This window comes from Sardina pilchardus, chromosome 19 (assembly GCF_963854185.1).
Source record: "Sardina pilchardus chromosome 19, fSarPil1.1, whole genome shotgun sequence".
Classification (NCBI taxonomy): Eukaryota; Metazoa; Chordata; class Actinopteri; order Clupeiformes; family Clupeidae; genus Sardina; species Sardina pilchardus.
The window spans coordinates 20,726,660-20,870,838 of record NC_085012.1 but is presented as its reverse complement, the minus strand read 5'-3'; the positions used below and the strand labels follow the sequence as shown (position 1 = coordinate 20,870,838).

The 144,179-nt window shown below is 40.6% G+C and overlaps 5 protein-coding genes, 3 long non-coding RNA genes and 1 pseudogene across 11 annotated transcripts in view; 6 read left to right on the top strand and 3 right to left on the bottom strand.

Annotated features, from left to right (window-relative positions):
• Positions 1-10,147, top strand: part of slc22a17 (solute carrier family 22 member 17) — a 12,392-nt gene extending 2,245 nt beyond the window's left edge. Inside the window, exons 4-11 of the mRNA XM_062521128.1 lie at positions 1,885-1,988; positions 2,285-2,439; positions 4,308-4,473; positions 4,932-5,053; positions 5,919-6,024; positions 6,351-6,574; positions 7,061-7,172; positions 8,437-10,147. Of these exons, the coding sequence (XP_062377112.1) occupies positions 1,885-1,988; positions 2,285-2,439; positions 4,308-4,473; positions 4,932-5,053; positions 5,919-6,024; positions 6,351-6,574; positions 7,061-7,172; positions 8,437-8,713 (1,266 nt within the window). The 3' untranslated portion in view covers positions 8,714-10,147. The remainder of the gene's footprint in view (positions 1-1,884; positions 1,989-2,284; positions 2,440-4,307; positions 4,474-4,931; positions 5,054-5,918; positions 6,025-6,350; positions 6,575-7,060; positions 7,173-8,436) is intronic.
• Positions 10,148-14,110: 3,963 nt separating this feature from the next.
• On the bottom strand, positions 14,111-29,672 carry LOC134065850 (uncharacterized). The gene is made up of 3 exons (XR_009936333.1): positions 29,522-29,672; positions 22,612-22,752; positions 14,111-15,349 (listed from the first exon to the last, which is right to left on the bottom strand). It is a non-coding gene; the product is annotated as an uncharacterized LOC134065850 (long non-coding RNA).
• On the top strand, positions 14,925-29,717 carry LOC134065828 (myosin-7-like). The gene is made up of 39 exons (XM_062520920.1): positions 14,925-14,945; positions 15,133-15,175; positions 15,502-15,710; positions 15,801-15,944; positions 16,022-16,178; positions 16,664-16,691; positions 16,777-16,879; positions 16,993-17,085; positions 17,352-17,415; positions 17,526-17,624; positions 17,718-17,821; positions 17,921-18,059; positions 18,683-18,801; positions 18,988-19,137; positions 19,627-19,797; positions 19,916-20,225; positions 21,634-21,716; positions 22,570-22,775; positions 22,857-22,980; positions 23,076-23,212; positions 23,635-23,890; positions 24,029-24,271; positions 24,418-24,594; positions 24,676-24,821; positions 24,901-24,991; positions 25,072-25,461; positions 25,546-25,672; positions 25,753-25,871; positions 25,968-26,164; positions 26,274-26,457; positions 26,544-26,709; positions 26,838-26,962; positions 27,066-27,374; positions 27,465-27,668; positions 28,134-28,430; positions 28,516-28,620; positions 28,847-28,942; positions 29,123-29,257; positions 29,595-29,717. The coding sequence occupies exons 3-39, from the start codon at positions 15,510-15,512 to the stop codon at positions 29,613-29,615; spliced, it is 5,820 nt and encodes a 1,939-aa protein (XP_062376904.1). The 5' UTR covers positions 14,925-14,945; positions 15,133-15,175; positions 15,502-15,509; the 3' UTR covers positions 29,616-29,717.
• Positions 29,718-38,796: 9,079 nt separating this feature from the next.
• LOC134065830 (myosin-7-like) lies at positions 38,797-52,575 on the top strand. Of its 3 annotated transcripts, none has more exons than XM_062520922.1 (39): positions 38,809-38,825; positions 38,995-39,027; positions 39,220-39,434; positions 39,631-39,774; positions 39,859-40,015; positions 40,387-40,414; positions 40,524-40,629; positions 40,715-40,807; positions 40,912-40,975; positions 41,069-41,167; positions 41,273-41,376; positions 42,125-42,263; positions 42,508-42,626; positions 42,719-42,868; positions 42,953-43,123; positions 43,239-43,551; positions 43,673-43,746; positions 43,863-44,068; positions 44,149-44,272; positions 44,656-44,792; positions 45,084-45,339; positions 45,653-45,895; positions 45,984-46,160; positions 46,254-46,399; positions 46,514-46,604; positions 46,692-47,081; positions 47,186-47,312; positions 47,397-47,515; positions 47,881-48,077; positions 48,164-48,347; positions 48,452-48,617; positions 49,610-49,734; positions 49,827-50,135; positions 50,243-50,446; positions 50,530-50,826; positions 51,490-51,594; positions 51,714-51,809; positions 51,900-52,034; positions 52,448-52,575. In XM_062520922.1, the coding sequence occupies exons 3-39, from the start codon at positions 39,234-39,236 to the stop codon at positions 52,466-52,468; spliced, it is 5,817 nt and encodes a 1,938-aa protein (XP_062376906.1). In that variant the 5' UTR covers positions 38,809-38,825; positions 38,995-39,027; positions 39,220-39,233; the 3' UTR covers positions 52,469-52,575. The 3 variants fall into 3 exon arrangements, with proteins under 3 accessions (XP_062376907.1, XP_062376906.1, XP_062376905.1); XM_062520921.1 differs by having other exon boundaries at positions 38,811-38,825; positions 38,995-39,033; positions 39,226-39,434; XM_062520923.1 differs by lacking the exon at positions 38,995-39,027 and having other exon boundaries at positions 38,797-38,825; positions 39,226-39,434.
• On the bottom strand, positions 43,888-55,996 carry LOC134065849 (uncharacterized). The gene is made up of 3 exons (XR_009936332.1): positions 55,781-55,996; positions 55,539-55,642; positions 43,888-44,056 (listed from the first exon to the last, which is right to left on the bottom strand). It is a non-coding gene; the product is annotated as an uncharacterized LOC134065849 (long non-coding RNA).
• A 24,117-nt stretch (positions 55,997-80,113) lies between these two features.
• On the bottom strand, positions 80,114-122,416 carry LOC134065848 (uncharacterized). 2 transcript variants are annotated; one of them, XR_009936331.1, is made up of 9 exons: positions 122,156-122,416; positions 121,891-122,017; positions 114,135-114,243; positions 112,326-112,447; positions 110,396-110,481; positions 100,952-101,103; positions 86,946-88,703; positions 84,875-86,379; positions 80,114-80,609 (listed from the first exon to the last, which is right to left on the bottom strand). It is a non-coding gene; the product is annotated as an uncharacterized LOC134065848 (long non-coding RNA). The 2 variants fall into 2 exon arrangements; XR_009936330.1 differs by having other exon boundaries at positions 84,875-88,703; positions 122,156-122,415.
• LOC134065837 (myosin-7-like) lies at positions 88,976-111,159 on the top strand. The gene is made up of 40 exons (XM_062520930.1): positions 88,976-89,017; positions 89,386-89,438; positions 94,652-94,690; positions 94,911-95,119; positions 95,385-95,528; positions 95,666-95,822; positions 95,998-96,025; positions 96,952-97,060; positions 97,554-97,646; positions 97,760-97,823; positions 97,916-98,014; positions 98,452-98,555; positions 98,656-98,794; positions 99,337-99,455; positions 99,728-99,877; positions 99,981-100,151; positions 100,284-100,593; positions 100,686-100,750; positions 100,910-101,115; positions 101,196-101,319; positions 102,471-102,607; positions 102,962-103,217; positions 103,393-103,635; positions 103,743-103,919; positions 104,009-104,154; positions 104,247-104,337; positions 104,454-104,843; positions 104,962-105,088; positions 105,192-105,310; positions 105,658-105,854; positions 105,941-106,124; positions 106,215-106,380; positions 107,251-107,375; positions 107,504-107,812; positions 109,533-109,736; positions 109,823-110,119; positions 110,221-110,325; positions 110,411-110,506; positions 110,637-110,771; positions 111,047-111,159. Exons 4-40 carry the CDS (start codon positions 94,919-94,921, stop codon positions 111,065-111,067), a joined length of 5,808 nt encoding a protein of 1,935 aa, XP_062376914.1. The 5' UTR covers positions 88,976-89,017; positions 89,386-89,438; positions 94,652-94,690; positions 94,911-94,918; the 3' UTR covers positions 111,068-111,159.
• On the top strand, positions 116,486-121,036 carry LOC134065845 (myosin-6-like; annotated as a pseudogene).
• A 2,644-nt stretch (positions 122,417-125,060) lies between the features above and the next one.
• On the top strand, positions 125,061-141,607 carry LOC134065834 (myosin-7-like). Its single transcript, XM_062520926.1, has 39 exons — positions 125,061-125,097; positions 125,474-125,526; positions 126,728-126,936; positions 127,186-127,329; positions 127,473-127,629; positions 127,811-127,838; positions 127,921-128,029; positions 128,523-128,615; positions 128,729-128,792; positions 128,885-128,983; positions 129,450-129,553; positions 129,649-129,787; positions 130,340-130,458; positions 130,736-130,885; positions 130,964-131,134; positions 131,312-131,621; positions 131,708-131,778; positions 132,129-132,334; positions 132,415-132,538; positions 132,924-133,060; positions 133,404-133,659; positions 133,838-134,080; positions 134,188-134,364; positions 134,455-134,600; positions 134,690-134,780; positions 134,897-135,286; positions 135,405-135,531; positions 135,629-135,747; positions 136,105-136,301; positions 136,397-136,580; positions 136,671-136,836; positions 136,922-137,046; positions 137,180-137,488; positions 139,992-140,195; positions 140,287-140,583; positions 140,685-140,789; positions 140,874-140,969; positions 141,104-141,238; positions 141,494-141,607. Exons 3-39 carry the CDS (start codon positions 126,736-126,738, stop codon positions 141,512-141,514), a joined length of 5,814 nt encoding a protein of 1,937 aa, XP_062376910.1. The 5' UTR covers positions 125,061-125,097; positions 125,474-125,526; positions 126,728-126,735; the 3' UTR covers positions 141,515-141,607.
• Positions 141,608-144,179: the final 2,572 nt, after the last annotated feature.

Below are 144,179 nucleotides of genomic sequence, written 5' to 3'. Positions count from 1 at the left end.
AGTCCCACCCTCTGTAAACACGATTGCTGAAAAATAAAGCTTGATTTTGCAAACCGCACAGGTTACACAGTTAGTCTCCAGTCTTCTGATCTTGTCAAACAGGAAGTGGAGGCCTCTATTACACTGCCTGATGGCATGCAGTCCTACAGGTGAACATTCTTACGTATTCGTCAGTATGCCCCTGTGCCAGTCCAGAAGGCCAACCAGGTTTGATTCTCCCCTCACACAACCAGTGCAGTCTGCCACTGCAGAAAGGGCCTGCAGGCTTGGAGCTCTGGGGCTGCTCGCTGTGAAATAATGAGCCGAGATCCTTTTATTAATGCTTCAAATTTATTGCTGAAACTCAAGGGTGTAAACATGCCCGAAAACCTCTCTCAGCAACAAAGGCAATCCATCACGTCCTCTCATAAAAAAGCCGGTGGACTCGGCGTCTTGGCGTCATACGGCAGGATTTACTGACCGCGGCGGCGCTCTGCCCTCTCTCTCCTCTCCGGCCACCACGCTGAGGGCAAGGCTCTGTTTGTTTTCAGCCGTGAGGGTGAGGAGGGCGCTGGCGGCTGGGTGGCACTTGCGGGTGGTGCGTCTGGCACGCCGTCAGGCCGCGGCAGCTGAAAATACAATCACTCGCACAAACCATTTAAAGACACAGAACCTTATTGGGCTACTTCTTGTCAATTCAACCAGTGATTTTTCTATATATTAGTGTACGCGGTGAAAGATTAATAAATATGGGGGAATTATTTATTACTTTTTCCACAAGCCACTTTTACAGCCACATTTGCAATTTTCACTGAACTTGTAGAGCAAGTTTTAGGTTTCATAGCGCTGACTATTTAAATGTGGTATGCCAATGATTTTGCTTATTGTTCCCTGACTGTTTGTGTTATTCCATGTAGCCTACTTCCCCATCATATTTCTTCTGCTTCTGCTAGCAAAATAAATAAATACATATTTGAGTTTTGAACACGTGACCTGAAACACTAATAAGCGGCATGTATAATAATACTCACGGAAGGAGAGGAGGCGTGTGTGTTTCGAAGGAGGGCTGATGTACAGTAGAGGATAATATGAGAGATGACTGTGTCCATTCAGCTATCTGTGCTGTAATCTAAGAAGTAGGAAGTCACTGCAATCAATGTGCCATGATTGAGCTAGTGCTGCAACGCACAGTCACTGTGGTATACTTACACAGACATTGTTTTAGAGTGTCATGTGAAACCTTTCCTTGAGTAAAATAGCAAAGGCTTTCACCTAGGTGTGGAAAACATGCTAAATGCGCTTAGAGACATCAGTCACGAGCGGCCAAACTGGTCTAACCAGTCCTGCGGTTCCTTTTGTCCTGTACCCTGTGCCCCGTTGTCTTTGCCCTGTGGTGTTGCCCGTGTAGAGCTGCCCTCCTGTTGGCATCCCGGCTGGCCCAGAGGGCTGGAATGCCCTGCGCTGCTGAGGGGCGAGTCGCGGGAGCGGGCTTGACGGATGATATGTGACAGGCGTTCACTGGGCCCTGGCACCGGTCCTCGTCCCGCGGCGCATGCACCGCTAGCACCGTTAGCATCTCCTGCTCAACACACCACTCTCAGTGCTGCCATTCACACAGCACTCAGCAAACTGTTACTCACAGGGATCGACTGGGGCTCACCTAATGCACTGTGTGTGTGTGTGTGTGTGTGTGTGTGTGTGTATGTATATCTGTGTGTGTGTGTGTGTGTGTTTCTAAATGTTGTTGGTGTGGGGTATAATCGGCTGTATTGTTTCCTATTGCTGACCTCTGTCCCGCTTAGCCCATCTCCTGTCTCTGGTTTCCTGCCTCCATTCCCGACTCACCCCCCTCTCTCTCCCTCTCTCACCCCCCTTCTCTTCCCTTCCCTTCCCCTTTGGCTCCAGTGGGACCTGGTGTGCGGTCAGTACTGGCTCGTCCCCCTGGAGGAAGTCTGCTTCATTCTTGGAGCGCTGACCGGCTTCCTGGGCCTCGGATTCGCTGCGGACCGGTGAGAACAACAACAACAAGGCAGACATGTACAGTACTGTAGCAGAGATGGGAGTTGAAATAGAGGAATTCTGGCTTTTCATGGCATGCTTGTTACTGTGCTATTAACAACTATATGACGTTATTTTTTTATTGTCTATTGTCTTTGCCAATGCCCATTGGGAGTGTGTGTGTGTGTGTGTGTGTGTGTGTGTGTGTGTGTGTGTGTGTGTGTGTGTGTGTGTGCGCGTGCGCAATGAAATGAGCTCATGTCGTAAACATGCTTCCTCTTCCTCTTCCTCTTCCTCCCCCCACCAGCCTGGGTCGCGTGAAGGCGCTCCTGGCTTCCTTGACCCTCTCGGTGGTATTTGGCGTGCTGGTGTGTGTCTCGCCCTCCCCCCCCACCTTCATCGCCACGCGCTTCTGCCTCGCCAGTGCCAGCGCCGGAGTCTACCTCACACTCTACGTCATACGTGAGTCAGCAGGAACGCACGCAGTCTCATGTAGACACACACATTATGGATATATGGAGATATTGGCTTATGGCCATGTAGACGTATGTTATATTCTCATCAATAAAACATGTTAGCATTCTTGAACACTGCACTGGAGTCTGCCTCACTCTCGACTCATGAGTCATCAGTCACATGAGGAACACACATGCACGCTCACACACACACACACACACACACACACCCTGTGCGGACACATGTTTGGTGTATTCTAGCCAGGAGGACATGAATTATATTCACATCAGTGTAAAATATTAACACTCTTGAACACAGCTCTGGGGTCTAGCTCAGTGTTTACTGTCACATGTTAAGGGGAGACATGGAGAAACAATCAGACTCATATAGACAGTGCTTAATTTGAGCCGGAACAAGCCGGAACAAGATCCGGAACCTCCGACGTTGGATCCGGCAGCTATTAAAGGCTTAATTTGAGATCCGGAACCTCCGACATTGGATCCGGCAGCTATTAAATTAGATCCACCACCTCCATGACCATATCACAATGAAATAAAGCAAACAATAGCCTAATTCATCCATTCATTAAATACAAGTTCGTTCGGACCTTTTGGCCGCGGTCAACACTGTCCCCATCTCAAGTGCAGAGTGAGCGGGGTTTTTCGCAGATTAACTTGATTTGCGCAGCAAATAGAGCATCTCTTTTCCCCTCTACCATCTCCTCACAACTCTTTATTGGCCTTGTCGGCCCACTACTTAAACTACCCGGTTCAATCCCATTCCCTACGTGAAATCATGGATTGCCAAAGGACATATCTGCACGGGATCTGAGGAGTAGGGAAATAGAGGCAGGTGTCTATCTATGCATAGCCTACTGTATGGCTGTTTTGGACAAATAAGATATATGTGTAAGTAAAATGAAGTCTTAATTATTCTCTGCTGGTACCCTCAATATATTGAAGTCTTTGTTTTATTTGTTAGCCTAATTATTGATTCATTGTGTTGCATTAACGTTTGGAGAGTTAACGGGCGAACTTTGAGTGAGTATTGTATGCTTGTTTGGAGTTCATCCTTTTAGGCTACTCTGAGCGTTGTCCGTTGTGGTTAAAATAACCTTGGCTAGCTTACTGTCTTGCAGTGTTGGCGAAATAAAGCCTTAAACATGCGAATCTGCACTCTGTCTCCGCACTCGGTAAGTGGTTTAATTGTAGGCTACTAGTGCATACAGAATCGTTGTGCGTCGTCGTCCCGCCGACCCTTTATTTATTTATTAATGTATTAATTTATTTATTTTTTAGTCGCCGGATCCACCCATCCTCTGTGTTCCGGCACCTCCCACTTTACAAATTAAGCACTGCATATAGACATGTGTTCCACTGACATACATGAATATGTGAACACCTTTATAGGCAGTGTATGTGAAGCTACTATGTAACACTAAGTAAGTCTTAATACCACAAAGTTAGAATCCCAACAGATTTGTACTGTAGCTTTGGGCTGGTTGTCCAGTGAAAAATTCAGCCCTGTCAGTGCCTTGTATGAAACTGTAATTCCTGCTTCCAGAAAAATGTGAACTGCCATGCTGACGGAAACTGCTCTTAAGACTGAAGTTTGGTTGTGGCTGGAAAGTGTGAGGGTGTGGTGCCATTGGTCGCAGTGGAGGCGTAATGGAAAATAGATTGTGTTTAGCTTTTGTTGCTGAGTATGTTTCTTTTGTTGCGAGTGCTTTCGGTCTTAGGGGAGAATTAATCTGACCTCCCTGTTGATACCTGCACCATAACTCCTGCTGGTCTTTGTTAGATAATCCCTTTTTTTTTTTTTAAATGTTCAGCGTGTTAGAAGTTTGCCTCCATAATCCCTTGTGTGATGGACAGGTCTGGAACTCTGTGACCCTTCACTGCGACTCCTGGTCACCGTGGTAGCAGGCCTGACGACCGTCGCCGGGGAGCTGCTCCTGCTCGGCGTGGCCCTGGGGTGCCAGTCATGGCGGGGTCTGCTGGGCACGGGAGCAGCACCTCTGACCTTGTTCCTCTGTTATGGGTGAGTGAGAATGGAGCGGGGGATGGGCACACACACACACACACACACACACACACACACACACACACACACACCGACACCACTGCGCTAACTGCTCAAGGGGGGATAATGGACCCTGACGTCCTTTCCTCTGTCTATATACGGAGCATTGATCCTAGAGGCCCCTCAGTGCCATTCAGATATATGAGCACCAGCCAGTGTACATTAGCACTCATTCAGAGGCATCATGCTGTAGAGCTGTCATTATCGGAACAGCTTGCTCTGACTGAGATGCAGTTGGGTGACTGGCTAGGAGCTCCAACTCAAATATAAATCAAATGTTATGTTTTCATCCTCACGGAAACTCTCCTCTGTCGATATGACGTGTGTACAGCCAAGCATGTGTGTGGGAATGACCTCACTGGTGTCTGTCTGTGTGTCTGTGTGTCTGTTTGTTTGTGTGTGTGTGTGTGTGGCAGTATTCCCAGGGTGTTCCCGGAGTCGCCACGCTGGCTGCTGCTGTCCGAGAGGTCTGGAGACATGAACTCCTTCAGCGAGAGGAGAGAGAGAGACCGGGACCGGGATGATGAGAGCTTCACAGGTCAGTAGACACACACACACACACACACACACACACACACACACACTCACCGATGGGACTATGCCCACTGCTATGATAAGAACAGTATCTCACTCAGTATACTTTAAGTGGAATACACATGTGAAAGGTCAGACATCTCAAAGGTTAGAGGCACCCATAACAGTTTTTTTTTACCTTAACATAGCGTTTCTAAAATCATTTTGATGGTGCCAAACCTCATGACATGATAAAAATTACACCTCTGACATTGTCTTAGCTCGGCGATTACCAACCTATTGTAGCGTCTTTCTAGTTCCGTGTAGGAAACTGCCCCCTCCCCTTATGAGATCAAAATGCAAAAGAGCTGCTATGCTACAGGAATTCGGAGATCTTTTTCTACAGACTGTTTTCGTTGCATTTCCTCTATATTATATCGGAGTTATGTTCATACTTAGTTGCAAGACACATGTTTAGTTTTGTTTATTATTGTGCTTCTCAACTTTAGAGCAAATCTTGTTTAGTGCTGCTTTAAACCTTTTTTTAAATTGTGAATACCGTCCTTTGTAGATGACCCTTGTAGTCGTTTAGGAATGGTTTGTGTCCATATACAGTGTGTGTGTGTGTGTGTGTGTGTGTGTTGCCGTGTCCATACAGTATACTGTACAGTTCTTGTGCAGTGTGTGTGTTGCCGTGTCTTTATACTGTACAGTTCTTGTGCAGTGTGTGTTTGTGTGTGTCAATATGCTGGTCTTGTGCCGTGTGTGTTGCCGTGCTCTACTGCTTGTGATCCAGTGTTTGGGCTTTGAGGGGGGGGGGAGGGCAGGTGGGCAGGCAGGCTGTAATTATGGGCTGCCATGTCATTGCGGTGGTGTTCTTCCCCACACAGAGCTGGAGTCGGAGCCGCCCTCGTCCACGCGCCCCCACTTGTCCTTCCACGAGCTTCTGCACAGCAGGAACATCTGGAAAAACATCTGCGTGCTGGGCTTCACCTCGTAAGTCATGCCAGAGTCCGGCAGCAGCTCGTTTGGGAGCACAGAGTGCAGAACTCTGGGTCATTCACGTGCCATCCGTAGAGGAGCTTGGGGGAAGCGGTCGCGCGATGAGCTTGTCAGGATTTTCAGTACCGTAGTAGCTGGTCAAAATACACTTGTCAGTTGTTTCAGTTCAGCTTTCTAATAATAACCCCAAAACTCTTGCTGAGGTGGTCAAAGTGTGTCCTTTGCTTTGCTTAGTCAGGGTTTCAGTACATGAGGGTGGAAAATAAACCTTGTGTGTATGTGTGTGTCTGTGTTTGTTTGTCTCCTGTCTCTCCTCTCAGCTTTATCTCCCATGGAATTAGCCACTGCTACAGTTCCTTCCGTGGCGACGTCAGAGGCACCACCCCCAGTTTCTACTGGACCTACCTGCTCTCCGTGTGCGCAGGGGGCGGGGCTTGGCTGTTGCTATGGGCTACAGTCAACAGGTGTGGCCGGCGTGGAATTTTGCTCCTGGCCATGACGCTGACTGGGCTGGCCTCTCTCATCTTACTGGGGCTGATGGAGTGTAAGTGTGTGTGCTGTCTTTATTAGATACTGGATTTTACCTTGCTACAATGTTGGTGAGGACTGTTTGGTTCAGCAAAAAAAGGTTGTCAGTTACAATGCGAAACAGATAAACGACATGACATAATATAGGCTATACTCAAAATTAGAAACGCTCTCAGAGTCTGAGAGACAGTGAGTATAAGTTGTATAATGCCCACAGTATGTTCAATTTCCCAGTAGTATAGTTATATATAATATAGTTATAATAAAGTATAATGAATGAAATATATTAACATGATCAATTCCTTCTGTGAGCTTACTGATCTGAAATTTGATACCATCCTCAGCTGAGTGCTCTTTTGCTGACATATACTTCCACCTTGTGGTATAATGTAGGTATTACACTACAAAGGCAACAGAGACCTTCCTTGGCTGTGTGTGTGTGTGCGTGTGCGTGTGCGTGTGTTAGCTCAGCTTTGATAATTCTACCTTTGTTGTCCTGCAGATCTGTCCGAGTCGGCCATCACCGTGTTCTCTGTGATGGGGCTGTTTTCCTCTCAGGCGGCAGCTCACCTCTGCATCTTCTTCACGGCTGAGATCATGCCCACCGTCATCAGGTGTGCACACCTCACCTCATCTTAACACTCTAAGCATTTAATCAGACTAGAAATGAATGGGATACATCTTCCGTGATTTCCTGACTATTAGCCGCGGCTTGTACATTGATTTTGCTAAATTTCTTCAGCTATGAGGTTAATACAAGGGGGCAGTTATTATGGTCTTAATATGGTTTTGTTTATTTTAACTTGCATGAAACACTGTCCTGCGGCTTATGCACAATGTGGCTTATATGCGGGAAATTACTGTATCAACACCACTATTCACTTTATTGTTAAATTGATATTAATGCCTTAATTTAAACAAAAAAAAAGAGAAAAGAGAATAAGTATTTGACCCCTATGTTAAATTCCCTTAGAGGTATCTCATGCTGTATTTAGAATAATGCAATGATATTATTTGTGGTGTGGTGTGGTGGAAAAAAAGAAATGTTTTTTTTGGCGTCAACTCATTGATTCATGAGTTTTAACCTAATCTAATATACCTCCTATAAGTGAATCAGTGAGTCATTGTAGCTAAGCTATAGTTTGGGGACTGTTCGGTGATGTCTGTGCTGCCAGAGGACTGTGATTATTGACTCAGGCCCCAAAACACATAAATAGACCACCATAATCAATTTGGCTCAGAATTGTATGAGTGGTTTATATGGTATTTAAAACCTATAGCTATGTTTTCGTGAACTTAATTGTATGGAAGACCAGAATAAATGTTAGTCCTATTATTCTTTGAAAAACTCAGAAATGGAGATTTCAAAGGCTACTGTAATCTCACCTGGCACATTCCATTTAAAGACATTGCTCAACACGTACTATTGGTCAACTTTGACTAAATCTTTTATTTATTCATTTCAGCCTGGCTCAGCCCACTTACTGTGTTAGATCACACTTGTGCAATAGGCTTCTGTGCATGCTCTACCATATTCACCAGTGATACATCGCTGCCATACTCAGGGCCTCAGAGTGATACACTGGACACCACCAGCTAAAACTAGTCAGTTGTCTTGTTTTTGTCTACAGAAAACCAGCTAAGATTACTATTTCCCCCTTTTAGAACATCTCTGAGACTATGAAACAACTGTTACTATGCCTTATCCAGGAGTATCCGCTGATCTCCAAACAACACGGCACTTTAGAAACAAAAGCTGCTCAGTACAGTGTTCTTTTAGAGATCAGTGGTTGCTCCCGAAGGTACCCAGGTCAGCCCGTTCCCTTGCTTCCTAGTACAGCGCTCTGGTAAGGTTGCCTGTGTTGCTGTGTCCTGCAGGGGCGTGGGCGTCGGCGCAGTGCTGGCCCTCGGCTGCGTGGGCCGCCTCAGCTCGCCGCTCATGGACCTGCGCAATCACTACGGCTACTTCCTGCACCACGTGGTCTACTCGTCTCTGGCGCTGCTGGCCGTGCTGTCCATCCTGCTGCTGCCCGAGAGCAAGAGGAAGCCGCTGCCCCAGACGCTGGCTGACGGCGAGCAGTACCGGCGCCCCCCTCTGGGCAGGAGGAGAAGAGACAACGTGCCCTTACTGGCCACCCCGAACCCAGAGACCTAGATGACCGCCACTACCCCCCCACCCCACCATCCCTCCATTCCTGCTCCACATGGTGCACTCTCACTCACTCACTCACCCATCCACTCACCCACCCACGCGGCCTCCTCCACCAATCACAGAGAGTCGTCCACCCACCTCCGTGCTTCTGTGAGATGTGGGATGTGGCCGGGCTCTTGAGACGGGTCAGAGGTCGCCTGAGGGTCAGAGGGTTAGGCAGAGAAGCAGAGCATGTGTCCACCACACACTGTCCATAAGCACCCCTAACATCACAATGGTCATTTCTGACGGACCAGGAGGAGGATTGTGGAAGTTCTTAACTGACGCCGGCTTGGCTCGACCAGGACACTACAGGAGGGTTGTCAGAGCTGTGCGGAGAGTGGCCAACACTCAGTGATGCACGGTGTGTTTCTCACTCCACGGATAACGGCGCACAGAGCACTCACTCTGGAAGCCATCGGTCGTGGGGAACCCATGCAATAGCCCCTTTGTCAGGGTTCTCAGATGTCCTTCTGATGGGTAACCATGGCATGTCCACACAGACGACCACAGCTCCAGACTATCCTCCACACACGCAAGGGCTGACCAAACATCACAGCTATTTTGTAAATAGTATTATCTTAACCTATTTTCAGACCTCTTTCAAAACTTTAGTTGTTCTCACTTTTGACTGTAGGAGGAGCCCTTTTCTCGCCACCTGAGAAACTGACTTAATAGTAGAAATATCTGAAGCAGAAATCTTGAGTTAGGACACCAAATGTCATCCAATGCTGAGGTCAAGTCATGGAAAGTTCAACACAAGTGAGTTGCCAAGAGTTGACATCAGCAATTATGATATGGCTCTGGGTGGAATTGAATGTGTTTTAAAATTCAAAGCACGCAAATGTAACTCACATGTATAATGTGAGAAATAATTTAAATATTAAAAGATTTAGGTGACTGTATAAATAAGAGTCTGAATATGCAGAAGACCTTTACAGGACTTGACCCTAACCCTAACCCTAAAGGGAAAAATAAGCTAGTTCTTGGGTTTTGGAAATGTGCACATCTGCTTCAGTTATTTTATTTTAGTCCTTATGTTAGGACCATCAGACTTGAATCATTCAAACCATCCAACGGATGGATTACTGTAGTTGTGGGCTGGAAGACTTGGCTGGAGTTCTGGACCATGGAAGAATCATGACTAGGAGAAGAAGGGTGTGAGACCATTCTGAGGCCTCCTTTATCACAAACCTAAATAATATTAGTTTCTTAACAATAAACGTATTGTTATAATTCTGAATGGTTGACAATAATATATTATTATAACATTAACAATAAATGACTTGACCATAGAATTAAGATGTATGACAGTGATTGCTCAATATCATGTAATAACAATGCTAAGATTGTGTTGGTAACTCTAGTTAGATTTAACTGAAATAAACATGTTGACAAAATCAAATGACGTTTGTGACAAAAATCATCTTGTATTTGGTTTCTGAAAAAATGGGATAAATTACAATTTATGTCTCTATATTTATTAATTCATATTGATATGTAATAATAAACACCCTGGCCTATAGAAATGTTCCAAATGAGGGCTGCCGTGGCCTACTGGTTAGGGCTTCGGGCTTGTAACCGGAGGGTTGGCGGTTCAGTCCACAGCTGAAGTGCCCTTGAGCAAGGCACCTAACCCCTCACTGCTCCCCGAGCGCTGCTGGTTCGGAAGGCAGCTCACTGCTCTGGGTTAGTGTGTGATTCACCTCACTGTGAATTCACTGTGTGCTGTGTGTGTTCACTAATTCGGCTACATTGGGTTAAATGCAGAGAATGAATTTCCCTCACGGGATCCAAAAAGGATATATACTTATACTTATATACGTGTTCATCTCATATTATATTGTCTCTGCATGGTTTATCAGCCCTATTATGAATATGAGACTATGGTATAAAGTAGAAATACACAACCCGTTCAAAGTCTGGGGCCATTCAAAAAATTAAATTTTAGACAGAATACCAACTGAGATGAATTGCATTAAAGATCAGCGAGTTGTTATTTACATTAATAATGAGTGACCCCAAACTTTTAAACGGTAGTGGAAATTAAGACATCATGAGATTTCCCATACATTGATTAAGACTAATCTTCGACAAAAAACTTTTTTTTTCCAATGGAGCTTTCAGCTGTAGTTCTCTTTTAGTCTAGGCCTAGGCGTAATCCACGTGCAGGAAACCAGCCAAATGTCTATTCTCGGGACGGGATGCTTGAAATGCTTTGTGATTGGGCGACAGCCTTCTATGCCATGTAAATGGGTGAACCTGATGTCTCTATCGGATTCGTGCAGTCTTGCAGACATACCTCAGAAGCCATCCAGCATACTGAAACTCCCTGCAGTTGAGTGTCAGAAGAGTAAGAGCCGTTTTAGGCCTACCTTGTAGTCGAGTTCTCTAATTTTACATTTTCATTTATTCATTTATCAGACACTGTTGTCCAAGGTGACTTGTCACTTGTCAACTATATTACAAGGGACTACATTGTCCCTGGAACAATTTGGGATTAGGAGCCTTGCTCAAGGGCTCAACAGTGGAAGCCAGAAAATGAACCCACAACTTTCAGGCAACTGCTTATCAGCCCAGCTCCTTAAACGGACACTTCACCGATTAGCATTAAGCTTTGTATCTTTAGAAAACCAGTCATGTTTTTGAATGGTCGTGCATCATTCCCTCAGTTTGCCTTGAGATGGGAGATATATGGATTTCAATGAAACCCATGAATAGGACTTCCCCCTTTCAATGATGTAAAATTATGATTTTTACATAATTGAATGCAGGAAGTCCAACATTGAAATCCGTATTTCTCCCATCTCAAGGCAAACTGAGGGAATGATGCACAACCATTCAAAAACATGACTGTTTTTCTAAAGATACAAAGCTTAATGCTAATCGGTGAAGTGTCCCTTTAACCACTACACTACCACCACCCCCCTTAACATTGGTTGCGTATACTGTAGGTAAAGCAAGTGTATTTGGCACATTTAATACACAGGAGCAATTCTGTATGTTTTGCATCACAAAAAGAAAGCATAAAAGGGCAGATGCTATAAAGACATATAAAACAATTACAAATTTCTAGTGAGGCACTATCCTTTCATAGGGACTGACAGTTTTGTATTTCAAGATGAAGAGAAATGAAATTGAACAGAAATACGTAGTCAGGCAGAGCCAGGCTACAAAGTTGCCATTCATAATTGACTTTTCATAGGTTCTGTCTACCTGACACAAAAAACATACGGATAGCCTCTTATCCACTCCAAGCCCTCACCACTTGAAACGGCTCCATCTGAGATTAGAGGTGCTGTTTTTGCTATTCACAATGCTGCCAGCTATATATCAAAGATGCTAATCATTTGCATGACGTGATTGAAGATTTAATATTCTTAGTTCTACACAGGTATTTTGTTAGGCCTACATTATTAAAATCAGACTCAGACATAATAAATTAATAAATCAATCAACACATGAAGAGGGAGAGAAATAATGTTTTCACTTTAAACACCCAAACTACAAACGACACCTTTGAATAACTGCCCTCAAGCATTTATCAAGCAGTAACAATAAGCTACCACCTTTTATAAAAATAGAAAATGACAATCACCATGCACAAGTATGTGTATTTTATCAAAATGAAGCGCTGATGGAATACAGTCGGTATGATAATTATGAGTCACTGAACCTACAGGTAGTGTTTATCACTATTGGAAGCAGGTGTGTGTTAAGTACAAACATTTCTGATTTTATTTATGTTCTGAAAAAAGTTTAGAACTTGAGACGTCAGTGGACCAGCAAAAAGTGGTAACATACACAGATCTTCAACTTTTCACATTTCACTTGTTTCTGTTTTGATATTTTTTTTTTGTGTTTTTCCCAAATCCACAGATTCAGCACTTATCCCTTGAATTGAAGGCGTTTGAAGCTTTTCATCCAATGAACTCATTTCATTACCCGTCCAGCAGGTTAATTTTACTTCAATGAATCAGCTAGGCCACTTCCGGGCAAACTTGACAGAATTGCCACAATGCGCACAAACAGCATAGCAAGAACAACAGCCATATCTTACCATATGAGTGGTAATTCAGAATCATGCATGCAGCATTCCGAGCCTCTCAGCTCTCATCACAGAAGTCTGTGCCTTGTTATCCAATTTCCTGACCTTTACTCCTCAGCTGTTCTCACCACTTAGCACCAATCAAAGGTGGCCTTCACACTCGTCACCACAATCTCAAGAGTGTATTAGACCAGTGGTGCTGATAAATCTGTACACTAACATATCATAACATATTATTACTGTGGTTTTCACCTCCTTGTGAATGAGGACAATTCACAAGTCCATGGTTGATATGATTAACCCGCAGTAATGCTTTTATGCGTTTCTGCACTGTATATACAGTAGGAGGAAGACTTAAGTCTTTTTTGTATGTCTTTATTATGATAGTATGCAGACCAGATCTTTATCATTTTGAAGCTTCTTTGCAATTATAACAGTTCACCAATGCTATCATTGAGGACTCCTCAAAAAGGTTATCCAAAAGAGTAGAATGAAGTGCATAATAATAATAATAATAAAAAAACATCTTGTGGAGAACTCAAAGTATGCAAGGGTTGAGGAAAGGTCAGTATTAGGTTTGATATTTCATGTTAAATGGCTTTTAATTCCAGATCAACACAAACATAACATGACATGGACAGGGAACTGTCATAAACAATGCCATTTTGAAACTCATATATATTTAGAGAAGAATAAAATAAGCTATCAATGCTCTTAGGAAGTCACAATAAGGTCACTTATTGACAGACATATTTACTTCACAGTAATGCAACACCCCCGTTGCTTAAAAAAAGCCCATAGCTTAGTTCCCTGTTAAGCCTGTGAAAGCAGGGCTGTGTGGGGGATTACTGGGCCGACAGGCGGCATCTCTCGGCCATGACTCACACTGCAACATAAAACAAAGGAGGCCCAAAGCCCATCGTCTTTATTTACAACTACTTAACCACAACGGACATACATGGAGCCGCCAAAGGCCTCCATGGGCCGATTGTTCCCTAAACACCTCGGAGGAGGCCAGACGTCTATTTGCCCTCACGTACTAAAGGTGAGGGAAAGTCCAGAGAGTTCACAGGGCTTTGGAAAGGCATGGAGGGCTGGGGTTTGTATCCATACTGACAGACTGCCATGTGTCCATACTGACAGACTGTCTACATCCTGCTGCCAAATGTCTGATACTGGCCAAAAGTCAGATATTTTTAGCATCAGTTCATCATGCAAACAAATGTAAAATTATGCACTAAAACAGATTTATTGTTTTATGGATATCGTTGTTGATGTTGTGAGTTCTAAAACAAATCACACAGAGACCAAACTGCATCATCCAGCAATTTATTTAATTGGTAACATTTACAGCCTACAAATGCATTTCAGCTGTAGACATGAGTGAACAGAAACCTTTTACTATGCTCACGACAGCTGTGTATGTGCAAAATATCTCTCATATGCTATGAGATGTTTTTCCACTGAACTCACCCGACTGATTGTTTCCAAAAGTAGCACCTAAGATAATGGGTAAAAATATACACTCCCATCTATTGCAATGCATATGGCAAGACCTACCTTGTTGATCTACAATTACAGTGACTGTATAGATGTCTTCAATTCTATAGAACATAACTGAATGGAGCCACACTGTCCATCAACATCGTCACTGGGATTTACGTGATGGCATTAAGAAGTAATAGATGCTGAGAACATTCTGCAGCCACTTAACTGTGCACTCCACCGAGATGATGGAGACTAGGAGTATGTGGGCTTTGCTGAGACTGAGAGTGATGATGCAGACGAACAGTGACTAATGACCTATGCTTATAGAACGATCTGATCTGATGATTGCTTATGTGATGCTCTGCTTCTCCAAATACCTCGTCCGTCCCCTGGGGGCGCCTTGGGCTGCCGGTGCAGATGTGGGGTTCATCCCAGCAGCACTCCCCGCCAGCTGGTTTCCTGGTGGAGCCACTCGCTGGCACGATCCATGGAATAACCACAATTCCAGCCACCCCACCCCACCCTCTCCGCCACCAAAACGAGACAATGACAGTGTTGATGCATTCAGAGCCATTATCCATATTTAGAGAGCGGCTAACTTTATAAAAGCAAGTGCAGGGGCTGGTCAACCAGCAGGGTCTGAACTTGAATCATCTGAAGGTAAGTCACAGAATAACAACATAGGCCACTGTGCTTTAGCTTGCTGGGGCGAATTATCACTAGTACACATTGCAGGTGCCATGTCTGTGGGAGGTTAAGCTATTATATTATGTGTCTATGCACACTTTAATTGTGGCAACATGTTTACATGATCAGCTATATTCTACATGTATTGTTTCCTTGCTAGATCAGTGACATCACATCTGTCTTTACTGCGAGCAGGGAGAACAGTAAGTACCTAAATGTGTGGCCAAAATACAAATACAACCAAGCTAAACACAAGAATTTAACAGAGAACTCTGGAGTTAACACTTACCTCAGAGTAAATTTGGAGCTTCAGCATGGAATGACAGCTGGACAGCAGGAATTCACCTGACAGTAGTTTGGTTGAACCTCAACTTCATCTGACGAGATACAAGATTTATATCCATATAATTAGATTTATGAGTAGACAACCAAAACTTCATGCACTTATAACAACATCAGTAACTTCAATTTGATTGTAAAGTGTTGTATTATGACAACCCAAAAACAAGCAACTTTTTTTCCCCCAAAGGCTAAACCATGGGGGATGCTGCTATGGCAGAGTTTGGGGCGGCGGCTTTGTATCTGAGGAAGTCGGATAAGGAGCGCCTGGAGGCCCAGACTCGCTCCTTTGACATGAAGAAGGAATGCTTCGTACCGGATCCCGTGGAAGAGTTTGTAAAGGGAACTATTTCAAGTCGCGAGGGTGACCAAGTCACCTGTGAGACTGAGCACGGAAAGGCAAGTGCATCAATTTGAACAAACACTGAAATGTTTTGCTTAATTTGAAGTCTATACTTTCCCCTTTAACAACACTGCTTTCTTTGGTAGACTGTCACTGTGAAAGAGGCAGATGTCCACCCCCAGAACCCGCCAAAGTTTGATAAAATTGAGGACATGGCGATGTTCACCTTCCTGCATGAGCCTGCTGTGCTGTATAACCTCAAAGAGCGTTACGCAGCCTGGATGATCTACGTGAGTACAGTGAATGATTATGTCAGGTTCTCCAGATATGTTTATGTATCAATCTGACATTATGTCTCTTTGCACAGACCTACTCTGGGTTGTTCTGTGTCACTGTCAATCCCTACAAGTGGTTGCCAGTGTACAACCAGGAAGTTGTCAATGCTTACAGAGGCAAGAAGAGGACTGAAGCTCCTCCTCACATCTACACCATCTCTGACAATGCCTACCAGTACATGCTGGCAGGTACATCATTTTGAATGATTTGGGTTATATCATTACTATACTATACTATATAGATATATATATCACACACACACACACACACACACACACACACACACACACACAGACACACACACACACACACACACACACACACACACACACACACACACACATACTGTACATATACATATGTTTATAGTATAGTGTGTACTGTGTGTGTATTGTCTACCTGGTAGAGAGAGGATTATAATGATTAGTCATGCTCTGAGCTTCTTACAATAATATGTCTTTAAAAGAGCTGTGTGGAAAATCAGACTTTGAGTTGTCTTGAATGCAGCCACATCATGACGCTCTTCCACTTACTTGCAGTGTACACAATACAGCACCACATGTGGTGCAAAGTGGTATTACAAGGTTGCCAAGCTGACACATAAGTCATCTGACTGTTTGACTGCATAATATAATGTATTGAATTAATGCTGGAAATCCTCTTTCTCATTCAGACAGAGAGAATCAGTCCATCCTCATCACGTAAGTTTGCAATGCAAATTGTTTCTATTTCTGGGTCTTGATCACAACATAATAAATAATGCAATTCCTGTTAATTCCCCTTCAGTGGAGAATCTGGTGCTGGGAAGACTGTGAACACCAAGAGAGTCATTCAGTACTTTGCCAGTATTGCTTCAGGAGGCATCAAGAAGGAAACAACTGACAAAAAGGTTGTTGAATTGAAAAATTGTTATACTGAAATGTGCATACTACAGTACATCCTCATCATAAAGGCTGTGCTCATTGTCAACACACTAGTCAACTCATTGCTGCCTATTTTTAGGGTACCTTGGAGGATCAAATCATCCAGTGTAACCCTGCTCTTGAGGCCTTTGGAAATGCAAAGACCATCAGAAATGACAATTCGTCCAGATTTGTAAGTAGCCTATAACATTTGTCACACACAAACCATCAAGCAGGTGGCAAATACAATGTAATCTGAGTTTAAACGGATACCAAGCTAATTCTTCAGTAAGAATAAGACGTTTGCCTACATGCGCTATTTGTGTGCTGCAGTACAGAGCCTATGCATATGACCCCCATGCAGAGGAAGTGGAGAAAATAATAAGCTAGTTTCATAGCTTAAAATATGATCTCATATAAAGTATATTAAGGTATTTTGTTTGTATATGTCTCCAATAGGGCAAGTTTATCAGGATCCACTTTGCTGCCAATGGTAAACTGGCCTCGGCTGACATTGAGACCTGTAAGAACATTTTCATTCCACCATAATCATATTACTAGAACGTATGATTGAGTATGCTCTTAATACACTGACAAAAAATGTTTGACCACTTTCCATATACTATTTGTCAGATTTACTGGAGAAGTCTCGGGTAACTTTCCAACTCAAGGCTGAGAGAGATTATCATATCTTCTACCAGATCCTCTCTCAAAGAAAACCAGAGCTTCTAGGTTAAACTTAAATAGCCTATTTTCCAATTCAAACATTACCTGATATTTCATGTATAACTGAGGACTAAATACACATTGCTTCTTTACTTCTAGAGTTGCTGTTGATCACTGCCAACCCCTATGACTATTCCTTCATCTCCCAAGGAGAGACAACTGTGCAGTCAATCAATGATGGTGATGAGCTGAATGCTACTGATGTGAGGGGAGACTATAAGACATCAACAGAGTAATGTATGCAATGTACTGTACTGTTTGAAATATACATCAAGCTGCCACTCTTTTGTTTTGTGCTGTAGGAGGCATTTGATGTGCTGGGCTTTACTCCAGAGGAGAAGAACAGCATTTACAAGCTGACTGGTGCCATCATGCACTACGGCAACTTGAAGTTCAAGCAGAAGCAAAGAGAAGAGCAGGCAGAGTCTGATGGCACTGAAGGTGATCAATTACCTTTCAAAAATTAAATTAAAGTCTTAAATTATTTTATTCTTAAAACACTTGCATGTAACAATCTTTCCTTTGAAGATATTATTTGAGAATGTAGTCTATTAGGGCAACTGACAACAAAAGCAGGGCACCTCATCCATTCATGCTTGTAGGCTACTATGTTTGACTGGGGGTGACTAACCTAACAAATAGTTGATCTCAAATATACACAGAAGTTAGCTCACCATGCTAGGTATCGTGTCAAGCTTACCATTTGGCTGTGTTAGCAAAGAAATCACCTTGCTAGTTTTTGGCTGTAAGCTTGGCCTTGTCATCTCAACAGTGAATCTGGCCACTGGCTATCTAGGTACTGTAACACTGGAAACTGACAATAACATTGCACTGGTAGCCTGACGATAGTTAGTCCTCCCCTCTTGGTATCAGTTTCTCAAATGCAATAGGGGACATAGAGGAAGACTGCAGTTGTATTTCTGTTCTAGGATTAAAAAAAATACATTACAATATAAAATACAATACAAAAATACAAAACGCAACTCTATCTGACTCTAAGTAGAGGCAATAGATTTCTTCATTGCTAGATAATATTATGACCAAAAACAAACATCATATTTTAGATACAGACAAATCTGCTTATCTGATGGGCCTGAATTCTGCTGACCTCATCAAGGCCTTGTGTCACCCAAGGGTCAAAGTAGGAAACGAGTGGGTCACCAAGGGACAGAATGTCCAGCAGGTGAGACGTGTAATTTATAACTTTAACATGAATGGATTGTTCCATGATTATTTCAAACTTAAAAGATGAAGTTTGCCACCACATGCATGTATTGAAAATACCAGGTATACATTTACACACAATGACAATGGAATTTGTAAAAAAACCTTTGGAGAGTAACATTATGTACCATTCTAACCCTGTTAGGTGTACTATGCTATTGGTGCTCTTGCAAAAGCAGTATATGAGAAGATGTTCCTCTGGATGGTTGTAAGAATCAACCAGAACTTGGACACCAAACAACCTCGCCAGTACTTCATTGGTGTGCTGGACATTGCTGGATTTGAGATCTTTGATGTAAGACTTGATTCTTTGATACTATACTTATTGATTAATGATAGTACAAACATTTGGTATTCAAAAAAAATCAACTGAACCTATTATTTTGACTGAGTTATGAACTAGTAGTGATATTGAAACTACACTATGACCAACTGAACAGGGGCAGCCGTGGCCTACTGGTTAGGGCTTTGGGCTTGTAACCTGAGGGTTGCCGGTTCGATCCCTGACCAGTCCACAGCTGAAGTGCCCTTGAGTAAGGCACCTAACCCCTCACTGCTCCCAGAGCGCCGCTGGTTGGGCAGGCAGCTCACTGCTCTGGGTTGTGTGATTCACCTCACTGTATGTTCACTGTGTGCTGTGTGCTCACTAATTCGGTTAAATTGGGTTAAATGCAGAGAACTGAACTTCCCTCACGGGATCAAAACAGTATATGTTCTATTCTATTCTATTCTATTCTAAACTCAAGGAGATGACTGCATGCATGCTATTATATTTCTCCAACAGTTCAACAGCTTTGAGCAACTGTGCATCAACTTCACTAATGAGAAGCTGCAGCAGTTCTTCAACCATCACATGTTTGTGCTGGAGCAAGAGGAGTACAAGAAGGAGGGCATTGAGTGGACGTTCATTGACTTTGGCATGGACTTGCAGGCCTGTATTGATCTCATTGAAAAGGTAACATTATTCTTTGGCTGCATCTTCTGCTAGATGACTATGTAAAATTAAACTAAAATAACTGAATTGTGTATTTTCGATTACTCATTGTTGCCTGCCTTTGTTACTCTTTATCTAGCCCATGGGTATCATGTCCATCCTTGAAGAGGAGTGTATGTTCCCCAAGGCCAGTGATGCAACATTTAAAGCCAAGCTTTATGACAACCACTTGGGGAAATCCGCCAACTTCCAGAAGCCTAGGATTGTGAAAGGAAAGCAAGAAGCCCATTTCTCCCTAATTCATTATGCTGGCACTGTTGACTACAATATCAACAACTGGCTGATGAAAAACAAAGACCCTCTCAATGAGACCGTGGTTGGTTTATACCAAAAGTCTACAATGAAACTACTGGCTGTTCTTTTTGCCAATTACTCTGGTGCTGACTCTGGTGAGTATTAATGAGGCCAACTACGAATAATAGCAGGAGGTTTTTAATGCAACATGGTTTGAGGTAGCGATTAGCCTGGCTCTGCCTGTCTATGTACTTCCACTCAATTTCTTTTCTCTACAGAACTCTGTATGGAATAGCTTGATCCGCCTTCATTTACTTCGGCTTCCTAGAAGCCAAACCAACCAGTGAACAGGAGGTGTTCCTGAGAGCAATTACGTTTAACTTGCAACCCAATCGTTGTTGTTGTGTCCCCCACGGTTAACATACTGTATGTCATTACCATTACCAAACATCAGTGATTGAACTCCAATGATTTCAAGCTTTAGACAAGCATCCACCAACCAGGAAATAAATGTTTGCCAATGGATCTAAGCCAGACTCTCTGTGAAGTCAGAGAATCTGGTATCCAGGCAACTGATCAATCGACCACCGATCATTATTGGCCGTTATTCACTCAAAATAGTTTGATCGGAGCACGCTCTGCAGGCCAAACAGAAGAGCTGATCAGATGGCGCAAAACTCCGGAAACCTACAGGGCTCTACTACAGTGCTTCTATTTCACTCTCTGAACAAGATGGCGTGCGAGTGGGGAAAAAAAGTATTTAGAGGCACTGGTGGGAATGACTATTAACCACGCAACCTACAGTAAGGTTTTCAAAATACACTGTAGCATTAAACAACATGAAAAACATTCTGAACGACAGAATGACATCGCGAATGCAGCATAAAACCTAGGCTACATGCACCTCATGCAGCCATATCATATCATAATTTACATATCAGAATGCATATAATGGTAAACTTTTATATTTTATATCAGTTATATATTATGTAGTGTATCCATGCTGAGGGCAGAATTGTCAACATTTCAAAAGCAATTTAAGTTGAAGCATATTCTAGTTAGCATATACGAATGTACAAAGCTATAATGTAAACAGAATGAACGAAAGATGAAAACCAGCCAGATTCCGGTTTAAGAAATAAGGTGGATAGGCTACAGGCCAAATGTAAATATGACAATGCATGATATTATTAAAACAAAATATAGAAAAATAAAACAGACCAAAAATAAAGAAGGCACTAATATTCTTTACATTTTGTTTCCTGTAAATGTCATTCTTAATCTTTGCAACTGGTGCATTGGCATGTTTAACAGTTGGCTTTAAACGTTTAAAAAAAAGTTAGTGTAAAGCCCTGCACTTTCTTTCATTGTCCATCCTGTGATCGGTGATCGGCTATCGGTTATCGGTATGGGCAAATACTGATTTCAGTGATCGTAATCCGTGATCGGCCCCAAAAACACTGATCGGAGCATCCCTAGTTTGAGGTGCAGATTAAAGGCACAGTCATTTTACATTTGCAATGTTCTGCAGCAAAGCATTTGGTATTCTCTTGTACATTTCAGCCATGGTAGATGCTTCAGGTGGAAAGGTCAAGGAAAAGAAGAAAAAGGGTGCTTCCTTTCAGACTGTGTCTGCACTCCACAGGGTGAGCTCACACATTCTTAAAAGAAATGTGTTGAAAACAACACAACTTGCATTGTTTTAACACACATCTCTGTGTCCAGATAGGGACAACACAGTTTGTGTTTCTTTTCCAACCCATTGCTTTTGTTACAGTATTTGTTACACAATATGTGTTGAAAATAACACAACTTGCATCTCTTGTTTACAACAAATTTGTTTTAAGAGTGCAGACAGATTTGTGTGAGATTTAACACAGCTGTTCTGAAAATCAAACATACTTAAAGAGGAGTTATGCAGGTTTGGCGATTTCTTTGCTGTTTTCCCGTTTTCCGCTTGCAGGTTTCTCTGCAGAGCTTCCCCTACAGCTTTAGCGTGTATATTTTACAACACTCCTCAATTGGTCAGTCTGCCTTTTCATGAGCATGATCGTGAGGCTGTGAGACTTTGTGTTTGTCAGTGCCACTGACCTGGTGGCACAAACTTGCAAGCGTGGTTTTTCCGCTCACAGGTACTGTACATTAAGCTAAAAAAACCTGCATAGTTCACCTTTAAAATGAGTTGAGGAATAGAAACCATACCTTAAAATGTAAAATAAAACAACCTGAGATTAAGGCTGCATCATTTTGGATTTTTTCTGATATTTTCAAGCTCATTTAGGCAAATTGCCAATTGTGATTAATGCTAAATGGTTGCATGATGTTTCCCTAAGATAGTACTGGCCGGGCAAACTGCTAGAGATGTTTATCTACGTAATGGCTGATTATTAACAACTTAGTTTTTTCCTGGATCATACACAGGTCATGTCGATATCATTGTGCATCCCTCTATCCAAATGGTATTGATAACAAGTAATGTTTGCTATGATAACTTGCTAGGAAAATCTGAACAAACTGATGACCAACTTGAGGTCAACTCACCCCCACTTTGTGCGCTGCATCATCCCCAACGAGACCAAGACTCCTGGGGCCATGGATAAACCTCTGGTCATGCACCAGCTGCGCTGTAACGGTGTGCTGGAAGGCATCAGGATCTGCAGAAAGGGCTTCCCCAACAGGATCCTGTACGGAGATTTCAAACAAAGGTAAAGCGCCCTTTAAAACTTTTGACTCATAAACAAATTATTTGCAATTTCACTGACTTAATATTTGAGCTTCTTCTGCAGATACCGTATCCTGAATCCTGCTGCTATCCCTGAGGGACAGTTTATTGACAGCAAAAAAGGTGCAGAAAAGCTACTGGGTTCCCTGGACATAGACCATAACCAGTACAAATTTGGGCACACAAAGGTATATTGGCAGATGTAAAGAATTCAATTGCTATATCCAGTGATTGGAAATGAAAATCTTGATTAAAATCTCTTGAATTTCATTAATGATTGCAGGTGTTCTTCAAAGCTGGTCTACTGGGTATCCTTGAAGAGATGAGAGATGACCGTCTTGCTCTAATCATAACACGACTGCAGGCTAGATCCAGAGGTGTCCTTGCTAGAATAGAATTCCAGAAGGTTCTTGAACGAAGGTAAAACATATTTTCACATTAATATTTTCAGTCCAGTTTCAGTTTTATGTTAATCTTTCTTCAACCTAATTTCATGTACCATCATACCATATTAGCAAGTCAATCAAAACACAAAGGGCTACTGAATCCTAATCTCAATTTACAAACAATTACCAATATTGACATTCCATAACATGTTACAAGATAAGGTATATCAACATAATTTATATAAAGTACATTTTCAGTAACAATAACATCATGGTAGGCCAGGTGGGTGAAGGTAAAATAAATAGGGAATTTACAAATATGCTTTGAATTTCATTTGAAGCATCCATATGAATATATAGTAGGCAATTGCCTGCTATACACAATTACACTGCAAAAAACATAATAATCGTTTTACATAAAACGTTCACAATCAACCCTTTAAAAATGTACACCAGGGATTCCTTGCTGGTGATTCAGTGGAACATTCGCGCATTCATGAGTGTCAAGAATTGGCCCTGGATGAGGCTGTACTTCAAAATCAAGCCCCTGTTGAGATCAGCTGAGGCAGAGAAGGAGATGGCCAACATGAAGGAAGAATTCCTGAAGCTGAAGGAGGCCTACGCTAAATCTGAGACTCGTAGAAAAGAACTGGAGGAGAAAATGGTTTCTCTTCTCCAAGAGAAGAATGACCTGACACTTTCAATTCAGACCGTGAGTCCTACCACATCTAGAGAATGATGCTAACTTATTTTTTTTCATTGAGCTATATAAACATTCATATTTACATTCATGTATGATTTGGTTATGCATCCAACACATTCTGTACTCTGCAAAAAAAAAATACTTCAGGAACAAGATAATCTTTGTGATGCTGAGGAGCGATGTGAAGGTCTGATCAAGAACAAGATTCAGCTTGAGTCGAAAATCAAAGAGCTGATTGAGAGACTGGAAGATGAAGAGGAGATGAATTCAGAGCTCACTGCAAAGAAGAGGAAGTTGGAGGATGAGTGCTCTGAGCTAAAGAAGGATATTGATGACCTGGAGCTCACTCTAGCTAAAGTAGAGAAAGAGAAGCATGCCACTGAGAATAAGGTAAGCATATCTAAAAAGGATAGATGATGTGTCATGATAAAAAAAAATCCTATATTAAGTGGGATATTGTTTTGTTATTGTTTTGATTATGGGGTCTCTGTAAATCTATTGGGGTTTGTGTTGTCATTATGATCTTTTTCTTTCAGGTTAAAAACCTTATTGAGGAGATGTCAGTTCTTGATGAAACGATTGCCAAGCTGACCAAGGAGAAGAAAGCACTGCAGGAGGCTCACCAGCAAACACTGGATGACCTTCAGAGCGAGGAGGACAAAGTCAACACTCTGACTAAGGCCAAAGCCAAGCTGGAGCAGCAAGTTGATGATGTAGGCAGCAAGAAATTATATGTGAGATTCCATTAGTGTAAAATGAATGAATGTAAGCTTATTCTATTCCTTTTATTGTAGCTTGAAGGGTCCTTGGAACAAGAAAAAAAGATAAGGATGGACCTCGAGAGAATTAAGAGGAAGCTTGAGGGTGACTTAAAGTTGACCCAGGAAAGTGTGATGGACTTAGAAAATGATAAACAACAGCTGGAGGAACGGCTCAAAAAGTAATCAATCCTGTTCAACAAAGATACTTTGGTCATTTACGTAAAACTGCAAAGCCTCACAATTGATTTGTTGTTGTAGGAAAGACTTTGAAATAAGTCAACTTAACAGCAAAATTGAAGATGAGCAGGTCCTGGGAATTCAGCTACAAAAGAAACTGAAAGAGCTTCAGGTACAGAGAAAAAATAAGCAGTTGCCAATTCTTAACATGCAAGTAATTTTTGTAACACTACCTTTCTCTTTTGAATAAAGGCTCGCATTGAGGAGCTGGAGGAAGAGCTAGAGGCTGAGAGAGCTGCCCGAGCCAAAGTGGAGAAGCAGCGGGCTGACCTGGCCAGAGAGCTGGAGGAGATCAGTGAGAGGCTGGAGGAGGCTGGAGGTGCCACTACTGCCCAGATTGAGATGAACAAGAAGAGGGAGACTGAGCTCCAGAAGCTGCGCAGAGACCTCGAAGAGTCCACTCTGCAACATGAGGCCACTTCTGCAACATTGAGGAAGAAGCATGCAGACAGTGTAGCTGACCTTGGAGAGCAGATCGACAACCTTCAGAGAGTGAAACAAAAGCTTGAGAAGGAGAAGAGTGAACTCCGTCTGGAGCTGGATGATGTTGTCTCCAACATGGAGCAGTTCGCCAAAGCCAAGGTACAGTAAGCAGCAAAACTTAAGATGACAATTAATTGTACATGACATTATTATTGAGATTACTTATTTTCTGACACTTTTCAGGCACACTTGGAGAAAACGAGCAGAAACATGGAGGATCAGATGAGTGAATACAAGGTTAAGTATGAAGATGCACTACGCAGCATCAGTGATTTCTCCACACAGAAAGCCAAGCTACAAACTGAAAATGGTATGGAAAAAATCACTTCATGTCTGTAATTGTTAAGGTTTTCCAACCAAAGTATAAACTATGATTCAAATTTCAAAAAGGTGAGCTTTCCAGACAACTTGAGGAGAAGGTTTCTCTAGTATCACAGCTGACCAGAAGCAAGCACTCCCACACCCAGCAGATTGAGGATCTAAAAAGACAATTGGAGGAAGAGGTCAAGGTAATCAATTCTGGTAGTGGCAGAAATTCCTTGACATATAAAATCCTTGACTTATAAAATCACGTTGCACCAATTTACACCATTTTCTTCTATCAGGCTAAAAATGCACTAGCCCATGCAGTGCAGTCTGCTCGCCACGACTCTGACCTCCTGAGGGAGCAGTATGAGGAGGAGCAGGAGGCCAAGGCTGAGCTGCAGCGCAGTCTCTCCAAGGCCAACTCTGAGGTGGCTCAGTGGAGAACCAAGTACGAGACTGATGCCATCCAGAGGACTGAGGAGCTGGAAGATGCCAAGTAAGGTCCCTCCCAGAGATGACACTGTATGAACCTTTCAAAGTCAAATAAGGAGGCCAAACATGTTTAGTACCATTATGAAACAAATCCTTGATGATTTTTTATCCAGAAAAAAGCTGGCTCAGCGCCTGCAAGACACAGAGGAAGCTGTGGAAGCTGTTAATGCCAAATGCTCCTCCCTGGAGAAAACTAAGCACAGACTGCAGAATGAGATTGAAGATCTCATGGTAGATGTGGAGAGATCAAATGCTATTGCTGCTGCCTTGGATAAGAAGCAAAGGAACTTTGATAAGGTATTTCAGTGATTTCATATCAAAATGTGTTGTTTCCTTAATGTAAATAACAAACACATAAACACACAATATTTAAATTTGCTCAGGTCCTAGCTGAGTGGAAGCAGAAGTATGAGGAGTCCCAGGCTGAGCTGGAGAGCTCCCAGAAAGAGTCAAGATCTCTTGGCACTGAGCTCTTCAAACTCAAGAACTCTTACGAGGAATCTTTGGATCACCTTGAGACCATGAAGAGAGAGAACAAAAATCTCCAAGGTTTGTACTTCCGGCCATATATAACAGCTGGGTCTGTAAAGAAGAAGGAAAAAAAACTTTGTGGCCTTTGACAATGTAAAGTTTCACCAAAAAAGTCTCTGAAACATGTCCATCTAATTGTTCAACAGAGGAAATATCTGATCTCAGTGAGCAACTTGGAGAGAGTGGAAAGAACATCCATGAACTTGAGAAAATTCGAAAGCAACTAGATCAAGAAAAGGCGGACATCCAGACGGCTCTTGAGGAAGCTGAGGTGCATGAGCACAAAATGATCAGACACTTTCAGACCACTGCATAATTTACCATATTGTTTTAGCCTTGATGTGCATATTGTAATGAACTGTTAACATCAACAGGCGTCACTTGAACATGAAGAGGGTAAGATCCTGAGAGCTCAGCTGGAGTTCAACCAGATCAAAGCTGACATTGAGCGTAAACTCTCTGAGAAGGATGAGGAGATGGAGCAGGCCAAGAGGAACCATCAGAGAATGGTGGACTCCCTGCAGAGCGCCCTAGAGTCTGAGACTCGAAGCAGGAATGAGGCTCTGAGAATCAAGAAGAAGATGGAGGGAGACCTCAATGAGATGGAGATCCAGCTCAGTCAGGCTAACAGGCAGGCAGCCGAGGCCCAGAAGCACCTCAAGAGTCTCCAAGGACATCTGAAGGTAAAGCAGCAATGCAATAGAAAACTGTATGGAGAGGTGACTATTATTTTAAATTGATTTTTTAATTAATATTTTTATATCCAATGGTAGGATGCCCAACTGCAGCTGGATGATGCTCTACGTAATAATGATGATCTCAAAGAGAACATTGCTATTGTGGAAAGACGCAACAATCTGATGCAGGCTGAACTAGATGAGCTGAGGTCAGTGTTGGAGCAGAGTGAGAAAGCCCGGAAACTGGCTGAACAGGAGCTGCTGGATGTCAGTGAAAGGGTCCAGCTGCTGCATTCTCAGGTAAAATTCACACATTGAATCTTGACATTACAGTGTTCTTGTACCACATTCCATTTGTCTCATGTGGTAACTGGTAACTTCAGTTGACTGATTCCAGTTGTGCACAAGTTGAAAGGACAAGATCCTACCATTTGTTACTTTTTCAATGATTTCCAGATATACAGTAGTAATACTAGTTCAGAACAATGCCTTACACAGTATTTTTATGCCTACAAATGTAGTAGCAACATCACAGCAGAGAGGTTGGACACTATACTGTTTCTACAAGCGATTTAATGAGATGAATAGTGCATTTCTACAGCTCTCGTTTACTGTTAATTGGTGCTGCCATCTTGGAAATGCTGGGGGTACTCAGGGTTCAAATGAGTTGACAAGTGGGAATGATGTTGTAACTAAGAACATACAACTTATGAGATAAACTGGAATGCACCATTATTTACTTACTTTACCGCTCTTCACACACAGAACACCAGCTTGACTAACAATAAGAAGAAGCTGGAGAATGATGTGAACCAGCTGCAGACTGAGGTGGAGGATGCTGTGCAAGAGTGCAGGAATGCTGAGGAAAAGGCCAAGAAGGCCATCACTGATGCTGCCATGATGGCAGAGGAGCTGAAGAAGGAGCAGGACACCAGTGCTCACCTGGAGCGCATGAAGAAGAACATGGATCAGACCATCAAGGACCTGCAGCACCGTCTGGATGAAGCTGAACAAATCGCCATGAAGGGTGGCAAGAAGCAGATCCAGAAGTTGGAGGCTAGGGTTAGTATGTATAATGTTTTGTGTCATTGTGGTGGTATTAAAGAATATTATCAAAATGGTATTAAAATGTTACGGTCGTTTGCAGGTGAGGGAACTGGAAAATGAATTGGAATCTGAGCAGAAAAAGGCTAGTGAATCTTTGAAAGGAATCCGCAAGCATGAGAGACGCATCAAGGAGCTCACCTACCAGGTACTATAACAATCTATTGTCTACCTACTGTATGCTTGAGATACAGTATGGTTTGTGAGTTCACTGCATGGTAAGACTTTCAATGATGATTCACATAGAGGGATATTATTTACTCTTTTAGGCAAACTGGAATCAAGCTGAATGTTACTACAGAGGCTGTACCAGTACCAGTGTTTGAAAACATGTACAGACATCTATAAATTAAATATCTTTGATCATTTCTTAGACAGAGGAGGACCGTAAAAATCTGGCCCGTCTTCAGGATCTTGTGGACAAACTGCAACTGAAAGTGAAGTCCTACAAGAGGACAACAGAAGAGGCTGTAAGTGACATAAAAATGGTCTTCTAAGGAGAAAAAATCAGTAATTCGACCAGACCTCATGAGATTTAGTAGCTGTGGTTCAATGAACAGACAAGGAGGCATCCTGAACACAATAATGAATTATGACACTGTTGCTAAATTGAAGAAATGATCAATACAACCATTTTACTCTTCTTCCAGGAGGAACAAGCCAACTCTAACTTGGGCAAATTCCGCAAGATTCAGCATGAGCTGGATGAGGCTGAGGAGAGAGCTGACATAGCTGAGTCTCAGGTCAACAAGATGAGAGCCAAAAGCCGGGAACTAGGTAGTAAGGTAAGTGGACTTGCAAGTATTTGCTGTTCTTATTGCAACTTATGATACTTGCCATCGACCCTCTTTAAACAGTTTTTAAATGTAATTAAGATCAACTGTATGGAACGGTTCAAATCATAGTCAACATTCAGATGCTATTGCATCAACCTTCCTAGAAGTCTCAGAATAAAATCTGATTAAAGCAACACTATAGCATTTTTTCTCTATCACATGCACAGCTAACATCTCTTCCATAACAAATGGGTTAATTCTTGGACCACTTACAAAATAAAATCAATGATGACATCTCACTTGTTTACTTCCATTTCATTTTTCTTCCTCCATTTTGATCTCCCAGAAAGGACATGATGAGGAGTGAAGCTCTACGTGGACTTTTCTGAAAGCTTTGTGTTCTGCACTTTGGAGCTTGCTCCCATACCTGTACTGTAGTTTAATAGAATAAACAGACACCGCAAATTCAGTTTGATGTCTGTGCTGTTTCAATTTAATTATCCTGTATGATTTTACCACACATGTTCAACAAACAACATCTACCCTGCATTGTCAATATTTGTCAAACAAAACTACAACCAGCATTGAACTGCAGTTTATGGGAGACTGTACCTGGCCACAATGCCAAAGCACCAGGCCTGATAATATGGCAGTCAGAGCATGTCATCAATTGTAGTGACAGCACTCAAGCTCACAAATCCTCTTCAACCTCTTTAAAATGTCACTTTCACTTCTACGCTTGCTTTGTAACGACATATATCGATATCAATACACACTACTGTACTGTACATGGTGCTTTAAGCATAAAGGTGAAGTAAATATTTGTGCATATTATACAAAAGGTCATTATCAAACAATCAAAATGCTTTGCATCTTTGATCTTTGTAAAATTCATGTTAATGACTTCATCGTTTAGCCTCAAGAACTGCTTACCTGGATAATTGTCCAATGTTGTTCCTGCATACAATATATCTTGTAATGCATTTCTGTTAAGAGTCTCTCGCTACCTATGAAAACAGTGCACTGCATTCGAGACACTGACACAGAGATCTGTGTGATAAAAGGAGGAGTCTAAATGGAACAACTGAGCATATGTGCATGGGGATGTCTTTCAAAGCTCACAGTGAAACCGACACCATACCAATTTCACACACCATGCCTTGGTATATTAAGCACAGGAGTATTTCAATACAGCAGTCATACATATTCACAGTTCTCTAAATGGTACAAGATTTGTGGCTGTCACTACAAGCATGGTCTCATAATTAAAAAAAAAAAAATGGCAATCTTTTGCTCAATGGAGCAATAAAGCAAAAATAGGTGGTGAAGTATCATTCCTAAACTGGACAGTGAGTATATCTATCATCCACTACTCCCAAAGAGGTGCCAATGTTTCCTTGTGACTGGATACTTCTCCTCATGTGCTGCAGGGACCTTTATGAATGTGCCACCTGTCACAATATCGTTGTTCCTCACAAGTTCAATCAGGGGCTGACAGAGCAGGAATTTCACAGGTTATCTTTATCCTCAAGGACAATGGCAAGGAAACAATGCAGTGTATTCAATACCACACTGAGAGTCAAGTGTCGCCATACAGGCAACCTCACATGTCCACAACTAAATTTGTTACTGTGGCCAAACATATTACTGACACTGCTACATCAATGCATTGGACTAACCCCTGCACAGCATTGCTGCTCGCCAAATAAAGGTGTGAATCATGTTTATTTATTTATTTGCTATTTATTGCTGTGGTCAAAAGTGAAAAGTGAAAAGTGCAAGTGAAGGCTATTTATTATCATCCAGAGTGTTCTTGAGTTAACAGCTGAGATGTAGTGGGGGCAGGTCATGAAATACTGCCTCAGGGGACTGTATACATCAGACAACACTTAGGCTACACCTACACATGAAAACTGAAACCAGGCGGAAAGTGTTATATACAGTAGTTATATTGTTCTATTTCCACAAACTATTGAATCCAGACCCAGATTTCTTTCAGATCACGCACGAAATAAAGGTCCAACCTCTGCCTGTCACTGGGCTGTAGTTGCCAAACCCCACAAATTCTGTTACAAACTAAATATCAGATAGCTGCATTGGGGTAGGTGTACTGTATACTATACTGTTGCTACCATAATAAATACAGTAGCTCCAGCACCCTCTGTTGGAGCAGGGGAGAAAATGATGACCAGTCAATCCATGTCTCCTCTGTGCAGTATTCACACTAAAGTCTCAAGCCACGAGCAAGAGATTAACATAGGGCTAGATATGTGACCTTGTTGATACAATTTCTGTCATTAGGATTGTGATATCACTGAAAATGTTTTTTCACTTGTGGAGCTTTTCTACCAGTCCAAAAATGAAGGGGAATCATAAGACACAGATGGTGTAGTGCCACAGGCACAAAGCCCATGGTGATACTTTAATTAGAGGTCATATTTGGTGTAACATGTACACCAAAAACAGTCTAGCTTGTTTAGTCTGGATTGAAGTTGATTTCTTTTTAATTATCTAGAGTTCATGGGGGGAGAAACTCTATTCTGTTTAACAAAACACATGCCTATTATCATATCAGGCCTTCTGTCAGAAGCTTGCAATTGAGGCTCTGGTGATATCATAAGCCCTGTCTAAACAACATCTTTATGTAACTGGAAGGTTGCCATGCCAATCAGAACATCTAAGATGGGTGAAATGTGCACCGTGTTACACCCTCTGACCTCTGCATTCCTTTGCTGCTCTCACCACTTAGCAGCTTTGGATTACTTCACACTTGTCACAGAAGTCAACGAGATACTTCACTAATGAAATACCTTTGGGATTTTGCGACTCCTGCCACCATGAACATTTATCACTTGCTCTATCTATGGACAACCTGAACTGAATCCTTTAAGTCTTAAAGGAATATTCCGCCATTTTTGGAAATAAGCTCATTTTCCACCTCCCCTCAAGCAAAACAATTGATATTTACCTTTTTCCCGTTCATCCAGCCATTCTGTGAGTCTGGCGATACAACTTTTAGCTTTAGCCTAGCATAGATCTTTGAATCGGATTAGACCAGTATCTCGCCTGCTAGCATCATGTTTAAAAGTGACTAAGATTTCCAGTAACTTTTCCATTTAAATTGTGTCTCTTCTCAAGTTAGAAAGTGCAATAAGACCAACTGACAATGAAACCTGGCATTTTTCTAGGCTAATTTCATGGAACTACATTCTCATCTGGCATAATAATCAAGGCAAGTTGCCAACGTACCGTGGGCGCATTTAATGATACCCTTCTGAAATGGTTCTGCTTCTATGGAATCCTGAAATGCTGAAATGGAATTACTGAAATGCTAAGAAGTTCCATTCAGTACTGTACCTCAGCAGTAATAAGTCAAATTAAAGTGACAATCTAGATCAGAACTAGGTGACCTTTAACCACTCATTACCACATGATATGCATAAAGTATTAATTTGAATGTTTTCACTATTTAGTAGACAGGGTCCCTGTTATCCACAATGGAAATTTCCATCAATGTCGTATAGGTTCAGATGGAAGCATCTGACTTCACATGACACCCACCACTGCCTAAAACAGTATACAGCTGACAGTGTCATTGTGGTTTTGACAGCAGCAGTGTGTGAGGGATTAAGCACAGACATCACTTTATATTATTACTCAACCACAGTCTAACTGGGCAGGGAACACACTCTTAAATCAAGCCTGAACCAGGCCTTATTTATAATGACCTCTGTGAAACTTTCATAACCGGAAGTGATCAATTAAAGCATGTGTTCCTATCACACAAATGGAATCCTGCAATGTCTTTGTTCTCAAGGTTAAAGTTGAGCAGCATGTTAAATATGTGTAGATGTGTGTTGCTATTTGGTGAGTGACCTTGGCCATGCCTTTGTACTGATACCATATTGCCAATTATAAGCTTACATTTTAGCGGTCAGTCAGTGTGCACAAACACACAAACATACTGGCAAAATGTAGACTTCTAGAAAGTGCTATCTTGTGGCTCTCCAAGTTGTGCTCTTCAACTACATGTCAGTGAATAATCGCTTGAACATTATGTTTCAAAACCTCCAAAAATAAATCCATGAGACGTACATGTTGATCAATCTATTTTATTATCACATTTCATATAGCATAGCTCATCAAAACATTTGTTCAAACGTTCACCAAAACAAACTAAAAATTTACAAAATGCTGTAGCAGTTTTTGTAGTTGTAGCTGGTCAATATTCCTCTAAAATGTGTGTGCATACTGTACTTATGAACTTATGCATAAGGGTACTGCTGACTAACTACTTGTACTAGAGAAAAAAAATATCAAATTCCCTTTTAGCAATAAAAATTATTAATTCAACAACATCTTGATTTGTGGGAGCCCTCTTTCATTTGAAGAGGTTTAAGAAAAAAGTGGCATATAGGAAAAATATATAATACAAAGTTATTGAGAATAATAAGATTTGCACAAGTTTTGAACAATGTGTATGATGATGTATTAAAATCAGAACTCTGAACTGACTTATTAAAATGGAATTAAAAACTTGTTTCCGTTTTAAAAAGAAAATATATGAGATTGTGTACAAGTAACTGAGAACTATGTAGCAACTCAAATAATACTTACTGTACAACTTCTTGAGAATTATCTTGCTATGAATTCCAAGATGCATATCTTCCAAACCTTCAGGGAAAAACAATGACAGAAACAAAACGGTAAATACAAACAGACAAATAATAATCATCATACAAGATTAAAGGAACACTTCACCGTTTTTTCATATTAGACTACGTTATTCCCTTAACTAAGACGAGTTGATACATACCTCTCACATTTCAATGTGTACACTCACTGGCTCTGGCGCACGGCGCAACTTTGATAGCACTTAGCTAGCCCATTGCATTCAGGATCCAAACAGAGATGAAGTTAGAAGAGACCAAACACCTGCATGTTTCCCCTATTAAAATACAGTTACACGAGTAGTCACACGACCAAGTATGTTGACACAAAATAAAACGTGGTGCATTTGTAAGCTGGTAAGAGGGATAACTATATTGTGTGGCGCAGTAATATCCTCACTCTTGCACTTTCAGTTTCACTTTGGAGTGAGGATATTACTGCGCAGAGTCTAAGTGCTCACAATGTTTTTCCGCCACACAATATAGTTATCCCTTTAGCCTGCTTAGAAATGCACCACGTTTTATTTTGTTTCACCATACTTGGTCGAGTGACTACTCGTGTAACTGTATTTTAATAGGGAAAACATGGAGGTGTTTGGTAACTTCTAACTTCCTCTCTGTTTGGATCCTAATGAATGCATTGGACTAGCTAAGTGCTATCAAAGTTGTGCCGAGTGCCAGAGCCAGTGAGTGCACGCATTGAAACGTGAGAGGTATGTATCAACTCGTCTTAATTAGGGGAATAATGTAGTTTAATATGAAAAAACGGTGAAGTGTTCCTTTAAGACACCTACTGTATACAACAGTGGGTGCTGCAATCAATGACTGCAAGTTATCCCAGGCAAGGAGGAGGTTAATAATGGCATCACAGATTCACAGGTGGAGTCTTGATTGAACAGCTGAGATGAGATGACCTTTTCATACACATCGCCAGTTAGAACATCAGTACTCCTCACAAGCACTCAGCAGAAATTCCACAGGTTATATTTGTCCACATGGACAATGGCCAAGAAACAATACAGTGTAAACAACAACAAGAGTCAGGTATCTCCTTAAAGATAAACTGCAAAACAGCGTTTCATGCAAATAAAAAAGGAATGAAGGGGGGGGGAAATTATAATAATAATAAAAAAACTGTATTAACCATATTTTAACCACAGGGCCTAATAGCCCAACAAACCGGAATCAGATTTTGCTTTTATCAGAAAACAGAGGGCATCATGTATTACCTGCCCCGTATATTAACCTCGGTAATGGGAAATGTTGTAAAATCGATATTATATTACCAGACATTATTGTTACATTAACACAAGATAAAGAATTCCATTGCTACCAAATGTATATAATTTAATTTCCCTCCCAACAACAACAACAAAAATATGCTGCAACTACATTTATCTAGCCAATGCTAAACAAAGTAGTGTACCAAAAAAAGTCAATAGCCTATTCTGGGGTTACACAAATGGAAAAAGTCTGGCGAACTGAAGCTGTCCTCCTCTGTCAAAGGAAGGCATCCAGGAGGAATTTCACAGGGCTATCTTTATCCTCAAGTCTGAAAGCAAGGTAACAATACAGTACTAACAGATTGGGACAATGTGAAGCGTGACAACCAGCTGGTAACTGTGTGACCTTTGGCTGTCTTTGGTGTGCTTCAGACAGACAGGTGTAACCTATTGTAAGTTAGGGCAGACAGCTGTCACCTAAGTGTGGGTGATGGTCAAACATATTTTTCAGAACATATATTTTTTGAACGTGGCCTTGATAAATATCTTTTTTGCCTGAAGATAACTCAGAGGAGTAAAAGTCCGGCTTCAGAAAGTACTGTAAAAGTCCTGCCACATTTTTGTTCCAACCATTCACTCAATCAGCTATTCTAATGTAATTAGCACAGCTCTTCAGCCAGATCAGGGCCCATATGCACAAAGGCTTTTTTTAAGACTGAAAGTTGCTCCTAACTGGCGAATTTAGGAGAAACTCCTAAAAATAATGGCCGTGTCTCTCCTAACTTTAGGACTCCAAATTGTTTTCTCTAAAAGTTATTCACTAAGCATTTTAAGCCAAAAAGTAGCTCCTAAATCTAGGACAGCTTAAAAGAACTCGAGAGGACTTCTAACTCACTAAGACCTATTCACAAACAGCTTTTAGTGGCATTTCACGTCGCAGTGTTTTGAAATGAACGTGCGGTTACAGGAGCTGTCATGCAAGGGAATAATTGTGCATTGGAACTAGCCTGGGTTTTCCCATACTGCCTTGCGCGGTGATTTCAATCCCGCTGCTAAGCCAGTCTGGAAACTAACGCCCTAATGTTCGCCTGATGTTGGCGAACCAATCACAGAACATCCGAGAAGTTTCCGTTGCCCTCTTGCGTCTACATTCGACGCCAAAGGATTTACGGCAGCCCTTAGCGTTGCATACGAACGAGTTGGGTGAGCTATGCGCATTTGATAGACATCCGTGGCGCCCAATGAACGGATCTGGGCATTTTTTCAAATACGAGAAAATGAACGTCTGGTTGCCAGACCACGTCTCATTTGAGAAGTGGGAGGCGTTAGCCAGGCTACATTGGAACTAGGATGCAAATGCAATAATACCACCGACAACCAAAACCACTATTGCAGGTAAACTAAATGTAACGTCTCATTGTGCCTAAATTAAATTAAATCGTTTCTCCTCTTTGCAAATGTAGGCTACGCGTTTTCATACAGATTCATTTAAAACGTTGCAATGTTGCAAAGATGTTTCATTATGCCTATTTGCTTTACTCTTTATTAATTTAGGCTATGCCTATTTATTCATCATCTTCCATCCTTCACAGTCCGACATAGAGTACGCATTCTCACAAGCTACTGTAAGACCTGACACCTGTCACTCAACTAGTCATCGTAGGGGAGGTTTTTGCCATCATTCCTGCGTTATAATCATCAGCCAATCAAGGTGGTCACTTTAATCAAGCTCATGCATGACAGTAATGAAGGCATCAGGATCTGCAGAAAGGGCTTCCCCAACAGGATCCTGTATCCTGATTTCAAACAGAGGTATATTGACATGTATTACCATCCCCAACAGGATCCTGAGATTTTAAAGACACATATAGCTGCAGTAGCCTTATCAACATACTGTAGTGTCTGTGGATGCTTTCTTCAATAAATGTTCTGATCTTAATGTAAATCAGTGCCACTGTACAGTAAACAAGCTATGCAGTTGCTGTAGGCATCTTTTTTAAATCCCCACTGTGCCTAACAAATTATCACTTGCACTCTAGAAGTTCTCCATCACCTCATGGACTCTTGTATACTGTAAGTCACAGCTGTTTTCACATGCAGAGACATATCAACACCTCAGCTTCTTAGAATGCCCTTGCCTAGGACAACACCATTTAAACAATTTGAATGGATTTCAGTGTCTTGTTAACGGCTGACCCTTGAGGGACCCTTGACGCTGTAAGTGACAAATGTTGTTAGCATAGGACCTTAATCCCCACGTCTCCTTCAGCTGTGCATACTGTACACCACCAGTGACTTGAGCTGCAACATTTCTCACAGTGCTATCTTTGTGCTAATTGAAGACTAAGGAATCAGGTTGTGTCAGTAGGAGAGGGCTGCAAAGTCATACTTTGTCATCAGCTGCCAGCTGATTGCCCTTGACCATGCCTGGAGTAGCAGACATTTAGGCTTTACAAAAGGCACACATGCGGAAACCTGTGATGACAAGAGAACGCCCATAAACAACACCTGCAGAATTCCAGATGGAGTAATATGCCAGGGAGATCACTGTCCGTTTTACTATTATTAGGGAAAGTGATGCTATAGCCCACACACACACACACACACACACACACACACACACAGACACACACACACACACACACACACAAAACAATTGTTTAGATTTGATTATTTTGATACAGCTGACTCTGATTATGATTACAAAAGTATAGACTACTGGCTGATGGCTGTCTCAATCACTCAGCAGGAAGACTAAGGCATCAATGATGTGCCAGTGGTAGAGGGCAGACTGATGCTTTGCCGTCAGCTGTTTGCTGACTGACCTTGGCTATAACAAACACACGTTAGTCTTTGATGTAGGCCATATTTTGGCACCCCTGACCTCATGAGGACACTCATAAACAACTGGGGAATTTCAGATGGAGTTATATGCCATATAGAGCACTGACAAATGTATTACATTAATCTTAATATCCGTTACTATTTATTATGACCATAATCACCATTATTTTGTCATGCATTTGCTGCTGACTTTAATAGCATTATCTACATCAAAACCAGATAGCTAAATGTGCACACCCTTTTCATAAAACAGACTGATCAGTCCAACTTACTATTACTAAATCCAACATACGTATGAGCAGGTGTTAATATTTTTATATATATATATCCAATTGCAAGATACTTTTGAACAAAGTGTGTCATTTTAATTCTAATGCTATATTTAACCAATCTGTAACTGGTTAAGCAAGGCCATCTCTGTGTGAGTATCCTTTCATGGACAGAAGACTTGACATTAAAATGATGGACCTCCTCCCCCAGTCATGTTGAAACCTATCACCCTGTAAAACCAAAGGCATGCATAAAAGCACAAGAAAAAAAATATATACAGAGGTAGTCAATACTAAGAAAAAGACTGAACCTTTCACGTATGCTTCCGAATTATCATTCCTGTCCATTTCTGACCATCAACTCCGAAACCAGTTTCTTTCTTGGCAAAAAAACAACATACACTGCAGCTTTAACACTACTGAATAGCCAGTTGCCCCCACCTTTCCATTCAAACCAAACTGAGGTGCAAAGGCTATTTTTGTCAGAACCCTTATAAGAGAGTTGCTTGTTGTATATAAGAGAGAAAGTTGTGGATGCTCACAGTCCAGGTCACAATTACATCACACACAGGTAAGACAATGAAGAAAACTAAAGTAATGAAATCCTAATTTGCCCTAAAACTCTAAGAGCTTTACGATCCAACAGTTCATAGTGATTATTTGATCATTATAGTGCTTAGTCCGAAAAATTACATTTAAGGGCTTGCTGGGTAAACTGTTTCTGTTCTTATGAATTTCAGGGCAACAGCAAATATTTAAAAGGAGGGTGAACACCAAGGGTACTGTAGTTGGTTTATAACTTGTGTCAAGATTACATATGTACTTCATGTCAAACTCTTCATTAGAAGCTGAAAGATGCCCTGAGATTTGACTAAGCATACAAACTATAATACAACATACTTGACTTACTTAAACTTTGACTTTTCATTACAGTTTAAGTGATGTAATGAAGTGATGTTTTTTTTTCAAAGGCTAAATCATGGGAGATGCTCTCATGGCAGAGTTTGGGCAGGCGGCTCCTTTTCTGAGGAAGTCGGACATGGAGCGTCTGGAGGCCCAGACTCGCCCCTTTGACATTAAGAGGGCCTGCTTTGTGGTGGACCCTGAGGTTGAATTTGTGAAGGGAACGATCCAAAGCAGAGACGGTGACAAAGTCACTGTTCTTACTGAGTTTGAGAAGGTAATGTTTTACTTACTGAATTACTAGTATCATATAAATATCTATTTGTCATATTCACTCACAATCTATACCCATTACTATGTAAATGCAATTTTGTCATACTTTTTATACTTTTCTCAGATTACATTTAAATTTAGCTGCTTGGATTGAGAACAAAAAATTGTCCAAAGACACTGATTTCGTTTGCATCTCATAGACTGTCACTGTGAAAGAGGCAGATGTCCACCAACAAAACCCGCCAAAGTTTGATAAAATTGAGGACATGGCGATGTTCACCTTTCTGCATGAGCCTGCTGTGCTGTTTAACCTAAAAGAGCGTTACGCAGCCTGGATGATCTACGTGAGTACAATGACAAGTGTGTCCTAAATCTCCAGTAGATGTCAGAGATTAAAACTGATCATGGTATATGTTCCCTTTTCACAGACCTACTCAGGGTTGTTCTGTGTCACTGTCAATCCCTACAAGTGGTTGCCAGTGTACAACCAGGAAGTTGTTCTTGCTTACAGAGGCAAGAAGAGGAGTGAAGCTCCTCCCCACATCTTCTCCATCTCTGACAATGCCTACCAGTACATGCTGACAGGTAAAAAAAAAATGTATGCATCAGGAAAGCTACACCGGACACGTGACTAAAGCTTGCCATTCACCTTCCGTCTGCTGCAACAATTAGCTCCCACTTAAAACCAATGGAAGCAGCTACTCCAGACGTGATGGCGCCACGTACTTAAAAAAAATACTCAAGTCTTCTAAAATGTTTTTTACGCATTGTGAACGGAACGCTTCAGTTATGAGGCCGGTGTGGCTTCCTTGTAAAAAACCCATTTTAATCAGGGATTAGTAGAAACATCAGTCAACCTAAATATTGCTTAAAACTTAACTTCATATTTTTCATATAACCAATAGCACACACAAAGATATTCAGTAAAGGTTTGTGGTTTTTTTTTGTCTTTTTAGACAGGGAGAATCAGTCCCTCCTGATCACGTGAGTGTACTCTAGCGATGCCAGTTGTTTGCTGTATTTCTGGAAAAAAAGTGTTGATAGACAATAGCAATATAAACTAAATGTCTTCCCTTATTCCCTTATTCCTAAGTGGAGAATCTGGTGCTGGGAAGACTGTGAACACTAAGAGAGTTATCCAGTATTTCGCCAGCATTGCTGCTGGTGGAACTGGCAAGAAGGATCCAAATGACAAAAAGGTTGCTACACTGAAACACTGTTATGCTGTGTGTGATTAACATTCCACAGATGATGGGTATGAAACTTTCTGGTGTCTGTTTTTAGGGTACCTTGGAGGATCAAATCATCCAGTGTAACCCTGCTCTGGAGGCCTTTGGTAATGCAAAGACTATCAGAAATGACAACTCCTCTAGATTTGTAAGTATAATATTGAATTGACAAATGTCATATAATGAATGTATATTAAATCCAAGGAATGGTTTACAACAATTTAGAATATAAACAATTTTCTTTTTTTTCAGGGTAAATTTATCAGAATCCACTTTCATGCAACTGGCAAGCTGGCCTCTGCTGATATTGAGACCTGTGAGTCAGATCTACTACTGTATATCATAAAATAAAAGCCTATTATTCTTGAAATACAGTTTGCATAACAAAAAAAATGTCATAATTTAACAGATCTACTTGAGAAGTCTCGGGTGACTTTCCAGCTAAAGGCTGAGAGAGATTACCACATCTTCTACCAGATCCTCTCTCAGAGAAAACCAGAACTATTGGGTTAGTCTTCCCAAACTTGGCAAGAAAAAATAGCCTATTAAGATATTGAATGTCACTTAAGCTACTGAGGAGAAAACCTCTGACAATCATAGTCTTCTATTTCAGAGATGCTGCTTATCACAGCCAACCCCTACGACTACGCTTTCATCTCCCAAGGAGAGACACAAGTAGCTTCCATTGATGATGGTGATGAGCTTCAGGCCACTGATGTGAGTAAAGCTAGTCTTCAAGGTCTAGCCTGGCCATATCCACACAAATCTCCCTTTAGGGAAATACGAGTCTGGATCACCATACAGTAGTTCACTGACGTTTCCATTGGTTGGCAGATTACATGCCCAATCAGCGACAATAGGGGACGACCCTATTGTTCTTCAATCAAAAGTAGCTGTTGTAAACGGTAGCCTAGTAATATGCCTGCAAACATCAAAAACTTATTTGTAAATGTATTTGTTATTTACAGCAAAGGAAGGCCCATATAGAGTAGCCTACATTGTTTCCTGACTGCCAATGTTGTTTAAGCAATAAGCCCCGAGAGGCTGTGCTTTATACTGTATAATCGAACAGCTAAGGGGCGGTGTTATGGCCGGGTCAGACTATACGATTTTTTTGTCGCTCATGATTGTCGTTTACGATCTACCATGTCAAACTATATGATTTTAGAACCATGAAAACCTCTCCGCGTCTTGGTCGGGAGAGTGGCCACCAGTGGCGTAACAAGGCAGGTGCGGGCCCTGGTGCGAGAAAACTAGTCGGGCCCATATGCCTACAATACTTACATTCTGCAGCCTAGGAAGTATTATCTCTGATACATGCAATACACATTAAGGGTGACTATGCAAAGGACTTGAGGCACCGAAGTAGTTTAGTAGTTACAGATACAATGTCAAATAAAAATCACACGACTACATGATCCATTCTGAGTTAAATTGACCACTTGTTCTATTATTTACTCCATAGGATGCCTTTGATGTGCTAGGATTTAATCAAGAGGAAAAGAACAGCATTTACAAGCTGACTGGTGCCATCATGCACTATGGCAACATGAAGTTCAAGCAGAAGCAGAGAGAGGAGCAGGCAGAAGCTGATGGCACTGAAGGTGTGTACTCAAAACACTCTTCATCATGTAAATCACCACAGCATTTGTATGGTATCTTGACAGTTATGCCTGAATGTAGTAAAACAATTACAAACGTTTTTACAACTATAGTTTTCAGGTAACATTATGGAGCAACTACTACTATCAACTCCTGATAACTTGGTCACACAATTTACGAAATATAATAAATATACTTTATGTATAAATCTAACATTACTGCACATATAATGTGCATTCTCAACAGATGCTGACAAATCTGCTTATCTGATGGGCTTGAACTCTGCTGACCTCATTAAGGCCTTGTGTCACCCAAGGGTCAAAGTAGGAAACGAGTGGGTCACCAAGGGACAGAATGTCCAGCAGGTGGATATAATACTTGTTTTGTCGTACCGTTTTCCTCTTTTCAATCTATAATACATTGAGTGAAATTTAATTGCAAACTTCGTATTTCTAAGGTATACTACTCTATTGGAGCCCTGTCCAAGTCAATCTATGAGAAGATGTTCCTCTGGATGGTTGTCAAAATCAACCTAACCTTGGACACCAAACAACCTCGCCAGTACTTCATTGGTGTGCTCGACATTGCTGGATTTGAGATCTTTGATGTGAGTTTCAAGGAAAAATGAACAACTATTCTAAATCACATTAATGGTGGTTACATTTTTAAATCACCTGATATTTTCATCCAGTTCAACACCTTTGAGCAACTGTGCATCAACTTCACTAATGAGAAGCTGCAGCAGTTCTTCAACCACCACATGTTTGTGCTGGAGCAAGAGGAGTACAAGAAGGAGGGCATTGAGTGGACATTCATTGACTTCGGCATGGACTTGCAGGCCTGTATTGATCTCATTGAAAAGGTAACATTATTCTTTGGCTACTAGATCTTTCATTAGATCATACTAGATTTGTAAAATATCTATGAATTGTATATTGTTGATTACCCAATTCCTGCCTTTGTTACTCTTTATCTAGCCCATGGGTATCATGTCCATCCTTGAAGAGGAGTGCATGTTCCCCAAGGCCAGTGATTCAACATTTAAAGCTAAGCTTTATGACAACCACTTGGGGAAATCCAACAACTTCCAGAAGCCCAGGATTGTCAAGGGGAAACCAGAGGCCCATTTCTCTCTGGTCCACTATGCTGGCACCGTTGATTATAACATTGGCAACTGGCTGGTGAAGAACAAAGACCCTCTCAATGAGACCGTGGTCGGTTTATACCAGAAGTCCACCATGAAAATGCTTGCAGCCCTCTTTGCAGGATATGCTGGGGCTGATTCTGCTGGTAAATGTGTCCATTACATAGTAGTAAAACCTTCTTTTTTAAGATCTAGACTCAGGACTGAAAATGACTCAGCTGTTAAAAACCCAACAAAAAGCTTGAATTTCCACAATTTCTTTTTCAGCTGAAAGTGGTGGTGGTGGTGGTGGAAAGAAGAAGAAAGGATCGTCTTTCCAGACAGTGTCTGCACTGCACAGGGTTAGTGACTGCATCTTAATTCAATTTAAATTAATTAATTAGTTCTTCAAGTTGTCAAAGTGATACTCGTACTATTTGAATGACTAATCATTCAAACACAACATGTCTTACAACAGGAGAACCTGAACAAGCTGATGACCAACTTGAGATCAACTCACCCCCACTTTGTGCGCTGCATCATCCCCAACGAGACCAAGACTCCTGGGGCCATGGAGAATCCTCTGGTCATGCACCAGCTGCGCTGTAACGGTGTGCTGGAAGGCATCAGGATCTGCAGAAAGGGCTTCCCCAACAGGATCCAGTATCCTGACTTCAAACAGAGGTACAATATGTTTTAGTATACATTTCTCATAACAACATTGAGACAACATGTCTATATCAGAACTATGTTAAACTCTTTAGATACCGTATCCTGAATCCTTCAGCTATCCCTGAGGGACAGTTCATTGACCCCAAGAAAGGAGCAGAAAAACTGCTTGGATCCCTGGATATTGACCATGAGCAGTACAGATTCGGACACACTAAGGTGCTTTACAGTATAATGTTCATAAACCTTCAATGTTAAAGTAAAAATGGTGACACTTTCTGAGGTATCTTTTCTGAAAGGTGTCATCAGTTCAATTTCATATTGATTGTATATGGACAAGCACAGGACTGATTAACACATCTGTCATTTTCATAAACCATGCAGGCTAAGCACAATGTACTTGGTGATTCGAGTTGGAAACCCCAGAAAAAAATCTAATTAATATTGCTAAAAAAGTGTTAAATAGCTTATGGGTCATAAACAACTGGGCTGCTGGCAGAGTTTGCAATGTCTTCGACATATTTCATGCAGCATACCAAAACTCTAAAATGCATGATAAGCCTTATAGCATTCTAATTCTAAACAAAACTGTTAATTCAAAGGTGTTCTTCAAAGCTGGTCTCCTGGGTGTTCTTGAGGAGATGAGAGACGACCGTCTTGCTCTAATCATCACTGGTATCCAATCAAGATCAAGAGGAATGCTGGCAAGAATTGAATTCCAGAAGATTGTTGAACGCAGGTAAATATGTTTACTGATTTAATGAAAGACGTCATTCCACTGGTTAAACAATTATTCAAATGTCTAAATGATGCTTCAGTCTATTTGTTTTTACCTGCATGTAAATGTATTTTCCATTCATTGTAATTCCTTTGTGTAAGCAACACAACATTGCTTAAAAAATATCAGCATGTGTTAAATATGAAGGTGTTGCCACTTCAACATGCCCAGTACATGTCAAATGCACCGTCTAAAGACAATAAAATATAATTGAGTTCCTCTTTATTCATCTTCCCCCTTTCAAATCTTCAGGGATGCTCTTCTTGTCATTCAGTGGAACGTCCGTGCATTCATGGGTGTCAAGAATTGGCCCTGGATGAAGATGTACTTCAAGATCAAGCCCCTGCTGAAATCTGCTGAGGCTGAGAAAGAGATGGCAAACATGAAGGAAGAATTCCTGAAGCTGAAGGAGGCCTATGCTAAATCTGAGGCTCGTAGAAAAGAGCTGGAAGAGAAAATGGTTTCCATTCTCCAAGAAAAGAATGACCTGCAACTTCAGGTCCAGACTGTAAGTATGACACACAAACTCACGTACAACAAAACAAAAGGATGGATTATAAGTCATAATTTTTCGAACGAAGCAAACAATGGCCGGGTTCCCCAGACTCATTAAGAAGCTCTTAAGTGCGAAGAACTTCTTAGGAGCGCTATCAGAACGTTCTAACAACGCTCCTAAGAAGTTCTTAAGAGCTTCTTAACAAATCTGGGAAACCCGACCATTGACGTCAACTAACATTTCTAATGGGAAAAGATAAGCTTACAATTCATATCAACATATGGTGAACATTAAGTGCAAAAGTCTAAAAAAATGTTGCTCACAGGAACAAGATAGTTTGTGTGATGCTGAGGAGCGATGTGAAGGTCTAATCAAAAGCAAGATTCAGCTTGAGGCAAAAGCCAAAGAGCTGACTGAGAGACTGGAAGATGAAGAGGAGATGAATTCAGAGCTGACTTCAAAGAAGAGGAAGTTGGAGGATGAATGCTCAGAGCTCAAGAAGGACATTGATGACCTGGAGCTCACTCTAGCTAAAGTGGAGAAAGAGAAGCATGCCACTGAGAATAAGGTCAGACCATTTGGACCCGATACTGTCATAATAAGTATACTTTCCTGTTGGACAGCGTTCTTTCTAACTATGGAATTTTACTTTCCAGGTTAAAAACCTGACTGAGGAGATGGCAGCTCTGGATGAAATCATTGCCAAGCTGACCAAAGAGAAGAAAGCACTGCAGGAGGCTCACCAGCAAACACTGGATGACCTTCAGAGTGAGGAGGACAAAGTCAACACTCTGACTAAGGCCAAAACCAAGCTGGAGCAGCAAGTTGATGATGTGCGTTAGAACGATAAGATGATTGACTTTATGATTATTCATTAAATTGTCAGAAATATTAATCTTACTTTATCCATCATCCTTTGTGTTCAGCTTGAGGGGTCCCTGGAACAGGAAAAGAAACTCAGGATGGATCTGGAGAGAGCTAAAAGGAAGCTTGAGGGTGACCTAAAGTTGACCCAGGAAAATGTGATGGACCTAGAGAATGATAAACAGCAGCTAGAGGAAAGGATTAAAAAGTAGGTAAAATACCATGTTGGCATACAGCTTTTGGGCCAGAAAATACAAGTTTTCCTCAATGAATATTCCTGTAAATGACCTATGCATTTATTCAAACCTGCTTTTTGCCACAGGAAAGACTTTGAAATAAGTCAGCTTAACAGCAAGATAGAGGATGAGCAAGCAATGGCAGCCCAGCTCCAAAAGAAACTGAAGGAACTTCAGGTACACAGGACCCATTGAATAGAAAAACCCAGATTTTATCATGGTCTTGTGGGATGTTTCATCTGAGTTTATTTCTTCTTGATACAGGCTCGCATTGAGGAGCTGGAGGAAGAGCTGGAGGCTGAGAGAGCTGCTCGAGCCAAAGTGGAGAAGCAGCGGGCAGACCTGGCCAGAGAGCTGGAGGAGATCAGTGAGAGGCTGGAGGAGGCTGGAGGTGCCACTGCTGCCCAGATTGAGATGAACAAGAAGAGGGAGGCTGAGTTCCAGAAGCTGCGCAGAGATCTTGAAGAGTCCACTCTGCAACATGAGGCCACTGCTTCCACACTGAGGAAGAAGCATGCAGACAGTGTAGCTGACCTCGGGGAGCAGATTGACAACCTTCAGAGAGTAAAACAAAAGCTTGAGAAGGAGAAGAGCGAGCTTCGTCTCGAGCTGGATGATGTTGTCTCCAACATGGAGCAAGTTTCCAAAACCAAGGTAAAGACTGAAAACTTAACTATGATAAACATAACTATTTTTTAAAAAAATGCAGAATATTGTTTTAGATATCCTTTTCTATGTTTTCCACTTCATTTTCTCAGGCAAACTTGGAGAAAATGTCCAGAACCTTGGAGGATCAGATGAGTGAATATAGGACCAAATATGAAGAAAGCCAGCGAAGCATAAATGACTTCACTTTGCTGAAAGCTAAGCTGCAAACTGAAAATGGTACATGCAAGTTATTGCCATAACCAACAAATTTGAATATACTATACATTTCCATTTCACATATTCCACTTTTTAATCAAACAGGGGAGATTTCCCGCCAACTAGAAGAGAAGGACTCCCTTGTCTCTCAGCTAACTAGGGGCAAGCAATCCTATTGCCAGCAAATAGAAGACCTTAAAAGACAACTGGAGGAGGAAGTCAAGGTATTTAGAAAACATGCTGTAACATAAATGTATACTGTTGGTTTAGTTTGGTGTTTCTTTCTGAGATACACTGAATGAGAGAAGCGAGTGAGCTACTGTACTTGAGGTTAGGTGATTCCAAACCACTTGTGTTAAAGTGCTGTATGGGAAATGCAGTTCGTATGCTGCATTGGCAAACAAATGTTTTATTCACACCAATAGCATTGTGTATTTTCTAGACAAATAATGGTGTCAATAGAAGTTACCCGGATTAGTGATTTAGCCTGAATATTTTTTTGTGCTTGCACATCATGATTTTTCCATGTGGGAGTATAATAAGCAAACTATAAATCGTCAAGGCTTCAGATGTGCTCATTGCTTCCCAGGCCAAAAATGCACTAGCCCATGCAGTGCAGTCTGCTCGCCACGACTCTGACCTCCTGAGGGAGCAGTATGAGGAGGAGCAGGAGGCCAAGGCTGAGCTGCAGCGCAGTCTCTCCAAGGCCAACTCTGAGGTGGCTCAATGGAGAACCAAGTACGAGACTGATGCCATCCAGAGGACTGAGGAGCTGGAAGATGCCAAGTAAGGTCCTGGGGAGCTGACTGTGTATGAATTGTTTAAAATCAATGGATAGACATGACACTCACTATCAATTTATTTTTCCTCAGGAAAAAGCTGGCTCAGCGTCTGCAAGATGCAGAGGAAGCTGTGGAAGCTGTAAATGCCAAATGCTCCTCCCTGGAAAAAACTAAGCACAGACTGCAGAATGAGATTGAAGATCTCATGGTCGACGTTGAGAGATCCAATTCGGCTGCTGCTGCCCTGGACAAAAGGCAAAGGAATTTTGATAAGGTAATAAAACACTTTGTACTGGGGTTTTGGCATCCAATACCTTTTGTAGTCCCAGTAAAGGAAGTAAATAATAATGATGGTGGTACATATTCCAATTTTCTCAGGTCCTGTCTGAGTGGAAGCAGAAGTATGAGGAGTCCCAGACTGAGCTGGAGAGTTCCCAGAAAGAGGCCAGATCTCTTGGCACTGAGCTCTTTAAACTCAAGAACTCTTATGAGGAATCTCTAGATCACCTTGAAACCATGAGGAGAGAGAACAAAAACCTGCAAGGTATATCTGCATCCATCTGAACATAACGTATACCACAGCTGTCTGTATAGATAATGGGATTAGACTTTTCATGGCATAACCAAATTTCTCAAATTTCTGTTTTGAGATACAGTAGTTAGGGATGCAGAATGTGTGCTGAAATGGTGGAATTTTACATTTAGCTATAATTCCATGGTATAATTAGCCATTAGTTCATTTCACTACGTAGTCTGGGTCTGCAGTATATTATTCGCGGGTTTTCTCAAGACAAAAATGTGCAGGTCCAATCAGCGAACAGAGGGAGTAGCTGAGAACGATGACGTTGAGGTCTTGCGCTAGTTTGAGCATGTCACGTCACGACCAAACGTTAGCGATTGGTTATAGCAGATCTGAGTTGCTCTGGGCAGATCCAAGAGTTTTAAACATCGACAGAGTGTCCGCATTCAAGGAAGTTAACGCTTGGCAATGGAAAGTGGCCAGACTCTCTGTACACTATGAATGTACGAGAGTATGGTAGGACCAGGCTACAGTATAATGTGCACGCTTTCATATTGTGATAAAAATGTGGAAATGCGTAACTCATCATGCTGGTCCCTCGTTAGCCATCACCTTTTAGTTTTCTAACTGTAACAATAGCCTCAATGAGTTTCACGCTGATAAGAATGTTCTAATGTGGCCTACACATACAACTATATGCCCAATTTTGAGGACTAGTGGGATTGTGTAGACCTAACTGCTTTCAATGAAGTTACTGCTGAGAGATGACAACCATAAATCTAATACAACATATTTAACTGCAAAGACAACTAAAGGCCATCACATCAGCCACAAAAATAGGCCACGTTGTAAGTCAAGTAATAACCCAACTTTTAGGGTGTGTTTAGGACTCCTATTCTGCTCACATTACTTAGCAGCGAACCACACACATTTTGATTATGATAATGGTGAACAAACTCTTACTTTGAAGTTTCTGACAGTCATATATATTAACATATTTTTCTCTATCCTTACAGAGGAAATTTCTGATCTGACTGAACAACTTGGTGAGACTGGAAAGAACATTCATGAACTTGAGAAATCCAGGAAGACACTTGAGCAAGAGAAGGCAGAGATCCAGACTGCTCTTGAGGAAGCTGAGGTATATCAAAAGATGTATCCTTTAAGGTCCAGTGGGGACATTTATTCATATTCCTCTGTATGGCAATATACCATATGAAAATATTTTCACAGGGTACTTTAGAGCATGAGGAGGGCAAGATCCTCAGGGCTCAGCTGGAGTTCAATCAGATCAAAGCTGATATTGAGCGTAAACTTACTGAGAAGGATGAGGAGATGGAGCAGGCCAAGAGGAACCAGCAGAGAGTGGTGGATACCTTGCAGAGCTCCCTGGAGTCTGAGACTCGCAGCAGGAATGAGGCTCTCAGGGTAAAGAAGAAGATGGAGGGAGACCTCAATGAGATGGAGGTCCAGCTCAGCCAGGCCAACAGGCAGGCAGCTGAGGCCCAGAAGCAGCTCAAGGGTCTGCATGGACATCTGAAGGTTAAACAACAAAATGAAACTGCATTACAATATCATTAAACTGTTGTTTGCTCTGTACTAACACAAACCTAATCCAAGGTTAACTTGAACATTTCGGTCAATGGCAGGATGCCCAACTGCAGCTGGATGACGCTCTACGTAATAATGATGATCTCAAAGAGAACACTGCTATTGTGGAGAGACGCAGCAATCTGCTGCAGGCTGAATTGGATGAGCTCAGGTCCCTGGTGGAGCAGACTGAGAGAGGCCGGAAACTGGCTGAACAGGAGCTGCTGGACGTCAGTGAGAGGGTGCAGCTGCTGCACTCACAGGTAAAATCATAAACATGGTGTTTTCACAGACTAAATCACAATGTGATTTAGACCATCAAGAACATTTCTGCCTTCGCACATAGAACACCAGCCTGCTGAACCAGAAGAAGAAGCTGGAGGGTGATACATCCCAGTTGTCGAATGAAGTAGAGGAGGCTGTGCAGGAGTGCAGGAATGCTGAGGAAAAGGCCAAGAAGGCCATCACTGATGCTGCCATGATGGCAGAGGAGCTGAAGAAGGAGCAGGACACCAGTGCTCACCTGGAGCGCATGAAGAAGAACATGGAGCAGACCATCAAGGACCTGCAGCACCGTCTGGATGAAGCTGAACAAATCGCCATGAAGGGTGGCAAGAAGCAGATCCAGAAACTGGAGTCCAGGGCAAGTACTATGATTTTCCCATTTCCAAAAACTGTATTTGACACGTTCTATGAAGGTCATCTCTATTATTTATGCATACATTCGTAACACCATATACGCTAAATCGGTGCGGTTGACCGTGAGTCAGATCTGCCCCAAAACGTTATTTGTTTGTCCTTGGACCATTCCATTAAGTATAATGAAAATCGGGCATGCAGCTTTTGCATAATCCTGCACACAGACAGAGAAACAGACGGATGGATGGACAAACAAACCACACCGAAAGTCTTACCTCATGGTGGAGGTTAGGATTATCAGATAGGGCTTGTTATTCCATCTTGTGAAATCACTACGTTTAAGTAGTTAAAATGCAATAGCACATGGAGCAGGGGGTGTAGTTATGAGTTGACACAGTGGTTATAATGCATTATTCAGAATGACCAGAGTTCCTTGGCCCATAATAATCTCATCTGCCTGAGCAATGTGTTTAGAATACATTAAAGCAACAGGTCACAATGCATCATGAGTCTCATGCTTGTTTGTAAATGAGTATAACATGTATTACTCATGATGTCTATAATGTTTTATGCACACTTGCATGGCATGATCTAAAGCAATGACTTTCATAGAAAGTGTTACCTTAAGTTTTAAACCATATTCCATGACATGTGCTTGTATACACAGGTGAGGGAGCTGGAAAGTGAGGTAGAACTGGAGCAACGTAAGGCCAGTGATTCTGTCAAAGGAATCCGTAAATATGAACGCCGCATAAAGGAACTCACTTACCAGGTACTACAATATTCAGAAACCTATATAGCACTAAAAATACAACTTTACTTTCTCCTTCTTCTCTGTGTCTCTATCTCATTCATCGTGGCTAACATGCTGGCTTAATTCTTTACCCTTAGACCGAGGAAGATAAGAAGAATCTGCATCGCCTTCAGGACCTGGTAGACAAACTGCAACTGAAAGTCAAGTCCTACAAGAGATCAGCAGAGGAGGCTGTACGTTCTCGGATAATTCATCAGTAACTTCATAAATACATCGTGAAGTGATCTAAAATCTAATTTTGTGACCAATTATATTTTTATCAGGAGGAGCAGGCCAACAGCAACCTGGGCAAGTTCCGCAAGATTCAGCATGAACTGGATGAGGCTGAGGAAAGAGCTGATATAGCTGAGTCTCAGGTCAACAAGATGAGAGCCAAGAGCCGTGATGCAGGTGGCAAGGTGAGAGAACTGCTCCCTATAAGCACAGTAGTCTTGAAATGTACCTTAAAAGCAGAGATGACCCTGCAGTTGACAGGATATGTAAAGCATCCCTATGTCCTTCAAAATGTATGTCCTTTTTAAACTCAGAAGCAAAGTCGGAACACAGGCCATCTACCTAGGAAAACGTGTGCCCTATGACCCAACCTGTCAAACCTCACATTTTTCTACCTTTTTTCACAGTTTCCTGAGGGTTTGCAGTTCAAAAGACAGTTTTTTTTAAATACTGTAAACATAATTGTGAGAGTATATATCACCAAAGCAGGCCCAGAAGACGTCTCAATTACATGATTCATGTTCAATTCTTCTAATCAATAGAGTACATTCAAATATCACTCCTAATCATTTTCCTTTTTCTGCCATTTTTCTCACAGAAGGGGCATGATGAAGAGTGAAGCTCTGTCGTTGGCCTTTTCTGGAAGCTTTCCATGCAGTGTTTTGGAGCTTGCCTCTGGCTCCCATAATTTTAGTTCAGTAGAATAAAATAACATTACAATTGGAATCGTATGTCTGTCCTTATTTAAACTTCAATGATGTACTTGCATTTCACTGCAGTCTGATTTCAAAGAATTCGTTGCAAAGCAGTACAGCAATGTTCATATTTATGTTCAAATGTGCATAATAAGGAAAACAACATGTATTCTTAATTGACACAGCTCATTACTAAGTTCAAGATGTGTTTTGACTCCAAAGCAATGTTTCATGGGAAAAAAGATCTATACTATACTGAATAAAGAATGAACTATGCTTGTCCCCCAGACATAATCACATGACAAAATATAAAAATTTACATTAGAGAAGTCTAAAATGAGTGAGACGACTGTACACACTCTAATATGCATAATCATGAAATACAGTACATGTCCAAAAAATAAAATAATGGTCTGCCTATAATATACAGTAATAGTAATATTATTATTAATGATATAGCTACTAAATTGAATGTGCTGCTGCACAATTACACACACTCACTCCCAATTCACTATTTGACCATCATCGAATCAGTGTTACAATTCTTTGGTTTGTTATCATCAAAAAAGGTATGAACTGTAGCCTAGGCCTAGCTGGCCTACACACACACACACACACACACACACACACACACACACACACACATATAGATAGATAGATAGATAGATAGTTCACCGAAATTCAACCGACATGGGTTGCATACCTTCTTCATTCATAACCAAATTCCTCTTGATTCAATAACTGCGGTAGAAATTATCCAAATCATCCATAAATGATGCTATCAAAAACAAAAAAAATAAAAAGATTTAGAGGCAAAGGTATACAGTATAATATTGCTGTTTTTGGAGTTGAGCAGCTGACACACAGGGCTGTGGTAGGAGGGGCCAGGCTGCCCTTAAAGGTCCACAGCCACACACACACACGAAAAAAAAACCCAAACAACTCTATTTAGCAACTTAGGGCGGCTGAAGTGAAAGAATAACATCAATGTGGTATGTTAACATTTCAACTACTAATATATAGAGAGGACAAATTTGACAGTAGAAAACAAAGTGTGTTTCATGAATCATATATTTTTAAAGTAGGCCTAGCCAAGTGCTCAACATGTTTAGAAACCCCTTCAGGACGGTTGGGACACCATTTCCAGTGCTAACTAGAATGCCCTGAGTGTAAAACACATTCATCACAGCAAAGGTTGAATGCTTTGAGTATATAAAACATTTAGCTTTGGTGAAATAGTTTGGTTACCAGCCTTACTAATAGAGGTTAACATTAGGCTACGTTATCATTAACTTTTATCATGCTTTGACTTAAACCAAAACAAAAAATCCATCACATTTCTAAAAGATACCTTTAAAAAATATAGCCTCAAACTAAAATATTGGTCCTTGGTTACCATTGGCTTAATCGTGCTCGATGCCGTTGTGAAATCCAACCATTTTATCATCTCGTGCAAAGAGCTTCTCCTAGAGCCCTCGAGTTTCTTTTGCGAGATGAGTTAGTTTAGCGAGATCTCGCAAATCCATATGAGAACCACAAGAAATGTTCGGGAGAGCTTTAGCCTCTGAAATTAGGTTGGAGTTCCTTATTTTGCCAGCATGAGGCAAACAAGAGTAAAAATATCGGCTGCACAGTTAAATAGGCCAGGATTTCTAGGCTAGGCTGCGGTGTCTGTGTTGGTGAAATAATCAGAATCGCTTACCTAGACCAGTCAATCTAGCGTTTGACATAAAACAAATTAGTAGCCTAATCATGTGATCCCTAGATCCCTAGCTAATTAACATATACAAAATCTACTGATTTATATTTAGTGGAACATACTTTTTTCCAAGGTCAAAGGTAGCAATTTCCAATGCATTTTGCCATTGGGATTTAGGCCTACTAGGCCTACATGTGAAGTGGGTAAAATACACAGAAGATCACGGCAGGCTAATGAAAGCATAAAATATCATAAGGTCAATCAAAGCACAAAAGATAATTTTTCACAGGCCTTACATAATACACAAACGTCTCTATTTTTTGCATTTACTTTGTTGGTTCAATGGTTGTATATAAGTTAGACTATACATCTGGACAACTAATATGGATAAAACAACATGAAGATTCAATTTCTATGGATTCTTGTGAATATTTCAGTACTTGTTGTAGTGCAGCTACACTGCAGCCAGATGTCAGGGTGGCACAAAAAGCAGAGGAGAGGGAGGAGGGCATTTTTTATTAAATTTGATTAAGACTGACAATGTAAAGCACTATACAGATTGTACATTAAAACAAAATGTCAATTTTGGATTCCCAAGAGTCCAATCTTTCAGATGATGTATGACATTGTAGGTTATAACATTGTTATAACCCACACAGTTGACTTTGAATGGTGGGGGGAATGGATTTTCTAGTGACCACCACTATCATGACTAAGAAGCAATTTGAGGACCACTGTTATGGGGTGAGAGGTAACAAGTGGTTCAGTTAAGGATATTATATCAGTATGGTCAGGGACCACCTGCAGTGCTTTCACAGACCACTAGAGAGCCACATGCAACTGGTAGAAAACCCTTGCAAAAAGTCAGCCTGTCAAATCTATACTTGGATGGATATTAATTCATCTACGGAGAAATTGTCATATGAAAACCTCAGCTGCTACCTCAAATGCTGCTGTGTTATTGCTGAAATGATGCATAATATTATCATTGATTCATCAATCTGTCCAATCGGTCCTACCACTGGTTCAAGCATAACATTTCAACATGAAATGATCTCATCTAAACTGTATTTATTGAAGTAGTAACTATAACACCATTTTAGGATATACCAAGTCCACAACACTGACGACAGTCGACAGGGTAAACAGTCTATAGAAATAGTCATGATTTTTTTTACCAATTTGGAAAGATGGAAAAATATATAGAACTTATCAATATGAATACAATACTTTACAGTAAACGAGTCAAATCAAGAGCATCACAGCACATGATCAACATAGTAAAGCCTGCTTACCTCCTGTTGCATTTGTACTGAACTGTCAGAGTCCACCTCAAGGACTAGAGAAATCCTCCATTTTAGCTCTTTCAGTTTGCTGTTAAAAGGCACACGAGGTTCTTCTCTACAGGGGAGAAAGACAGAGAAATAGTATAAGTAAAAAAAAAACATGTATAGTATTTGTATTTAAATTACAATGTCTCTCTCTGGTGTATCTGATGTACATTATCACATCAGGGTCCTATTTCTGTTCTACTGACCTTCAATTAAGTGAGTCCATCTGTTTCTGGGAAAAGAATAATCATTTCTACATGTTCTTGTGATTGTCTTAAGCTGATCCTATACTGAAATGTCTGTCCATTGAAATGAATGCTCTGTCTCCTTAGGCTGGCTCAAGGTGATGCTGAGTGTCACTGCTCACAGAGGAGGAGTCTACTGGCTACAACAGCTGCTCTATTGAGACTGTCCAAGGAGATGACAAGGTGACACCTGTTGTGCTCCACTTCACATCCCTCACAGCTCTCAACAGGCACAGGCACACGCACACACACGCACACACACACACACACACACACACACACACACACACACACACACACACACACACACACACACACACACACACACACACACACACACACACACACACACAGAGGCAGGTCAGAGAAGGAGGTACTTGGGGGTGACGGATCTGAATAGCCACCCATACCGATCTCCATTTCTGAGGTCTTGAACATGGCATGCCATTGTAGCCCGGAATATGTTAGCAACCTCTTTCTTAAATGAAACAACATCATATAATAAAATAATTTCAATAATTACTGAAAGAAGTGCCTACAGTGAACATGTAAATATGGTCCAGGGAGTAAATGAGTAAATGTGTGGCCTAAGGGAGAATAAAAATGCATCTGTATGAGTTGATCTGTTTTATGTGCAAGACCATCTGTTGCAGATTAGGTTTAAATGTTTGTCTCATTGACATTTAGCAAGAATTTCACAGGGTTATCTTTGTACTCAAGGACAAAGGAAAGGAGACAGTGCATGGTAAACAAGACAACACTAAGGCTTGTGCGTCACTTACTTAGTAACTTGAGGGACAGCAACAGGCCTGAAGCTGTATGCCCTGAGGACACTCTCAAGTGTGCATCATGGCAGAACAGTGCAATCAAAAATCTCTCTTGTTCTGTCCCACTAACACCACTGTAGCGGAAACAATGTTGAAACCACAATATGCGACACGTGAGATATGAGAACTGAGAGAACTTAGAAAGAAGAAATATTGCAATTGTCTGTACAGCATTTATGCATCTGATTTGAGTGTTGACATGTCTATTAAAATGTTGTTATATGAATCAATGTGAACATTAATGTAAGATGCTTTAAAATTGAAGATGTTGCGACGTACTCCCAGCATTTGTGGTGATGGCTCAAGGTCTTTGGACAGCTGAGGTTCACAAGGCATCGCATGTCTAACATCTCACAGCTATCTAATTAAGGATCTGTGTACGGAGTGACCTCTGAAAGTGTGAGGTCCTCCAGTTGGTGAGGAACACTCACCCTCACTCTTAGGCCATCAGTCACATTATCAGCACCTTGTCAGTGGCTTCACACTTTCTCTTGGATGTGTAAACATGTCTCGACAGCTTTCTTGACCCCTAAGTCAAGTTACTTAGCAGTGTGAGACACGGGTTTAGAGCTCAACACCTCCTTGACCTCTTGGCGCAAACAGTTCAACAAGTGTTTTCAGATTATTAGAGAGGTCAGAGGTCAGATACCCTGAAATTGTAATGTTTTACGTTTAGTACTGTAGATTGCTTTCATGTCAATGCATTACCTTTGATTTGTCTGCAGTCTGTTCTTTATGATCTTAATATTTGGATTCAACCACAAAGGTTATTTGTAGATTTGAAGTAATCAAACTTGGTTAAACTTTGTACCAGGACAAAAATAGTTAAACTCATTATGGAAAGAAATTCAATATGGATTAAGTATCTGTTCTTAATTCATTTTGCAATGTAATTGTCCTATGTGTTTAAGAACCATTTGTATAACACACCATAGCAGCAGCAGTCTGTTCACTCGGGCCTCTGAGCCCAAAGAGCAGCTGCTGTACAAATTCATAAGGGTGGGAAGGTACACTGAAGTACTTCAAAGGCCATCAGCAGTTGATGGAGGAACCTGACACGAAATTCACAGGGTTATCTTTGTCCTCAAGGAAACAATGCAGTGCCAATTCATCACCGGTCTCGGGTGATCTGGCTCTAATCTATATGAATTACCCCCCCCCCCCAAGAAACTGTTCCCACTAAGTTGGGAGCATGGAATTATCCAATATCTCTCGGTTAGTGCTGCAACATTCAGATTTCCTTCAACTGGAACTAAGGGACCAAGCCCAGCTCAAGTACAGTATGGCCTGTTCCAGCATGACTATGCACCAGCGCACAAAGCAAGGTCCATAGAAACATGGATTACAGTTTGTTGTGGATTAATTTGACTGGCTTGAGTCCTGACCTCACCCAACAGAACACCTTTGGAATGAATTAGAGAGGAGACTGAGAACCAGTGATATTTTGCGATATTTTCACTCCAGATGCTGACAGGGTGGGCCTGAATTCTGCTGACCTCATCAAGGTCCTACAAGTCCTACAAGAGAAAAGCAGAGGAGGCTGTAAGTGCTATGCTATTTCTTCAATGTCATCCAGAGTTTTTTATGGACAGACTTAATGATATGACCAATTATGTTTTTCAGGAGGAACATGGCAACATTAATTTGGGCAAGTTCCGCAAGCTGCAGGATGAGCTGGATGAAGCTGAGGAGAGAGCTGATATAGCTGAGTCTCAGGTCAACGAGTTGAGAGCCAAGAGCCATGATGCAGGAGGAAAGGTAAGTTTCATTAAATATATACAGTATGTACAGTACAGTATATACTGTATGTCAGACAACTTATTTTTTCGGTAACATTGCAGTAAGTTGCAGCTTACGAGAAGCTGTTGACAGAAAACACTACCGTATTTTTCGGACAATAAGTCGCTCCAGAGTATAAGTCGCATCAGTCATAAAATGCCTCATGAAGAGGAAAAAAACATATAAAGGCCTACTGTAAGTCGTATTTATTTAGACATTTATTTCACAAAATCCAAGACCAAGAACAGACAGATACTACGTAACTACAAGAAAATGTTTGACCTCTGTTGAAAATGTGAGCACCCTCGCGGCTGTAGACGCTAATGTTAACTCCTTGGTTCATGGGGGGTTTTTTATACGTAAGTCGCACCTGACTGGAAGTCGCAAGACCAGCCAAACTATGAAAAAAACTGCTACAGTACATACAGTCTGGAAAATACAGTAAAAAGAAAGGTTTCTTTTTTCTGTGAACTCTGTTTACTCTGTTTTCTGTGTACACAAACAATGTTCTCAATGCTCGAGTTTGTGTGAAGAGAACCTGGTGATACTTCAAGAAAAGTTTCATGTGTATGTACGGATCATCTTCATTGACAACAACTTTGAACACCATAGTTCCATCTAGGCTTGTAATAAAAGTGACACACCTGACCATCAGTTCCTCCCTGTGCAGTTGGATTCTTGACTTCCTGACAGGACACAGGCAGTACAGCTGGGTAAACATCATCTCTGGAGTTTCTCAGACATTTGTCATGGCAGAGCCAGCGAGAATAAGCAGAAAGCGAGTAAAACGTTGTCAGAGAAACAGGGAAAGAGGAAACGGCAGACTGACTAAGCAAGGAGTGGCGTTACAGAAATGCTCTGAAGGTGTAGGGGGAGATCTGTAGAGAAAGCTGTGAGCAAAAATAAAGAAAACAGTGAAGAAAGTGCCATCAGTTTAAGAAGCAACCTGCAGACAATTGTGGGATGTGAGGGGATGAGTAATGTAAAGAAAACTTTCCTTATTTGAATACATGGACGGGGACCACTTGCAATGTCTTCACAGACCACCAGAGGACTGCAGACAACTTGTAAAAAGCCCCTGAGAGAAGTCAGCCTATCAAAGTGATCTACTAGATCAAATCTACAGTATATGATGAATATTTATTAATCTACAGAGGGATTGTTTAAGAAATACCTGATCTGTTACCTAAGATTTTGCTATGTTATTACTGAAATGATACTTCTGATATGTTCTATTATTATCTTTCTACTATATTATTGAAATGAATTGGATTAGTACTGCAGGCTCAGAATTGTAACCACATTCAAGAAATAAGTTTTTTTTTTTTTTTTTTTATCTTAGGCTGATCCTTCACTGACAAGCCTGTCTACTCAAATGAACAATTTGGCTGTTCAAGGCGATGCTGTGTGTCACTGTGAGTCTATTTGCTTCAGCAGCTGCTCCACTGAGGCTTCCCAAGGAGAATGAACACCTGTTGTGCTCCACTTCACAACAGAACTGAACACAAAGACACACACGCACACACACATCACATCCACTTAGAGTGAAGGGAGCTAGGTCAGAGAAGGGGGGCACTTGGGGATGACAGAATACCCATCCATATCCCTGCCTCTTGTCTGAGGGAGGTGTTGTATATATGAGTGTTGTGAACTTGATCTTCTTAACAGTCATTTCCTAACCTCAATTTTGACCATGGCATACACAAATGTAGCCCTAACACTGAATATGCTAGCAACCTCCTTCTTGGATCACTTGATCTTTACTTGCACTGTACTGTAGGTCTTGACTTTTTAGCAATAACCAAATTTCTCCAAGGCAAATTTCACTAAAGCACATAGTATTCTAACCTGGGGGAAGATACTGAGTCAGATGCAGGTGCAGTGCAGTAAAACAGGGCCTCACACCTCCGTTCTGTCCCAGATTGCAGACAACTAACACCACTGTAACCTGGACAATGCCAACCAAATCAACCGCAACATTTGACAAATATTTGTGAGTTGCTGTTATAAATATGCTGATACATCAGATTCATATAGAGATATTTTAGCGTGTCATGGCAAGGACATGTATCAAAGTCTCATGACCTCACCACAGGTGTCCCTCAGGGATCAGTATTAGGGTCCCTGCTTTTCTCTATTTATACCACTTCCTTAGGTGAGACTATTTTGCTCCCTTGGATTTGACCATCACTGCTATGCAGACAACACTCAACTTTACATATATTTCTCACCTACTGAAATAATAAATAAATGAATGAATGAATAGAACTTTAGCTTAACACACCACCAAGTACACTATATTGCCAAAAGTATTGGGTCACCTGTCTTGACTCGCATACTTAGTCATGTTGGAACAGGAAGGATCCCCGATCTGGGCTTGGCCCTTAGTTTCAATGAAAGGAACGCCGAATGCTTCAGCATTAACCAAGAGATTTTGGACAATTCCATGCTCCCAACTTTGTGGGAACAGTTTGGGGACGGCCACTCCCTGTTCCAACATGACTGCACCATTGCACAAAGCAAGGTCCACAAAGACATGGATGACAGAGTTTGGTGTGGATGAACTTGACTGGACTACAGAGTCTTGACCTCAACCCAATAGAGCACCTTTGGGATGAATGAAAGCGGAGACTGAGAGCCAGTCTCCTCGACCAACATCAATGTGTGACCTGACAAATACGCTTCTGGAAGAATGGTCAATGATCCCATAATCACACTCCTAAACCTTGTGGAAAGCCTTCGCAGAAGAGTTGAAGCTGTTATAGCTGCAAAGGGCAAGGGTTGTGGGCAGCCGTGGTGTACTGGTTAGGGCTTCGGGCTTGTAACCGGAGGGTTGCTGGTTCGATCCCCGACCAGTCCACCAGGCTGAAGTGCCCTTGAGCAAGGCACCTAACCCCTCACTGCTCCCCGAGCGCCGCTGGTTGGGCAGGCAGTTCAGTTGGGTTAGTGTGTGATTCACCTCACTGTGTGTGTGCTGTGTGTGTTCACTGATTCTGTTAAATTGGGTTAAATGCAGAGAAACAAATTTCCCTCACAGGATCAAAAAGGTATATATTCTATTTCAACATCATATTAAACCCTATGGATGAAGAATGGGATGTCACCTAATTTCATTATGCGAGTTAAAGCAGGTGACCCAATACTTTTGGCAATATAGTGTATATGTTCAATGACTCAATCAGGTAGGTATTCATGACACTGAACTGCAATGGTGGCCATACACCCTAAACAAACATGTTTCTAGTCCATGGCCATCCAAAATTAGAAAACCCCAAGCAGTAGCAGTATGTTTCTAGTCCTTAGTCATCCAAAATTAGATGGCTAAGTAGCAGTGATGGCTCAAGGACTCTTGACAGCTGAGACTGGTCCCCAGAAGGGTCACAAAGGCATGGCACGTCTAACATCTCACAGCTTTCTAGGGATTTGTGAGAATGGAGATTGCTGATCAAGAGACCTCTGTCAGTGTTAATGTCATCAAGTGGGGTGAGAAACGCTCACACACTTCACGCCATCACAGATACATTATCAGCACCTTGTGGGTGGCTTGGTACTTTCTCTGGTGCATGTAAACATGTCTTGACAGCTTTTGCGACCCCAAGTCTATGACCCAGAGGCCTATGGCTCAACACCTCCCTAGTGCAAACAGCTGAACAAGTGTTAGGAGGTTGATATGATTAGGGAGGTCAGCAGCCAGCTACCCCGTAATCTTAATGTTTTCAGTAGCATGCACAATGGTTTTCTTGTGCAGTGGATTTATTTACATTTATTTTAGTTATCAGCTGTCTTTTTGGATGTTGACACAAGGTTTGCATTAGTCTTTCTTCCATTTTGTAGTGAGTTTCGGAGTGTGTTTCTGATTTGTATGTTGTGAGTTTCGGAGCGCGTTTCTCAATTGCATGAGTTGTAAATTGGCAGCTTGTTTCTGAAATGTAAATGTTGTCTGAATTTGCCGTGCATATTCTAAATGATGTGCACGTGTTGTCAAATGTAGGTGTAGATGTTTTCTTAAGTTGTTTGTGTTTTGTCTATTTGTACGTGTTTTGTTGATTTGCAGGTGTTGTCATAAGTTGCACGTCGTTTGCACCTGTTGGCCACCATAGGGTAGGTCAGCTACCCAGTAGACTTCATGTCCTCAGTAGTATATCAGTATGCATATTTAGGGCCCGAGCACCGAGGTGCGGCCGCTGTAGCAGCGGCTGCACCGTAGGTGCAAGGCCCTATTGTTTTTGCTCAGATTATTAGGGCCCGAGCACCGAGGTGCGGCCACTGAAAGTGGCTGCACCGTAGGTGCAAGGCCCTATTGTTTTTGCTCAGATTATTCTTCTTATTATTATTATAGTATAATTATCTTACCAGTAACATTTTTCACCAACTTGGCATGCTCTAAAACTCTTGCAATTTAGCTGGCATATGTAGAATTGCATTTGATACTCAGACACAGAGCTGTGGCCTAGGGTGTGGCTCAGGGACTCTATAGCGCCACCTAGCGCGCCGTCTACTGTGGTTGACACATACATTCACGGAAATGAACCAAATTTGGTGGACATGTGTGTTGTATTATTCTGAACAAGTTTTACATTCAAACTATATAGTGAATCTTAGAAGAATTTGAATTATGTGAGATTTTCTGATTTTTGCACATCATGTATTTTGAAATACTTCTCCTAGACGGTTTATCGAAATTATGTCATTTAAGCACTAAAATGATCTTGAGGGGTTGCCTGAGAGGAATTGCGACCAGATTTTTGAATTTCAAAAGTATATTGAAATGGGGAAGGTTTGAATCTAGGTGTCTTATAAAAGAAACAAAAAGTTGGTGTTATAGGCAGAAAACAGTGACTAATGTGGATGAAATTTGATGGAGTATTAGTTAGTGTGTTTGTAGTGACAGTCATATACAAAGTTTTGAATTTGGTGTTGTTTGTGTTTTTTAAAAGCGCATTAATGATTGTGGTGGACACAGTTTTAGCTAAAATATTTTGAAGCGAGTTGATGAATAATTATAATCATATCAACCTATGCTGCCATTTTGATTTCAACCATGTTAACAGAAAGTGAGATATTTAGGTTTATTAGGTTTTTATAGGTCTGTGTGCCTAGCCGCGCACGGTCTGGCTCCCTCACTGTTTCCCTCTCCCCACAGTTCTTTCCACCCCTCCCCTCTCTCCCAGCTGGATGTCTCTCTAACCTCTCCCGCTTTCCACATAGAGACTCAGACACAGACACAGACACAGACACAGACACACACACACAGACACACACACACACACACACACACACACACACACACACAGACACACACAGACACACACACACACACAGGTTTGAACCTAGGTGTCTTATAAAAGAAACAATAAGTTGGTGTTATAGGCAGAAAGCAGTGACTAATTTGGATGAAATTTAATGGAGTATTAGATAGTGTGGTTGTAGTGACAGTCACATTCAAGTTTTGATGTTGTTTGGTGTGGTTGTGATTTTGTCACTTATAATAGCATATTAATGATTGTGGTTGACACATAGTTCTACCTAAAGTATTATGAGATGAGTTTACAAATACTAATAGTCATATTAACCTATGCTGCAATTTTGACTTTAAACACATTAACAGAAAGTGAGTTATTTAGGGTTATTTGTTTGATGCCCTAGGGAATGAAATGAAACTCAATTGTCTGTAAAAGTCTCTCACTCATTTGACATTCTGTGGTCGAGAGCACTGTCCCCGCCCACTACACCATGTGATTTGTTAGTCAGTGCAGATCCAGGCGACCCCGTAGAAGTCTCAGTCAATGTAGCTCTATACTGAGTGTTTTCGTGGATTTATATCGTGGAAACAGTGCAATCATTTTGACTTTTTGTCTACGGAGTTATTCTTGAAAGTAAGGTAACAGTTTTGTTGAAACGCAATTTTTCAAGCTATTTGATGCGGTTCAATAAGTTGGCTAAAGCGCTCGTTTCCTCCATCTAGCTAACTCCAAGTGATGCACGTTAGTGATATGGTGTTTACTAGCTAGTTTATCTCAGCTTACAAATAGAGCCTTGATAGCCTAGGTGACAGCCTAACTGGGCCTACTGAAACATAATCCAAACTTTTGACAGTTGTAAAATGTAACGTAAAGTTCAAATGTGTCACTGTTTGGGAGTAGCCTGCCGTTTGGGAGCTAACGTTACAGCAAGGCAGGTTTTTGTCACGTTCGGTAATTAACAAGTCCCAGTGCGATAACGAACGTCAAATAGCCTACTGTAGTTGGTCTTGTTTGAAAAGGTCTAGCGGAAAACACAACAGGCACCTAGGGCCAGCCGTAGTAAATTCGACCTGGTTTTAAATCTTGGCCTAAGCTAGCTAGCTAGCTTATTGTAGCTAAGCTAGCTAGCTAACTCCAATTGATGCACGTTAGCGATATGGTGTTTACTAGTTTATTTTAGCTTACAAATAGAGCATTGATAGCCTAGGTGTCAGTTTAACTCCTGAAACATAATCCAAACTTTTGACAGATGTATAACGTAATGAGAAGTTCAAATGTGTCACATTTTGGGAGTAGCCTACCGTTTGTGAGTGGAAGCTAGCTAATGCCTTTATTAGTGGAGGACGTAAGTTTGAAACCACAACGAACTTACTCTGCCTAACTGAAGGAGGACGTTTCTCCATGGACATCTAGAAAGCAGGAGAGAAGATGACAGAACTAGAACTGGCCGTCTGCTTAGCTTTCAATCAAGGTAAGAACATTTCCCTGCAGTGCAAGGCAGGTTAATGTTATTCAGTTGTGGTGATTAATTGCCTTTAAATTGAGTGAACCATCTATCTATTCAAAATAATCTAAACGTTTCCCCTATCTGGAAATACGTTAGTTTGGTGCCACCGATTCATATGAGCAGTCGTGCAATGTGTGTGTGATCCAAGTGAAACCATACGAGACTAGAAACAACCATATTTTTCAAACGATTGATTCCTGCAACTAATACATGCAAACAGCATAGGCAGACTGCCTAATCCTAGTTTTTGAAACGATTGAAGATGGTATGAACATAGTTTATCCCTTTGCATGCGTTTGCAAACATGCTCTGGGTAGACTTCAAAACGTTTTTTTATTATTTGATCTGCCATCACTAAGCCTAGTTAAATTAGGCTATAGGCCTATGCATTAATAACCTTGCCTATGATGGACTGAGAAATTTGCTGTCGACGTTAGGCATGAAACGGTAGGCTCAAATTATTTATTTAAAAGACGTAATTTATGAAGTTGTTGTTGGCTTTGCCACGCGTTCGCATCCAGTTTGACGTGTCCGGATTTTCCGATAATGACAGCAATCTCGTGATGGCAATATTGACTTTTAATTTCTGCGCGTGTAAACTAGTCTAGGCTACAGTGCCTGAAGTTAGCTGTGACAGACTAGCCTACTGGTTTTCATAGTTTTAGCCACAAAGCCTGTCTACCCTAGGTCAACTGAATTGTTTAGTTATCACCTTGTCATTTCGCGTTTTTCCAGCCTTATCTCCGTGCGCCCCATGTCATTCAAGACGTCATTCAAAACATATTTCGGGATAGCCATCTCACTATGAGAAAACGTATGACGACAGTGCTAAGAGATTAACACATTGGCATGCTTGGTAAACTTGTCTTGCACATAATATTGAGCTGATTTTTTTAGTGAAAATGGCCTGTAGCATTGTGCTGATAGATGAAAAAAGTCGCCTATTTAAAGGCACAGTTTGAATTTTAATCCTAGCTCTCCATTTAGTGTGTGCACTTGAACAAATGATGTAGCTTATAACAGTAGGGCCAGACATTTGTTTTTAGGAGGAAAGGTGATGGACATATTACTTTGGAAGGATAGGGAGTGGTGCAATTTGATTTTCTTTGGAACTTAAATATCATCAAGCAACCTCTTCAAACAGCATCAATATATCAATAGGCCTATTCACTATTATGTTGTACAGGACTAGAGCTAGAGGACTAAGGGGGTAGGCTATATGTTATCAAGTAGGTCTATATTAAAACATGTAGTCAACATTATAACTAGGGATGTTACGATTACCGGTGTGACGGTAAACCATGATAAAATTGTTGACGATAACAATTACCGTGTTCATTTCGAATATCATTATTATCACGGTTGATACTACGGTATGGTAACCGCGTGTTTAATTCCTCCCAGTTTCATCCTTGCCTGCTTTTGACACAAGCTGGAAGGCTACTATGAAACAAAACTTCACCTTACTAATTCTGTTGTCTAATTGATGGATTTAACCATGATTCGGATAAGGCTACACCTGCTTTTAAAGGGCGCAACATTTCCACCCCAAAACGTGCGCTGTATCATGTAGCCAGCGTCTTTTTATGTAGGCCTACACGTTCACATTAAATCTAGGCTATTCCACTAACGTTATCAGGAGAATGCCATGAAGTTTTATGTTGAGCGCTGGGTGTCACTCATTGGATATAACAGATATACCAAACTCCAAATCATAAGTTAAGCTATAAGCAGACAACATTTCCAACCAAGGAAAAAGTGAGCACAATACCACGGTAACCTACCTACAGTAAGCTATGGGATTTAGTTCGGCCTACTGTAGTGTTTAATTCAATTTCCGAAAAAAGCTACACAGCCTATTGGCAAACTTTTACATCTTGAGAGAGTTCCATCAAGGTAACTATCCCGTTAGCTCACGCGTCATGTCTATCATTAATGTACAGTAGCCTAGTGCTCACCAAAATAATAGTAGTTAACATTGCAAGACACTTATCTTTTATATTATCCCAGCAATCTTTTCCTTGACTTGTTAATTTTTTGAACATTCATTTTATTCAATGAAAACGGATATCCTTGAACTATGCGTGACTACTTTCCTAAAACCGAATGAAGGTTAATATAATTAGCCTACTTCACGTACCTCTTAAAGTGACAGGCACTCAATTAGACCTAGACAACACCCCTGTAATGTCATTAAAGACAAGTGTAATAGTTTAAAAATCAATATGAAGTATTCAAATTACTGAATATTTTTAGCTATAAGTAATTATGCAGATCCTAACATATTATAAACTATTAGCAAAATATATAAAGTCATGAATTCAAAATATGCAATAGAAACAAGACAAGCCATTTTCTGTGTGTGTGGAGGGTTGAGCAGGGACTAGGATTGCCAATGCTGTGAATGATCGGTATCCTGCTGGAGGCAATAAGGGTTTGCCTATATTTTTAATGTAATAAACACTGTCACACTTTTTAAAACTAAAATATTTCAGCTTGTCTACACCCATCAGCGCTTTCTTAACATATTGTACACACAATTTTTAAAATACCGCGATAATACCGAAAACCGTGATAATTTTGGTCACTATAACCGTGGGGTTAAATTTTCATACCGTTACATCCCTAATTATAACTTTATGTTGGTTTAAGTGAAAACAAAGCATGTCATGAACTAGGAAAATCCATGGTTCTACATCATTGTTGGCAAAATGATCATGATAGCTGCCCTACATATTTCAGCCATATCTGGTTTAGTCTTGAGTAGGCCTAGGCTACTTTGCTATAAATTAGTCGTAGACTTATTACAATATAGTCTATGTATATCTATATATATCGAGGGCTGAGAACCACAGGGGCGTAAGTGACATTTCACCAACTTTACAATAGAGCCAAAACAAATCTAACTGCTTATGTTCACAGTTAAAGACCTTTGGTTTTTGTTTTTGTCAATCATTTAATATTTATAAATATTTTACTTCTATAATTGTGTCAGCTAAAAAGAGCTCATCAAGAGCTTTCAGGTGATATATATAACTCAATTTTGACCAAAATGTCACTTACGCAACTGCCCCTTTGGTTCTCAGCCCTCGATATATGTTATAATGTTTATATGTATCACAGTTTATAAACAGTTCTCATAAAAGTCATCTGATGTTATCATTTAAGGGGTCATTTTTCTCCTGAGGGTGCTGGGTATATTTTCCTCTTTTTTGTCCTTTGCCAATCACACCCCTGAAATATGGTGTGAATCAATCTCATCGAGTGCTGTCAGTAAGAAAAAGAACAAGGAAACTTGATATGACAGAGCAGCAAACACTCATTTTCTATGCCCCATTCAGTTAACCTAATGATAGTTGCTGGTTCAGTATTCGGCTAAGGTTGTATCAAATTTCCTGGTTCTTTATCCTACAGTGACCTCAAACAACAGGGCTTTGATTTTGTTCACACACAATTTCAATACTGGAAAACTGGTCTTGAAAGTCCTTAAAAAGTGCTTGAATTTGGCCATGACAATGGTGTACAAAACCTGTGCATGTAAATTTAACGGTCTATCGTAGCAATAACAGCAACATTTTCTTTTATTTGGACTTCGAAAAGACTTTTTATGAGGAACATTTAAAACCCTTGAACTAATAAAGTAAATTAAGTGAGAGGAAGTGTGCGGACCTTTTACTCTTTTTTTGAACATTTAAAACCCTACAATTTATCTTCGTGGCAGAAGGCATACTTTAGAAATTTCACAGAAAAAATTGTTTTTGCTACCCCTAGTCAGAGACAGAGCTCTGGTCTAGGGTGTGGCTTAGGGACTCTATAGTGCCACCTAGCAGATTGTGTTGTGGTTGACGTGTACATTCACGAAAATGAAGCAAATTTGGTGGTTTTACGTGTTATTGGTGTCGCTACTGAAAGATAGAGCTCTGGCCTAGGGTGTGGCTTAAGGACTAAGCGCCACCTAGTTTGTTGTCTGTTGTGGTTGACCTGTACATTCATGAAAATGAACCAAATTTATTGGACTTCTTTCGTATTGCTATCGCTAGTCAGAAAAGGAGCTCAGGCCTAGGGTGTGGCTTAGGGACTCTATAGCGCCACCTAGCGTGTTGTCTGTTGTGGTTGACACATATATTCACGAAAATTAGTCACATTTGGTGGGCATGTGTGTTATTGCTACAGCTAGTCAGGGACAGAGCTCTGGCCTAGGGTTTGGCATAGGGACTCTATAGTGCCACCTAGCACGTTGTCTTTTATGGTTGACACATACATTGACACAATTAGGTAGGCTTGTGTATTATTGCTACCGCTAGTCAGGGACAGAGCTCTGGCCTAGGGTGTCGCTTAGGTACTCTATAGTGCCACCTAGCATGTTGTCTTTTGTGGTTGACACATATATTCACAAAAATGAACCAAATTTAGTGGGCATGTATGTTGCTCATGCACAGGCACACCAACCCACACATGTTGCTTTGTTAGATTCCGAAATGTCACAGGTCTCCGCACCGCAGGTGCTTGGGCCCGCCATCGCCGCTTGCGGCTATATTTATTATAGTTTTTCCGTCTTACCGAATTCCTTTTTTCACCAACTTGGCATGCTCTAAAACTCTTGAAATTTGGCAGCTACGTGTGGAATTGGTAACGCTACTCAGAACCAGAGCTCTGGCCTAGGGTGTGGCTCAGGGGCAGTATAGCGCCACCTAGCATGGTTTCTGTTGTGTTTGACACATACATGCACGAAAATTAACCAAATTTGGTACGCATATGTGTTGCATTAATCTGAACAACTTTTACATTTAAACAATATAGTAAATCTTAGAAGAATTTGAGTTATGATTATGATTATGATTTTTGCACATCACGTATTTTGAAACACTTCTCCTAGACGGTGTATCGAAATCATGTCATATAAGCACTAAAATGATCTTGAGGGGTTGCCCGAGAGGAATTGCGACCAGATTTTTGAATTTCAAAAGTATATTGAAATGGCGAAGGTTTGAATCTAGGCGTCTTATAAAAGAAACAAAAAGTTGGTGTTATAGGCAGAAAACAGTGACCAATTTGGATGAAATTTAATGGAGTATTAGTCAGTGTGTTTGTAGTGACAGTCATATACAAAGTTTTGAATTTGGTGTTGTTTGTGATTTTTAAAAGCGCATTAATGATTGTGGTGGATACAGTTTTAGCTAAAATATTTTGAAGCGAGTTGATGAATGATTATAATCATATCAAGCCATGCTGCAATTTTGATTTTAACCATGTTAACAGAAAGTGAGTTATTTTTAATTTCATATTTGCCCAATCACACAGCCCCTCCTCTCTGTCCTTCTCTGCCTCTCTCTCTGTTGCAACTAACAGACACACGCACGCACTCTGTCACCCCCCTTCTCGGGTCCTCCCTAACTAACACACACACATTGACACACGCGCGGCTTTCTAGAGACACAGAGACACACACACACACACACACACACACACACACACACACACACACACACACACACACACACACACACACACACACACACACACACACACACACACACACACACACACACACACACACACACACACACACACCCTTTGGGCAACCGTGGCCTACTGGTTAGGGCTTGGGGCTTGTAGCTGGAGGATTGCCGGTTCGATCCCTGACCAGTCCACAGCTGAAGTGCCCTTGAGCAAGGCACCTAACCCCTGACTGCTCCCTGAGCGCCGCTGGTTGGGCAGGCAGCTCACTGCTCTGAGTATAGTATATTAAAAAGTATACAAAAGTATATTGAAATGGCGAAGGTTTGAATCTAGGAGTCTTGTAAAAGAAACAGAAAGTTGGTGTTATAGGTAGAAAACAGTGACTAATTTGGATGAAATTTGATGGAGTATTAGTTAGTGTGTTTGTAGTGACAGTCATATGCAAAGTTTTGAATTTGGTGTTGTTTGTGTTTTTTAAAAGTGCATTAATGATTGTGGTGGACACAGTTTTAGCTAAAATATTTTGAAGCGAGTTGACGAATAATTATAATCGTATCAACCTATGCTGCAATTTTGACATTTTGACTTTAGCCATGTGAGTAAGTGAGTATTGAGGTTTATTTGTGTTTGCATGTGTCTTATACTCCATCCATTTAGCTGAGCAGGAGTAGGTGCTCTCTCTCTCAGCTGCATGTCTCTCTCGTCCCCTGCTAATTCTCTACACAGACTCACAGACACTCTCTCACCCCTCCCCCGTCATTCTCTCTCTCTCTCACGCACGCACGCGCGCGCACACACACACACACACACACACACACACACACACACACACACACACACACACACACACACACACACACACACACACACACACACACACACACACACACACACACACACACACACACACACACACACACACACACCCTCCCTCCCTCCCTCCCTGCCTCTTTCCCCCTTCCCTCCTTTCCTCTGGGCAGCCGTGGCCTACTGGTTAGGGCTTGGGGCTTGTAACTGCTAGGTTGCCGGTTCAATCCCCAACCAGTCCACCACTAAAGTGCCCTTGAGCAAGGCACCTAACCCCTCACTGCTCCCCCAGCACAACTGGTTGGGCAGGCAGCTCACTGCTCTGGGTCAGTGTGTGATTCACCTCACTGTGTGTTCACTGTGTGCTGTGTGTGTTCACTAATTTGGTTAAATTGGGTTACATGCAGAGAAATAAATTTCCCTCACGGGATCAAAAAAGTGTATATTCTATTCTATTGATCCATTTGTCTCTACCCCCTCTGTCTGTGTCTGTCTAGCGTTATTGCTATCGATAGTCAGAGATAGAGCTCTGGCCTAGGGTGTGGCTTAGGGACTCTATAGCGCTACCTAGCATATTGTCTGTTGTGGCTGACACATACATTCAGGAAAATTGACCAAATTTGGTGGGCATGTGTGTTGCTCATGCACATGCCCACCAACACGCACATGTTGCTTTGTTAGATTCCAAAATCTCACAGGTCTCCGCACCGCTGGTGCTCGGGCCCGCCATCGCCGCTTGCGGCTATATTTTTCATTTAATTTCTGATACCTACAGTCTCTGATTCATAATGTCCCTTTATTAGGGCCCGAGCACCGAGGTGCGGCCACTGAAAGTGGCTGCACCGTAGGTGCAAGGCCCTATTGTTTTTGCTCAGATTATTAGGGCCCGAGCACCGAGGTGCGGCCACTGAAAGTGGCTGCACCGTAGGTGCAAGGCCCTATTGTTTTTGCTCAGATTATTATTATTATTATTATTATTATTCTCTCTTCCTCTTAGCCCGTTTGGCCGTTTCACCAACTTGGCATGCTCCAAAACTCTTGTAAATTGGCAGGCATATGTAGAATTGCATTTGATACTCAGAGACAGAGCCCTGGCCTAGGGCGTGGCTCAGGGGGTCTATAGCGCCACCTACCGCGCTGTCTGTTGTGTTTGACACACACATGCACGAAAATGAACCAAATTTGGTGGGCATGTGTGTTGTATTAATCCGAACAACTTTTACATTGAAACTATATAGTAAATATTAAAAGAATTTGAATTATGTGAGATTTTCTGATTTTTGCACATCATGTATTTTGAAACACTTCTCCTAGACGGTTTGTCGAAATCATGTCATTTTAGCAGTAAAATGATCTTGAGGGGTTGCCCAAGAGAAATTGCGAACAGATTTTTGAATTTCAAAAGTATATCGAAATGGCGAAGGTTTGAACTTAGGTGTCTTATAAAAGGAACAAAAAGTTGGTGTTATAGGCAGAAAACAGTGACTAATTTGGATGAAATTTGATGGAGTATTAGTTAGTGTGTTTGTAGTGACAGTCATATACAAAGTTTTGAATTTGGTGTTGTTTGTGATTTTTAAAAGCGCATTAATGATTGTGGTGGACACAGTTTTAGCTAAAATATTTTGAAGCGAGTTGATGAATAATGATAATCATATCAACCTATGCTGCAATTTCGACGTAAACCACATTAACAGAAAGTGAGTTATTTAGGTTTTCATATGACTATGGTCTCTCCTATCCGCTCCTTGCTGCCCGCGCGTGTTACACACAGAACTACCTAGCCGCTCCCTCACTGTGGCTCACCCACTCTCCCCCTCCTTGTTTCTTTCCTTCCCCCCACAGTTATTCACACTTTCCCCTCTCTCCCAGCTGGATGTCTCTCTCTCCTCCCCCGCTCTCCACACAGACACAGACACAGACACAGACACAGACACACACACACACACACACACACACACACACAGAGTCAAGAATGACAGTGTGATGCAAAGTAAAAGGTAAAAAAAAGATCATGTGTATAAAGATTTTATTCAGGTTAAGTCATTTTTGTGATTGAATTGGGGACTGACTGAGTAAGACCCAAGTTCTAATCCTCATAAAAATTTGTCTTTGCCTTGTGTGTTGCCACCTCTAGTCTGAGACAGAGCCCTGGCCTAGCGTGTGGCTTAGGGACTCCTGGTCACTCACTCACTCACTCACTCACTCACTCACACACTCACACACACACACACACACAATATTATTATTCTCTCTTCGTCTTAGCCCGTTTGGCCGTTTCACCGACTTGGCATGCTCCAAAACTCTTGTAATTTGGCAGGCATATGTAGAATTGCATTTGATACTGAGAGACAGAGCCCTGGCCTAGGGTGTGGCTCAGGGGGTCTATAGCACCACCTATCGCGCTGTCTGTTGTGGTTGACATGTGCATGCATGAAAATGAACCAAATTTGGTAGGCAGATGTGTTGTATAAATCTAAACAACTTTTACATTTACACTACATAGTGAATCTTAAACAAATTTGAGTTATGATTATGATTATGATTTTTGCACATCATGTATTTTGAAACACTTATCCTAGACGGTTTATCGAAATCATGTCATATGAGCAGTAAAAGGATCTTGAGGGTTTGCCCGAGAGAAATTGCGAACAGATTTTTGAATTTTCGAAGCATATCGAAATGGCGAAGGTTTGAATTATGGCGTCTTATTACGAAACAGGAAGTTGGTGTTATAAGCAGAAAATAGGTTATAAATTGGATGTAATTTGGCAGCTACATGTGGAATTGCTTCTGCTAGTCAGGGACAGAGCTCTGGCCTAAGGTGTGGCTTCGGGACTCTATAGCGCCACCTAGTAGCACGTTATCTGTTGTGGTTGACACAAACATTCACGAAAATGAACCAAATTTGGTGGATTTATGTGTTTTTGCTATCGCTAGTCAGAGACAGAGCTCTGGCCTAAGGTGTGGCTTAGGGACTCTATAGCGCCACCTAGTAGCACGTTATCTGTTGTGGTTGACACAAACATTCACGAAAATGAACCAAATTTGGTGGACTTATGTGTTATTGCTATCGCTAGTCAGAGACAGAGCTCTGGCCTAAGGTGTGGCTTCGGGACTCTATAGCGCCACCTAGTAGCACGTTATCTGTTGTGGTTGACACAAACATTCACGAAAATGAACCAAATTTGGTGGATTTATGTGTTTTTGCTATCGCTAGTCAGAGACAGAGCTCTGGCCTAAGGTGTGGCTTAGGGACTCTATAGCGCCACCTAGTAGCACGTTATCTGTTGTGGTTGACACAAACATTCACGAAAATGAACCAAATTTGGTGGACTTATGTGTTATTGCTATCGCTAGTCAGAGACAGAGCTCTGGCCTAGGGTGTGGCTTAGGGACTCTATAGCGCCACCTAGTAGTACGTTATCTGTTGTGGTTGACACAAACATTCATGAAAATGAACCAAATTTGGTGGACTTATGTGTTATTGCTATCGCTAGTCAGAGACAGAGCTTTGGCCTAGGGTGTGGCTTAGGGACTCTATAGCGCCACCTAGTGCGTTGTCTGTTGTGGTTGAAACATACATTCACGAAAATGAACCAAATTTGGTGGACACATGTGTTATTGCGATCGCTATTGAGGGTGTGGCTTAGGGACTCTATAGCGCCACCTAGCGTGTTAGCCGTTTTGGGTTGACATTTACATTCACAAAAATGAATCAAATTTCATGAGCTTGTGTGTTATTACTGCCGCTAGTGAAAAACAGCTCTGGCCTAGGGTGTGGCTTAGGGACTCTATAGCGCCACCTAGCGCGTTGTCTGTTGTGGTTGACACATACATTCAAGAAAATTGACCAAATTTGGTGGCCATGTGTGTTGCTCATGCACATGCCCACCAACACGCCTCATGTTGCTTTGTTAGATTCCGAAATGTCACAGGTCTCCGCACCGCAGGTGCTCGGGCCCGCCATCGCCGCTTGCGGCTATATTTATAGTTTTTTCCGTCTTACCTGTTTTTTTTTTTTACACCAACTTGGCATGCTCTAAAACTCTTGTAATTTGGCAGCCATTTGTAGAATTGCAATCGAAACTCAGAGACAGAGCTTTGGCCTAGGGTGTGGCTCAGGGACTCTATAGCGCCACCTAGCACGCTGTCTGTTGTGGTTGACACATACATTCACGGAAATGAACCAAATTTGGTGGACATGTGTGTTGTACGAATCTGAACAAGTTTTACATTTAAACTACATAGTGCATCTTAGAAGAATTTGAGTTATGATTATGATTATGATTTTTGCACATCATGTATTTTGAAACACTTCTCCTAGACGGTTTATCGAAATCATGTCATATAAGCACTAAAATGATCTTGAGGGGTTGCCCGAGAGGAATTGCGAACAGATTTTTGAATTTCAAAAGTATATCGAAATGGCGAAGGTTTGAATTATGGCGTTTTATTATGGAAACAGGAAGTTGGTGTTAAAGGCAGAAAAAAGGTTATGAATTGGATGTAATTTGGAAGCTACATGTGGAATTGCTTCTGCTAGTCAGAGACAGAGCTCTGGCCTAAGGTGTGGCTTTGGGACTCTATAGCGCCACCTAGAACACGTTATCTGTTGTGGTTGACACAAACATTCACGAAAATGAACCAAATTTGGTGGACTTGTGTGTTATTGCTATGGCTAGTCAGAGACAGAGCTTTGGCATAGGGTGTGGCGTAGGGACTCTATAGCGCCACCTGTCTGTTGTGGTTGACACAAACATTCACGAAAATTAACCAAATTTGGTGGGCTTGTGTGTTATTGCTATCGGTAGTCAGAGACAGAGCTCTGGCCTAGAGTGTGGCTTAGGGACTCTAGAGCGCCACCTAATGCATTTTCTGTTGTGGTTGACACGTACATTCAACAAAATGAACCAAATTTGGTGGGCATGTGTGTTATTGCTAAAGTTATTCAGGGACAGAGCTCTGGCCTCGGGTGTGGCTTAGGGACTCTATAGCGCCACCTAGTGCATTGTCTGTTGTGGTTGACACATACATTCACGAAAATGAACCAAATTTGGTTGGCATATGTGTTATTGCTATAGCTATTCAGAGACAGCGCTCTGGCCAAGGGTGTCTTAGGGACTGTATAGCGCCACCTAGCGCATTGTCTGTTGTGGTTGACACACACATTCACGAAAATGAACCAAATTTGGTGGGCTTGTGCGTTATTGCTATCGATAGTCAGAGATAGAGCTCTGGCCTAGGGTGTGGCTTAGGGACTCTATAGCGCCACCTAGCGCATTGTCTGTTGTGGTTGACACGTACATTCACCCAAATGAACCAAATTTGGTGGGCATGTGTGTTATTGCTATAGTTATTCAGAGACAGAGCTCTGGCCTCGGGTGTGGCTTAGGGACTCTATAGCGCCACCTAGTGCATTGTCGGTTGTGACTGACACATACATTCACGAAAATGAACCAAATTTGGTTAGCATATGTGTTATTGCTATAGCTATTCAGAGACACGATCTGGCCAAGGGTGTCTTATGGACTGTATAGCGCCACCTAGCGCATTGTGTGTTGTGGTTGACACACACATTCACGAAAATGAACCAAATTTGGTGGGCTTGTGCGTTATTGCTATCGATAGTCAGAGATAGAGCTCTGGCCTAGGGTGTGGCTTAGGGACTCTATAGCGCCACCTAGCGTGTTGTCTGTTGTGGTTGACACATACATTCAGGAAAATTGACCAAATTTGGTGGGCATGTGTGTTGCTCATGCACATGCCCACCAACACGCACATGTTGCTTTGATAGATTCCGAAATGTCACAGGTCTCCGCACCGCAGGTGCTCGGGCCCGCCATCGCCGCTTGCGGCTATATTTTGAATGTTATTTTTGAACAGAGACAGAAGTTTTTGCATTTGTAAAACTGTAAGCACCAAGCGTACATGTGTATCAAGTGCAAAAGATTTGTGGTCATACAAATCAGTTCAAAATGGGCAAACCCAGGTCCTCTTCATCTCATTTTCAAATTAAATATGGATTAGGTATCTATTCTTAATTCATTTTGCAATATAATTGTCCTATGTTTATACTGTTTACACTATAGCACCTGTCTATACTGTATATCACATTGCACTTTTCTGCTTTTTTGCACTTCAGGTTAGATGCAAACTGGATTTCAATACCTCTGTACTTGTACTCTGCACAATGGGGGGAATTCTCCCATGCAAGTAAGGACGCGTAAGTCAAAAAAAGCGTGTAACTGCGTGCATTTCACTCTGCGCAAATTCTGCCATTCACTTTAATCTGTCAGTTACGCGTGATAGAGGGAGTTACGCGTTTAGGGAGGAGCAACCCAAAATCAAACCCAAAACCCTAAATAAAATGTTATCTAATATAATCTATGTGTTTCAGTGTTATCAACAGTTGTGTGCACACTCAGTCCTCTGAGTCCAAAGAGCAGCTGTTGTACAAATTCACAAGGGTGTGAAGGAACATTGGCAAATGCTTGAAAGGTCATCAGCAGTTGATGGCAAACCTGACACGAAATTCACAGGGTTATATTTGTCCGCAAGGAAACAATGCAATGCCAGTGAGATGGCAATAAGGACGTGACTGTGGGGGAAGGGAACAACAGGGTGTCAACTCATCACCGGCCTCAGGTGACCTTGCTCTGATCTATATAAATAAAGACAGCTGCGGTTGTCTATTACGCCAGTTTCTAAACATGCAGACTACAGTGTTTGGTCTAACAAAACAATGCAATGTGCTTGATGTTCTGAACGGAGAGCTGACCAGAGATCAAGCGTGATGTACACTGTAACAAATGAAATGTTAGGGCTGTCCAGTTTATTAATCAAACAGGACAGTGCGGAAGAGACAAGATGTTTGTGGGAGAGAGAGTAGGGGTGGGATCCGGAAAGGACCACGGGGCGGGAATCGAATCCAGGTTGCTGGCGTGCGGTGCAGGTGCCCCATGCCAGTCGTGCCACGACTGGGGCCACATTGTTTAATGTTTTGAGGTTTAGTAAATGTGACAAACCATCTTTTCCTTCCCCCCGGTACATACGCTTACCTTACTTGATTCAATTAGAAAAAGTGGATGACTCAATCGGAATGACTATTTGATCACAATAACAATGTTTTTTTAAAACTAGACTGTTTTATGTAATTGTAACATAATATGGTTTAATGGCATAAGAGCCCTAAAAATATACTTAAAAAAGACACAATGTTATTACACTGAACTGACATTTTTACCACAGCAATTCATTCATCCAACAAAATCATGTTAAATCAATGTGAAGCACCTAAGTGCTGAACCAGAGGCAAATTAACACATGGGATACCTGCATTACCTGGTGTCACCATTTCATTGTGTCCCCAACGAGCCGTTGCAAGAACACTGAGATAATAATGAGGCAGCTGACAGTGTTGGCAAAGTTTATACACAAGTTTCTTAAAGATGACTATGAGACCAGTAGAATTCGGAGCCTAATTATGTTATGCTTCGAGATAAACCATGCTTAGTTCCCCACCATGAATGTGTTAGGTATTGAGCATGCACAAAGTATCAGTGGTTCCATAGCACATCTTTTAAACTGCAACGAATGCTTCTTAATTATACTGTGGCACGACATGTTCAAAGCTGTCCTTTAACATTGATGTTGCTGTACTAAGTACATCTGAATGCCTACTTTCCGTGTTGCCTGTATAACACAATGACATTGAAATTACATAAATACTTCATATAAACATAATCAATTTCATTGAAATTACTTGATCAAATGTAGTTATCCTATCCTATCGTAAACCTAAACATTTCACTACAGGCTACTTCAGGCTGGTTTTGCTTTAATAAAACTCTGGTGTAGTGGCCGTCAGTCTCACGGTCTCACCACCATATTGGGATGGACCATCCCACATAAAAAGGACGAATCAACCATGGCCTTAGCAGTGGGGGAGATATAGCAAAGACCAACCCAGAGTCCATCTGCTGCAGAGGAGACCAGACCAACATGAGAGAGAGAGAGTTGAATAGACAGATAGATAGAAAGAGAGTTGGATGGGTGAAGATAGCAAGAATAAGAGCTAAATGGACGGAAAGACATATGGAGACATGGCTGGATTTAGGTGATTTTATTACATGGGTTGCGCATTAATTAAATGTCTAGAATTGCCAAGTAATGCAATTCAATGAAATTGTTTAAATTAAATGTATATTAAATGTTCATGTAATTCCAACATCTTTGCGTTATACAGGTGGATGCATGTACTGACAGTGTGCATTCAGATGTACTTCGTATGGCAAAATCAATGCAATGCAATAACTTTGATATTACAGTCTTAAATTGAACATGCTACAGTATATACCGTATGTCGTGCCACAGTAGTCATAAGCATGCATTGAAGTTGGAAATATGTGCCATGGAACCACCATACATTGTGCAATATGACTGTGTTTCATTGTTGGTGTGGCTTCATAAATTAGACAGTCCTGACTTTTTACAGTGCAGTCGGAGCAAGAACTAAAAGTGGTCTGCAACACTACAGCTGTAACACTGTGTGATCTGTTTGCTTGTCCGTTCACTTGCAGCAAGTGACATCATATCTCCGTAACAGAACACCTGAGGCTTGACCCATACAAGGTGAGATTTACAGACTGAAAATATCACAAAACAATAGTCAAGTCATATCAAGTTTATTTATTTAGTGAATTTCATACACAAGGGTAATTCAATGTGCTTTCCATGAACAAAAGCAAATTATAATAGTAAATAAAAGTAAAAGGGAAATTCCAGCAATTTTGCACACATTTCTTTAAGTCACCGAGTACAAAATATAAATGAATCAGGAGCTAAACACTGTATCTCCACAGGGTTCCTTTGAACATGAGGAGGGTAAGATCCTCAGAGCTCAGCTGGAGTTCAATCAGGTCAAAGCTGACATTGAGCGCAAACTTACTGAAAAGGATGAGGAGATGGAGCAGGCCAAGAGGAACCAGCAGAGAGTGGTGGATACCCTGCAGAGCTTACTGGAGTCTGAGACTCGCAGCAGGAATGAGGCTCTTAGAGTGAAGAAGAAGATGGAGGGAGACCTCAATGAGATGGAGATCCAGCTCAGCCAGGCCAACAGGCAGGCAGCTGAGGCCCAGAAGCAGCTCAAGGGTCTCCATGGACATCTGAAGGTAAAACAATGCAGCACAGAGTTTCATAATCCCATTGACTGTCAAAGATCAACAACTGCATAGATCTTATAGGAGTGCATTGCTAAACATGTATGATTTCCAATGATTAACATAACAGCTAATATTCTTTTTTTTATAATTATATTTATTTGATTTTATACGTGTAACAGAAATTGCTTATACCAGTACAGACATATTATCTTGTTAGACATATCAATATACAGTCCTACTAGGTATTCACATTCTGTTACTCACAGTTATTCCCCACAATCATTCATACTCACACACATTCACCCATACATACCTACTGTAGAACACGCACTCACCATTATTCATACTCACACACATTCACCCATACATAAAACACCCTCACACCATACACCCTCCATACATACTCCCTACTCACACCTTGGCTGCCCTTCCACATATGGCACACCTTCACATACACACCAACATACACACAGACACACATACACAGTCTGACAAACATCTGTTCACACTAACATCACTACACTCACACATTGTTCTCCATAAGGTTCTCCCATGTGGTCTAAATACTTGTCCAACATTTGATTATAAAGAGTCATATATGTCCTGCCATACCCTATTAAATTGTTCTTTTTTATTTCTGTCCTCACAAATTGCTTTTTCTATATTTAAATAATATTTCATCAATCCCTTCCAGGCCTGTATATCTTTCCAACATTTTAAAATTATTTTTTTATATACCAAGGAGGAAAATAGAATCTGCCATCCTATGGGATACTTCAGATTCTCTGTTCTCTGCAAAATACACTGTGCTGATGTTAACTTCGACTCAATTTTGCAGGTGTCGTTCAAAAACTTTTGAATTTCCAGCCAACCCAGTTTAATTTTTTCACAATCCCAGAAAGCATGTATAAGAGTTTCCTCATGAGAACCACATTTTACACACAGAGCAGAAGAGGATGGGTCAAACTTATGTATTTTAGATTTTGTGTAGTAAGTTCTTGTCATAAGTTTAAATTGGATAAGCCGTAGGTTTTCGTTGGTGGTGACCTTATTGGTTAGGTTTAGGCTTTCCTTCCATTTTATATGGGTATCTGTGATATTAAGGTCTTTATTCCAAGCTTCATATATTTTATTTAATGAGTAGCTACCCACCTGTGCCTCAATCAAACATTTATAAACATTACCAATTAGTTTCTTTTTCACTCCAGTATTCATAAAAATCTTCTCTACTGTTATTAATTCAGCCTTATAATTAAGCTCAACATTCTGTAATAGCCAGTTTTTCAGTTGTAAATATCTAAATGTTTCATTATATGTTAAGTTAAATTCATTTCTGAGCTGTTCAAAAGTCAGGATCTTGTTTTGGAATATAATATCTGAAACCATACATATACCTCCCTGAATCCATGATTGCCATTCCAGTTTTTCACTTTGAATAGTGATGGATGGATTGTTCCACAGGTGTGTATTCCTGGGTAGACTAATATGCACTCCTATGATGTTTTTAATCTTTTTCCATGCCCCCAGTGTGCTGTTAATTACAAAATTAGAGCTTCTGATTTTACGTTTTGAAAACATAGCTAAAAATAAATTATCTGGCCTGAGTTGGTAATCTTCTATTTTTATCCAAGGCTCTACTTCTGATCTATTAATTACAGAGTCAATGTAGAAGGCTTGAGCTGCATAGTAATACAGTTCAATATTTGGGAAATTCAGGCCTCCTTCACCTCTCGAATTTTGGAGAAGTTTCCAACTTAATCGGTGGGCTTTATTAGACCAAATAAATGAACTAAACAGCCTGTTAACCTTCTTAAAAAAGTCTTTTGGTGGTATCACTGATACTGTTTGGAAGATAAACAGAAATTTGGGCAGCCATACCATTTTAATCAAGTTTATTCTTCCAATCAGATTTATTGGCAAATTTGCCCACTTATCCAAACTAATTTTAAGATCTTTAATCAGAGTAACATAGTTATCCTTATATAGTACTGTTTTATCAGGACTTATATAACATCCTAGGTACTTAATCCTTCTTTTTTGCCATTTAAACTGAGTAAAAGACTCTTGTGAAGGCTCTAGTATTGATAAAAGTTCCGTTTTCCCCATATTCATTTTGTAACCAGAGACTTTAGAAAATTGCTCCAGAAGACTCAGCACATGCGGGATTGATTTTTCAACATTAGTTAGATATAGCATAAGGTCATCTGCATACAGGTTTAGCTTGTAGCACTCTCCACCTATACATATGCCAGTTACCTCTTCTGTCTGTCGGATCTTCTGAGCCAAAGGTTCAATGGCTAGGGCGAAGAGTGTTGGTGATAGTGGACATCCCTGTCTCGTTCCTCTTGTTATGTGGATGGCCTCCGATAGGATCCCATTGCAGTAAACATTTGCTGTTGGTGCCTTATATATCGCTTGAATCAGTTGTATTATTTCATGTGGAAAGTCGTATGCATTTAACACCTCATATAGATAACTCCATTCAAGGCGATCAAATGCCTTTTCGGCATCTATAGCCATTAATGTTAGATCTATTTTTTCTTTTTTAGCAAATTGTGTTATTGAAATACATGTTCTAACATTTGTTTTTAAATTCCTACCTTGTATAAATCCTGCTTGGTTATAATGGATAATAGATGGGAGCACTTTAGCCATTCTGTTGTTTAAGATCTTCGTAATAATTTTATTATCACAGTTTATCAAACTTATAGGTCTGAAATCTGATGGAGCTTTACATTCCTTGCCTGATTTTGGTATTACATTTATAATAGTTTGATACATTGTTTGTGGCAGCTTCCCATATGCAATGGCGTCTTGTATGACTTCAATAAAAATTAAACTTATATAAGGCCAGAAAATTGAATAAAATTCAATTGGCAATCCATCCATTCCTGGTGCTTTACCTTTAGGGAAACCATCAATTGCTTCTTTTATTTCAGGTCCTAAAATGTCCTTTCTTAATGCCATTTTTTGTTCCCCGGATAGCTGTTTAATGTTCACTGACTTCAAATATACATTCTGTTCTTTATTCTCACATGATAATTCAGAAGTATATAATGTTTTATAAAAGCAAGCAAACTGTTGATTGATAACATTATTATCACTGAGAGTAGCATTTGTTATAGGATCCTGAAGTACAATGTTATCCCTTCTAATCATTCTTTTCACTAATGAAGATAGTTGCTTACCTGTTTTGTTTGAAGATATGTATCTCAATTTATTGGAATTGTATCTCAAGTTATTAGCTTTTTCCAGTAGGAGTTGATCATACTCTAGTTTTAACTTCTCTAAATATTCAAAATCTTTTTTTGCACAAGTTTTCTTATGTAATTGTTCTGTCTGAGTTATAGTTTTCTCCAGCTCTTTCATACCTTTATCTAACTCTGTTTTTTTCCTAGAGGAATATGAAATAATAATCCCCCTGATATATACTTTAAAGGTGTCCCATATTATCTGAACAGGTGGCTTATCTACATCAGAATTTTCAAAATTTATTTTTAAGAATTCTGTAATGTGGTTTGTTAAGTATTTAATAAATTCCTCATCCTTTAAATATCTTCTATTCATTCTCCATATCCTTTGTATTATTTTATTTTTTTGGTGGGCACATAGTACAGGTCACTGCAGCATGGTCTGATATTACTCTATCCTGTATTTTTGTTGCTATTATATCATCTATACCTTTATTTGATATTAAAATATAATCTAGCCGGCTATAACTATTTTGTGCGTGGGAGTAATATGTATAATCTTTACTTTTTGGATACATTAGTCTCCATACATCGGTTAACTCATTTAATACAATAAACTCCTGAAGTTCTCTAGGTGTATTGAACTTTCTTTTCATGTTAGATGTATCCTGTGCTGTGAAGACATGATTTAAGTCTCCAGCGAATATGATTATTCCTGTTGTAATATTATCTATTATGTTTTGAATGTTTGTAAGGAATTTCATGTTGGATAATGGAGGGGAATATATGTTTATCAATGTGTACCTTTCTCCGAAAATGTCACAGTTAATAATTAGAAATCTGCCCTCAGGATCCGACTGCTTTGAAATTAAACCAAATGGTAAATATTTACTTATAAGAATGCCCACTCCTCTACTTTTAGATGTAAAACTGGATTCATATGCCTCTCCTACCCATTGCTTTCTGAGATGTTTAATTTCTCCTGGTTTAAGATGAAGCTCTTGTAGAAAAACAATGTCTGAGGAGAGTTTTATAACAGCTAATATTCACGTGTAGCACTTCTTGGCCATTCCTTACCGAAGATTATGTGTTTTCCCATCAATATGTTGATATGTTTTCAATATCATATTGATATTGAATATGTTTTCCCATCATCTCCATTCACTCACTTGTGCAGCTAGCCTGGTATCTAAAACAAATTCAAATAGTAGCATATAAATCTGTCCATACATTTAGGTTCAACATTGCTTTTTATTTCTGGTCCAGAATAATTCGCTTTTTGGATAAAGGAAACATTGTTAGGCTGTATGTTAGCAATCTAGAAAATAAACATGTACACGTCTGAAACATGTACATTGCAGGATGCTCAACTAGATAGATAGATAGATAGATACTTTATTGATCCCCAAGGGGAAATTCAAGGTCCCAGCAGCTTAAGACACCACACACAAAATACAGTACAATGTAAACAATGTAAACAGGAAAATTAAAAAGCAAATCAACAATCAACATGACTAAAGGAGCAGTAGAATACTATAGATAAGGTATGCATGAATGTACTGAGGATTGGTACTGTGATCCAGTCTGAGGTGTGTGTCAAGTTGGTAGTGCAAATAAGTCCAACAGTGCAACAGTGCAAGATTAAATTCTAGTGACCAGTAATAAATATGTACAGTAAAAATGTAAGCATAGTAATGATAATAACAGTACTAATATAAATATATGGACAATTAAAATAAACTTAACATAGTAATAATATAAGAGTTAGACATGAGGGTAGACATGTAAGCCATGCCATGTAAGTGTATAAGAGGGTGGAGGTGCAGATATACTATGCATAGAAGTCCAACTCTCCTTTTCCCTTCAGTGAAGCATTGTACAGTTGTATGGCCCTGGCTACAAATGACTTTCTCAGTCTGTCTGTTGTGCATGTCATGGAGCGTAGTCTCCAGCTGATCAAGCTCTTCTGCTGTATGATAGTGCTGTAGAGTGGATGACAGTCATTGTCCAGGATGCTGTGTAGCTTGTTCAGGGTCCTTTTGTCTGAAACTGAAGTGATGCACTCCAGATCAGCTCCCACAACAGAGCCAGCCTTCCTTACCAGCCTGTCTAGTCGCCCAGCATCCCTCAACTGTCTAGTCGCCCAGCAACTGCAATTGGATGAAGCTCTATGTGATAATGATGATCTTACAGAAAACCTTGCTATTGTGGAGAGAAGCAACAACCTGCTGCTGGCTGAATTATATTAACTCAGGTCCCTGGTGGAGCAGACTGAGAGAGAGAAACTGGCTGAACAGGAGCTGCTGGATGCCAGTGAGAGGCTGCTGCACACCGCAAGTAAAATCCTAAGCATGGAAGTTTTTAGATTAATTTATAATCTGACACTGATTATTATGGGACACAGACCATCATGGACACTTTTGTTTTGTCCCCATAGAACACCAGCCTGCTGAACCAGAAGAAGCTGGAGGGTGATACATCCCAGCCGCAGAATAGAGTAGAGGAGGCTGTGCACACCGTGCACCGTACCGTGCTCACAGTGCAGGAATGCTGGATCATTGTAACCCAAAATGCCTATGACACTAAAACAAGGAATTAAACAAATCATCTATGCCTTGATGTGCAAGACCATCTGTTGCAGATTAAATTTAAATATTTGTCTCGTTGACACGTAGCAAGAATTTCACAGGGTTATCTTTGTACTCAAGGACAAAGGGAAGGCGACATTCATGTGCATGGTAAACAAGACACCACTAAGCCTTGCAAGTCACTGTCTCTGATACTAGTGCAACAGGGCCTCACTGTGTTCTCTTCCACAAATTGCAACCCACTGTACCCTAAACAATACTGAAACCACATCATTTCATTTGATACAGATTTGTGAAATGAATGTAACAAATATTGCAGTTAAAATACAGTATGCTGATATAGCAGTTTCATATAGAAACCATACATCTGGTCTGAGTGTCCATGTCTATGTAACAGCTCAAATTACTTGGTAGGCCTAAAGCTTTAACATTACCATTTGCTGGGATTCAGCTTATTTCCCTGAGTACAGTTGCATTGCCGTGCCTGTTTAGTGTTTATGAGTACACCTATACATTTTCCCAAATACATTAAACGAAAGTAGATATCTTGCAATACATACCGTACTAGCATCAGGAGCTGAGTGGGTGGGGAGTAAGGTCAGTCAAAGGTCACCTTTTTACAATATGAGACCAGGAAATAAAGCTAATCAGATACAAAAAGACAGTGCTTAACACCAACATCAACAGAGTATACAGTACAATGAATAGAAGGTTACATGTACTGAGTAAATCCAACAACACTTATCTTTGATTATGGTTATGCAACATCTGTTCATAGTCCTTAGCAAACAAAACTGTTAAATTCACACAGGAGTACCACTTCTCTTCTCTGTCCCTCCTTCTTGGGTTAAGTCTGTGAGTTAATGTGGACATGGATCGAGAAACAAACTCATGCATAGACAAGGAAACAGACGCCTCCTGGTGGGCTTAAGCAGGGTTTGCCACATCAAGTCCTCCCATGCCAATGATATCAACCCTCCAAAAGAAGATGTGATGACCTCCCAACAGTAGTGGTGATGGCTCAAGGACTCTTGACAGCTGAGACTGATCACCATAAGGGTTACACAAGAGATGGAATGGCATTTCTAACATCCCATAGCTATCTAAATACGGATTTGGGAGAATAGAGGTTGCAGATCCTGTGACCTCAAATATCTCACAGAGGGTGAAGAAAAATCACCTTCACTCTAAGGCCTTCACAGTCACATTATTGGAACCCTGAGGTTGGCTTCACACTTCCTTTGGTGTGTAAACATGTCTTGACCCCCAAGTCAAGTTGCTTAACGACCCAGAGGCCTATGGCTCAACACCTTATTGGTGCAAACACCTGAACTAGTGTTTCTAGATTGATATCAGAGGAGTCAGCGGCAAGCTACCTAGACATACTGTCTTCAGTAGCATAATGGATGTTTTTTTTTTAGATTTAATTTCAGATAACTACAGTCTCTTATTTATAATCTAATATAAATTTGATCACAGGTACAAAGTATTTACATTTATCACTAACAAGTGCAAAAGTTTTGTGGTCATACAAATCAGTCCAAAATGGCCAAACCCATCTAATTTTTAAATCAAATATGAATTAGGCTTTTGTTATTCATTTTACAAATAAAAGTATTCTGTGTTTCAGTATATATCTGTATAACAAACAGTAGCAGAAGTTGCGTGCACTCAGACCTCTGAGTCCAAAGAGCAGCTGTTGTACAAATTCATGAGGGTGGGAAGGAACATTGACAAATGCTCCAAAGGCTATCTACAGTTAATGGGGGAACCTGAGACTAAATCACAGGGTTATCTTTGCCCTCAAGGAAACAATGCAGTGACAGTAGTGCAGTGCTTGGTCTGTGAAAAAGACAGCTGTGGTTGTTGTTGTTGTTGGACCAGTTTCCAAACATAAAGTACAAGGCAAGATTTTTGTTTGTTATTGATTCTTAAGAGATTATGATCTCCTATCTACAAACAAAAGTTTAAGAGGGAAATCAAGCATCAGTTTGTCAGCATCCATTGTCCTTGCCTCTATACACACTAGTAATAATTATATCCAAAGAAACAGTGAACAAATACAATATACAGTTTAAAATAACAAATTCATAAAAGAGAGATCCAGATGAATTTCTGTTTTCTAAAATGTTATATGAAATAAAATATGAAACTTAATACAGACCTCACTGATAGGCTTCCAAAATGATGCTGTCTTTTAAGTACTGAAAGGACAGCTGACCACAGACAGCATGAGTGATGTAGACAGTGAAAATGAGGTGCACGTGGATCAGCAGGTTGGAATTTTCTACATGGCCAGGGAGACGTCAAGGAGGACACTGAAAGAGTCACAGACAAGGTCAGAGGTTTATCTTACAATAGCAAACTCCAAATTAGGAGAGGGTAATAAGTTCAGGTGTTGGTGATGCTCTGCCATTCTCTCCTATTGTGCCTGCATGTGCCTGTCCCCTCCTGTCTGGATAAGCCAATTGTTGCCACGTGCCTCCACCCTTTTGGCCAGTTTTCCTTTGACAAAACTCTGGTGTGGTGGGAGTCAGTTGATGCTCTGTCCATATTAGGATGGACCATCCACTACAAAAAGGGTAAATCAACCATGGCCTTGACACCAGATACAACAAAGACCAACCTAGAGGTAAGTATTCAATCTGCTGCTACTAAGAGGAGCAGACAAACAGGTGGATAGATAGATAGATAGATAGATAGATAGATAGATAGATAGATAGATAGACAGGTAGATTGATCAAATTAGATGGAAGAGGATAGATAGATACTGTAGATAGACAGACAGATAGATTGATCAAGTTAGATGGAAGAGGATAGCCAGAATGATAGCTAAATGGATCAACAGACATTTGGGTAGTGGATACAGAGGCATAACTGACTACACATCCTAAGTGAGAGACAGACATACAGCATTCTGTACAAGGACTCAGGGTGTACCTGCAGCGCTGCTGCTGTAACACTGTTGGATCTGAATGCTTCTTGTCTGTTCACTTACAGCAATTGACATCATATCTGGGTAACAGATCAACTAAAGGCTTGACCAAAACAAGGTGAGATTTACACATGAAAATATCACTAAAAAAATAGTTAAGTCAAGTTTATTTATACAGCGCATGTCATACACAGGGATAAATCAGTGTGCACATGCAATAATGGGTTTTACAAGCAAGTATTTCTTCTGAAACTTGAGAGGTCTGAAGGGTGTGTACTATTCAACTATGTCTGATAGGTAATTTTTGTCCCATTCCATTTAGTGATTCATAAACGAGCAATCATGTGAGTGGAAGCTAATGTAGAGACAGACTGTAGGTGTTGGGATAGAGTGTTTACTTATTTGTTAACGAGAGCCCTAACTAATGTATTTTGTGTCACCTGAAACAGTTGGATGGATTTTTGATGTGTTTGATATCAGAACTCTCAGTTTGCCAGTGTTTTTGAAGTAGCAAAAAGCTGATTTGATTATTGCTTTTATGTCTCAAGGACATTGATTAAGTTGTTTGATATATTGAGGACCAGAGAACAAGAGGACCAGTCAGTAGGGGAAAGGGCCATGTAGGCCTACATTTGGGAGTCATAAGCATAGCTATGAGGAAATCTAATTGTTCTTGAAGATTTGCTGCTGATGTTAACAAAGAAGCTCCTCTGCTGTATGTGTAATTGGAGCCAACTGATAACTTTACCTGTAAATCCAACTCAGTGTTGGTGTAGCAATATGCTACATTAAGGCTGCATTTAGACTGCAGATCGGATATGCTCAATTCCGATTTTGTGCTCATTCGATTTTTTTGATTGCATGTTTACATCTACTTTCGCCAGTGACCCAAATCCGATCATGTGTGTTTACATTTGCCAGACACTTGAAATGGTCCGCATGGCATGGGCTAAAAGTTTCTTGTAGGCGAGAACCAGCACAATTGTAACACTTTTTTATTTTCTCAGTTCAAACTAGCTTTACACAAAGACGATAGACTTGAGAGCAGTGAAACTTGACCAGAACAGAGTCATACATCTCTACTCCATGAAAGTTGAAACAGAATGTAACAAATATGTTGCAGTTTGTTAATAACTTAACTTAACAGTGACATGTAGGCCTAGCCTGGAAAACCAGCGCCAACTGCTGGACGGCAAAATGTTTTGCCTGCATTTGGGTCTGGCCTCGGTCCATTGAACATTTTGAAAACACTGCCCTGAATCTGGCAGATGGCAACTAAACCAATCACAACGCAGAGATGTGTTTTGAACCAACGCGGGCGGGGCAGAGGGCTCTGGGGCGGGGTTTTGAGGGAGCGTTGGCCTATAGGCACAGACACGGTTTGAAAGACAACGGGTTGTGCTCACCAACAATGTTCCGTTGTATCCATTGATCGAGGCCAGACTAAATTAGACATCCAATCCATTTAGGCTGGTTTATCAGGCTAATGTAGGCCTACCTTTGTTCCAACCTACGCAGCCATAAAAAAAAGTGCGGTAGGCCTAGGCTACAGTTGTAACAGTGCTAAAAAATCGTGAATCCTATAACATATTTTAACACAAAACACTGCTGGCTTAAACAAAGAACATCTGTTTTCATATATAATCAACAAAAAAAGGTCCAAATGTATGACTTAAGCTAGTTGTATGAGTGATTAGCCATTGCAAACCATACGGTATTATGCTAGCTCACAATAACCTTTAAATAGGCTTATTTTGGTCATGTCGACTTGATAAAACCTGTTAATATAGTTGATGAACTGCTTATTTCTTACATGTCAGAAGCAATTGGTCCAACACTGATATTTGAAGTTGCTGCAGGCGCGTAGGAACCGGGGGGCCGGGACACCCGCAATGTTGGACGAAAAAAAAACGCTGCAAAGTACAGACGTTGTTGATTGCTTAGGCTCAATTATATCCTCCTGAGTTACGGCCCCATAACTATAGCTATCAGTGCGCATCGGAGGTCTTTCACATTGTGTTTTAAGAATGTTTCCCGAAACGAAGCCCGTCTCAATAATGCAGCATGGAGCACTTTCTCACCTTGAGTGCCTAAAGCTGCTGAAGGCTATCTCGCAGTCCATGTCTTTAATATACTACCTTCTTTCATTATTTTCGAAAAAGTTAAGAGGATAGCCTACTGTGGGCGAATACAGTAGCCTAGTCTACGATAGCCTAAATAAGTTTTGGTCTTTGGTCTTACAGACGGCTGGTGTTTTTTTTAATGTAGTCACTTGCAAAATCGGACGTGCAAATAGCCTATCTTACCTGGATTTAATATAGCAAGTCCACACTTTGTTCATCCTATATTATATGCTTTTAAAATTAAATATGTAACAATTTGCCTCTTATTATAATCAAGAGTAGGCCTACACACTGTCACGACGCATGGTTACAGGCGGATATGAGCAACCGCATTGAAGGCCTCGGTTGACTTAAGATAAACGGGCAGAATGATTACAAACTACGTCATACAACAATCTAACAAATGAATACACACAAATGAATTATGAATAGGCCTACACACTGTAATGTGTCACAAATTAAGCAATGAGTTCGTGGCCACCTAGCGCGCAACTTACGCACTGAGGTGAAGGCTATAATAACACAAAGCTTCGTAAAGCACAAACAAACAAAGTTCAGTGTCCATAAGTCCAAACAATAAGCATAAGAATCCGACAGTCCAAAACGTCAACGAGATCTCCCAGACACGAAAAACAATGCTTATCTCAGTTTGTTGAGTAGTCGTTCCAACACTGATGTGCAACGCAATCTCAGCTTTCGCGTTTGTTATAGCTGTATTCCAATGAGAAAAATCCACAAGGAAGGGGTCACGGCAATGCAGCATACAGTAATCTCCTAACCACGTAACTTTGTTGAGTTGTCTGCATACAGGTAACAATAGCCACAGCTCCCCGCGCCTCCATTTAAACTTATGGCAAACCCATTCATTCGTGCCTGAAACGCGCGTCCATCTGTCAGTTGACATAAGATTTACAGAAGGCATATGAAAAGTCAAGAAGAAACATTTTCATTTAAGCAACGTTTATGCAACCATGTGAAAAGGTGATTTTGCAACCGTTACAAACGTGCTGCGGGGAAGCGTTTTCAGGGAAGAAATGTGTTCTGAATATGTGCAGATGTTCAGTTCCAAAAATAGGTGATCAAAGAAGAAGACTGAAATACATATCTTCAAAGCTGCATCTTACAGAGCACCATTAAAACTTCAACAATAGGTTTTTGTGTCTTGTGTGACTTATAATTCGCCCCCTTTATTTATTAATATATTAAAAAAATCAGACCATAATCTTGTCCCCCCCCCCCAATGCTAACTACGTTCCTACGCGCCTGAGTTGCTGTATTATCTTTCATTGGGTGTCATAAAAATAATCCATAACTCGCAATCATAATTGCTCGCACAATAAAATCAGTTAATTTTGCCAGAGACGGGTGTTACAACTAACTCTTTTACTGTCTATGCAACTAACCCGAACAGGTCTAGGTCATGTTTTTTTATTTTCATTTAATTGCATTTGCTGTGACTATATAGCCTACATCAAATGGCACTCATGTTAACTTAAAGCAGATCTAGGGACTGACGAAATGAATGGCATGTGATAGAAGTCTACACATTCAAATTTCACGAAGCAAAGTTAAACAAACAGAACTGCAGTTGCAGCCTACAAATCGCGATGCTTGAATTTGGCACTTTTTTGCTTAATATCTCTGGTTGTAGGCTATTTACAGTAGACTCCATTCATATTTGGATATAGGCCTACGATTGTAGATAAGTAGGTAGGTAGGCTACAAATGTTTTATTCTCAATACATGGTCTACGGAAACATAATAGTCTATCAAAGTATCAAGGGCAACTTTTAACACGCTCCGCCAGCGCGCCCACTTGGAATTGTAACCTAATGTCACCAGGCGCAAAATTGTCACAGATTAATGACGTGTGGGACGCATTGCACTGGAATATCCGATTTGTCTGTTTAGACTGTAGACACATGCACACAAATCCGATCCATATCTGATTTAAAACCAAATACGAAAGGGGCCTGTATCCGATCTGAGGAGATCGGAATTCATGTGTTTTTTTTCTGTTTACACTGTCGTGGCACAGATCGGATACGTGCCACATGAGAGCAAAACATCGGATTTGGGTCACTTCAAACTGGCAGTCTAAACGCAGCCTAAGGCATCAATGATGTGCCAGTGGTAGAGGGCAGACTGATGCTTTGCCGTCAGCTGTTTGCTGACTGACCTTGGCTATAACAAACACACGTTAGTCTTTGATGTAGGCCATATTTTGGCACCCCTGACCTCATGAGGACACTCATAAACAACTGGGGAATTTCAGATGGAGTTATATGCCATATAGAGCACTGACAAATGTATTACATTAATCTTAATATCCTTTACTATTTATTATTACCATAATCACCATTATTTTGTCATGCATTTGCTGCTGACTTTAATAGCATTATCTACATCAAAACCAGATAGCTAAATGTGCACACCCTTTTCATAAAACAGACTGATCAGTCCAACTTACTATTACTAAATCCAACATACGTATGAGCAGGTGTTAATATTTTTTTATATATATATATATATCCAATTGCAAGATACTTTTGAACAAAGTGTGTCATTTTAATTCTAATATATTTAACCAATCTGTAACTGGTTAAGCAAGGCCATCTCTGTGTGAGTATCCTTTCATGGACAGAAGACTTGACATTAAAATGATGGACCTCCTCCCCCAGTGATGTTGAAACCTATCACCCTGTAAAACCAAAGGCATGCATAAAAGCACAAGAAAAAAAATATACAGAGGTAGTGAATACTAAGAAAAAGACTGAACCTTTCACGTATGCTTCCAAATCATCATTCCTGTCCATTTCTGACCATCAACTCCGAAACCAGTTTCTTTCTTGGCAAAAAAACAACATACACTGCAGCTTTAACACTACTGAATAGCCAGTTGCCCCCACCTTTCCATTGAAACCAAACTGAGGTGCAAAGGCTATTTTTGCCAGAACCCTTATAAGAGAGTTGCTTGTTGTATATAAGAGAGAAAGTTGTGGATGCTCACAGTCCAGGTCACAATTACATCACACACAGGTAAGACAATGAAGAAAACTAAAGTAATGAAATCCTAATTTGCCCTAAAACTCTAAGAGCTTTACGATCCAACAGTTCATAGTGATTCTTTGATCATTATAGTGCTTAGTCTGAAAAATTGCATTTAAGGGCTTGCTGGGTAAACTGTTTCTGTTCTTATGAATTTCAGGGCAACAGCAAATATTCAAAAGGAGGGTGAACATCAAAGGTACTGTAGTTGGTTTTATAACTTGTGTCAAGATTACACATGTACTTCATGTCAAACTCTTCATTAGAAGCTTAAAGATGCCCTGAGATCTGACTAAGCATACAAACTAGGAAATACAACATGCTTAACTTACTTAAACTTTGATCTTGCTATCTCAAACACACGTTAGACTTTTCATTAGAGTTTAAGTGATGTAATGAAGTGATGTTTTTTTTCAAAGGCTAAATCATGGGAGATGCGTTGATGAAAGAGTTTGGGGTGGCAGCCCCATTTCTGAGGAAGTCAGATATGGAGCGTCTGGAGGCCCAGACTCGTCCCTTTGACATTAAGAGGGCCTGCTTCGTGACAGACCCTGAGGTTGAATTTGTGAAGGGAGTGGTCCAAAGCAGAGACGGTGACAAAGTCACTGTTCTTACGGAGTTCGATAAGGTAATGTTCGGCAAATACATCTTAAACTCATTTCAAAGTTTTTACTTACTGACCTTACTGAATCCTTACCTTTTCCATTTAGGTATTCTTTTTAATTTGACAGCTCACTTACTTACAGTTTACTATATAAATGCAATTTTGCCAATTAGTTTGTATGTTTCTCAGACTGGATTGAGTTGAGCTGCTTAGATTTATAACAAAACATGTTACACAAAGATGAAGGAGAGAATTCTCTAAAGAGACTGATTCTGTTTCTATTACACAGACTGTCACTGTGAAAGAGGACAATGTCCACCAACAGAATCCGCCAAAGTTCGATAAAATTGAGGACATGGCGATGTTCACCTTCCTGCATGAGCCTGCTGTGCTGTTTAACCTCAAAGAGCGTTACGCAGCCTGGATGATCTACGTGAGTACAAACCCGAGGCTCAGTCCCATAGTAGCAAAAACAACTGACCAAACTTACCTTACTTTCTTTCTGTAAACTTACTCTGTTGCATCATTTGCTTACATTGGTCATAATCAATTGAATGTTTATTTGTACAGACCTACTCTGGGTTGTTCTGTGTCACTGTCAATCCCTACAAGTGGTTGCCAGTGTACAATCAGGAAGTTGTGGAAGCTTATAGAGGAAAGAAAAGATCTGAAGCCCCTCCCCACATCTTCTCCATCTCTGACAATGCCTACCAGTACATGCTGACAGGTAAAGATCTTTCGTTAAAGCAACCGACTTAGCACTAAATGGGTATACAGTATGTTGATAATGTATAAAATTGTCATTATCAATTCATCTTTTTAAAAAATAAATTTCACGAATTCATGAATATAACATATGTTCTTGGTTTTATATTAACATTTCATGCTTGTACATTACACAGACAGAGAGAACCAGTCTGTCCTTATCACGTGAGTATACTGTAATACAGTCTTTGATTCTATGGGCCCTATCATGATAGGTTCATATAGATGATCATATAGATTATTATATTCATCACAACACAAAGCTTATTGCTATCGTAGACTCAAGTTTTTCGTCATGCCCGTCTCTTTTACTGAACAACGGTAAAGGTTGTGGTAATTAATGACCTTAGGAGGGATCTAAAAATTACGTACACTCATTGTACACTACCTAAAACACATTCACTACTGACCAAGGGAAACCTGGTCAGAAATCTGTGGCGAGTTGTTTATATGTTATTTTAAGAGCACATCATCAACATTGATATGGGCGGGAGCTCAACGCAGCCTGCTTCTCTCATCCACAGGAATGCGCATCAGCGCACGTCCATTGAAAACATAAATTACATAATTACAATCGGAAACATAATTATAATAAAGATATTATGAAATACATATCACAATTAGTACTTATCAACCATCATTTGCAAATTGGTAATGACGGATAAAAGTGATTACGCGAGAGGCACATATGAAGCACAGCTGAAGAGGCACTGTCATGAGATGTAATCATGCAACTCCTCTGCAGGATGTCCTCGGGTTTTTTTAATTCAGTCATTCGAACATTATTGAGTAAAGTATGAGAACTGCTTGCTGTTAAAGGAAATTACAGATGTCACTCTCATTGGTTTAAAGGATGTTATGCCCAAAACACACCAATGATGATGATGATAAGACCCACCTTCTTGCGCCCGGACGTTTGACAATGTTTCATAACTATACCACACCCAATGTGGACTGGACAACCAAAAACATTTGTTAAAACTTTTCACCAGTCACCATGCATTTTAGACTGTCATGATAGGGCCCCTAATGTTTTTGGTAACTTGTTGATCAGGGAGTGAACCTTTACATACTTTCGTTTTCACCAACAGCGGAGAATCTGGTGCTGGAAAGACAGTTAACACCAAAAGAGTCATCCAGTACTTTGCTAGCATTGCAGCAGCAGCCCCTTCAAAGAAGGACCCCAGTTTGGAGAAAAAGGTAAATCACCTCACTGTGTCAGTAGTGTCAGTAGTAAATCATACTCGATTTGGATTTTACGTTACCTTTGAAATCACAGGTCCAGCTTAACCAATCACATTGATCAGTGATTCCTAATGCTATTTCCTAATTCGCCTAACCTCTACAAACTGCTAATAAACAACACTCGGCAATCAGGAAATTATGTATTTACCTTTCCTGTATAAATTCACGTATTCTTCAAATTGCAACTTGTAGATGTTTGCAGGTATGACTGTTACCTTTTACCACGGCCACTTCTGATTTCAAAACTAACTAAACTAAACTAAAACTAAAACTCTAGTTGTTGATTAACCTGCCATCCTGGTGGCTGAGGAATACACATTGACAGGAGCCAAACTAGTATCTTCTCAGTAAAATGAAAATGCGCAGAGATACTGCTGGGGCCAGGCGAGTCTCCAAGACTCCATTCTAAAGATGAATTGATACAGTATATTCTGTATTTTTTCCCCAGGGCACATTGGAAGATCAAATCATCCAGTGTAACCCTGCTCTGGAGGCTTTTGGCAATGCCAAGACCATCAGAAATGACAACTCCTCCCGATTCGTAAGCCCTCTATTGATTTTCAACTCGAAATCCACTCTTGTGAATTCCAACTCAAAATCCACTCTTCTATCACTGCCATACTGTATTTAATTTTGATGTGTCACCCATGCTAGGGTAAATTCATCCGTATCCACTTCGGTGTGAATGGCAAGCTATCCTCAGCAGATATTGAGACCTGTAAGTATACAGTATAAGCCCTCTTTGACCGTCTTCATCTGTGGAGACCAAAGCAATAGCTTGAAATGTATAATTACTCTTCAATCCCCCAGATCTGCTGGAGAAGTCCCGGGTCACTTTTCAGCTCAAGGCTGAGAGAGACTACCACATCTTCTACCAGATCCTGTCCCAACAGAAACCGGAGCTGCTGGGTGAGAAATGCATACATCTCCAGGCATTTGAGTGCATGAAAGAGAAATAAAGGCCTGTGTCCACCAATCACGTTTTTTGCACCGACAGCAGCTATTTTCAATACAAATTCTAGGAATTTCAGCATTCACAATGCTCAGCGCCCTCACTGGTAAAACGCAGTCGCCGCTGACTGTATTTAAATCTGTTCAACTTTTAGAACAGCAATGGACTTGTCAATGTCACTTGTTCTCTCTGGACGGCCAATCATGATTGAAGAGGGGGAAACCTCATAACCTCACAACAAACACTGAGAGTGCAGAGCAAAGCGCTGTTAAAAGGTGGTTGAGGGCACTGTCAGCACAAAAACATGATTGTTGGACACAGGGTCTAATTAATAAATATTTTCCTTAGCTCAGTTATAGTAGCTTTACTTGGCCTATGGTCTTGCTTTCTTCAGAGATGCTGTTGATCACCGCCAACCCTTATGACTACGCGTTCATCTCCCAAGGACAGACACAAGTAGCCTCTATTGTTGATGCTGATGAGCTGATGGCTACTGATGTGCGTAGGCCTGCTTTCACTTTCCCATATACATATACAGGGGGGGGGGGGGGGGGTTCTTTGACTTAAGTTACTTAATGGAATATTTGTTTTGTGACAGGATGCCTTTGATGTGCTGGGCTTTTCTCAAGAGGAGAAAAACGGTATTTACAAGCTGACTGGTTCCATTATGCACTATGGCAACATGAAGTTCAAGAACAAGCAGAGAGAGGAGCAGGCAGAGGCTGATGGCACTGAGGGTGTGTATACATTTTGCATGTTGGATGTTATTCCCACTTATTACACCACTCTTCATAATGCTGAAGAATGCTCCATTCACTTGAATGGGCCTTCCCAACATTCGGAGGTCTGTTATTTCTGAATAACTGACTGTTGCTAAGTATAACAGACCGCTGTTAAGGAAGTTCCCAAGTAGTCCGGTCACCGGCGGAACTTCATTCAAAAGTGAAAGCAATCGGTTGATCAGCTGCGTTCTAAAGAATGTTTGATTCAGGTTCAGCTTGTGTTGCAAACTATTTGTTTCTAAGCAAAAGCCACGATGAAACCGTAATAAATAATGTACAGTCATATCATGTAGAGTATACTTTTTCGCTTTGGCAAGTGTAATAAGCGGGATAATGTAAAGAACGCCGTATTATCGGGAAAATCCGCCGGCGCACCGGGGTCCTGTTTGTGCTGTCGGGACATATTTTCCCGATAATGACCAGCGTTCTATGCATTATCCCTACATATTATGGTTAAATATGGGTAGATAACTGTAACTGTGCGGTTTTAATGCCAGATGCCGACAAAGTCGCTTACCTCATGGGCCTGAACTCTGCTGACCTCATCAAGGGTCTGTGTCACCCAAGGGTCAAAGTAGGAAACGAGTGGGTCACCAAAGGACAGAATGTAAATCAGGTAATATCAGAATTCAGAATCAGAGCTCTTGTGATATTATAGCATTATAAGCATTATACATATTAATAGTAGCTAACTACACTGAGTCACTAATACTGTATGTTGTACAAGGTATAGCTATCAAAGGTACACTATGCAAGATTTTTACCTTAAATAACAGGGCTGTTATAAACCCATGCCTGTTGGTGTTTAATTATATCATTAATTAAGCGGTCAAACCTCATCCATTGGCATTTTTCATGTTATTCATTTCCCCTTCATCCTTACTGTAGGTGTACTACTCTATCGGAGCCCTGTCCAAGTCAGTGTATGAGAAGATGTTCAACTGGATGGTTGTCAAGATCAACCTAACCTTGGACACCAAACAGGCTCGCCAGCACTATATTGGTGTGCTGGATATTGCTGGATTTGAGATCTTTGATGTAAAGCTAAGACAAACACTATCATTTTAAGCAAAATATATAATATTAACACCAGAGAGGGTTAAAGCGGATCTATGTTAACACAATCCCAATTGTCTTTCAGTTCAACACCTTTGAACAACTGTGCATCAACTTCACTAATGAGAAGCTGCAGCAGTTCTTCAACCACCACATGTTTGTGCTGGAGCAAGAGGAGTACAAGAAGGAGGGCATTGAGTGGACGTTCATTGACTTCGGCATGGACTTGGCTGCTTGCATAGAGCTCATTGAGAAAGTGAGTGATCACGATCATTACATTATTTTATTACTAGTTTGGTTTTACATAGATGACTCCATAGCTTGTATTTAATAATAATAATAATAATAATAATAAAAATAATGTGTAAGTTTTCATATTCTTTTCTAGCCCATGGGTATCATGTCCATCCTTGAAGAGGAGTGCATGTTCCCCAAGGCCAGTGATGCAACATTCAAAGCTAAGCTTTATGACAACCATTTGGGCAAAAATGCCTGCTTCCAGAAGCCAAGGATTGTCAAGGGCAGACCAGAGGCCCATTTCTCCCTGGTTCACTATGCTGGCACTGTTGATTATAACATTGGCAACTGGCTGGTGAAGAACAAAGACCCTCTCAATGAGACCGTGGTCGGACTATTTCAGAAGTCAACTCTTAAGATGTTGTGTGCTCTCTTCGCCAACTATGCTGGTGCAGACTCAGGTATTCTCTTGATATTTTCCTAACTAATCCTGTGACATTAATGAATTAACAAGATTGTGTGAAGAGCTGATGGAGATGTGATATTTTAATAGTCCAAGAGGCTGGTGGAAAGAAGAAGAAAGGTTCCTCTTTCCAGACTGTATCTGCACTTCACAGGGTAAGTGTGACAGGTTAAATTAATATACTAAAGTGAAGGCATTTAATAGTACCACATATCTTTCTTTTAAGTATAGATCAATGGGTCAACTGGGATTAATGGGTCAACTGTAATTCTGCACAGTCCTACTGATATTTGTTGTAATTGTCTGAACAACAGGAGAATCTGAACAAGCTTATGACCAACTTGAGATCAACTCACCCCCACTTTGTGCGCTGCATCATCCCCAACGAGACCAAGACTCCTGGGGCCATGGAGAATCCTCTGGTCATGCACCAGCTGCGCTGTAACGGTGTGCTGGAAGGCATCAGGATCTGCAGAAAGGGCTTCCCCAACAGGATCCAGTATGCAGACTTCAAACAGAGGTAAAATATGTTTTAGCATACATTTCTCATAACAATATTGAGAGAACATGTCTATATCAGGACTATTTTAAACTCTTTAGATACCGTATCCTGAATCCTGCAGCTATCCCTGAGGGACAGTTCATTGACCCCAAGAAAGGAGCAGAGAAACTGCTTGGATCCCTGGATATTGACCATGAGCAGTACAGATTCGGACACACTAAGGTGCTTTACAGTAGCCTGACGACGTCATACTCAATTCTTATCAGAATATGAGTCTGAAACTGCTCCATTCAGCTGCGATTATTGGGCGTGATTCAACCGATACAGTGCGGGGGGGATAGCTCTGCACTCATTGGATAGACCAAACCAAACAGAACAAGTTATTGGCTGTCAGTATCTGCGAAATCTAAGACAGAAATATGTAGCAGGGTAGGCTATGGAAAACATCCTCCTTCGTTTTTAAAAATAATTCCTTCAAACTGTATGCAATGAACAGCTGGGGAAGTGTGTCGTTAACCCAACGAGCAAACAGACATTTTTAAACAAACGGGAACAACATCACCCAAACATGCTGTTTTAACTGGGTGAAAGTGAAACTGAAGTTTTCCCACATATCCTCGTTGGTCTAAGCGTTCAGAAATAGTTGTGCGAATCCGTGATAAAAGCTCCGTTTCAATAGCTAAGATAAACGAAAGGCCAAACTGCATGAACAAATTATGCATTCATAGCCATAGCGTTTCTGTTGCAATCAAAATCAACCTAAGCGAACATGGTCTCACACCCAACTCGTTGAACGAGGACGCATGCAGCCGTGAACGTCACTGCTGTTCATATGTCAATCATCACGTAAAGCCCGCCCTGTGAAATGTGATTGGTCCGAGCAGAAGTGTATCTCGAATAGTAGCAGCTGAACGGAGCAGTGCCAGACCGAAGTTCCCTGCAGAAAAAGAATGGAGGCGGGGCTAAACTTCGGTCTGGCATCCAGGCTAGCTTTACAGTACAATGTTCATGAACCTTCAATGTTAAAGTAAAAACGGTGACACTTTCTGAGGTATCTTTTCTAAAAGGTGTCATCAGTTCAATTTCATATTGATTGTAAATGGACAAGCACAGGACTGATTAACACATGTGACATTTTCATAAACCATGCAGGCTAAGCACAATGTAGTTGGTGGTTCGGGTTGGAAACCCCACAAAGATCAAATTAATATCGCTTAAAAAGTGTTAAAGAGCTTTTGGGTCATAAACAACTGGGCTGCTGGCAGAGTTTGCAATGTCTTTGACATACAGTATTTTATGCAGCTTTCTAAAACTCTAAAATGCATGTTAAGTCTCATAACATTCTAATTCCAAACAAAACTGTTGATTCAAAGGTGTTCTTCAAAGCTGGTCTCCTGGGTGTCCTTGAGGAGATGAGAGACGACCGTCTTGCTCTAATCATCACTGGTTTGCAATCAAGATCAAGAGGCATGCTGGCAAGAATTGAATACCAGAAGATGGTTGAACGCAGGTAAATAGGTTTACTGATTGAATGAAGGATGTCATTCCACAAAAATGTACACAGAGCAAGCAAGTAACAGTGGTTTAATAATCATTCAAATGATCAAGAAACTATTCTTCATATCAGGTATGCAGGTGAAGTAATTTGAGAATTTGATAGTCTTTTTTTTTTTTTACCTAAATTCCATTTATTCATTGCAATTATTTTCTGTAAGCAACACATTGTTTAATCAACATGTGTTATATATGAAAGTGTGACCACTTAAACACTCAACATGTTTTTGAAATTCTCTGTTTAGAGACAATGAATAATATCATCTGTGTTCCTCTTCATTGCACATTTTCCCCCCTTTCAAATCATCAGGGATGCCCTTCTTGTCATTCAGTGGAACGTCCGTGCATTCATGGGGGTCAAGAATTGGCCCTGGATGAAAATGTACTTCAAGATCAAGCCCCTGCTGAAGTCTGCTGAGTCTGAGAAAGAGATGGCAAACATGAAGGAAGAATTCCTGAAGCTGAAGGAGGCCTATGCCAAATCTGAGGCTCGTAGGAAAGAGCTGGAGGAGAAAATGGTTTCGATTCTCCAAGAGAAAAATGACCTCCAACTTCAAGTCCAGACTGTGAGTATAGTCTACAATTTAACCAGCGACTATTTATTAGTCAAAGTGAAATTGTAAAGTTATATATTAATGAAAGATCGACCTATATCCACGAAATATCCAAAAGCATATACAAATCTGCATGTCTACTTTTATCTGTACCTTCAATCTATCAATCTACAATACTTCATTACAGGAACAAGACAGTCTTTGTGATGCTGAGGAACGATGTGAAGGTCTGATCAAGAGCAAGATCCAACTTGAGGCCAAATCCAAGGAGCTGGCTGAGAGACTGGAAGATGAAGAGGAGATGAATTCAGAGCTCACTGCAAAGAAGAGGAAATTGGAGGATGAGTGCTCTGAGCTAAAGAAGGATATTGATGATCTGGAGCTCACTCTAGCTAAAGTAGAGAAAGAGAAACATGCCACTGAGAATAAGGTTAGCAGAACTAAAAATCTGTCTAATCACCAAGGAAAATGTTACTAATCAAGTCAAGTAATTAAGTAATCAAGTAATAATTTGACAATGGTCGACTTTACTTTTAGGTTAAAAATCTGACTGAAGAGATGGCAGCACTGGATGAAATCATTGCCAAGCTGACCAAGGAGAAGAAAGCACTGCAGGAGGCTCATCAGCAAACGCTGGATGACCTTCAGAGTGAGGAGGACAAAGTCAACACTCTGACCAAGGCCAAAACCAAGCTGGAACAGCAAGTTGATGATGTAGGCAATAAAAACAAGAGGCATCTATTTTTCACTGCATGAAATTGATAGACACTTACACAATTCCTTTTTTCCCCCGTCCGAAATAGCTTGAAGGGTCCCTGGAACAGGAAAAGAAACTCAGGATGGATCTTGAGAGAGCTAAGAGGAAGCTTGAGGGTGACTTAAAGTTGACCCAAGAAAGTCTTATGGACTTGGAGAATGACAAACAGCAGCTAGAAGAGCGGCTGAAGAAGTATGTACAAACCAGACAATCACATATATTAAGTAACAAAAACAGAGAAAACATGTATTCCATTGATATTTTCATTGGCTGTTTCAATACAGGAAAGACTTTGAGATCAGTCAACTTAATAGCAAGATTGAAGATGAACAAGCTATGAGTGCCCAGCTCCAGAAGAAACTAAAGGAGCTGCAGGTAAATGAAGATAAAAAACTATTAAGAAATAAAATATAACATTTAGTGAAAACATATGTATATCTATCACAGAATTAAATACAAATAAAATACACTTCCTATTTTACTATCCTTAGGCTCGCATTGAGGAGCTGGAGGAAGAGTTAGAGGCTGAGAGAGCTGCCCGAGCCAAAGTGGAGAAGCAGCGGGCAGACCTGGCCAGAGAGCTGGAGGAGATCAGTGAGAGGCTGGAGGAGGCTGGAGGTGCCACTGCTGCCCAGATTGAGATGAACAAGAAGAGGGAGGCTGAGTTCCAGAAGCTGCGCAGAGACCTTGAGGAGTCCACTCTGCAACATGAGGCCACTGCCTCCACACTGAGGAAGAAGCACGCAGACAGTGTCGCTGACCTCGGGGAGCAGATTGACAACCTTCAGAGAGTGAAGCAAAAGCTTGAGAAGGAGAAGAGTGAGCTCCGTCTGGAGTTGGACGATATTGTCTCCAACATGGAGCAGGTCTCCAAGGCCAAGGTTTGAATAAAATGTATAAAAGAAAGAACCTGTATAATGGGTCTCACTGAATTCTCTATATCGACAACAGTTTTCAGGAAATAGTACAACAGTACAACATTATGTATTATTTTGTCAGACAAACTTGGAGAAGATGTGCAGAACACTGGAGGACCAGATGACTGAATACAGAACGAAGGCTGAGGAAGGCCAGCGCTCCATCAATGACCTCACCATGCAGAAAGCCAAGCTTCAAACTGAAAATGGTAAGTCAAATTGGAAAAACAACTTATTGATTTAATACATGTATCAAGAAAAAAAGAAGAAAAGAAGCATTACAATTGAAATATGTATATTCTGTTCATCAAGGTGAGTTTGCAAGACAGTTGGAAGAGAAAGACTCACTTGTTTCTCAACTGACAAGAGGCAAACAGTCCTACACGCAGCAGGCTGAGGATCTTAAGAGGCAACTTGAGGAGGAAGTGAAGGTATTGATTACTTGCAGAAAGAATCTTTCAATTATCACCAGACTAAGCTCAAACTTTTAAGATTGAACATTAGTCTGGGAAGTCTGTGCTATGTTTCTACTGTACAAGAGGCATGATCAATGGGCATAATTCAAATTACTCTGTACACATCTGGATAGTCCTTCAACCAATTACACCAATGATCCAGGAGTGCCTGGTAGATGAGCTAGTTTGTGATTGGTTCCATCAAATGTGGACAGGAAGCAGGATAGATAAATGTGTAGGTTTCCAGCCTGAGCTGCAGGGCGAAATCCAATCGGCGACAGAGCAGGCTCGGTTTTCCCAGTCTAATCTTATCCTATCCACAGGCCAAGAATGCACTAGCCCATGCAGTGCAGTCTGCTCGCCACGACTCTGACCTCCTGAGGGAGCAGTATGAGGAGGAGCAGGAGGCCAAGGCTGAGCTGCAGCGCAGTCTCTCCAAGGCCAACTCTGAGGTGGCTCAGTGGAGAACCAAGTACGAGACTGATGCCATACAGAGGACTGAGGAGCTGGAAGATGCCAAGTAAGGCCCTGGGGAACTGAGTCTATATGAATTGTTTAAAACCATTGCTTTGACATGTCACTCACTTCCAATAATTTTTTCCTCAGGAAAAAGCTGGCTCAACGTCTGCAAGATGCAGAGGAAGCTGTGGAGGCTGTCAATGCCAAATGCTCCTCCCTGGAGAAAACTAAGCATAGACTGCAGAATGAGATTGAAGATCTCATGGTAGATGTGGAGAGATCCAATGCTGCTGCTGCTGCTCTAGACAAGAGACAAAGAAACTTTGATAAGGTAAGAAAACAGTGAAATGATCAAAAACACCATGGCCAATATTCCTTCACATGATTATCAGATTTCACCTAAAGATTTTCGCCTGAACAGGTCTTATCTGAGTGGAAGCAGAAGTATGAGGAGTCCCAGACTGAGCTGGAGAGCTCCCAGAAAGAGTCCAGATCTCTTGGCACTGAGCTCTTCAAACTCAAGAACTCTTATGAGGAATCTTTGGATCACCTTGAGACCATGAAGAGGGAGAACAAAAATCTCCAAGGTCTGTTTGATGCTCCCTTAAAGGGATATTCCGCCATTTTTGGAAATACGCTCATTTTCCACCTCCCCTCGAGCAAAACAATCGATATTTACCTTGTTCTCGTTCATCCAGCCATTCTGTGAGTCTGGCGATACAACTTTTAGCTTCAGCCTAGCATAGATCATTGAATCGGATTAGACCATTAGCTTCTCGCCTGCTAGCTTCATGTTTAAAAGTGACTAAGATTTCTGGTAATTTTCTCATTGAAAACGTGTCTCCTCTCAAGTTAGAAAGTGCAATAAGACCAACTGAAAATGAAACCTGGCGTTTTTCTAGGCTGATTTGACATGGAACTACACTCTCATCTGGTGTAATAATCAAGGCAACTTGCACACTACTGGCACTACTACTGCTTGTTGTCTATGGGGACTATTTTCAGATGCTGCATACGATATCACTACGCCTATGGTACGTTTGCAAGTTGCCTCGATTCTTACGCCAGATGAGAGTGTAGTTCCATGTCAAATCAGCCTAGAAAAACGCCAGGTTTCATTTTCAGTTGGTCTTATTGCACTTTCTAACTTGAGAGGAGACACGTTTTAAATGGGAAAATTACCAGAAATCTTAGTCACTTTTAAACATGAAGCTAGCAGGCGAGAAGCTAATGGTCTAATCCGATTCAATGATCTATGCTAGGCTGAAGCTAAAATGTATCGCCAGACTCACAGAATGGCTGGATGAACGAGAACAAGGTAAATATCGATTGTTTTGCTCGAGGGGAGGTGGAAAATGAGCGTATTTCCAAAAATGGCGGAATATCCCTTTAAGACAAAACTTATTTAATTGTCAAAGTGACACCACACAACTAACTAATCTTCATCTGCTTTCCAGAGGAAATTTCTGATCTCACTGAGCAACTTGGTGAGACTGGAAAGAGCATTCATGAGCTTGAGAAGGCCAGGAAGACACTTGAGCAAGAGAAAGCAGAGATCCAGACTGCCCTAGAGGAAGCTGAGGTACTGTACAATTATACAGATCAAAATGATCAGACAACTAGTTTCCCTCATTCAAAGGTATCATAGGATGCTTGTTTTTTACAGAAATATATAACTAAGTAGATTATTATGTTCCTATATCTCCATAGGGTACCCTTGAACATGAGGAGGGTAAGATTCTCAGAGCTCAGCTGGAGTTCAATCAGGTCAAAGCTGACATTGAGCGCAAACTTACCGAGAAGGATGAGGAGATGGAGCAGGCCAAGAGGAACCAGCAGAGAGTGGTGGACACCCTGCAGAGCTCCCTGGAGTCTGAGACTCGCAGCAGGAATGAGGCTCTTAGAGTGAAGAAGAAGATGGAGGGAGACCTAAATGAGATGGAGATCCAGCTCAGCCAGGCCAACAGGCAGGCAGCTGAGGCCCAGAAGCAGCTCAAGGGTCTCCATGGACATATGAAGGTAAAACCAGAGAGGGTTAAAGCGGAGCGAGAGGCGCAAACGTTCGATCATTTCCGCATTCTGTCTTCACAAAGGGGAGGGGGGCTAAATCCCCCTTTAAGCAGACCTGTTAACATTCGAACTGAACTGCTTGCCAATCTGACAGAGATCGATATCCCACTATGACGTCTTTACGACACACCTCTATAAGCAGACAGGAACTGTTCTAATTTTTCTTCCATAGAGATGCATTATGTTGCTCTATCTTGTCAGTAATTAAGGATCTTTGGTAAAACATTGCAGCACAGAGCTCCGTAATCCCATTGACAGTAAAGAGATCACTAACTGCATTGGTGTGCATTCCTAAATTCCTAAAATTCCTAAACTTGACGTAACAGTGGCACAGACGTAACTCGTAACTCGTTGTGAAGTTTAAATGAACTGTCACCTTGCATCCAAGTTGTAAAATTCAGACGTTCAGACGTTCAGAAGAACACAGTAACATTTAGCATATGATGGAGGTGGCTTTTAGCTAGTTGGGTGGCAGTAGGCTAAGAAAAATAGTGATCTTTCAAAGTTAACGTTCATCAGAATCAAATATTCTAGAACAGAGCGCTCTGTTCTAGAATCTTTGATCAGAATCCTGAGATATGCCAGCTTGACAACGGGAGAGAACTAACGACTGGCTTTTGGCCGTAGCAACCATCCATTTAGAACTACTGTAGTAAATGCAGCTTAAGAAACTAGTTGAGGCCCCGGCAGTGGCGCGACTGGCTGGGGCACCTGCACTGCACGCCGGGTTCGATTCCCGCCCCGTGGTCCTTTCCGGATCCCACCCCAACGCTCTCTCCCATTCACTTCCTGTCTCTCTTTGCTGTCCTATCATTAAAGGCATAAAAGCCCAAAAAATATACTTAAAAAAAAAAAAAAAAAAAAGAAACTAGTTGAAATGTGTCTGGGGAAATTAGTTCTACAAACAAGACAGTTCTAGCGATTAAAACATTTAAAGTATCACCGGAAACGAACACAATGCAAGTGGCAACAGTGGAATATGCGGGATAATGGACTTCACGCCGTTCGGTTAAACAAAGTTAATGCACTTTTCTATCACCATCTAGAACGTGCATTAACTTTGTATAACCGAACGGCGTGTCGTCCATTATCCCTTACTTAAGATCACAAATTTATTTGGTATTGTTTTAAGTATGCAATTCTAGCACTCTCTCCTAGCACTCTCTCAAAAAATCATTTTGACTTAATTTCAGAAGACTTTCACTTATTTTAAGGCGTCTTCATCAAGACAAATTTACTTACTGCACTGGCAGATAAATGTGCCTATTTACAACAAATTTACTTACTGCATTGGCAGATCAATTTGCTTGTTTTCATGAAGAATTGACTTAAAATAAGTAAAACTTTCCTTGGTGAGTCTGTTTTTGTAGTGAAAACAATACCAACTAGTTTTTTTTTTAAAATCTTGATATAGGATTAAAACACTTGGTTAGATTTTATTAAACAAGCAATTTTTTGCAGTGTATTCACTTACTGATAGTTGTGCATGTAGTAAGGTATCTTAAAATAATTCGTATTACTGTAGGCTATATTCCATCCATCTTGTCTGAAAAAGCAATCTTGAATAGCTGAACACAATCAAACAAGATATAACTGCAACAAGGTTAGGCTGTAACCTTTAACAATCTGGGGAATACATGTTTTCATTTTTAACATGTGTACATTGCAGGATGCCCAACTGCAGCTGGATGACGCTCTACGTAATAATGATGATCTCAAAGAGAACACTGCTATTGTGGAGAGACGCAGCAATCTGCTGCAGGCTGAATTGGATGAGCTCAGGTCCCTGGTGGAGCAGACTGAGAGAGGCCGGAAACTGGCTGAACAGGAGCTGCTGGACGTCAGTGAGAGGGTGCAGCTGCTGCACTCTCAGGTAAAATCTTAAATATAGTGTTTTTCAGATTTATTCATATTGGTGAGATTATTTCACAATGTGAACATTTCTGTCTTGCCACATAGAACACCAGCCTGCTGAACCAGAAGAAGAAGCTGGAGGCTGATACATCACAGTTGTCGAATGAAGTAGAGGAGGCTGTGCAGGAGTGCAGGAATGCAGAGGAAAAGGCCAAGAAGGCCATCACTGATGCTGCCATGATGGCAGAGGAGCTGAAGAAGGAGCAGGACACCAGTGCTCACCTGGAGCGCATGAAGAAGAACATGGAGCAGACCATCAAGGACCTGCAGCACCGTCTGGATGAAGCTGAACAAATCGCCATGAAGGGTGGCAAGAAGCAGATCCAGAAGCTGGAGTCCAGGGTAAATGCTGTGTTTTTGTAATAATCAGTGCACAACTCCATATAATTACAGGTAGACATATCACCATTTGTTCAACATTTGCTTTATTTGTCTACTTTTAGGTGAGAGAGCTGGAAAGTGAGGTGGAAGTGGAGCAACGGAAGGCCGGTGATTCTGTAAAAGGAATCCGTAAATATGAGCGCCGCATCAAGGAGCTCACCTATCAGGTATATTAAATTATACCATATCAAGAAGACGTTTTTTAATACATAATGCTTAATGCTGAAATTCACCCACCTCTCCAATCTGTAGACTGAGGAGGACAAAAAGAATTTGCATCGTCTTCAGGATCTGGTGGACAAACTGCAGCTGAAGGTCAAATCCTACAAGAGAACATCAGAGGAGGCTGTAAGTGACATTCTCTTCTCCTTAGTGTTTCCTTCTCCTTATTTTATCTGTCATCAAAGTTGTTTAATCAATTAACTGCTGAATATGCAAATACACAATACATTTAATGCAAATCATGTGCACATTTCAGGAAGAGCAGGCCAATAGCAACATGGGCAAGTTCCGCAAGCTGCAGCATGAGCTGGATGAGGCTGAGGAGAGAGCTGATATAGCTGAGTCTCAGGTCAACAAGATAAGAGCCAAGAGCCGTGATACAGGTGGCAAGGTGAGAGCAACAGATGCCACTGTATTGAATATGAATATATGATTGTCATGACCAATACATTACTATAAAATATTGCACTATACTTTTACCCTTTAGCATTACTAGGTTCTCTCATAATGTTTAAAATCATTCACCATCATTACGGCTCAAAATTGGCCGTAGCCATAATTGAAATGCTGGAAAAACATCAAAGTAGTCGGCAGATTAATAGTAGTTCATTTTGACCCCTGACAATTATATTTATCCACATGTTGCTGACAATATTTTTTTTGCAGAAAGGACACGATGAAGAGTGAAGCTCTCATGATGGACATGTCTAAAAAGTTCTTTTTTGCCGTGTTTTAGCTTTTAGAATGGAATGCATTCCAATACAATCACTTCAAAAGTGTTTCTGTTGTTTGTATGTTCATGATAAACTTGCATGTAAAATTCATCAAGAACCCCACTTATACATTCACAACAGATATGCTCACACAGCAGATTAACTGGTCTAAATAAACAGAGTTCCATAGAATCTCATACAATAAACCTAATTACTTTTAAAATATGAACTCTATCTGCCTGATACAGGACTTGACTTAAAATATCACTTCATCAGTACAAAATACACTATAAACAAGTAAAAAAAAAAAAAAATCTATTTTGCATTTTTTTTTGTATAAGGAGACCTAGCACTCTCTTGTAAGATGATTTTGGCTTAATTTAGTACAAAGACGACGAAATAACCAGACATGCAAAAAAGCAGAAAATGCAATACAGTGTATAGACAGGTTGTGCATAGACATGACAAGAAAAATAGTGCAGTCTAACCACATTTTTTTTTTTAAATCACCATTGTGACTAAGAAGCAACCTGGGGACCACTGTTATGGGATGTGAGGTGTGCATAATGATTCCCTGCCCACAGTGAAGCTACAGTGTTGGATACATGGTCAGGGACCACCTGCAATACCTTCACAGACCACCAGAGCACTGCAGTGCAGTACACTAGTACAACTGGTAGAAAACTCTAGAGACTACAGAATCTCTACTTGATGAATTTTCACCATTGGTTCAAAGCTTGATGAATATTTATCCATTTACTGAACAACTGTTAAATAAATACCTGGGATATTAGTGTTATTACTTAAATAACTAATTTGTCATCATAGATAAGTAAATAAATACATATTCTGGCTGCCTATTAATCATCATCAATTCATCAATCTATTTTATTACTTTTATTAATACTGAAGGCTCAGAATCTCAACCATTGCTTCAATCATAAGATTTGTATAGACCCGTTCAACTGCATAAACAAACATGTGTGTGGCCATTTTCAGTGGCACATAAAACAACATTGAGCCAATGGTAACTTGGGAGCAAACAGCAAAAAAAGATTTAAAGTAAATTGGATGAACGGTCTTGAAAGGGTGAAAGGTCTTTAGTCATAATGTTTTACTATTTTGAAAACACTGAAGACATAAACTATGAATAAACAAACTAGCACACACATTAACAAAGCCAAAATCAAGAATTACATCATAGCACATCAACAGTAGTAAAGTTTGCTTACTTTTACAGTTTGAGATTTCCTGTTGTACTGGTACTGAAGACTGTGAGGGTCCACCTCAAGTACCAGCTAGCACTGTCAGCTTTACTGTCAAAGCTGTAAAAAGGCTTATCCACAAGGCTCTTCTGTAGGACAAAATAGGAAATAGTGTAAATACAAAGAATTTAAAATAGTATTGATAAAAAAAATTAAAAAGAATCTTTCCACATCATAGTGCTTGTCTTAGGCTGATCCTACACTGAAATGCCTGTGTACTGAAATGAATGGTCTGGCTCTGGTCTCAGGGGAGGAGTCTTGATTGCTGCCCACTGAGATGACAAGGTAACGTCTGTTGTGCTCCACTTCACAACACACACACACACACACACACACACACACACACACACACACACACACACACACACACACACACACACACTTAACATTGAATCTTCACAGGTTTTTTCACATACTCTTGCATTACACTGTAACTTCTCTGTTTACAATTCAGGCTGATATCAAGTACTCTTGTTCAATACAACAGCCACGTGTATTTAGCAGTATATAAGAAATTATTACACAAATACATATATATTAAAAAAAAAAAAAACTACAGTATAAACTTTCCTTGACGTAACTGCCACAATACTATCACAATTTTAGGAGATCCCAAGTGTGCTTGGGAGTAACTATCACAATTTTAGGAGACCACAAGTCTGGTAAAGTGACAGTATCAACCAATAAGAAAAAAAAAACTATAAGAACATTTCCACCTCCTTGTGCTTGTCTTAGGCTGATCCTACACTGAAATGCCTGTGTACTGAAATGAATGGTCTGGCTCTGGTCACAGAGGAGGAGTATGTTGGCTGCTGCTCCACTGAGATTCTCTAAGGACATGACAAGGTAGCACCTGTTGTACTCCACTTCACAACACTGTTCAACACACACACACAAGCACACACGCACACGCACACGCACACGCACACACACACACACAGGTCAGAGAGGACACACACACACACACACACACACAAACACACACACACACACACACACACACACACAGGTCAGAGAGGCAATCTATACCCATCTCCATGTCTGTGGGAGGTAATGGACAGAGGAGTGCTATGATCTTAAAAAAAAAAATGTAACCTCAAATTTGATCATGGCATGGTAACAACACAAAATATGTTTTTATCTTCTAGTCTTATATGTTGTAACCCAAGAAAACAAGGAAAGAATAGGATATCTACTGTATCTGTCTTGATGTCTGTTTTTATGTGCAAGACCATCTGTTGCAGATTAGATTTAAATATTTCTCAGTCTCATTGACATTTAGCAAGAATTTCACAGGGTTATCTTTGTACTCAAGGACAAAGGGAAGGCGGCATGCATGCGCATGGTAAACAAAAGAGCACAGGGGTCTGTCACTGTCTTAGCAACTTGAGGGACAGCAACAGACCTATGAGTCTAAATCTGTTATGTCCCCACAAACTATAGCCCATGAACACCAAACAAAATTGTGCGGTTAAAATACAGTATGCTTATATAGCCGTTTCATATAGAAACCACACATTTGGCCTGTGTGTTCAAATGTCCATAACAGTAAAAAGACTTAGAGAGCATAGATAATTAACTTTAGCATCTGCTGGGATTCAACATATATCCCTGAGAATAGTTGCATTGCAGTGTCTGTTACAGTTAGTGTTACAGAGTATGATACATTTTCCAAATACATTAAACAAAAGTAGATATACTTAATACATAACATCAAAGCCTCTTCATTGAGATGTATATATTTCATGTAGTAATAGTCAAAATAAAGGTGCTTACTGTGATGATGATGTTCAAAGCCAAGTTCACTTGCTTGAATGGTAGCGCTGTAGTTCTTTGTGGGGGGGTCAACCGTCACCTTTTCACAATAGCAGACCATTAAACAAACCTAAGAAAACAAAAGAAAAAGACAGCGCTTAAAATACACCACCATGAACAGAGTATGGTGAATAGATAAGTTACAGTACATGTACTGAGTAAATCCAACAGCACTGAACTTTGATATGGCCAAATCTGTTCATGGTCCTTAGTAAACAAAAATGTACAATTCTCACAGGATTACCACTTCTCTTTCCCTCTCCCATGTGTTAGTCTGTGAGTTAATGTGGACGTGGATAGAGAAACAAGCTCAGGCATAGACAAGGAAACTGTATGATGCATTCAGAGTCCAGACACCTCCTAGTGGGCTTGAGCAGGGTGTCACAGGAGTCCATGAAGCCACCTGCCACAGCAAGTCCTCCCATGCCAATGATACAAGATCTGATGTCCTGCCGACAGTGGTGGTGATGGCTCAAGGACTCTAGACAGCTGAGGGTCCCCATAAAGATCGCACTGGAGATGGAATGGCATGCCCAACATCTAACAGCTATCTCATTAAGGATCCTGTGACCTCAAATGTCTTACAGAGGGTGTAGAAAAATCACCTTCACTCTTAGGCCTTCACAGTCACATTATCGGAACCCTGTGGGTGGCTTCACACTTTCTTTGGTGGGTAAACATGTCTTGACAGTTTTCTTGACCCCAAGTCAAGTCATAATGTAAGAATTAGATGCCTTTGGCTCAACACCTCCTTGACTCCAAACAGCTGAACTAGTGTTTCTAGATGAATATGATAAGAGAGATCAGCGCCCGGCTATCGCATAGACTTAATATCTTCAGTAATATAACACATTTATGCCCTTTATGCACAATTTACATTTAATTCCAGATACCTTACTGTTAAATATTACATTTCAACATAGACACAACACTTTTACATTTATAGGTCCGTAACACCTAGATGTACATGTGCATCAAGTGCAGAAGTTTGGTGGTCATGCGAATCAATGGTCAAACCCATCTTTTTCACTTCATTTTCAAACAGAATACAGATCATTTTGCAATCTAATTGACCTACAGTATGTGTGTTCAGTACCATTTGAATAACACACAGTAGCAGCAGTTGTGTGTGCACTCAGGCTTGAGTCCAAAGAGCAGCTGCTGTACAAATTCATAGGGGTGTGAAGGTACACTGACAAGTGCTTCAAAGGCCATCAGCAGTTGATGGAGGAATCTGACACGAACTTCACAGGGTTATCTTTATCCTCAAGGAAACAATGTGGTGCCAGTGAGATAGCGATAAGGACATGACTCCTAAAGAGACAGCTGTTCCTGTCTATTGGACTTGCTTTCTATCCATAATCAAAAGTTTGGGAGAGGATAAAAATCAAGCATCAGTTTACATCAGTATCCATTGTCATTGGCTCTATACACAATGACAATACTTATTTCCAAAAAAACAGTAGGCTAAACAAATAAAATGTACGGTAACACTTTATTTTAAGGGGTCCTTGTTTCAGTGTATCTACCTATGTAACAATATGTATACATACTGATACTTATGTTGTCTATAAATAATGTATTTTTGTGTACCTTTGCTGAAAGTTACCATACAAACCTGCCTTACTTGTTCAGCCAGATCTACTCATTGGCAAAAGAAGTTGAACACGCCCACTGATTTGAGCGAAGTCAGAACACGAAGCCAGGCAACTTGCTTCCTTCAGATATAGGTGTTGTTATAACCTCTATGTACACTCTCAAAGTTTTCAATACTTACGTTTGTCTGCTGGGACCCTAACCACACTACCACAAAAGTGTAATAACAACAACAATAACAACAACAATAACACTAATAATAATAATAATAATAATAATAATAAGTGTTATTGCAATAGCACCTTTCATACACAGAATGAAGCTCAAAGTGCTTTACATTTTGAATATTTAAGACATTAATAGAGAAGAAAATAATAATGATTTTAACTTTGCTAACAAATGCTTAGACCCCGTTGATGCGAATTCTAAGTGGTTAGCTAATATTTGTTGTGATCTTACTACATGTGTAGGCCTACTAATGATCTGTAGGTGCACAACAATACATGTATGGACAACATTTGTATGTGATATTACATATATATGGTTACATAGGTTAATGCACTGTACTTCATTATGTTGATGCACAGGAACAAGGACCCCTTCAAGGAACACGCCACAGTTTTATGAAATTAGGTTTGGGTTGGGTTACTTACGGTCTCCCCTAGAGTTTGATAAGTGAGCAAACTTTTTTGCTCATCTGCATGCATTGTCTTAGTCTGGCAGCGCACCCACTAGCTTAGCATAGTGAATGGAATCTCTCGTTGCCTGATAGCATCGTGAGTGAATACGGAGGTGACAAGAAGTAATTAGGGATTTTATTTGTTGTGGGACACATACTGTAGATCTGTTTGGTAAGCATTCTGTGCAGGGGCTCAAAGTGTGTGACCTGTGTGATCTGATTGCTTCTTATCTGTTCACTTACTGTACAGCAAGTGACATCATATCTGCTTAACAGAACATCTGAGGCTTGACCCAAAGAAGGTGAGATTTACAGACTGAAAATATCACAAAACAACTAGTCAACTAAAGTTGATTTATATAGTGCATTTCATACACACTAGGCAATTCAATGAAAACAAACAAAGAATAATAAAAGCATAATAGTAACCGCATAGCAGGTAAAAGCTGCTTAACCATCTATAGTTCTAACAATGGGGTTTTACTAACAAGTGTTTATCCAGAGATCTGAGAGATCTGGAGGGTGTGCACTGCTGAAGCATGTCTGATATAATAAAGCAGTAGTGCTATAAAGTCAATTATGTGACTGGGAGCAGGTGTTGGAGTAATGTGGTCAGTTCTTTTTCCGAAAGAAAAACATGCTACCTGCTGCTGCATATTGTATCACCTGAAGACCTGTGAAAAGCCTATTGCAGTAATCAACCCTGCTGGAGACATATGCATGCATGAGTTTTTCTAAATCATATTTTGACACCAGACCTCAAGTTTGGTAATGCTTTCTTGTGGCAATTAAGATCACTGACAAGGAAAGAGATTTTGCGAACGTTTTGAAAATTCTGCGACATCCAGTTGTTAACTTGGTTATTACATTGTCATTCAAAGGGACCATTGCCATTAGGCGACAGGACCAAGTAAATTTGGGTGTCATCAACATAGCTATGAGGTAATCAAAATGTTCTTGAAGATTTGTCCAAGAGGGAACATATAAACAATTGATAAGACGTTGGTGTTGATGTACAGTTGCAGAGGTTAACAAAGAAGCTCCTCGGTTGTAGATATCATTTGAGCTAATTGATAACTATACAGGTAAATCCAACCCAATATTCAAACCATTTAAAACATTAACTTAAACTCAGTATCTTAACAGTATTGACAAGATCAATCCGTTACATATAGTTATTAAGATTTAAAGGTATTTATGGTATTTTGGCGACCCTAGAGCTCTGCCAAGTCACCATATATATATTTATTTTTTCGTTTGTCGTTGTAACTACTTCTCATGGCTGTACATAATGGAAATGTTTTTGTTGTGGAGTCAAAGGACTAACAACAGGCAATAACTACTGTATATCTACTGACAAGGTAATATTTTACGATTCTCTCAAAATCTTCTGGTCGTGAAGTTGCATTGCTGGTTCTCTCTGTAGCGACCCGCTACAGCTATACTCTAAGCTATGCTGGTTGAACAATTCCCCTATTACAAGTTAATTTACCATCAAATTCGCTTTGTAGACGTCATATTAAAGTAAAGATAGTACATTGCGTGCCTTTAAAATTTAAAAATGTACATTTTTGTTATTCGTCCTTAAGGTTTCAAGTGTTGTCTGTGCAAGTTCAATTAGTTAATGTAATATCCATTCACCAGACTTCACCATGGGTGATGCGTTGATGGAGGAGTTTGGGGCGGCGGCTCCTTTTCTGAGGAAGTCGGACATGGAACGCCTGGAGGCCCAGACTCGTCCTTTTGACATTAAGAGGGCCTGCTTTGTGGTGGACCCTGAGGTTGAATACGTGAAGGGAATGATCCAAAGCAGAGTCGGTGACAAAGTCACTGTTCTTACTGAGTTTGTTAAGGTAATGTTTTACTTATTGAATTACTAGTATCATATAAATATATATTTGTCATATTAATATTATTTTGAATTCACTCACAATCTATACCCATTACTATGTAGATGCAATTTTGTCATACTTTTTATACTTTTCTCAGACTACATTTCAATTTAGCTGCTTGGATTGAGAACAAAAAAATGTCCAAAGACACTGATTTTGTTTGCATCTCACAGACTGTCACTGTGAAAGAGGCAGATGGTCACCAACAAAACCCGCCGGGTTCACCTTCCTGCTGTGCTGTTTAACCTCAAAGAGCGTTACGCAGCCTGGATGATCTATGTGAGTACAGAAATTAACTTTTATCCCATAGTGGCAAAAACAACTGGCCAACCTCATCCTATGATCTTTTTCGGTAACACTTTACGATAAGGGTACATGAATTCTCATGAATTCATGCATGAATTAATGCATGAATCATGCATTAATTCATCCCATAACATATCATGAATCATTATGACTTAACATGAATTCACTGATTGTCATTAATGAATTCATGCATAAACAACTCATCATCTTAAGCATTAAGTACGGTTGGCACATCATCATGAATCATGATTAATTAAGCATGGTCATGATGACTTTTTGTCTGACAAAATCGTGGACGTCACTGTCATGGAGAAAAAAGAAAAGTTATTACACATGAATTCATGTTAACTAAATGTTATGAGTTATCATGAGTTAATTCATTAACTCATGCATTAATTATACATGAAAATCTCATTAATTAACGAATGAATTGTCTGTCATTAATGACATCAGGTATGGACAACAAATCATCTTGAGCATTAGGTACAGTGGATAAATCATTAAGAATAATGATCAATTACACATGATCATGTTGATTTCTTGGTTTTTGAAATGTGTTCCAAGGGGTAAGTAAACTATACATTAACTCATCATGAACTAATAAAGATCATTTTCAGAGAATATCGAAGAATCCACATTGTTTAAATATAGGCACGTCCTCATTAGCTAAGCATTATATTTTCATTAGTTAATCATGTCTGTGGCCCCTCAGGTAAAGTGATGAACAGGTTGTTATTAAAGTATGTACACCTATTAATACCCTGTGGTGACTGATGGAACATACATACAACTTGTAAAAGTTCTCTAAATGCATGTCATTATTCACCACTTTAGTTGAGGGGCCACAAACATGATGAACTCATGAGCAATTCACCGTTAATTAATGTAAATTGACTATTTATGCATGACTATAAACTTCATTCACACATTTTAAAGCACAACCTGTTCATCACTTTACCTGAGGGGCCACAAACATGATTAACTAATGAAAATATAATGCTTAGCTCATGAGGACATGCCTATATTTAAACAATGTGGATTCTTCGATATTCTCTGAAAATGATCTTTGGAACACATTTTTCAAAAACCAAGAAATCAACATGATCATTGATCATCAGTCTTAATGATTTACCCACTGTACCTACTGCTCAAGATGATTTGCTGTCCATACCTGATAACACAATTAATTCATGTTATTAAATGAGATGTTCATGTATAATTAATGCATGAGTTAATGAATTAACTCATGATAATTCATTACATTTAGTTAACATGAATTCATGTGGTATTACTTTTCTTTTTTCTCCATGACAGTGATGTCCACGATTTTGTCAGACAAAGTCATCATGACCATGCTTAATTAATCATGATTCATGATGATGTGCCAACCGTACTTAATGCTTAAGATGATGAGTTGTTTATGCATGAATTCATTAATGACAATCAGTGAATTCATGTTAAGTCATAATGATTCATGATATGTTAAGGGATGAAGTAATGCATGATTCATGCATTAAGTCATGCATGAATTCATGAGAATTCATGTACCCTTATCGTAAAGTGTTACCTATTTGGCTTACGGTAAATATATTCTGATGCTTCATATTTTCACACTGGTAATAATCAATTGAATGTTTATTTGTACAGACCTACTTTGGGTTGTTCTGTGTCACCGTCAATCCCTACAAGTGGTTTCCAGTGAGTGTACAACCAGGAAGTTGTTGTTGCTTACAGAGGCAAGAAGAGGAGTGAAGCTCCTCCTCACATTTTCTCCATCTCTGACAATGCCTACCAGTACATGCTGGCAGGTAAGGATCTTCTGTTGAAATAAGAACTTAATTTCTGTGCACATTTCAGGAAGAACAGGCTAATAGCAATCTGGGCAAGTTCCGCAAGCTGCAGCATGAGCTGGACGAGGCTGAGGAGAGAGCTGATATAGCTGAGTCTCAGGTCAACAAGATGAGATCCAAGAGCCGTGATGCAGGTGGCAAGGTGAGAGCAACAGTTGCACAACTAGAACTCAATGTCATATACTTAGATCACTGTGTTGTTATGTTATCAATATATGAATATATTAATATAATTGCCATAACCAGTATCTGCATATTATTGTAATACACTGTACTATATATTGTTGCCTTTAGCAGAACTAGGCTCTCTAATAGAGTATACAATTATTCATAATCATCAGGGCTCAAGAATTGGCCCTAGCCATTAGCCAAATGCTGGCAAAATGTGAAAGTGGCTGGTAGATTAATATTAGTTCATTTTGACCCCTAACAATCATGTTTATCCACATATTGCTGACTATGTTTTTGCTGTATCACAGAAAGGACACGAAGAAGAGTGAAGCTCTCATGATGGACGTCTATGAAAAGTTATTGTTTGCCGTGTTTTAGTTTTCAATATGGAATGCATTCCAATACAATCACTTAAAAAGCGTTTCTGTTGTTTGTACATTCTTAAAATACTTACTAAATTTACTACTTATAAAAAATACTTATAAAAGACCCCACCTATACATTCACATGCAGTACATTCACGGGCTATGCTATGAGCAAAGTTTGCCTATTATAAACTTCATTAAACTGACAGTCATGCTTGCTGGGACCAAATCAGCAGATTAACAGGTCTGAGTTAAAAATTCCATATAATCCCAGAAAATAAACCTACTTGGTGTACTTGCATTACATACACTCTCACAGGCGCATGCCACTTAGTCAGCACAAAGAACTACTGTACATCCACCTGGGACAAGTGGAAAAGATACATTCAGCACTCAACATCATCTCTTCCAACCTGAAGCTGCAGCTACTTAAAAAAACACATCAACCAAACTCAAACCCCATCCTGCTGTTTTGAAATTACCAGTGTGAACATATTTTCAGGTTCATTTCTTCAAGTCAATTACCACTTAGGCTACTTAACTTTGCAAGTGTCACAAATGAAATGAAAAAGGAAAAAAGGATCATGACTAAGAAGCAACCTGTGGACCATTACTATGGGATGTGAGGTGCACATAATGATTCCCTGCCTGATTTTAGGAGATCCTGAGTCTGCTTGGGAATAATTATCACAAGGTTAGGAGATATCCTAACTAATCCTAATCCTAAAAAGTCCTACATGCGTATTATTTTGAAAACAGTGAAGACACAAACTATGAATAAACAAATGACCACACATCAACAAAACCAAGTCAAGAATTATATCACAGCATACACTCAACATAGTAAAGCCTGCTTACATTTACACCTTGAGATCTCCTGTTGTATTGACACTGAACTGTGACAGTCCTCCACAAGGACCAGAAAAAATCTTCCATCTTTCCGTTTTGCTGTCAAAGCTATAAAAAGGCTTATCCGCAGATTCTTCTGCATAAAAAAGGAAGAAAGAGAGAAAAAAAGAGTATTAAAGCATAGTATTTAAAAATAGAATAGATACAGTACATTCATAATATGAACGTTTTCAATGATTTAAGGTGCTTAAATCGCTACTTCTGTCACACTGACCTTAAACTAAGTCAATCCATCTAGTACTCGGTAAAAAACAATATAAATCTTTCCATGTCCTTGTTCTTGTCTTAGGCTGATCCTACACTGAAATGCCTGTGCACTGACATGAATGCTCTGGCGGAAGAGTCTGTTGGCTGCCGCCCCACTGGGATTCTAAGGACATGACAAGGTAACACACACACACACACACACAGGATTGAGGCAGGTCAGAAAGGATCTCCCTGTCTGTGCTGGGTTCAAACTTTTTGTTAACCACAAATTTGACCAATCTCCTTCTTAAATGGATGATCAAATCAGTGTTTTTCAGCAATAACCAAATCTCATTTAAAACAAATGAAAATTGAATTTCAGTAATTACTGAAAAAGATGTATACCATCAATAAATACAACATGTAAGTAACCAATGTCCATAGGCAGCAAAACATATATTTTTTTCTAACAAATAGTTAACAAATACAACCACCCAAATTTGATTTGTTGTAAACAGTTGTAAACCAAGAAGCAGAGGAGAATGAAAAGGAGAATAATAGCAATGATAAATCTATACCTTGATGTCTGTTTCATGTGCAAGACCATCTCAATTGCAGATTAGAGTTAAACATGTCACAGTCTCATCGACATTTAGCAAGAATTTCCCATGGCTATCTTTGTACTCAAGGACAAATGGAGGGAAATGTGCATGTGACTCATAAACAAAACAGCACTAAGGCTTGAGTGTCACTTTCTTAGGAACAGAGACCTATGAGTGTCTATGGTCAGAGGACACTCCCAAGAGAAGGCTACAAGGCAATGCACTGCAACAGGACCTCACTCTGTTTTGTCCCATATCAGCCCATGAACACCACTGTACCCAAAACAATGTTGAAATCACGCCATTTGACATATATTTGTGAAATTAATGTAAAACATATTGCAGTTAAAATACAGTACGCTGATATAGCAGTTTCATATAGAAACCATACATCTGATCTGATAGTTCACATCATAGTTCAGTGATAAAATAAAATAAAAGAAAGACAGTGCTTTAAATCACAATGAACAGAGTATATTCAATGAATAAAAAGTACTGAGTAGATACTGTACAATAACACTGAACTTTGATTATGGCCATGCCACATCAGTCCTTAGCAAAAAAAAGCATACATTTCCCAAAGGATTACCACTTATCTGTCTCTCTTCCATGGCTCAGTCTGAGAGTTCATGTGGACATGGATAGAGAAACAAGCTCAAGCATAGACAAGGAAAATATATGATGCATTCAGAGTCCAGACACCTCCTAGTGGGCTTGAGCAGGGCATCACTGGAGTCTGTGTAGCCACCAGCCACAGCAGGTCCTCCCATGCCAATGACATAAACCCTCCAAGAGGAGATGTGATGCCCTCCTGGCAGTAGTGGTGATGGCTCAAGGACTCTTGACAGCTGAGACTGAACACCATAAGGGTTACACAAGGGATGGAATGGCATGTCTAACATCCCACAGCTATCTAAAGAAGGATTTGGGAGAATAGAGGTCGTGGATCTTGTGACCTCAAATGTCTCACAGAGGGTGAAGAAAAATCACCCTCACTCATGCAACACCACAGTCACATTATCGTAAGCCTGTGTGTGACTTTATACTTTCTTTGGTGTGTAAACATGTCTTGAGTTGACCCCAAGGCAAGTTGCTTAGCAGTATAAGACCCAGAGGCCTATTAGCTCAACACCTCATTCACTTTGTGGTGTGAACAGCTGAACTAGCTTGTAGAGATTGATAGTATAATCAGTAGTATAATGGGTGATTTCCCTTACATTTCATTCAGTCTCTTATTTATAATATTAATATACATATTTATAATGTTATATAACAACGCTTTTATATTTGTGGATCTGCAAGCATCTAGTGTGCATGTGTCGCTATGAAGTGCAAACATTGTGTGGTCATGCGAATCAGTTAAAAATGGCCAAACCCAGATCTTCAACTCATTTTTAAATAAATTATGAATTAAGTATTTGTTCTTAATTAAACTTTTGTAAATAATTGTCCTGCGTGTTTCAGCACGATCTGTTTAACACATAGTACAGTAGGAGCAGTTGTGTGTGCTTTCTGACCTCTGAGTCCAAACAGCAGCTGCTGTACAAATTCATAAGGGTGGGCAGGACATTGATGAATGTGTCAAAGGCTATCTACAGTTGATGGAGGAACCTGAGACTAAATTCACAAGGTTATCTTTGTCCTCAAGGAAACAATGCAGTGAGTGACAGTAGTGCAGTGCTTGATCTACTAAAAAGACAGCTGTGGTTGTTGTTGAACCAGTTTCCAAACTAGAAGACGTTTAAGGGCACAAGGCAATATTTTTCTTTGCTATTCGTCCTCAAGAGACAATTATCTCCTATCCACAAACAAAAGTTTGAGAGGGGGGGGAAAAATCAGTTTGTCATTGTCCTTGGCTCTATACACATTGGGAATACTTATATCCAAAGAAACAACAAACACAATGTACAGTTTCAAGATAACAAATCCACAAAAGGGAGATCCACATTAATTTCTGTCTTCTAAAATGACATACAGTAGGCATCAAATAAAATTGTTTTAATAAAGACCTCACTGATTCTAAAATGAGTATTATATCCTTTATGTACTGAAAATACAACTGACTACAGAAAGCACGAATGATTTATCTCACAATAGCCAACTCCAAATTAGGATAGGGTAATAAGTTCAGGTGTTGGTGATGCTCTGCCATTCTCTCCTATTGTGCCTGCATGTGCCTGTCCCCTCCTGTCTGGATAAGCCAATTGTTGCCACGTGCCTCCACCCTTTTGGCCAGTTTTCCTTTGACAAAACTCTGGTGTGGTGGGAGTCAGTTGATGCTCTGTCCATATTAGGATGGACCATCCACTACAAAAAGGGTAAATCAACCATGGCCTTGACACCAGATACAACAAAGACCAACCTAGAGGTAAGTATTCAATCTGCTGCTACTAAGAGGAGCAGGCAAACAGGTGGATAGAAAGATAGATAGATAGGTAGATAGATAGATAGATAGATAGATAGATAGATAGACAGACAGATTGATCAAATTAGATGGAAGAGGATAGATAGATACTGTAGATAGACAGACAGATAGATTGATCAAGTTAGATGGAAGAGGATAGCCAGAATGATAGCTAAATGGATCAACAGACATTTGGGTAGTGGATACAGAGGCATAGCTGACTACACATCCTAAGTGAGAGACAGACATACAGCATTCTGTACAAGGACTCAGAGTGTACCTGCAGCACTGCTGCTGTAACACTGTTGGATCTGAATGCTTCTTGTCTGTTCACTTACAGCAATTGACATCATATCTGGGTAACAGATCAACTAAAGGCTTGACCAAAACAAGGTGAGATTTACACATGAAAATATCACTAAAACAATAGTTAAGTCAAGTTTATTTATACAGCGCATGTCATACACAGGGATTAATCAGTGTGCACATGCAATAGTGGGTTTTACAAGCAAGTATTTCTTCTGAAACTTGAGAGGTCTGAAGGGTGTGTACTATTCAACTATGTCTGATAGGTAATTTTGTCCCATTCCATTTAGTGATTCATAAACGAGCAATCATGTGAGTGGAAGCTAATGTAGAGACAGACTGTAGGTGTTGGGATAGAGTGTTTACTTATTTGTTAACGAGAGCCCTAACTAATGTATTTTGTGTCACCTGAAACAGTTGGATGGATTTTTGTTGTGTTTGATATCAGAACTCTCAGTTTGCCAGTGTTTTTGAAGTGGCAAAAAGCTGATTTGATTATTGCTTTTATGTCTCAAGGACATTGATTAAGTTGTTTGATATATTGAGGACCAGAGAACAAGAGGACCATAGTCAGTAGGGGAAAGGGCCATGTACATTTGGGAGTCATAAGCATAACTATGAGGAAATCTAATTGTTCTTGAAGATTTGCTGCTGATGTTAACAAAGAAGCTCCTCTGCTGTATGTGTAATTGGAGCCAACTGATAACTTTACCTGTAAATCCAACTCAGTGTTGGTGTAGCAATATGCTAAATTAAGTTACAATAACACGAGAACTGACATTTTTCCTGCATTTAGGAGTGTGTTTTTCCCCCAACAATTTTGTGCTGTTATGTTTTGCAAAAACCTGACTGAAGGGTAATCAAAACACCAATTTGACCATAGAAAGGTTGTTCAGATTGCCAGACAGAAATCAATTAAATTATGAAGCATATATGCTGCTATGAGGTGAATAAAAGATTTGAGGCAGATCATGAAAACTAATATAATAAAACCTACTGGTGTTTTTTTGTTTAGTTTTTTTCATCATTTTAACTGTTATGACCATACTTTTACCATAATATCTTGTTTCAAACCAGGTTAACTTCACCAATCTGATTGTACTTACTTCAAACAACTCAACAACACTCACCTCAGTATCTTAACAGTATTGGCTAAGGGACTTAAGTTCTGCCTGTCACATGCTAGTCTTAAGATGTAAAATTGAACTTTTTTAAACACTCTGACTTTTCAGTGCTTGACATATTCCGATAATCATGTCAAATAATAATCAAATAATTTACATTGCAGTCTTCACCATGGGTGATGCATTGATGGCAGAGTTTGGGCATGCGGCCCCATTTCTGAGGAAGTCAGATATGGAGCGTCTGGAGGCCCAGACTCGCCCCTTTGACATTAAGAGGGCCTGCTTCGTGACAGACCCTGAGGTTGAATTTGTGAAGGGAGTGGTCCAAAGTAGAGATGGTGACAAAGTCACTGTTCTTACTGAGTTTGATAAGGTAATGCATGGCAAATACATTTTAAACCTATTTATGAGATTTTACTTATTGACCTTACTAAATCACTGGCATTCCTATATATTTTTCCATTTAGCTATTATTTTTAACTTGAAAGCTCACTTACTTTCAGCTTACTATAGAAATGCAATTGTTGTAATTCTTTTTAATACGTTTCTCTGACTATATATATATGATACACAAAGATGAAGGAGAGCTTGACTAAAGAGACTGATTTTGTTTCTATTACAGACTGTCACTGTAAAAGAGGACAATGTCCACCAACAGAATCCGCCAAAGTATGACAAAATTGAGGACATGGCGATGTTCACCTTCCTGCATGAGCCTGCTGTGCTGTTTAACCTCAAAGAGCGTTACGCAGCCTGGATGATCTACGTGAGCACAAACATGACACTCTGTCCATTAGTAGCAAAAACAAATGTCCAAACTTAACAAATATTTCTTTCCATACACTTACAGTATTTTGTTGCCTCATTTGCTTACATTGATCATAATCAATAGTATGTTCATCTGTACAGACCTACTCTGGGTTGTTCTGTGTCACTGTCAATCCCTACAAGTGGTTGCCAGTGTACGACAAGGAAGTTGTGGCTGCTTACAGAGGCAAGAAAAGATCAGAAGCCCCTCCCCACATATTCTCCATCTCTGACAATGCTTACCAGTACATGCTCGCAGGTAAAGATCTTTTGTTAAAACAACCACCTTAGCACTAAATGCGTATGCAATATATCGAAAATTAATGACAAAAGGTCATCAACGAATCGTCATGTTGCATTTAAATTGATAGCATGAATTCATGAATATAACATGTTCTTGATTTAATATTAACATTTCATGCTTGTACATTATTACACAGACAGAGAGAACCAGTCTGTCCTTATCACGTGAGTATAATCCAGTCTTTAACTTTAAAAGTCTTGACTTGTTGATGAGGGAACCTTCACATACTTTTTTTTTAACCAACAGCGGAGAATCTGGTGCCGGAAAGACTGTGAACACCAAAAGAGTCATCCAGTACTTTGCTAGCATTGCAGCAGCAGCCCCTGGAAAGAAGGACCCCAGTTTGGAGAAAAAGGTAAATCACCTCACTGTGTCAGTAGTGTCAGTAGTAAATCATAATCAATTTGGATTTTACGTTACCTTTGAAATCACAGGTCCAGCTTAACCAATCACGTTGATCAGTGATTCCTAATGCTATTTCCTACTTCGCCTAACCTCTACAAACTGCTAATAAAGAACACTTGGCAATCAGGAAATTATGCATTTACCTTTCCTGTATAAATTCACGTATTCTTCAAATTGCAACTTGTAGATGTTTGCAGGTATGACTGTTACCTTTTACCACGGCCACTTCTGATTTCAAAACTAACTAAACTAAACTAAAACTAAAATTCTAGTTGTTGATTAACCTGCCATCCTGGTGGCTGAGGAATACACATTGACAGGAGCCAAACTAGTATCTTCTCAGTAAAATGAAAATGCGCAGAGATACTGCTGGGGCCAGGCGAGTCTCCAAGACTCCATTATAAAGATGAATTGATACAGTATATTCTGTATTTTTTCCCCAGGGCACATTGGAAGATCAAATCATCCAGTGTAACCCTGCTCTGGAGGCTTTTGGCAATGCCAAGACCATCAGAAATGACAACTCCTCCCGATTCGTAAGCCCTCTATTGATTTTCAACTCGAAATCCACTCTTGTGAATTCCAACTCAAAATCCACTCTTCTATCACTGCCATACTGTATTTAATTTTGATGTGTCACCCATGCTAGGGTAAATTCATCCGTATCCACTTCGGTGTGAATGGCAAGCTATCCTCAGCAGATATTGAGACCTGTAAGTATACACTATAAGCCCTCTTTGACCGTCTTCATCTGTGGAGACCAAAGCAATAGCTTGAAATGTATAATTACTCTTCAATCCCCCAGATCTGCTGGAGAAGTCCCGGGTCACTTTTCAGCTCAAGGCTGAGAGAGACTACCACATCTTCTACCAGATCCTGTCCCAACAGAAACCGGAGCTGCTGGGTGAGAAATGCATACATCTCCAGGCATTTGAGTGCATGAAAGAGAAATAAAGGCCTCTGTCCAGCAATTACGTTTTTTGCACTGACCGCAGCTATTTTCAATACAAATTCTATGAATTTCAGCATTCACAACGCTCAGCGCCCTCAGTGGTAAAACGCAATCGCCGCTGACTGTATTTTTACACAGTGCTCGGAGTGCTGAAAGTTGAAATCTGTTCAACTTTTAGAACAGCAATGGACTTGCCAATGTCACTTGTTCTCTCTGGACGGCCAATCATGATTGAAGAGGGGGAAACCTCATAACCTCACAACAAACACTGAGAGTGCAGAGCAAAGCGCTGTTAAAAGGTGGTTGAGGGCACTGTCAGCACAAAAACATGATTGTTGGACACAGGGTCTAATTAATAAATTGTTTCCTTAGCTCAGTTATAGTAGCTTTACTTGGCCTATGGTCTTGCTTTCTTCAGAGATGCTGTTGATCACCTCCAACCCTTATGACTACGCGTTCATCTCCCAAGGACAGACACAAGTAGCCTCTATTTGTGATGCTGATGAGCTGATGGCTACTGATGTGCGTAGGCCTGCTTTCACTTTTCTATTTACATATACAGGGGGGGGGGGGTTCTTAGACTTAAGTTACTTAATGGAATATTTGTTTTGTGACAGGATGCCTTTGATGTGCTGGGCTTTTCTCAAGAGGAGAAAAACGGTATTTACAAGCTGACTGGTTCCATTATGCACTATGGCAACATGAAGTTCAAGAACAAGCAGAGAGAGGAGCAGGCAGAGGCTGATGGCACTGAGGGTGTGTATCAATTTTGCATGTTGGATGTTATTCCCACTTATTACACCACTCTTCATAATGCTGAAGAATGCTCCATGCACTTGAATGGGCCTTCCCAACATTCGGAGGTCTGTTATTTCTGTTATTTCTGAATAACTGACTGTTGCTAAGTATAACAGACCGCTTTTAAGGAAGTTCCCAAGCAGTCCGGTCACCGGCAGAACTTCATTCAAAAGTGAAAGCAATCGGTTGATCAACTGCGTTCTAAAGAATGTTTGATTCAGGTTCAGCTTGTGTTGCAAACTATTTGTTTCTAAGCAAAAGCCACGATGAAACCGTAATAAATAATGTACAGTCATATCATGTAGAGTATACTTTTTCGCTTTGGCAAGTGTAATAAGCGGGATAATGTAAAGAACGCCGCATTATCGGGAAAATCCACTGGCACACCAGGGTCCTGTTCGTGCTGTCGGGACATATTTTCCCGATAATGACCAGCGTTCTATGCTTTATCCCTTACATATTATGGTTAAATATGGGTAGATAACTGTAACTGTGCGGTTTTAATGCCAGATGCCGACAAAGTCGCTTACCTCATGGGCCTGAACTCTGCTGACCTCATCAAGGGTCTGTGTCACCCAAGGGTCAAAGTAGGAAACGAGTGGGTCACCAAAGGACAGAATGTAAATCAGGTAATATCAGAATTCAGAATCAGCACTCTTGTGAAATGATAGTATTATAAGTATTATACATATTAATAGTAGCTAACTACACTGAGTCCCTAATACTGTATGTTGTACAAGGTATAGCTACTGTATCAAAGGTACACTATGCAAGATTTTTACCTTAAACAACAGGGCTGTTATAAACCCATGCCTGTTGGTGTTTAATTCTATCATTAAAACAGCGATCAAAACTCATCCATTGGCATTTTTCATGTCATTCATTTCTCCTTCATCCTTACTGTAGGTGTACTACTCTATCGGAGCCCTGTCCAAGTCAGTGTATGAGAAGATGTTCAACTGGATGGTTGTCAAGATCAACCTAACCTTGGACACCAAACAGCCTCGCCAGCACTATATTGGTGTGCTGGATATTGCTGGATTTGAGATCTTTGATGTGAGTTTCAAAGCCTAGAAAAACCCTATAATTTTAAACAAAATATATAATATTAACAAAATCTCCATTGTCTTGCAGTTCAACACCTTTGAACAACTTTGCATCAACTTCACTAATGAGAAGCTGCAGCAGTTCTTCAACCACCACATGTTTGTGCTGGAGCAAGAGGAGTACAAGAAGGAGGGCATTGAGTGGACGTTCATTGACTTTGGCATGGACTTGGCCGCTTGCATTGAGCTCATTGAGAAAGTGAGTGACTTTTTATCTACTGCTATATTTCTTTGAAGGCATAGATCACTATTAATAATACTAATGATACGTTTTATTTGGAGCACCTTTCATGGCACTCAAAGACACCTAGTTTTCTTATTTGTGTGGTTGTAAAATGTTTTGAATAATCATACTTCCATATTCTTTCCTCCCTAGCCCATGGGTATCATGTCCATCCTTGAGGAGGAGTGCATGTTCCCCAAAGCCAGTGATTCAACATTCAAAGCTAAGCTTTATGACAACCATTTGGGCAAAAATGCCTGCTTCCAGAAGCCAAGGATTGTCAAGGGGAGACCAGAGGCCCATTTCTCCCTGGTTCACTATGCTGGCACTGTTGATTATAACATTGGCAACTGGCTGGTGAAGAACAAAGACCCTCTCAATGAGACTGTGGTCGGACTCTTTCAGAAATCATCTCTTAAGATGTTGTGTGCTCTCTTCGCTAACTATGCTGGTGCTGACTCAGGTAGTCTGTCAATCTTCTCCTAACTAATCCTGTGATAATCATGAATTAACGTGTAAAGAGCTGATGGAGATGTGATATTTTAATAGTCCAAGAAGAGAAGTCTGGCGGCAAGAAGAAGAAGGGTTCTTCTTTCCAGACTGTATCCGCCCTTCACAGGGTAAGTGTGACAGGTTAAATCAACATACTGCACTTAAGTGAAGGCATTTTTTAGAATTACATATTCTTTTAAGCATCTCTGGAAGATGCTATAGACACTTTAGACTTCTGAAAATAAAACTCATCTGTACTCATCTTATTTATTTATTTTAAATTATTTTCTTGTAATTTTTTTGTTCCTTTTATCCCTTTTTGGCTTGACCTAATGCAGCCTACTTTCTGTAAACAATTACCGCCAACATTGTTGTGTGGCAATGAAGTATATCTATCTATCTATATAAATCAATGGGCCGACTGGGGTTCTGTGCAGTCCTACGGATTTTTGTTCTCATTTAAACGTCTGAACAACAGGAGAATCTGAACAAGCTGATGACCAACTTGAGGTCAACTCACCCCCACTTCGTGCGCTGCATCATCCCCAACGAGACCAAGACTCCTGGGGCCATGGAGAATCCTCTGGTCATGCACCAGCTGCGCTGTAACGGTGTGCTGGAAGGCATCAGGATCTGCAGAAAGGGCTTCCCCAACAGGATCCTGTATCCTGACTTCAAACAGAGGTACAATATGTTTTAGTATACATTTCTCATTACAACATTGAGAGAACATGTCTATATCAGGACTATTTTAAACTCTTTAGATACCGTATCCTGAATCCTGCAGCTATCCCTGAGGGACAGTTCATTGACCCCAAGAAAGGAGCAGAAAAACTGCTTGGATCCCTGGATATTGACCATGAGCAGTACAGATTCGGACACACTAAGGTGCTTTACACTATAATGTTCATAATCCTTCAATGTTAAAGTAAAACGGTGACACTTTCTGAGGAATCTTTTCTGAAAGGTGTCATCAGTTCAATTTCATATTGATGGTACATGGATAAGCACAGGACTGATGAACACATCTGTCATTTTCATAAACCATGCAAGCTAAGCACAATGTAGTTGGTCCTTCGGGTTGGAAACCCCACAAAGATGAAATTAATATCGCTAAAAAAGTGTTCAAAAGCTTTTGGGTCATAAACAACTGGGCTGCTGGCAGAGTTTGAAATGTCTTTGACATACAGTATTTTATGCAGCTTTCTAAAACTCTAAAATGCATGTTAAGCCTCATAACATTCTAATTCTAAACAAAACTGTTGATTCAAAGGTGTTCTTCAAAGCTGGTCTCCTGGGTGTCCTTGAGGAGATGAGAGACGACCGTCTTGCTCTAATCATCACTGGTTTGCAATCAAGAGCAAGAGGAATGCTGGCAAGAATTGAATTCCAGAAGATTGTTGAACGCAGGTAAATAGGTGTACTGGTTGAATGAAGGATGTCATTCCACAAAAATGTACACAGAGCAAGCAAGTAACAGTGGTTTAATAATCATTAAAATGATCAAGAAACTATTCTTCATATCAGGTATGCAGGTGAAGTAATTTGATAGTCTTTTTTCTTTACCTAAATTCCATTTATTCATTGCAATTATTTTCTGTAAGCAACACATTGCATAATCAACATGTGTTAAATATGAAAGTGTGACCACTTAAACACGCAACATGTTTTTGAAATTCTCTGTTTAGAGACAATGAATAATATCATCTGTGTTCCTCTTCATTGCACATTTTCCCCCCTTTCAAATCCTCAGGGATGCCCTTCTTGTCATTCAGTGGAACGTCCGTGCATTCATGGGGGTCAAGAATTGGCCCTGGATGAAAATGTACTTCAAGATCAAGCCCCTGCTGAAGTCTGCTGAGTCTGAGAAAGAGATGGCAAACATGAAGGAAGAATTCCTGAAGCTGAAGGAGGCCTATGCCAAATCTGAGGCTCGTAGGAAAGAGCTGGAGGAGAAAATGGTTTCGATTCTCCAAGAGAAAAATGACCTCCAACTTCAAGTCCAGACTGTGAGTATACAGTACTCTTCAATTTAACCAGCGACTATTTATTAGTCAAAGTGAAATTGTAAAGTTATATTAATGAAAGATCGACCTATATCCACGAAATATCCAAAAGCATATACAGATCTGCATGTCTACTTTTATCTGTACCTTCAATCTATCAATCTACAATACTTCATTACAGGAACAAGACAGTCTTTGTGATGCTGAGGAACGATGTGAAGGTCTGATCAAGAGCAAGATCCAACTTGAGGCCAAATCCAAGGAGCTGGCTGAGAGACTGGAAGATGAAGAGGAGATGAATTCAGAGCTCACTGCAAAGAAGAGGAAATTGGAGGATGAGTGCTCTGAGCTAAAGAAGGATATTGATGATCTGGAGCTCACCCTAGCTAAAGTAGAGAAAGAGAAACATGCCACTGAGAATAAGGTTAGCAGAAGTAAAAATCTCTCTAATCATCAAGGAAAATGTTACTAATCAAGTCAAGTAATTAAGTAATCAAGTAATAATTTGACAATGGTCGACTTTACTTTTAGGTTAAAAATCTGACTGAAGAGATGGCAGCACTGGATGAAATCATTGCCAAGCTGACCAAGGAGAAGAAAGCACTGCAGGAGGCTCATCAGCAAACGCTGGATGACCTTCAGAGTGAGGAGGACAAAGTCAACACTCTGACCAAGGCCAAAACCAAGCTGGAACAGCAAGTTGATGATGTAGGCAATAAAACCAACAGGCATTTATTTTTCACTGCATGAATTTGATAGACACTTACACAATTCCTTTTTTTCCCCCATCCGAAATAGCTTGAAGGGTCCCTGGAACAGGAAAAGAAACTCAGGATGGATCTTGAGAGAGCTAAGAGGAAGCTTGAGGGTGACTTAAAGTTGACCCAAGAAAGTCTTATGGACTTGGAGAATGACAAACAGCAGCTAGAAGAGCGGCTGAAGAAGTATGTACAAACCAGACAGTCTCCTATAAGTAACAAAAACAGAGAAAACATATATTCCATTGATATTTTCATTGGCTGTTTCAATACAGGAAAGACTTTGAGATCAGTCAACTTAATAGCAAGATTGAAGATGAACAAGCTATGAGTGCCCAGCTCCAGAAGAAACTGAAGGAGCTGCAGGTAAATGAAGAATAAAAACTATTAAGAAATAAAACATAACATTTTGTGAAAACATATGTATATCTATCACAGAATTTAATACAAATAAAATACACTTCCTATTTTACTGTCCTTAGGCTCGCATTGAGGAGCTGGAGGAAGAGTTAGAGGCTGAGAGAGCTGCCCGAGCCAAAGTGGAGAAGCAGCGGGCAGACCTGGCCAGAGAGCTGGAGGAGATCAGTGAGAGGCTGGAGGAGGCTGGAGGTGCCACTGCTGCCCAGATTGAGATGAACAAGAAGAGGGAGGCTGAGTTCCAGAAGCTGCGCAGAGATCTTGAGGAGTCCACTCTGCAACATGAGGCCACTGCTTCCACACTGAGGAAGAAGCATGCAGACAGTGTAGCTGACCTCGGGGAGCAGATTGACAACCTTCAGAGAGTAAAGCAAAAGCTTGAGAAGGAGAAGAGTGAGCTCCGTCTGGAGTTGGACGATATTGTCTCTAACATGGAGCAGGTCTCTAAGGCCAAGGTTTGTTTAAAATGTATAAAAGAAAGAACCTGTATAATGGGTCTCACTGAACTCTCTATATCGACAACAGTTTTCAGGAAATAGTACATCAGAACAACATTGTGTATTATTTTGTCAGACAAATTTGGAGAAGATGTGCAGAACACTGGAGGACCAGATGAGTGAATACAGAACGAAGGCTGAGGAAGGCCAGCGCTCCATCAATGACCTCACCATGCAGAAAGCCAAGCTTCAAACTGAAAATGGTAAGTCAAAATGGTAAAACAACTTATTAATTAAATACATGTACTGTATCAAGAAATGAAGCATTACAATTGAAATATGTATATTCTGTTTATTTAGGTGAGTTTGCAAGACAGTTGGAAGAGAAAGACTCACTTGTTTCTCAACTGACAAGAGGCAAACAGTCCTACACGCAGCAGGCTGAGGATCTCAAGAGGCAACTTGAGGAGGAAGTGAAGGTATTGATAACTTGCAGAAAAAATCTTTCAATTACTGTATCACCAGACTAAGCTCAATCTTTTAAGATTGAACATTAGTCTGGGAAGTCTGTGCTACAGTATGTTTCTACTGTACAAGAGGCATGATCAATGGGCATAATTCAAATGACTCTCTACACATCTGGATAGTCCTTCAAGCAATTAGACCAATGATCCAGGAGTGCCTGGTGGATGAGCTAGGTTGTGATTGGTTCCATCAAACGTGGACAGGAAGCAGGATAGATAAATGTGTAGGTTTCCGGCCTGAGCTGCAGGGCGAAATCCAATCGGCGACAGAGCAGGCTCGGTTTTCCAAGTCTAATCTTATCCTATCCACAGGCCAAGAACGCACTAGCCCATGCAGTGCAGTCTGCGCGCCACGACTCTGACCTCCTGAGGGAGCAGTATGAGGAGGAGCAGGAGGCCAAGGCTGAGCTGCAGCGCAGTCTCTCCAAGGCCAACTCTGAGGTGGCTCAGTGGAGAACCAAGTACGAGACTGATGCCATCCAGAGAACTGAGGAGCTGGAAGATGCCAAGTAAGGCCCTGGGGAACTGACTCTGTATGAATTGTTTAAAACTGATGCTTAGACATGGCATGTACATTTGTCACTTTCAATTATTTTTTCCTCAGGAAAAAGCTGGCTCAACGTCTGCAAGATGCAGAGGAAGCTGTGGAGGCCGTCAATGCCAAATGCTCCTCCCTGGAGAAAACTAAGCATAGACTGCAGAATGAGATTGAAGATCTCATGGTAGATGTGGAGCGATCCAATGCTGCTGCTGCTGCTCTAGACAAGAGACAAAGAAACTTTGATAAGGTAAGAAAACAGTGAGATGATCAAAAACACCATGGCCAATATTCCTTCACATGATTATCAGATTTCACTGAAAGATTTTCACCTGAACAGGTCTTGGCTGAGTGGAAGCAGAAGTATGAGGAGTCCCAGACTGAGCTGGAGAGCGCCCAGAAAGAGTCCAGATCCCTTGGCACTGAGCTCTTCAAACTCAAGAACTCTTATGAGGAATCTTTGGATCACCTTGAGACCATGAAGAGGGAGAACAAAAATCTCCAAGGTCTGTTTGATGCTCCCTTAAGACAAAACTTATATAATTGACAAAGTGACACCACACAACTAACTAATCTTCATCTGCTTTCCAGAGGAAATTTCTGATCTCACTGAGCAACTTGGTGAGACTGGAAAGAGCATTCATGAGCTTGAGAAGGCCAGGAAGACACTTGAGCAAGAGAAAGCAGAGATCCAGACTGCCCTAGAGGAAGCTGAGGTACTGTACAATTATACAGATCAAAATAATCAGAAAACTAGTTTCCCTCATTCAAAGATATCATAGGGTGCTTGTTTTTTACAGAAATATACAGTATAACTAAGTAGATTATTATGTTCCTATATCTCCATAGGGTACCCTTGAACATGAGGAGGGTAAGATCCTCAGAGCTCAGCTGGAGTTCAATCAGGTCAAAGCTGACATTGAGCGTAAACTTACTGAGAAGGATGAGGAGATGGAGCAGGCCAAGAGGAACCAGCAGAGAGTGGTGGATACCCTGCAGAGCTCCCTGGAGTCTGAGACTCGCAGCAGGAATGAGGCTCTCAGGGTGAAGAAGAAGATGGAGGGAGACCTAAATGAGATGGAGATCCAGCTCAGCCAGGCCAACAGGCAGGCAGCTGAGGCCCAGAAGCAGCTTAAGGGTCTCCATTCACATATGAAGGTAAAACAATGCAGCACAGAGCTCTGTAATCCCATTGACAGTAAAGAGATCACTAACTGCATTGGTGTGCATTCCTAAACTTCCTAATTCCTAAACTTGACGTAACAGTGTCAAGTTTAGGAATGAGACAACGAGGTCTGTTAAATCTATAATGACCGCTGCATACTAGAAAAGCACTCAAGAGAGCGCAGACCTCCGCCTGTATTGTTCTTCCTAGGTTGTCATACATTTGAACCTAAACTATTCAGATTGCCACCACGTGGCCATACCATGCCATTACACTGCTAAGCAAAAAAAAATGAATTCCTCCGGAATCACGGATCACTCCCAAAATGTAATCATTTCTTCCATGGATAATTTCTGACCTTGCCTGATTTCATCGAAATCCATCCATTAGTTTTTGAGTTATCTTGCTAACAGACAGACGAACAGACAGACAGACAGACAGACAAACAAACACAGAAGAAAACATAACCTCCTTGGCGGAGGTAATAATGACCGTCAATGGCAACTGGTTCTGTGCTTTTGATCCACCTCATTCATATCAATCCGCAACTAATCCGTTTGCTTGATGGAATTTCATTGAAAGTGAAACTCAGCTAATAAGATGTTGCCATACAACAGAAACTGTTCTTTCTGTGTGGAGAACTATTTATTTTGCTAGCGGAAGCCACGAAAGGTAGCAAAGTCATTGCTAAAGACACGCTGTGTTAAGTTTCTTTTCTCGTTTTAGCAAGTAGCTGTATAATAAACAGGATAATGTATTGTCCACTGGTGTCCCTTCAAGACAAAGCAAAACCCCTCCGTTCCGGGCTCTGTTCGTCCTGTTGAGACTTATGTAAGGGATAATCAACGACGCGCCGTGCGTTTATAGGAAAATAATGCACGTTCGAAGTGGTAATAAGGACCCGACGCCGCAGGCGGAGGGGACTTTACACTTCGATAAGTGCATTATTTTCCTATAAACGCACAGGGCGCGGAGTTGATTATCCCGCTTATACCACTGCTACTATCATTTTCGTTTATATTGCCGCTGTCTTAGATATAACGTTGCTGTTTTTACCGTTACATTCATATTGGCGAATTGATATTCAAGTGTAATTAGCCCAAAAAAAGGAACTACTTCATAGCCGTGCGGTATATAGAAAAATAATGCACGTTCCAAATAGCGCATCACAATAGGAAATTTGACTAAGCAGTGGTATAATTTCCGATTATTACCGGTGGACAATTTGTTATCCCTTACATAATTGAAAGCACCTTCCCAATATTAAATCTATATAATTACCGCTACAAAGTGTAAAATGACTGCTGTCAATAGCAATACCTTGTGCTTTTGATTCACGTCTTTCACATCACATTTTCACTGACAGTCCAGCTAGTAATATGTTACCATGTAACACCTGAAACTCTCAAGTTCTATATGTGTGGCAAACTATATCTTTTGTCAGCAGAAGCCACGAAACGGTAGCCAAGTCATATTTTAATGCATAGTAGGCTATGTTAAGTTTATTTTCTCGTTTTGGCAGGGTGAACAGAACCCCGACGCGCAGCTGAGGGGTTTTGGTTCAACCTGAAAAGACAATACCTTACCACTTACATATTCACCTATAGCACTTTTTACTCATTATATACCAAAGATTTCACTCAATGATTTTTCCATCTTCTCGACACTGCAAAATGTAAATCTAACCAAGTGTGATTATCAAATTATTCCACTGCTTGGTTGAATTCCCCATTGTCCTGCGTTCTATAAGGGTGTGCATTATTTTTTTTATAGATTTGCACACCTATGAAGTAGTTCCAAATTGTTGGCCGTATCACACTTGAATATTAATTCGCCAAACTCGTTGTGAAGTTTAAATGAACTGTCACCTTGCATCCAAGCTGTAATATACACACGTTCAGAACACAGTAACATTTAGCAAATGACGGAGGTGGCTTTTAGCTAGTTGAGTGGCAGTAGGCTAAGAAAAATAGCGATCTTTCAAAGTTAACGTTAATCAGAATCCTGAGATATGCCAGCTTTTTTACAACAAATTTACTTACTGCATTGGCAGATAAATTTGCTTGTTTTCATGAAGAACTGACTTAAAATAAGTAAACCTTTCCTTAAATTACCGTAAGTCAATTGATTTCATAAGAAAGCACTAGGTGAGTCTGTTTTTGTAGTGAAAACAATACCAACTTATTAAACAATGTTAATCTTGATATAGGATTAAAACACTTGGTTAGATGTTATTAGACAAGCAATTTTTTTGCAGTGTATTCACTTACTGATAGTTGTGCATGTAGTCAAAAGTATCTTAAAATAATCCGTATTAGACTACATTCCATCCATCTTGTCTGAAAAGTGCAACTTTTCTTTTTATTTCTGCTGTAGGTTAACTATCTTTTTGAATAGCTGAATACAATCAAACAAGAGTTAACTGCAACAAGGTTAGGCCGTATTTTAACAATCTGAAGAATACATGTTTACATTTCTAACATGTGTACATTGCAGGATGCCCAACTGCAGCTGGATGACGCTCTACGTAATAATGATGATCTCAAAGAGAACACTGCTATTGTGGAGAGACGCAGCAATCTGCTACAGGCTGAATTGGATGAGCTCAGGTCTCTGGTGGAGCAGACGGAGAGAGGCCGGAAACTGGCTGAACAGGAGCTGCTGGACGTCAGTGAGAGGGTGCAGCTGCTGCACTCTCAGGTAAACCCTTAGCATGGTGTTTTTCAGATATTTTAAGACACAGATTCCATGTGAAACAGACCATCACGAACATTTCTGTCTGACCACATAGAACACCAGCCTGCTGAACCAGAAGAAGAAGCTGGAGGGTGATACATCACAATTGCAGAATGAAGTAGAGGAGGCTGTGCAGGAGTGCAGGAATGCAGAGGAAAAGGCCAAGAAGGCCATCACTGATGCTGCCATGATGGCAGAGGAGCTGAAGAAGGAGCAGGACACCAGTTCTCATCTGGAGCGCATGAAGAAGAACATGGAGCAGACCATCAAGGACCTGCAGCACCGTCTGGATGAAGCTGAACAAATTGCCATGAAGGGTGGCAAGAAGCAGATCCAGAAGCTGGAGTCCAGGGTAAATGCTGTGTTTTTGTAATAATCAGTGCACAACTCCATATAATTACAGGTAGACATATCACCATTTGTTCAACATTTACTTTATTTGTCTACTTTTAGGTGAGAGAGCTGGAAAGTGAGGTGGAAGTGGAGCAACGGAAGGCCAGTGATTCTGTGAAAGGAATCCGTAAATATGAGCGCCGCATCAAGGAGCTCACCTATCAGGTATATTAAATTATACCATATCAAGAAGACGTTTTTAATACATAATGCTTAATGCTGAAATTCACCCACCTCTCCAATCTGTAGACTGAGGAGGACAAAAAGAATTTGCATCGTCTTCAGGATCTGGTGGACAAACTGCAGCTGAAGGTCAAGTCCTTCAAGAGAACATCAGAGGAGGCTGTAAGTGACATCCACTTTCTCCTTAGTTTTTCCTTCTCTTCCTTATTTTATCTGTTATCAAAGTTGTTTAATCAATTAACTGCTGAATATGCAAATACACAATACATTAAATGCAAATCATGTGCACATTTCAGGAAGAGCAGGCCAATAGCAACCTGGGCAAGTTCCGCAAGCTGCAGCATGAACTGGATGAGGCTGAGGAGAGAGCTGACATAGCTGAGTCTCAGGTCAACAAGATGAGAGCCAAGAGCCGGGATGCAGGTGGCAAGGTGAGAGCAACAGATGCCACTGACCAATATATTACTATAAAACACTGCACTATACTTTCAGCCTTTAGCAGTACTATAGTCTCTCTCATAGTGTTTAAAGTCATTAGGGCTCAAAATTGGCCGTAGCGATCAGTGAAATGCTGGTTTAACGTGAACGTGAAAGTAGTTGGCAGATTAATAATAGCTAATTTTGACCCCTGACAATCATATTCATCCACATATTATATATATTTTTTTTTTTTTGCTTTATCACAGAAAGGACACGATGAAGAGTGAAGCTCTAAAGATGGACATGAAGTGAAAAGTTCTTGTTTGCCGTGTTTTAGTTTTCAGTATGGAATGCATTCCAATACAATCACTTCAAAAGTGTTTCTGTTGTTTGTATATTCATGATATAAACCGCTCACAAAAAGTAAGGAAACTTGACTTTGGCCCATTATATCTCCCCTTTAGTAATACCAACCAGTAAAGTGTTTCATATCATTTTTATCGTTGATTTGTCACCTTTACAATGAGGTATAGCTTGTAAGCATAGGGCAATCATGGAATGAGCAACACAAGCAAACGTGTAAGTAGTGCCAACGAAAAATGTGCCAAAATGGCCTGTTAAGCTGTTGGAATTCACCTTTGTTACTTGAAGAATTGACGATTGCACTCTCCCACAGAAATGAGGAAAACAAAACATGTTAGGCATACATTTGTTCATTTTATACTCAGTGTCAGGGTCCTCAGTAGCGTGTAGAGGACCCATATGCAGCCACAACAGCTTGGCACCTTCTTCTCATGCTGGTCACCAACCTGGCTACATTCTGCTGTGGGGTGACATCTCCCTAACTGGAAAGACAGACCTTATTATCATTGAAGGCAATCATCATGCAGTTAGATACCGGGATGAGATTCTGGAGCCAGTGGCAATTCCATATCTCCAGAATATGGGACCAATTGCCATCCTCCAGGATGACAACGCTCGCCCCCATAGAGCTGGGATCATCAGAGAGTACCTCCAGAATTTGGGAGTGGAGAGGATCGAATGGCCTGCCGTGAACACTTGTGGGATCAGCTTGGGCGTGCTGTATGTGCCACCAACAAAACCAGGTTGGCTGACAACAGATCCTTATCGAGGAATGGAAATCTATCCCACAGAAGAATGTAGCCAGGTTGGTGACCAGCATAAGAAGAAGGTGCCAAGCTGTTGTGGCTGCATATGGATCCTCTACACGCTACTGAGGACCCTGACACTGAGTATACAATGAACAAATGTATGCCTAACATGTTTTGTTTTCCTCATTTCTGTGGGAGAGTGCAATCGTCAATGCTTCAAGTAACAAAGGTGAATTCAAACAGCATAACAGGCCATTTTGGCACATTTTTTGTTGGCACTACTTACACGTTTGCTTGTGTTGCTCATTCCATGATTGCCCTATGCTTACAAGCTATACCTCATTGTAAAGGTGACACATCAACGTTAAAAATGATATGAAACACTTTACTGGTTGGTATTAGTAAAGGGGAGATATAATGGGCCAAAGTCAAGTTTCCTTACTTTTTGTGAGCAGTTTACTTGCATGTAAAATTCATCAAGAACCCCATTTACTGTATACATTCACAACAGGCCTGTATACAACACAACAGATTAACTGGTCTAAATGAACAGAGTCCCATAGATAATCTCAAACAATAAACCCACTTACTTTTTAAAATATGCACTCTCTCTGCCTAATACAGGACTTGACTTGAAATATTATTTAGTCAGTACAAAGTATAGCCTACTGCAAAAAAGGGTTATTACATTAAGATAAAAAAAACAAATCTAGTTTAAGTTCTAGTATAAGGAGAATTACCTAGCACTCTCTCGTAAGATCATTTTGGCTTTATGTTGATAGTTTTTTTTTTTTGACTTCATAGCTTATAGCCTAGTGGAGTGAGAGGGCGCTGCACAGTGGCGACCTGCGGCACAGGGTGTTTGTTTTTTTGTTTAAGTCGTTTTAAGTTCGTGTTGTCGTGTTGTTCTCGTTTCAAAATAACGACGATAAGTGTGACCACGGTCAATGCACTGGAATGCAAGCCAGTATGAGGCGTGTATGGGGAATACTTGTATTGCTTGGAGTTATCGCGTTTGTGGTCGCAGCAAGTGAACAGGCCAGCAAGTCAGATTCACACATACGCTACAACAGGGACTTTCTCCTGCAACTCAATGTTCACGCAGGTGACTGGATACAACCCGATGGAAACATACCTGCGGAGATTACAAGGGAAACTCGCAAGAATGCGCATAAGACAAAAAAACGTGGGAAGCGGGGAGGAATACGACAAAAGCTTCGAGGGAGGAAAACAAAAGTACCACTTCCTACTATCATCTTGTCAAATGTCCGATCGCTTAAGAGAAAAGCGGACGAGTTGCGAGCAAACACTCGTTACTTGTATGAATACAGGGAGGCCTGTGTTCTCGCTTTTTCCGAAACATGGCTGAACCATACAGTTCCGGATTCAGAGGTCTGCCCTGACGGCTTCTCTATCACACGCATGGACCGATGCAGTGAGATCACGGGCAAGGAGCAAGGAGGAGGTGTGTGCATCATGACAAACGATCGGTGGTGCAGAACAACGGTGGTCAGGAAAAAAAATCTGCACCCCTGACATTGAACTTCTGTCGCTGTCCCTGCGCCCCTCATATCTCCCCCGTGAATTCCCACAACTATTTCTGACAATTGTTTACATACACCCCAGAGCAAATGTAGAGAAGGCAGCGGACATCATTTTTAACATCACTCAGGAGTTTGATGAAATTTCTCCAGACGCACCCAAATTTGTAATGGGGGATTTTAATAACTGTACCCTGAAACGTATATTGCCCACCTATTCACAGTATGTAACTTGTCCAACAAGAAATAACAAGATCATAGACTTATGCTATGGATCAATTCCCAAAGCATATTCATCC

What these genes read in the sequence shown, in the direction of transcription:
- LOC134065828 (XM_062520920.1), top strand. Translation starts at nt 15,510, where the DNA reads ATGGGGGATGCTGCTATGGCAGAGTTTGGGGCGGCGGCTTTGTATCTG. An exon ending in AGGGACAGAATGTCCAGCAG is followed by an intron (nt 18,802 to 18,987) that starts GTGAGACGTGTA and finishes TAACCCTGTTAG; the next exon opens with GTGTACTATGCTATTGGTGC. An exon ending in TTACTCTGGTGCTGACTCTG is followed by an intron (nt 20,226 to 21,633) that starts GTGAGTATTAAT and finishes TGTACATTTCAG; the next exon opens with CCATGGTAGATGCTTCAGGT.
- LOC134065830 (XM_062520923.1), top strand. Translation starts at nt 39,234, where the DNA reads ATGGGAGATGCTCTCATGGCAGAGTTTGGGCAGGCGGCTCCTTTTCTG. An exon ending in ATGAGCTTCAGGCCACTGAT is followed by an intron (nt 41,377 to 42,124) that starts GTGAGTAAAGCT and finishes TTTACTCCATAG; the next exon opens with GATGCCTTTGATGTGCTAGG. An exon ending in AGCATGCCACTGAGAATAAG is followed by an intron (nt 45,896 to 45,983) that starts GTCAGACCATTT and finishes TTTACTTTCCAG; the next exon opens with GTTAAAAACCTGACTGAGGA.
- LOC134065837 (XM_062520930.1), top strand. Translation starts at nt 94,919, where the DNA reads ATGGGAGATGCGTTGATGAAAGAGTTTGGGGTGGCAGCCCCATTTCTG. An exon ending in AGAGGCTGATGGCACTGAGG is followed by an intron (nt 98,795 to 99,336) that starts GTGTGTATACAT and finishes TTTTAATGCCAG; the next exon opens with ATGCCGACAAAGTCGCTTAC. An exon ending in AGCAGGTCTCCAAGGCCAAG is followed by an intron (nt 104,844 to 104,961) that starts GTTTGAATAAAA and finishes TTATTTTGTCAG; the next exon opens with ACAAACTTGGAGAAGATGTG.
- LOC134065834 (XM_062520926.1), top strand. Translation starts at nt 126,736, where the DNA reads ATGGGTGATGCATTGATGGCAGAGTTTGGGCATGCGGCCCCATTTCTG. An exon ending in GAGGAGCTGGAAGATGCCAA is followed by an intron (nt 136,302 to 136,396) that starts GTAAGGCCCTGG and finishes TTTTTTCCTCAG; the next exon opens with GAAAAAGCTGGCTCAACGTC. An exon ending in GACAAAGAAACTTTGATAAG is followed by an intron (nt 136,581 to 136,670) that starts GTAAGAAAACAG and finishes TCACCTGAACAG; the next exon opens with GTCTTGGCTGAGTGGAAGCA.